The 121,896-nt window shown below is 42.9% G+C and overlaps 1 protein-coding gene and 1 non-coding gene across 2 annotated transcripts; one reads left to right on the top strand and one right to left on the bottom strand.

Annotated features, from left to right (window-relative positions):
- Nucleotides 1–9,773: 9,773 nt before the first annotated feature.
- Nucleotides 9,774–72,361, bottom strand: LOC141147187 (homeobox protein Hox-A4a-like). The gene is made up of 3 exons (XM_073634343.1): nt 71,689–72,361; nt 14,849–15,009; nt 9,774–13,276 (listed from the first exon to the last, which is right to left on the bottom strand). Exons 1-3 carry the CDS (start codon nt 72,023–72,025, stop codon nt 12,989–12,991), a joined length of 786 nt encoding a protein of 261 aa, XP_073490444.1. The 5' UTR covers nt 72,026–72,361; the 3' UTR covers nt 9,774–12,988.
- A 23,094-nt stretch (nt 72,362–95,455) lies between these two features.
- On the top strand, nt 95,456–95,559 carry LOC141101915 (U6 spliceosomal RNA). Its single transcript, XR_012235050.1, has one exon. It is a non-coding gene; the product is annotated as a U6 spliceosomal RNA (small nuclear RNA).
- The last annotated feature ends 26,337 nt before the right edge of the window (nt 95,560–121,896 follow it).

The following is a 121,896-nucleotide window of genomic DNA, read 5'->3' as shown; positions in this document are numbered from 1 at the left end:
CCTGATGCCCAACAGGTCTGAAAGTCTCTTGATGAGACTACTCTTGAAATCTCTCCCTTGATCATAGTGGATGCCTTGGGACAGACCATAGTGCACAAAGAATTTCTCTACGAAGATCTTGGCCACCATGGATGCTTGTTGGTCCCTTGTGGAAAATGTCTGGGCATACCGAGTGAAATGGTCAGTCACTACCAGCATATTTCCCTGCCCGCTCAGATCAGGCTCCAAGCACAGAATGTCGAAGCACACCAGCTTCATGGGTCCCTGACTCTGAAGATGGTCCATTGGGGCAGCTCGGTGAGGCAAAGTCTTCCTTTGGATACATCTGATGCAGGAGTGGCAATAGTCCTCAACTTCAGCCTGCATGCAGGCTGAAGTCCTCTTGGGCCCTAGGTGGCCATGGTTGTCGTGTAGGGCAGTTAATACTGTCTCCATATGTTTTTCAGGTGGGAATAGCTGCCATTTTTCTTCAGAATCGTCAGAGGGGCCCCTTCGGTAGACCAATCCTCTGTGCACCTGAAACCGATCCCACTCTCGGTGCAGCAGATGGGTTTCCTTCTGGGAGTCAGTGAGGAGCAAGTCAGGGCGTTGGCTCTCCAAGGCCTTCAATGTCAAGCTACAGGGAGGGTCCTCCAACTGGTCCCTCCGCAGGTCTTTGATAGCTTGGGCAGACCTTCATCCCCGACTTGGGTGACATTGCAATAACATCTAGGGACACCAGCGGCTGACACTCCAACCTCTTAAGGCCTGGATCCTACTCCAGGTTGTTGTTCTGCTCCTTGACGTAAGGCTCGTACCCTTCAGGTGTCAGCTGGGCCTATTTTTCTGGAGGGTCTCTGGAACAATTGGGCCTTCTGGACAAAGCATCCGTGTCTTGTTTCCCGACCCCGGTTGATACGTCAGGCTGAAAATAAACCCTGATAGAGCAGCCAACCATCTGTGACCCATGGTGTCCAACTTGGTTGTAGTGAGGATGTAGGTGAGAGCATTGTTGTCGGTCTTGATCACAAACTCCGCTCCATACAGGTAATCCTTCAGCTTATCCACCACCGTCCACTTCAAGGCCAGGAACTCAAGTTTGTGCATGGGATAGTTCTTCTCGGTGGGGGCCAAGTTCCAACTAACGTAGGCAGCACGCCGTAGATGGCATTTATCCTCTTGATATAGCACCCCACCTAACCCATCTCGACTGGCGTCAAAGTGTAGCTCATATGGCTTGGTTGGATCTGCATAGGCCACGACTGAAGCAGTTGTTAGGCTTCACTTCAGCTGCCTAAAACCTCTTCACACTTCGGAGTCCATTGTTCCTGAATGGACTCTCTGGGTTTTTTGGGCCCTCCAGCTGGTCTGACAGGCTTCACCAGATCAGGGTCAGCGTCTTAGCGAATCCCTTGACAAATCTTCTGTAATAAGAGCAGAATCCCAGAAATGACCTAAGCTCAGTCACGTTGGTAGGCCTCGGCCAGGAGGTGACAGCTTCCAGCTTCTGGAGGTCGGTGGCCACTTCATCAGCAGACACAATGTGACCAAGGTAGTTGACCTGAGGGTTGATAAAACTGGCACTTTTCCAGAGACAGCTTCAACCCCCTCATCATGGAGTCTCTTCAGGACCTTCTGCAGACGCTCTTCGTGCTCTTCCAGGGTCTTGCTGAAAACGATGATGTCGTCTAAGTACACCAACACCTCGATCAGTTTCATGTCACCCACAGTCTTCTCCATTAGCCTTTGAAAGGTGGCTGAGGCATCAGACAGGCCTTGATGCATACGGTCAAATCCAAAGATCCCCTCCGGGGTAATGAAAATGGTCTTCTTCCGATCCTCAGGGTGCATGGGGATTTGGTAATACCCACTCTTCAAATCCAGCATGCTGAACAACTTCGCTCCTGACAGGCTCTGCAAGGCATCTTCTATTCTTGGGGTGGTATATTGGGGTGGTATATTGGGGTGGAAGGGTTCTTTGGTTCAGCGTCCGGTAGTCAATACCCAGCGACCCATTCTTCTTCCGTACCACCACTATTGGGGAAGCGTATAGACTCTGGGACTCTCGGATGATACCTGCCCTCTTTAACTCTGCCAGTTGTTCATGCAGATCCTCCAAGTCCCCTAAACGAATCCATCAAAAACTTTCCCTGAACGGCTTATGGACTCGAAGAGATGGATCCCGTATTGGGCACTTTTTGCACACCCCACATCAAATTCACTCTTGGAGAATGCAGCCTGCCATCTCAGGAGCTGAGTCTTGGCTCTTTCTTTCCATTCAGGCAAAAGGGGAGTATTCTTCGGATAGAGCTCCTCCGCAGAGATCACATCCTTTGCTCCCCCCACCAAATCAGATGGCGGGACTGGGGTGGCCAGATTCACTTGTCCCAGCAACATCTGAGCCGGCATCTTCACTGGCGAGGCTGTTATGTTGTGGACACTAACCAAGATCTTCCCGTGACTTCTTTGCAACCCTTTGGTTGAAACCACCTCGGGAATTATCTCCACTCCCATGTCTTCTCTCTGTCCGTCTGATTCAAGGACAATGAAAGGGCCTGGTTGCTTCCAATTTAGCTTGACAGATGCTCGTAAATAGGCCACTTTACCAGGCTGTAACACCTTCTCACACTGGTCCAAGCCCCAGATCTTTCCCTTCTGTTTTTGTACCGGGTGCTGGTAGGCTTGTCTCAGCATGGGGTGCACACTTGTAGTGTAGAAGTGCCCGGCTCCAGAACAAGAGGTGTCAACAGCCTTCTGACAAGATCAGTATTGGTCCCTATGATGAGAGAACTCTTACTGGCCCTGGTGGGCGAGGACAGACCACTGCCTGAGTTTCAAAAGTCTCGGCTTTCCCAGCCATGGAGGCATTGAAGGTCAGCTTGACCGGTAGATAGCCATCATAGGGGAAGTTCTAAGTCACAATGCCTCATATCTGCAGGTCTTCCAACTTCTGCAAAGGCAGGTACTTGAGGTGCCTGTCAGAGAAGTCTCTGTAGAGAAGGGTCACTTAAGCTCCAGTATCCAGAAGGGCCTTGGTGTAGACTCCCTTTACTTGGATGGGAACAACAGGAGAAGGTTCCACCAGCTTGTCAGGGAGCATGGAGGAAGTGGTGGCCCTGGCCTGTTCGGTGGTTTGTATCCATGCTCCTCTCTGCGGAGATTCTGATCGGGCGTAAGTCTGTACTAAGTTCAGGGAGTCTGGTGTGCATTGACTCTCTGACACCAGGCAGCATGTGTCAAAGTCAACGGGACACTGGGTTGCTTGGAGGCAGCAACGGGGGGCCCTCTGCAAGGGTTTGGACTTTTGCTGCTGTCTCTTCGTGTTATTGGTTTTGAGCCAGCTACCGTAGATGGGCACCCGGTTGGCTCCTTCACCAGAGCCCTCCAAAGATTCCCTCTGGCTTCTGGCATTGTGCTTCAGGCTTCACTGGGCTTGGACACACCTGTCAATTAATGTCCCACATAATTTCAGCATACCTCGGTATGCTCAATGGCACTCCTCACTGGTACATGTGAAAATGCTCATCATCGGCTCCGATATAGACACTAGTATAGATATCCGTGCATCGCTACCAAATATCCATAACATCCCTGTAATTATGGATAATCAAACATTAAAATCACTTGATCTTACCGGATCTAACAAATAGCTTCCAAAATAGCTAACTGTTTGGTCATTTTTTTGATAAGGGGGGCTGATGACGGGTTAGCCCCCCAGCAAATAACTGTTAATATTGCTTCTTCTGTGTGAGATCTAATGCAATCTCATCCTTATGTACCACCACCTAATATCTCTAACGTTAAAACCACTTGATCTTACCGGATCTAAGGAATATCTATTAGCCTAGATGATTTTTGGCCAGAAAATTGCATGTGCGTGGGCAATCCGTCCTTATGTACCACCTAATATCTCTATTTTTATGTGCAATATCTCTGAAATGATGGGAGATCTAACGTTAAAACCACTTGATCTTACCGGATCTAACGAATATCTATTAGCCTGAATGATTTTTGGCCAGAAAATTTGATAAGGGGGGCCAGCCCCCCTCATTAATCGCTTAATAAGTCTCCAAATATGTGAGATCTAACGTTAAAACCACTTGATCTTACCGGATCTAACAAATAGCTTCCAAAATAGCTAATTGTTTGGTCAATTTTTTGATAAGGGGGGGGCTGATGACGGGTTAGCCTCCCCCCCCCCCCCGCAAATAACTGTTAATATTGCTTCTTCTGTGTGAGATCTAATGCAAACAATGGTTGATCTAACAAGGATCTAACAAACTGCATCAGATTTTTTCAAAAATTTTAATGGGGGGGGGGGGGGCTAACCTGGCAGAGGTGAACTACACTGCATCTGAGCACCACAAACCAAAAACACTATTTAATTCAATTTTAATATTCAAAGTAAACTCCCCCATCCATCCATGTCTCTATGCTTTAAAAGAGAAGTACAGCCAAAGCTTGCTTGGCTGTACTTCTCCTATGGATCACAGGAGTGCAGATCGTTCAGCACTCCTGTCAACCATTTTCAGCAGACATCGGGCTAAAGCCCGCTGTAGGGTGACTTCACAGAGCTGGTCCAGGCTCAGGCAAGATCGCGACAATGGAGTCGGGATCCGCCCACATGCCTGGACCTGCAACTGGCTCAGCCTCTCAACGAGCCGCTGGGAGCCTGAGCCAGCCGATCTCCCACCCCCTTTCACAGCCCAGCGTTCCAGTGAGCGTGGGGGGGGGGGGGGTGTGTTTGGGCAGAGCAAGGAGCTGGTGACTGAGAGTCACCAGCTCTCTACTCATTGAGCCCTGAGAACTGCACGATCAGCGGTGTTTGGTCGCTTGGTTCTCAGTGTTAGAGCCGGTGGGGGACAGATGCAACATCGGAACAATGCTGCATCCACCTAGGTAAGTATGATTCAGAAAAAAAAGGAAAAAACATACTTCTCTTTTAATTTGCAGATGATTCATGTAGCATTTACTTCCTGAAATACATCTTCCCTTAGCTCAGACATGCAGGCCAGAAGGGTGTGCTTAGATGGGAAAACCCCTCCTCCCCTCCTGAGGACTCCCGGGATGTATGATATAATTTGCCTAGGCAAGAAACCAGGAAGTAACAGTAGAAATGTAAAAAAAAAAAAAAAAAAAAAAAAGTTCAAAACCAGTAAATGTGCTCTACTGTTAGGGATGCCACCTTCTTTTCAAGTCAAACCCGAACACTTTCGCAGCGCACAACCTTTTTTTTTTTTTTTAATAGTATATACTATACATATATTTTGCTATTAAATAACATTTCTAATCATATGAAGTTAATAACAAGAGTTCCCCTTTTACATCTGAATCCGCAGAGTTCCCCTTTTTACATCTGAACTCACAGAGTTCCCCTATACTGTAATGCCCCGTACACACGGTCGGACATTGATCGGACATTCCGATAACAAAATCCATGGATTTTTTCCTACGGATGTTGGCTCAGACTTGTCTTGCGTACACACGGTCACACAAAGTTGTCGGAAAATCCGATCGTTCTGGACGCGGTGACGTAAAACACGTACGACGGGACTATAAACGGGGCAGTAGCCAATAGCTTTCGTCTCTTAATTTATTCTGAGCATGCGTGGCACTTTGTGCGTCGGATTTGTGTACACACGATCGGAATTTCTGACTATGGATTTTGTTGTCGGAAAATTTTATAGCCTGCTTTCAAACTTTGTGTGTCAGAAATTCGGATGGAAAATGTGTGATGGAGCCTACACGCGGCCGGAATTTCCGACAACAAGGTCCTATCACACATTTTCCATCGGAAAATCCGACCGTGCGTACAGGGCATAAGGGGGGACCCAGCTGAGTCTGGTGTAAGGGAGAACTCTGGGGACTCTGACATAAGGGATGCTCTAGGAACCCGGATTTAAGGGGGAACACTGAGAACTCTGATGTAAGGGGGAACACTGTGGCCTCTGGTGTAAAGGGCAACTCTGATGTAAGGGGTGCTCTGAGAACCCCGATTCTTTAGTGTACTCTCTCAGAGGCAGGAGAGAGAAGGGGGTAACCTTCAGTCACAGACAGGGATGGATGGTGTGCTCAGTCACCCCTTGGCAGTCAGCACCTCTCATCCAGATGTATCTCAGGCTGCTGGAATGTGTGTGGGGGGTGTGGGGGTGGGGGATTGTTAGGTTAGTGCTAACTTTGGGCAGTGTGAAAGAGAGTGTAAGGCATCATTCCCACGAGGCGGATCCGCTGCCTCGGAGTCCGCCTCTGTCCGCCAGCTCAGCGGGAGATCTCTCTGTTGATCTCCACTGAGCCGGCGGATGACTGGTCCCTCTCTGCTCACTGAGCGGGGAGGGGCTTGTCCAGCGCCGCTGCTGCCTATGGGGAGATTGGACGAAAAAGGACAGCATGTCCGTTTTCATCAGATCTCACCCGACCGCCAGCGACGGATGCGAACGTAGGGGCATCCATCTGCTTTTAGCGTATCGGACCGGGTCGGATGTCAGCGGACATGTCCCCCGCTCCATAGACTAGCATGGAGCGCCCGTTCAGGTCCGCCGTCAGACGGCGGACCTGAACAGTCCAACCGTGTGGAAGGGGCCTAACAGACGCTCTCGGCTTAGACACCTGCAGCCAGCAACCCCCCTGGGAAGCCATAGTCCGGTCTGAATAATGTGTCCGGGTTTCAATCAGTCTGAAACCCAGACGCATGATTCCAAGCCTGAACTGTCCGGGTCAATCCCAGACAGGTGGCAACCCTATCTACAGTAATTTCCTATCTGTTTACAAATGCTAGCAGCATAAGGATTACAATTGTTACAATTGAGAGAGTAAAGTTCCACTTTATGGGGTTAATCAGACTCTGAATATATCTTCTGGAAATATACAAATGTGGAAGAGGAAGCATTGACAATAGTGGAAGGCCCATCCAAATAATCACAGCAATCATAATTTGAAGTTTGCTGTAAGCAAGCTCCGGGGTTTCCCTTTAAATACCAGGAAAATATGCTCTGCCCTATTGGAAGTCCATAGATTCTCGCTGACAGCGGTCCTCTATCAATTCATAATTTGGGGGGGCACGTTGCCCCTTTCCTCTCTCATACAGCTTCAATGTGCGTTGGGAAGGCTGCAGGTGTATTTCATAGCGGCAGAGAGGGAACTGTGTGGAAATCTTAGGAATAAGTGGGATTAATGTCGCATTAATGGGATCAGTTTGTGTATACAGGGTGAGTCATAAGCTATGAGGACCATAAATCAGAGCTTGCAGAACCGGGCGCTCTGCCCATCTCCCCTCCCAAGAAGAGTCATAAATAAGAGAACAGCCCCTCGCCAGGCCGCCAAAAGGCACCTGACGCCCAGCAGTCACCGCAGGAATTACGGCAAGGCATCCATCACTTTAATGCTTGTACTTTGCAAATTAAAGCCGTCATCGCCCGGTCCGGAGGACAATTTAAACCTTTGACGTCCTTCAGTTCTATTCTTCCCTTTTTCTGGAACGCCTCTTCCCTCTCTCACAATACTTTTTTCTCATTTGATTATACAAGTATTTATTGTTGGGAGTGCTAGTAGTAAACTGCCGCTTATCGTACATCTACGCCAAGGTTCTATGTACCCGCTATCAAGGAACTACCCCCCCAGCATGGCAACCGTCACTGAGGTCTAATCATTCATTTACAGCTATAGGGGCCTAAATTGCATAGGTGATGTATTTTTGTTTCTTCAACCAGCAGGTTGAATAAAAATAAATAAATAAATAAATAAATAATTTGATTCCCCCACCGCCATACTTGGTGTTGTTGGTGGAATTCCTCTTGCTATTGTATTCTAAAAGCGGGGAGAATTCCCCATTGTCAGAATACAGCAATCAGTGTTTCCGGCTGTAGCCGGGGGCACCGATCGAGTGAAAAAAAAAACAGACAGGCTGGTTTTACAGCTCAAAAGATCGACGTTTGTACAACCAGCCTGCCCACAGATGGATCAAAATTCGGCCAGTCCCTGCTGACCTGGCTTAAAGTGGCTATAACTATAAAAAAAAAAAATTACCCTGTTCCTTTAAAGCAGGATATACAGCCTAGTGCTTGTGCGGTGTCATTTGTCCCTCTTTACACTGTAAAATACCTGGTTGATCCTGCCTGTTGCTGTGTCCCCCTTAGTGTGCTGACCACAGTAACCATGGCTGCTGATCCATGGTACCGTGGTCAGTTTATGTGCCTCTATCACCCCACTACTCTCCCTCTGCCCCTCCCTCCCTGCCTGTCAGCTCGGGAATCTGTGTTTGTGAGCCGTCTCCTCCCCTCCCCTCCCCCCGCTATTTCTCTGTGGCTGAAAAATTACTAATCAAAAACCCAGGAATCCCTTCTGTTACAGCAAGATATACCGTGCAATGTCTGTTTTTCTTTAAAATTATGCAGCGAAATACTTTATTTGAGAGCACTGCTGTGCGCTCATGTGACCTCCCGCTGCTCTCCTCCTCCTCTCCTTCCAGCTGACGTCAGAGGGGAATCTCAGCCCCTCCCACTGTGGTCCTCAGATCGGGGAAGGAGAGCCCTGGAAGGTCACGTGACCGCACCTCAAAAGGTATTTTACTGCATAATTTAAAAAAACACAGATAGTGCACAGTATATCTGGTTTATATTTGGTTTTATTTGACATATGTTGCCCTTCCAGTGCTCCTTGCTGCGAAGGCCAGGTATAGGTGGGGGAAGTGGCCATTTGTTTGTATATCTTGCTGTAACAGAAGGGATTACAGGATTTGTGACTAGTGACTTTACAACGGCTTTAATTTCAATCCATCTATGGAGAGTTTAAAGAGCAAGTAAACTATGGTGGGTTTTACTTCCTCTTTATTTCCCTGCAAAGGTAAAGCATAATGGGCTACTATGCATCGCATAGCAGCCCATTGTGTGTCACTTACCTGAAACCAAAGCCTACGATGTCACCGCTGTCCCCACTAGCAGGGAGCGTCCATCTTCACCCCTCTTCCTTCCCGAGCCACGAACTCCAGCTCTGTGACTGGCCGGAGTCGCGTGACGTCACCGCGCATGCGAGGGGAGCCGCCAGTCACGGCATGACCCCTATTAGAAACTACACGATCTGCCCTTTCTAAAGTGCGCATGCGCCGTAGTCATCAGGGCATGGCTTTTTTGTAAATATCTCCTAAACCGTGGAGGTTTAGGAGATATTTCCAGCACCTACAGGTAAGCCTTAATATAGGCTTACCTGTAGGTAAAAGTGGTTGTACAGGGTGTACAACCACTTTAAGAAAATCAAGGAGATGGCAACCAATTTTTATCGATTTTATAGCTAGCAAGGAAGGTGCACATGGGAAGGCTGGGGGGGGGGGGTTATCTTTTAATGTATGCTTTGTCCTATACAGTAAGTCCCCTACATATGAACGAGTTCTGTTCTGAGAGAGCGTTCGTAAATTCAATTTCTTCCTAAGTTAGCCTAGGGACCCAACTAACACAATTGGCTATACAGTACTGTACTGTAATAGGTTTATAATGCAGAACATTTCACACAAATAATGATACTGTACTCTATGCATTACTGTACAGTAAAGTACACAAAAGCACAACCACGTGTAGGAGACGCACGCAGGTGACAATGTAAGCCAGACAAATTAACTAACTTATGTAATTGGACATGAGAACGCATGTTCCTATCTTTAAATGTTTGCAACTTGGAGGTTTAAAGCCCATATACAGTAAAACCTTGGATTGTGAGCATAATTCCTTCCAGAACCATGCTTGTAATCCAAAGCACTTGTATATCAAAGCAAATTTCCCCATAAGAAATAATGGAAACTCAAATGATTCTTTTCACAACCATTTATTCATAAGTCCTTCAGTTTATAGTCCATATAAAAAGATTATAGCAATGTGATCAGGTTGTGTAACCATAAAATGTCCATCCACAAAAGGAAACCTCCACAAGGGGATTAGAAGCAAAATCCAGCAGGAGCTACAGAGTATAAAAGAGAAGAGAGAAGCGCCCTCTAAGTGTAGCAATATGTTGCTAAATGTTGTACCTTCATTAACTGTAACCATATTGCTACACTTAGAGGCGCCTCTCTTCTCTTTTATACTCAGTTGTGACATGACGCTACTTGTATATCAAGACATCGCTTGTATATCAAGTCAAAATTTATTAAAAAATGTTGCTTGTCTTGCAAAACTCTCTCAAACCAAGGTTTTACTGTATACCTTTTTTTTTAATGGGGTGGGGCTTGGATGACATCACAACGCTCAATCCTGTACGGCAAGTGTGGGTTCTTGGTAAAGCAATTTTGCACAGAACCACTCTAATTATTAGAAAGACTGCATATATCTGGTGCGATGGAGCACCCATAGAATGCAAGTGTATTTTATGTGCATTTACAAATCAATAAATACTATAAAGGATAAAGCACTATCTTAATTATTTTGTTTACATGATGGTGAGCGGAGATAAAGGAGAAGGAAAGCTCTAAATTGAGGAAAACTGCCACTCAGCACAAGGAAGAGGACAGGTCATAGTCCCATCTACGGGACACAAGTGGGATTTGACCGAGCAGTAACATGTGAGGTCAAAGCATTGAGGTGAGACGACACCTCAACACGAACACGAAGGTGGAATCTGTCCTGGGGATAACACTCCCAGGAAAATATTTGCATCTTAAGGATTTACAAAGGACTGTTTTGGGTGTTTGTTTTTGGCTTGAGGACACTAATATGCTATATACAATATACAACCGGATGTATGTATGTTCTTTGGATACAATTTTTTCACATTTGAAGGTTAATAGAGGTTTATGCATGTTTGATGGGTCCCAAACAGGCACTCGGTAGTGTTGTGCACAAAGCAGTTGGATAATCCAGTGCTCCTGGACATTATATTTGCTGAGGAAAATAAAGTTTTAGTAGGGTGCTGGACCCGAAAGTGAGTGAAATCATTTCCAATTACCGTATATACTCGAGTATAAGCTGACCTGAATGTAAGCCGAGGCACCTAATTTTACCACAAAAAACTGGGAAAACGTATTGACTCGAGTATAAGCCTAGGGTGGGAAATGCAGCAGCTACTGGCTAAACAATGCCCATCTGCAGCCTCACTGTGCCCATCTGCAGCCTCACTGTGCCCATCTGCAGCCTCACTTTGCCCATTTGCAGCCTCACTGTACCCATCTGCAGCCCCACTGTGCCCATCTATATCATCAGTGCCCTTCTGCAGCCTCACTATGCCCATCTGCAGCCTCACTGTGCCCTTTTGCAGCCTCAATGTGCCAATCTGCAGCCTCAGTGTGCCCATTTGCAGCCTCGCTGTGCCCATCTGCAGCCTCACTGTGCCCACCTGTATCATCAGTGCCCATCTGCAGCCTTACTGTGCCCATCTGCAGCTTCATTGTGCCCATCTGCAGCCTCACTGTGCCCATCTGTAGCCTCATTGTGACCATCTGCAGCCTTACTGCGCCCATCTGCAGCCTCACTGTGCCCATTTGCAGCTTCACTGTGCCCATTTGCAGCCTCACTGTGCCCATCTGCAGCCTCACTGTGCCCATCTGCAGCCTCACTGTGCCCACCCGTACCTTTGATAACCAAAACAGCGGGTGTCTCCCGCTGTGTCATGCAGTCTTAACTGTTCGGCGCCTCCTCCTCGTTGACGGAACACTGATTCAGTTTCCCAGCATTATATCAGTGTTCAGTGTTCCGTCTAGCATGGACGAGGAGGAGGCGGAGCTTTGTTACAGTGGACGGCCCCTGAACAGTTAAGACTGCATGACACAGCGGGAGACACCCGCTGTTTTGGTTATCAAAGGTACAGGTGGGCACAGTGAGGCTGCAAATGGGCACAGTGAGGCTGCGGGAGACCCTCACTCAAGTATAAGCCGAGGGGGGCTTTTTCAGCATAAAAAATGTTCTGAAAAAGTCGACTTATACTCAAGTATATACAATAGGCTCTTTGAGGCTGTTGTTTGACAGCCACTGTGTTTTTGCAGTCCCTGGGGCAGTCCAAAGGATGTATAGATAAAAGATATATAGATAAGGGTAAAAGCACGACAGATCAAACATAAGTCAAGAAAAAATGTTACTTCTCACAAAAAAAACTTTCAGAAGGCAAAGCCAACATGTTTCGAGGTTCGCACATTCCCTTCTTCAAGGCTTGTGTATTGGCAAGTTTGATAAGACTGAACAACTGAAGATTTAAGGCCGGTTCACACTATAGCGATGTCAGACATTCACACCCATGCGATCCGATTCCTGTCCGAATTCACAGTTTGCACTGTGATCTGCGAACCGATTTGGAGGTTTTATTAACTTTGTATTGACACTCATAGGGCATTGTGAACCTCCGGCGATTCAGGTGCGATGCGGAAACCCGCACTGGATTTGCAGGGTTTCCCGCATCGCACCAGTGTGAACTGAGCCTAACATTGATAGGCAACCTATGTGTTATTATAAATCTTCAGTATTTTAAAAAATTGCCAACATACAAGCCCTGATGAAGGGGGATGTGTGAACGCCCGAAACTCGTTAGCTTTATCTTCTGAATTTTTTGTTGTGAGAAATAAACTTTTAGACCTATTTTTGATATATGACGCTCTTATCCTTCTATATAGTATATCCTGGACATTATATTGGAACCTCATCAATCATCCCATCACAATGTAAGCACCAATTACACAATCCATGCATAGTGGCCCACAGCAACAAAGAAGAGCCAGAAGAACAATGTAAAACAATTGATGGGCTTGCCCAGGTTAGTTCACTTTCTTATTGATAAAAAAAGCATCAGTTGGTGGACAGAATGCCGAAAACCCAACAGACTTTATTTTCAGAAGGCCAAACCAGGTTATTTCACTTTATTGCAGGTACCCCATGAACCCACTTATAACCCATCCCCACCCATTCCCACTGAGACCCCTACCAATAATTAGTTAAATACATATAAATTATTATCTCCGGTCTCCACATCTCTGTGGAATATTACGGTCCATGATAAATAAATAAACTTTGGGCTGCATATTGCCCACAGTCCCTCAGTCTTTATCTTATGGGGAGGGCAGAGCCCCACTCTCTTCCTCGGAGCAAAAAGACTCTGGGCTGTAGCGGAGCTGGCCGTTGTGTCGTAAGATGTTTGTGTCTCTCTCTGATCCTTGAAAGTCTACATCTTCTTCCTCCTCTTCCTCCTCCTCCTCCTCCTCCTCGTCATCCTGGGCATCCTTGCTGGGTGCTATGCCCTCTGTCCTCTTCCTGTCGCTGTGGTTGGACAGCCCCTGTTCTTTCCCCTTACGACTCCTCTTCCACTTCATTCTGCGGTTCTGAAACCAGATTTTTACCTGGGTACAGAAATCAGATCAATGTTAGAAAGCCAACAATTCAAAAACATTTTCTTCAAACAGTGTTAGGAATTATCATCTCCATTCTTGAAAAACCAAGCAAAACTTTTTTTATTTGGTTAGTTTAAAACATTTTTGGGGGGGGGGGGGGGGGAATAGAATTTTCAGTATTGGCCACAAGAGGGCACACATGCCCTTGAACAGCAAAAAAACGGGTCTTGGTTGCAACTAATGAACTTACACTATATTGTCTAAGGTATTGGAACACCGGCCTTTACACGCACATGGATGTTAATGGCATCCCAATCTTAGTCTGAAGGGTTCAATATTGAGTTGGCCCACCCTTTGCAGCTATAACAGCTTCAACTCTTCTGGGAAGGCCATCCACAAGGTTTAGGAGTGTGTCTATGGGAATGTTTGACCATTCTTCCAGAAGTGCATTTGTGAGGTCAGGCACTGATGTGGACGAGAAGGCCTGGCTCGCATTCTCTGCTCTAATTCATTCCAAAGGTGTTCTTTCGGGTTGAGGTCAGGACCAGTCAAGTTCCTCCACCCCAAACTCGCTCATCCATGTCTTTATAGACCTTGCTTTGTGCACTGGTGTGCAGTCATGTTGGAACAGGAAGGGGCCGTTCCCAAACTGTTCCTACAAAGTTGGGTGCATGAAATTGTCCAAAATGTCTTGGTATGCTGGGAAGAGTTCCCTTCACTGGAACTAAGGGGTCAAGCACAACCCCTGAAAAACAACCCCCCACATCATAATCTCCCCTCCACCAAATGATTTGGACCAGTGCACAAAGCAAGGTCCATAAAGACATGGATGAGCAAGTTTGGGGTGGAGGAACTTGACTGGCCTGCACAGAGTCTTGACCTCAACCCGATAGATAAGCTCTATGTTAATCTGATTTATTGACCTTTAAAGTGACCATTAAACTGTTTCATAAGCCTCACATTCTGAATTATAAAATAATTTTGAGTGCATTATAGTTGAATTTTAAAGTGTTACAAAACCCAGGACCCTGCATTCACTATATCTGGCCTCCCACAGTACACAGAACATGGAAATGCAATTATTTTAGCAAATATAAACTGCTAAATACCTTTTCTCATCAAAAGTATATAGCAGTCTTTTGACTTCTATCAGTGCCTGGTTAAAGCTTGTAGGAGGATTTTTTATTCTGCTCTGACTGTCCTATGAGGCTGTAGAACCCCTGGCCCTCTGTCTGGACAGTGCTGATTGGCCCTGTTGCTGATCACATGCACCCTACCCCAAAAAAAAAAAGAAGAAAAGCTCTCTAGCAATACACACCAAACTGAGCATGTGCCTCCAAAGCTCTGTTCTATCAGCAGATAGATTGGGGACAGTAAAAAAAAGGGGGGGGGGATCAGAAAAGACAGGATCAAACAGCCTTTTTTACACAATGTTCAGGATTAACCCTTTACATTCCACAGTGAGTATAACAAGCATGCTTTACTGCATATGCAGACTGATTTTACTGTTGTGGGTTTAGTAACACTTTATTCATTCATGACAGGTCCTCTTCATTGCATAAATCTGCGTGTGTCACCCACCTGTGTCTCTGTCAGCATAAGAGACGTGGCCACCTCGAAGCGCTTTGGCCGTGACAGATATTTGTTGAGCTTGAATTGGTTCTCCAGCTCCAGCAGCTGCTGACTAGTGAAGGCTGTACGAGGCCGTCTGCATTTCCCCATAAGACCAGGCTGGTTAGATGCTGCAAGACAAGAAATGTCAGCATTACTATACAGATCCACAATGTACCAGTTCACATTGGTGATGGCCACCCACTTGCTGTCTGGGGCCAATTATTACATTTTTCACACATGTTAAAATCAGCATTTGTTGCCAGAAAATTACTTAGAAGTTGAACCCCCAAATACTATAGGGCAGAGGCCCTGTAAAATAAAATGGAAGTTTCTATTTTTAGGCCACACGATGTTTGCACGGCCGTTTATCAAATGCAAATTTTCCAAAAAAAGAAAAAAGACTAAAATGAATTTTACTGGACACAAACACAATATAATACATGTCAAGATTTAAAATTGCACTAGCCCGAGAAATGGTCGACAAACTACTGTACCTAGAATTCTCCATCAGCAACACTTGAAAAGCCTTTACAGCAGGGGTCTCAAACTGGCGGCCCTCCAGCTGTTGCGAAATTGAAGTCCCATGGGGCATTGCAAAGCTGACAGTTACAAGCATGACTCCCACGGGTAGAGGCATGATGGGACGTGTAGTTTCTACGGCAGGGGTCTCAAACTGGCGGCCCTCCAGCTGTTGCGAAACTACAAGTCCCATCATGCCTCTGCCTATTGGAGTCGTGCTTGTAACTGTCAGCTTTGCAATGCCTCATGGGACTTCAATTTCGCAACAGCTGGAGGGCCACCAATCTGAGACCCCTGCTTTACAGGCTATCAGTTTAGAGTTATGCCGCGTACACACGAGCGGGCTTTCCAACGGGCTAAACTCCGTCTGGATTTTCGACGGAAAGATTTAGAACATGTTGTATATCTGAGTCCATCGGAAATGCCGACAGAAAAAGTCTGATGGGGCATACACACGGTCGGAATGTCTGACCAAGAGCTCCCATCGGACTTTTTCTGTCGGGAAGTCCGGCCTTGTGTACGCGGCATTAGTCATGCGTTATGGCCCTAGAATTATTGCTCTCACTCTGATACTTGTGGCGATACCTCATATGTGTGGTGCAATCACTGTTTACATATGTATGCCAGACCTACCCTGTTTCCCCGAAAATAAGACCTAGCATGATTGTCGGTGATGGCTGCAATATAAGCCCTACCCCCCAAATAAGCCCTAGTTAAAGTCCTTGTAGGTCTTATTTTCAGGGTAGGACTTATTTTCGGGGAAACATGGTAGGGCTTATTTGGGGGGTAGGGCTTATATTGCAGCCATCACTGACAATCACGGTAGGTCTTATTTTCAGGGAAACAGGGCATGTGTGCATTTGCGTGGGGGGGGGGGGGGGGGGGATTGGGATGCTTTTACATGTTTATTTTGAATTATTTGTATTTCATTTAATTTTTATTTTTTACGTTTATTGAACTTTATTGCTATCACAAAGGGGCAAACAAGCCCCCTTCTGATAGCTTTGGGCAGCGACTGAGTAACTAAACTCAAGAAAAACAATGAAATACATTGCAGCTTGGAGGCCTTAGAACTGCTGCTGCCTTATTGTTTTCTCTTTTTTTTTTTTTTTTTTTAAGTTAAGAACATTCTGGAAAATTGGAAGGAAGTTTCAGTGGGACACAGATTGGTGCTCTATTTATTCCCTTCTATCCAATATTAAACCAGTCTTGCCTTAAAATACAATTTAAGGGAAAATAAATGGCTTCTTATTGAAGCGTTGCTTCCTTGGTCATTTCAAATTCCCCACCCTACTGATTGAACATTGAAGAAGACGCAGAGCCTGCTGATTGGGCAGTGAATGAGCAGATCTTACTGATTGGGCAGTGAAGGAACAAAGCTTGCTGATTGGACAGTGAAGGAACAGAGCCTGCTGATTGGACAGTGAAGGAACAGAGCCTGCTGATTGGACAATGAAGGAACAGAGCCTGCTGATTGGACAGTGAAGGAACAGAGCCTGCTGATCGGACAGTGAAGGAACAGAGCCTGCTGATTGGACAGCGAAGGAGCAGAGCCTGCTGATCGGACAGTGAAGGAGCAGAGCCTGCTGATTGGACAGCGAAAGAGCAAAGCTTGCTGATTGGACAGCGAAGGAACAGAGCCTGCTGATTGCACAGTGAAGGAACAGAGCCTGCTGAGTGGACAGTAAAGAAGCAGAGCCTGCTCATTGGACAGTGAAGGAACAGAGCCTTCTGATAAGACAGTTAAAGCGGAGTTCCGCCAAATTTTTTTTTTTTAAGTCAGCAGCTACAAATACTGCAGCTGCTGACTTTTAAAATAAAGACATTTACCTTGTCAGGGCGCTCGCGATGTCGGCACCCGAAGTCGACCCGTCCCTCGACTCTCGGGTGGAGGCGCCACCATCTTCCGTAAGGGAATCAGGAAGTGAAGCCTTGCGGCTTCACTTCCTGGTTCCCTACTGCACATGAGCGACTTGCGCTGCGTGATCCCACTGGTCCCTACTGTCTTCTGGGACCTGCGTGTCTCCCAGAAGTCAGCAGGGGGGGACAGAGAAGGCGCCGGAGGTGGCGTAGATACCCGCGGGTGGCTCGGCTATCTTTGCCCGGAAGTGGGAGCAAAATACCTGTATTAGACAGGTATCTGCTCCCCCTCCCCCTGAAAGGTGCCAAATATGACACCGGAGGGGGGGATGATTTTGAAAAGCGGAAGTTCCATTTTTTGGGTGGAACTCCACTTTAAGGAGCAGAGCCTGCCAATTAGACAGTAAAGGAGCAGAGCCTGCTGTTTGGACAGGGAAGGAACAAAGCCTGCTGATTGGACAGCAAAAGAGCAGAGCTTGCTGATTAGGCAATGAAGGAGCAGAGCCTCCTGAGTAGACAGTGAAGCAGCAGATCCCACTGATAGGGCAGTGAAGAAGCAGAGCCTGCTGATTGGGCAGTGAAGGAGCAGATCCCGCTGATTGGGCAGTGAAGGAGCAGATCCCGCTGATTGGGCAGTGAAGGAGCAGATCCCGCTGATTGGGCAGTGAAGGAGCAGAGCCTGCTGATTGGGCAGTGAAGGAGCAGAGCCTGCTGATTGGGCAGTGAAGGAGAAGATCCTGCTGATTGGACAGTGAAAGAGTAGAGCCTGCTGATTGGGCAGCGATGGAGCAGTTCTTACTGATTGGACGGTGAAGGAACAGAGCATGCTGATTGGACAGTGAAGGAGCAGATTTTATTAATTGGACAATGGAGGAACAGAGCATGCTGACTGGACAGTGAAGGGACAGCAGTACTTTGACAAGTTCTTCTCTGTGTTCCCTCCTCCTGTAACCCTTTTCCCAGTGTGAATGTTAGTGTCTGTGCCAAGCAATAGATCTCTGATTGGCTCACACTGCTGACCTTCCTTCACCAGGCTCAGTGCTGTACAGGTGATTATATGGAGCTAATATAAAGACAGATTCAACTATTTTTTTTTTTTTTTACTAGCTGTATGGAAAATGTAACTCAACTTTTTCATATTCGTCTGAAGTGCCACAACATGGCTGCTTCCCTTGTCTATGATAACAGGTCCTCTTTAAACGTTTATTGACAGAACAGGTGACTGTACACACACTCTCATTATATGTTCCCGTGAGAGGCAGGAGAGTTGGTCGAAGTAAAAAAAGATCTAGCAAAATATTTGTCAAATTTGCGTCGAGTAAACACAAAGGCCGAATCCTCATTTCTCCACAGCGAGCGCACACAATGGCCGGGGCTGAGCTTGTGTGGCTTCTTTTTTTTATGCCGGTTTAGACTCACACCTAACAATAATATTGACTCGGGCAGCAAATTTCCCCTCCACTGGTACTGCACTATGACCCGCCTGCAAGCACTGATCCAGATAACGCTGTGTAAACAGTTATATAAACTGGGTGACTATCTGTGTTTGTAGACCAATCATTAGTTATTAGGGAGCAGATAAAGGCAGCTCGTCTCCATTGATTGCCCGCTCCAAAGCGTTTATTAATTTAGCAGGGTTTGGCGCTGTGTAATCCACCGCCGTCTGTTCCACTGTTGGCTCTCTCCCCTCCGGAAGTTCCTTATGTACGTTTACTTTTTTCAAATGAACTAATATACTGTATATATATATATAAATGTGTCTATTAATTACTCCTCAACCTTTTCATGACAAGTCAAGATTCCAAGACCAAGTTTGGCCTGTGTCGGTTAAGTTGAGGTTAATTCTGAATACAAAGACCACCTAAATCATTTTTCTTTTTTTTCTTTTTTTTAACATACTTTTACTTGGCACACTATATTAATTAATTTTTTTCTTTTCTTTTTTAATTGTTTTTCTCTACCCTCTGTAATCCATTGTGAGCTCCCAACTGTCCCTGATTTCGAGGGACTGTCCCTGATTTGGAGCAATGTCCCTCTGTCCCTCATTCCTCCTCATTTGTCCCTCATTTTGGTCTGATCTATATAGTTGTATATAAAATGCACTTTTTATCTATCAAAAAGTGTTTCCCAGAGCTAAAGCTTTCATCTGATTTCTAAATTGCTGTATTTTTAATTTCCAAAAGCCAATATAAAGGAATAGTAGTGGTAACAAAAAGCACTTGTGCGGTTAACCGATCTTGTTTTTTTGTACAATTCTCCTTTAAGGGGGCGTGGCAAGAGGTGTGTCCTATGCCTGCATACTTTTTGCTGATAGGTGTCCCTCATTCCCATCTCAGAATGTTGGGAGATATGCCTGCAAGGCATAGTGAGTTCTGCCGCCGGAAGGTTTGTTTGTAAACAAATCTCATGTGATGACCATGATTGACCGTCATGTTCATCACATGATTGGAAGCCAAGCTGATTGGTTCCTGGCCATTAGAGCCCTTTCACACTGAGGCGGTTTTCAGGCATTTTAGCGCTAGAAATAGCACCTGAAAACCGCCTCCCATTCATTTCAGTGTGTCGTTTCACACTGGAACGGTGCACTTGCGAGACGTTAGTAAAAAAAGTCCTGCAAGCGGCATCTTTGGGGCAGTTTGAAAGCGCTCCTAAAATGCCCTGCCCATTGAAATGAATGGGCAGCGCTTCCAAAGCGCCTGAAAAGCGCTTCGGAAGCGCCACAACACGAGCGTTTTTAACCCCTTCTTTGGGGTTAAAAGCTCCCCACTAGTGGCCAAGAAAAGCACCGCTAAAATGAGCAGCGCTTTAGCGTTAACGCGGCCCCAGTGTGAAAGGGGTCTTAGTCCGAGACCAGTGGCTGTCAGCACCTGAGCACTCTCTTAGTTCCAAAGTGTAATGGGGTTTAAAGCAAAGGCTGAAGCCCGCTGTCGGCTGATGTCACAGAGCCGGTTCAGGCTCAGGAAGGATCGCCACCATATGGTTGGAATCCGTCCACGTGCCTGGACCGGCACCCGACTCAGCCTCTCAGCGAGCCGCTAAGAGCCCGAGCCAGCCGCTCCCGCCCCCTCCACAGCCCAGCGCTCCAGTGAGGCAGGCAGAGCACAGAGCCGGTGACTAACAGTCAGTTCAGCAGGAACCGGCTGACATTCGGACCATGTATACGGCTGTCCACCCAACAGAAGCAGGTCTAAGGCTACTTTCACACTGGGGAGTTGGGGGGTGTCGGCAGTAAAGCGCGGCTATTTTTAGCGATGCTTTGCCGTAGTTTTTGCGGCCCTTTTCGGCCGCTGGCAGGGCACTTTTAACCTCCGCTAACGGCCAAAAAAGGGTTAAAGGCGACCGCAAAGCGCCGCTGCAGTGGCGCTTTGCCGGCACTTTCGGCGGCGCTGCTCATTGATGTCAATAGGCAGGGGCGCTGTAGGAGCGGTGTATAAATTTTATTCTATTATAAATTCAATTTATAAATACAAATTTGTCCTCTAAAAAATTAAAAAAATGACATAAAAAAACAAGTATTTCTCTGAGACTCGCACAACCTGCACTTTGTATTTACAGGGAAATGATTTAATTAAAGGGAAAAATAGAGGCGTCTTATCTGCTTGTAGACAAAATGTACAGAATTAAAGTAATGAGTGAATTAATTGCTGGTGTTAATAGTGCATGTCGCTGTGGAAGGACTGAGCTCCTTTGTTTAAAGAATATTTTAATCATTAAGCCAGCCAGTTTGGCTTTGCTAAGATTAGCCGTGTATATAACCCTGTTGTAAAAGAGGCCTTTTTATGAGTGTCCTGGCTTCCTAGTGGCAGAGGGGGCTGCCATATTGAGGACAGATATAAAAGTGGACTTTTCAGTAACTGATATGTCAAAATATACAGCAACAGTGTGACTTTCTCCAAAAATCTCCAAATCTTATCATTTTAACTAGGGTTGCACCCAGTGGCGGCTCTTCCATACGGGGCGCAGCCCCCCTAATCCATGCACCTGGCCCCTAATCTACATGCACTGCGCCGGACGCATGGATTTCAATGGGGGTTTTTTTGGGTTTGTAGAAGCACATGATTAGAGCCTGAGGCTCTAATTGACTTCAAAAAAAGGGTGGGCTCTGCACCCTGAGCCCACCCAGTTGTTGACATTAGTGAGTTAATATTCGCTATTGTCTTCCTGATTTTCCTCCCAGGCCAATCAGGAAGCGGGTCCTGGGACCCGTCACTTGATTGGCCAAGAAAAGAAGCGATCCTATTGGCCGCCGAGGAGGGAGGAGACGCACTGGAAGCCGGCGCCCGGAGGAAGTGCTGCCCGTGACCTAGCTGGGGTAAGTGTGGGGCTGGTGACCAACTGACTGACCGGAGGGAGGGGGGGTTGGAGTCGGGTGGATTGCCACACCCCCCAAAAAATATACCACCAGCCGCCACTGGTTGCACCGATACCGTATTTTTATCGCTGAGTATGAGTACCAATACTTTGCTGATATCGAGCAACAATACCTTTGCGGTGCGGTGTGAGTCCATACAAAATGAATGGGCGCAAATCGCACTGCAAAGAATTATATGTGGTTTGAACAGTGCGATTCCTGCCTGAATCACATGCGGTTTCCCGCACCGCTCCTGTGTGAACCCAGGGTGAAGTCGCTATGACAAACCTGGGTCAACACGGGAGCGGTGTGGGAAACCGCATTTGATTCGGACAGGAATCACACAGCATTCATGTTCAAATCGCATGTGATTGTTTGCAGTGTAATTTGAGCCCATTCATTTTGTATGGGCTCTAATCACACCACAAAGGTATCCGTTTCAAGTATCGGAGCATTTGCACCAATATGAGTACTTGTGCAAATACTCGGGATATCAGTGCAACCCTAATTTTTACATATCTTTCACTATTTCATTTTTTTTGTCCCGATTGTATTAATGTATTAAAGGCTAACTCCACTTTTTACACCGTATTTTAAGTTACTCCCACATTTTTTTTCTCCAACAATCTCCAAATTTTATCATTTTAGGATGACTTTCACTCTTTTACTTTTGTTATGTCCAATATTTTTCACATTTATTAAAGGCTAATTCTACTTTTTAAACCATGCCTTATGTTACTCCCATATGTTTTCTTCAAAAATCTCCACATTTTATCATTTTAACATCATTTCTCTATTTTGTTCTTGTTCTTTCATTATTTTTGTCATTTTGTAAAGGCTAACCATCACTTCCCCGACCATGTTTCATATTTCCTCCACATTTAGGTTGTAACTGGAAGGGTTGTAATTCTAGCCCTAGACCTCCTCTGTAACTCAATGCATGCAATCTGTAGAATTTTTTAAACGTCGCCTATGGAGATATTTAAGGGTAAAATTTTGTCGCCATTCCACGAGCGGGCGCAATTTTGAAGTGTGACATGTTGGTTATCAATTTACTCGGCGTAACATTATCTTTCACAATATAAAAAAAAAATTGGGCTTACTTTACTGTTGTCTTATTTTTTAAATAAAAAAAGTGTATTTTTTTCCAAAAAAAGTGCGCTTGTAAGACCGCTGCGCAAATACGATGTGACAGAAAGTATTGCAACCGCCATTTTATTCTCTAGGGTGTTTTCTAGCAAAAAAAAAAAAAAACAGTTTTTAACTTGTAAACACCAAATCTCAGAAAGAGGCTCGGTCCTTAAGCGGAATTTTTTTTTAAAAAGTCAGCTACAAATACTGCAGCTGCTGACTTTTAATATAAGGACACTTACCTGTCCAGGGATCCCCTAATGTTGGCACCCGAGGCCGAACCGTCCCTCGGTCCTCGGATGCTGCAGCCGCCATCTTCGGTAAGGGAATCAGGAAATGAAGCCTTGCGGCTTCACTTCCCGGTTCCCTACTGCGCATACGCGAGTCGCGCTGCGCAATTCAAATGGTCCCTGCTGTCTCTGGGACCCGTGTGTCCCCCAGCACACAGCGCGCGGGGGGGGGGGGGGGGGCGTAGACTCTTAGACAGGTATCTGCACCCCCCTCCCCCCTGAAAGGTGCCAAATGTGACACCAGTGGGGGGGAGGGTTCCAAAAAGCGGAGGTTCAATTTTTTTGTGTGAACCTCCGCTTTAAGTGGTTAACAGAAGTCTATGCAAGTCGCAATTAAATTGGTATAAAGTAGCGCAGGAATCTTTTTCATATGAACGGTTCCATTGCTGGCAATGGGGTGCGACTTGACAGTTCCAGATCGCATGACAGGTTGCACCGGTGTGAACTTGAGCTAAAAGTCTAAATGGGAGCAAATAAGAGAAGGTCATTGTCAGGGTTTATAATGGGTTTAGAAAGGTTATTTGGGCCTTTACAAGGGATAGCGTTTTTGAGGATGAATGTGTTTTTTGTTTTTTTGTTGTTTTTTTAGATTGAACTTCATGAACTTGTACTGCTTTTTTTTTTTTTTTTAGATTGAACTCAATGAACTTGTTTGCTTTTTTTTTTTTTTTTTTTTTAGATTGAACTCAATGAACTTGTATTTCTTTTTTTTGTTTTTTCTTAGATTGCACTTGATGAACTTTTTAAACTTGTAGATACACCGGTATATGCAGTCTCCTTTTAGTGATATTGCATCAGTTGGGTTTAATATAATAGTAAGACGTGATGCAAAAAAGCTGTGCCTTGGTGTCATCCCGTCTGAGCGGAGGACAGTTTAGCTGTGGATCATGCAGGTGAACAGATGGGTTATTGCAGTGAAATAAGGACCGCTCTGTGTGTCTAACACGTGCTCGCTGTTACATCGATCATTTTATAGATGCAAAACAGACGTTTTTTTTCTTATCAAACATACGGTATCATTTTTATTGCGTGGAACCATAAGCTTTGGGTCACAAAGTCACAACCAGCAATTTATTCTCCGGCTGAAGCACACAAAGTGGACCTATCTGATTGGAGATAATTAATGAGTAGCTAATTTTTTTTATTTTTATTTTTTATGAAGAACTTAAAGGGTTTGTTAACCCACATGTGTCACTTTCTATAATCCGTTCTGTCTTATAAGGATATGCCCCCCTGTGTGTCTGTTGTATATAAAAAAAAAAAGCTGTATATATCTTATCTGTGACCACTGATCAGCGAGGCCGTCTCTCTGTGTGACCGCAGCAGCGGGAGGGGCTGAGATTCCCCCCTTTGATGTCACTCTGGAGGGGAGGAGGAGAGAGCCAGAGAGATGTGGCGCGTCACGTGACCGCTGATTAGCGGTCACAAATAAGGTATATAAGGCTTTTTTTTTTATACAACAGACACACAGGGGGACATATCCTTATAAGACAGAACGGATTGTAGAACATAAGACGTGTTATTAAGGCAGCGGCAGGGTGGGGTGTAGGGGGCGGGGCGGACCCTGACAAAGGAGCCGAAAGGCAGGGGTGGGAGGGGGGAGGATGACACAGGAGCAGAGAGGAGAGACAAAAGAAAGTGGATGACAGAGGCACACAAACTGACTACGGTGTCAGGGCTCAGCAGCCATGATTACCGTGGTCAGTTTACAGTGGGCAGGGGAGGAACTGGCAGGATCGGACAGGTTTTTCAGGTGATAGAGGGATCCAAATGACCCAGGACATGGACTGTGTCATATAACATGTTTAAAGGAGCAGGATACATTTTGTTTATTTTTTTGGGGTTAACATCTGCTCTAACCACTTTCTGCCCGGCCTATAGCAGATTGACAGCCGGGCAGTTGTTCTGTTATCCTGACTGGGCATCATATGACGTCCAGCAGGATAACATGCCGGTGCGCGCCTTCGGGGCCACGCAGCGCGGCGATCGCTGCTGGTGCGGCGTGTCACTCTAACACACCGCATCTACGATCGTGGTATGGAGCCTCTGACAGAGGCTTCTTACCACGTGATCAGCTGTGACCAATCAAAGCTAATCATTACGTGAACCAGGAAGTGCCAGTAAACGTCATTTCTCGCGTTGGGGCCAACAGGGAGAGCCAATTAGCGAATCTCCCTGTCAGAGAGGGGGGGGGTATGTGCTGATAATCAGCACATTGATTATCAGCACAGCCCCCATCAGATGTGCCCATCAGCTGCCAATCAGTGCCCAACAGCTGCCAGTCAGTGCCCCCTCAATAAAGTCTCTTAGTGCCAATCAAAGTGCCAATCAGTGCCCACCACAGTGCCAATCAGTGCCCAGCAGTAACACCTGTCAGTACCTCATCATCAGTGCTGCCCATCAGTGCCTCCACTGAAGACCGCAATCACTGATGATTTCCAGTGCGAGTAAATTGTATCAAACAATAACAGCACTTAAAGAGGGAAAGAAGAAGGAGGGGAGCACCCAAATTCAGCTGCCAGAGTTAGGTGTGGATATCAAAAATAAATAGTATATCTCTCTCACTGATAGCGCTCCTATACTGTATTCGCCAATTGGATGAGCCTCATCTACATGTAAGGATACCTTGAAACAGGTTATATAGTCTTCCTCATTTTTTGGTTCACTAAAAAAGCCAGACCCCCTTTCCCTATGTAGGGTGAAGGCACCTATCCACCCAAAACTCTATAATGATGGTGTCGACAAGCTGCGGGGACACCATCATTATACAGTTTTGGAATGCTGCAGTAAATCTGCGGTAGGCGGTCTGCAAGCGGTTAATGTCACGGCTCCTTGTGCTCTCAGCAAACTGCCAAGCCATCAAATGGCTGGTGTAATAACTGGCATCACAAACAAATCAAAATTTCCCAGCACACTTACCGGCTAGCCTGTACAAAAAAAAACACAAATTGTCCCGGTCTAACAATAAAAAAAACCAGAGGGATTAGTTGCACACATTTGCAAATGTATGTGTAAGCCGCAGTTGTGATATGTGTTGCCCTTCCAGGTGCAACTTTCTGCAAATGCTAAATTATAGATAGGGGTGGTTGCCACTTGTTTGTACAGTTGTTTGAATCTGATGCAGGGATACCCTGGATGCCTTCCGCTGCCATTGTGCTCTTGCTGTGCGTCACATGCGTCCCTGTGCCTTTAAGGAGGGATGGCTCCCTCCAGGAAAACCTGCCCTTAAAAAAAAAAAAAGAAAAATTAAAAGTCAGCAGCTGCTGACTTTTAATAATCGGACACTCGCCTGTCCTGGAGTCCAGCGACGCGGGGGAACGAATCCGCGCTCGTCTCACCCTCCTCTCTGCGGCTCCGGCATTGTCACTGTGGGCTCCCGGCAGCCGGGCACGCACTGCACGCCGTGACTGGCCGGGCAATCATCTGGGACCTGTGATGTGTTCCAGATGATTGCCAAGAGGGAGGGGGGAGAGGTGAACTTACTTCCGGCGCCGCGGTGCCCCGGGAGGAAGTGGGAGCTGGAACCCTCTAAAAAGAGGGTATCCGCTCCCGCCGCCAAAAAAAAATGACATGCCAAATGTGACATGTCAGGGGGTCACCTTCCCTTAAAGTGGAAGTCCCATTTTTGGGTGGAACTCCACTTTAATCTATCCACTACTATATACGCTCCAACTTGGAGACTTTCAAAACTATAGAGTTAGGACCACAGTGTACAGAGAAGCCTTGACGTGGGCACCGCAGCTTAACCACTTGTCTACCGGGCATTTTCACCCCCTTCCTGATCAAGGCCATTTTTCAGCTTTCAGCGCTGTCACACTTTGAATGACAATTGCGCGGTCATGCAACACTGTACCCAACAATTTATTTTTCTCACAAATAGAGCTTTCTTTTGGTGGTATTTAATCACTGCTGGGTTTTTTATTATTCACAAAAAAGAAATAAGACTGAAAATTTTGGGGAAAAAAAGTGTTTCTGTCAGTAAATTTTGTGAATAAGTAATTTTTCTCCTTCACTGATGGGCGCTGATGAGGCTGCACTGATGAGGCGGCACCTATGGGCACTGATGAGGCGGCACTTATGGGCACTGATAGGTGGCACTGATGGACGGCACTGATGGTCACTGATAGGTGGCACTGATGAGCACTGATAGGTGGCACTTATGGGCAGCACTGATGAGCAAGCACTGATGGGCATTGAAAGGCAGCAGTGACTGGCATCACTAATAGTCACTGATTGGTGTCACTGATAGGCCCTGATGGGCACTGATTGGTGGCACTGATAGGCCCTGATGGGCACTGATTGGTGGCACTGAGGGGCTTTACTGTAATCAGGGCACTGATGAAAGTGCACAGTCCATTTGCCTTTGGTAAATCAACCCCTCAGCCTGGGTTCACACATATAGGAATACAGACATTGCTCTGCAGATTACATGTGATGTCTGTGCAATGCGAGTTCAGCGTATGGCTGAACTCGCATTGGATTCGCACAAAAAACGGAGCAGGGACTTTTTTTTTCCCGCACTGGAATCGGATCTGATTCCTGTCCAAATCCACAATTCGCACTGTGATCTGTGAACCGATCTGGAGGCGTCATTAACGTATTAACACCCGCAGCGGTTCGCAGACTGCCTGCAGGAGAGATGAGATGTGGGAACCGTCACTGGAATCGCGATGGCTCCCGCATCGCTATAGTGTGAACCTAGGCTCAGTGTCCTGATTATCAGTGCAGTCCCAACAGTGCCCACCAGTGCTGCCAATTAGTGCCCACTAGTGATGCCAGTCAGTGCCCACCAGTGCTGCCAATCAGTGCTGCCAATCAGTGCCCACCAGTGCTGCCAATCAGTGCCCATCCGTGCCTCCTCATCAGTGTTACCTATCAGTGGTGCCTCATCAGTGCCTTTCAGTGCCACCTATCAGTGGTGCCTCATCAGTGCCTATCAGTGCCACCTATCAGTGGTGCCTCATCAGTGCCTATCAGTGCCACCTATCAGTGGTGCCTCATCAGTGCCTTTCAGTGCTGCTTCCTCAGTGGACATCAATAAAGGAGAAAAATTACCTGTTTGCAAAACTTTATAACAAACTATGAAAAAACGGTTTTGTATTTTACCCAAATTTTCGGGGTTTCTTTTTGTTTGTTTAGCAAAAAATAAAAAACCCAGCGGTGATCAAATACCACCAAAAGAAAGCTCTATTTGTGTGGGGGAAAAAAATGATAAAAATATCATATGGTTACAGTGTTGCATAACCGCGCAATTGTCATTCAAAGTGTGACAGCTGAAAATTGGCCTGGGCAGGAAGCGGGGTAAAAGTGCCCAGTAGGCAAGTGGTTTAAACACATTCACTTACAATATGATTTGATTTGAAATTGTATATGTTATATTATTATTTTTTTTTTTATTTGCTATTTTTTTCCCATGAAAGTGGAGTTTCCCTTTAAACTTCATTAAGTTTACTTATCACTTTACATCTTTATCATGTATGGCGTCTTTCTCAAATCAACCGTAGAATGTAAATAATAATATAAAGCCATCAAATCTTTGCATGAATAGACATTAGTGATAAACACACACATATAAGGGAAGAATCATTTCAGACAAATAATAAATTGGGAACAAATAACACCCAGGCTCTGGGATCGCACACAACGCCCGCCCTGTAGTTAAACGGACTTTTAATCCATTGTCCTCACTCACACGCCCCGATCACAAATTTGTGGTTAGCCGAGGAAGGGATTGCTTTCTGTGTGTCACCGAGGTGTGAATTAAGTTAAGAGCTCTTTATCTGGACTAATGGGGCATGAAAGTAAATCCTCCCCTATATCCACTTTAACAAGACTCCTAACAAAACCAGCAAATTCGCCTTTTCACATGGAGGACAATGGGGATCGCTCGGAGTCCTTCCACACAATTAGTCCGCTATTGTCCTCCTTCTGCCACTCTGCGACCCTCCAGTCCCCAGATGGATCGCAAAATTCATGAACACTTTGACCTTCCATCGGGAGTGTGGGGGTTTTTGTTATCCAATAAAGCTAATTTGAAGGGGTTCTAAAGGCAAACAAGCTCTAATGATGCGGAAAAGCCCAATTGAGTAGGATAGGCCACTAGAGCACAAGAGATGTTACAAAAGACCAATTATATATCTAAAGTCAAGAACACAAATGTAATATATTCCAGTTCACCAGTCATTAGTTGTGGTGGCTGCATTCCTTTTTAAAGGCTAAAGTACCTGTTGATCCGACCAGAAACACCATAGCTCCCAACCGTCCCTGATTTGGAACAATGTCCCTCTGTCCCTCTTTCCTCCTCATTTGTCCCTCATTTTGGTCTGATCTATATAGATGTATATAAAATGCACTTTTTATCTTTCAAAATGTGTTTTCCAGCACTAAACCGTTCATCTGATTTCCAAATTGCTGCATTTGTAAATTCCAGAAGCCAATATAAAGGAATAGTAGTGGTAAAAAAAAAAAGCACTTGTGGGTTCAACCAATCTTGTTTTTTTGTACAATTCTCCTTTAAGGGGGCGTGGCAAGGGGTGTGTCCTATGCCTGCATACTTTTGCTGATAGGTGTCCCTCATTCCCATCTCAAAAAGTTGGGAGGTGTGTGATCACTCCAGATGCCGGAGTGCCATCTTGTGGAGCAATCTTATTAATTACCCTTCAAGATCTCTCAAATTTTCTCAGTCCAGTACGTGATTTGTTCAACAGAACCAAGCCCTGATGAAGGGACACTTTGAACCCCTGAAATGTGTTGTTTTTTTGTTTTTTTTTATGATATAGTAGTTTGGATAAAGTTAAATCTGGATTTTATATGTTCTGCTTTTGGCCTTTTCCTTCTTGTGCACCCACGCTCTTCTCAAGCAAAGAGCTGACCTTTGCCCGTCACTCCTGGGTGAGCTTCCTAAGGATATTCCTTCTCTATACAGTATAATAGACACACATGGTTTACAGCTCACATAACTGAGGTAGACACCATAACTGGGATTTTGCTATTTGTAATGTCTGTACAGGAGAAGAGCTGGTACAACTGTGTAGGACTGAAGGTAAACTGGAGGTCAGATTTAAAGGGTTACTAAACCCTCATTTTTTTTTTTAAATAACAAACATGTCATACGTGTCAGTGTCCACCAGTACCTCATGTTGGTCCCACCAGTGCCTCAGGTCATTCCCACCAGTGCCAACTTTTTGAGATAGAAATGAGGGACACCTATCAGCAAAAGTATGCAGGCATAGGACACACCCCTTGCCACGCCCCCTTAAAGGGGAATTGTACAAAAAACAAGATTGGTTAAACCCACAAGTGCTTTTTTTACCACTACTATTCCTTTATATTGGCTTTTGGAATTTACAAATGCAGCAATTTAGAAATCAGATGAAAGGTTTAGGACTGGGAAACACTTTTTGATAGATAAAAAGTGCATTTTATATACAACTATATAGATCAGACCAAAATGAGGGACAAATGAGGAGGAATGAGGGACAGAGGGACATTGCTCCAAATCAGGGACAGTCCCTCGAAATCAGGGACATTTGGGAGCTATGTGATCATACTAATTCACTTTTGGGATCCCTTTGATTATTTAAGTCCAGTACACGCTTTCTTCAGCACAACCAAGCCCTGATGAAGGGGGACCCGAAAAGTGTTGGCTTTTTATGATATGAGTCTAAATAAAATGAAATCTGGGCTTTATACATTCTGCTTTTGACACTTTCCTTCTTGCAGATTCACTCTCTACTCCGTCCATTCTCAACCAGGGTTCCGTGGAATCAGAGGTTACACATTTTGATAGATAAAAAGTGCATTTTATATACAACTATATAGATCAGACCAAAATGAGGGACAAATGAGGAGGAATGAGGGACAGAGGGACATTGCTCCAAATCAGGGACAGTTGGGAGCTATGCTAATGCATGTAATAAAAATAGACTACAGGAGGTTGATAAACTAAAGGCAAATAGGCATAGGCATGCGCCTGGGCACACCCTAATCACTACTACCCAGGCTTCCCCAGTGTTGGCCCCCCTGCCCCGCAGTGCTGCTGGATTTTCTCCTCTCTTCACACCCCCCCCCCCCCTCCCTTGGCTGCTGCAGGGGATGTTTCAGGATGGAGAGTGGGGGAAGGGGCTAGTAAATATGTAATTTACCAGTGCCTTCCTTTTCTAAATGAACACAGTGAACATACTCACTCACTGTGTTTATTCATAACTGATGCATAGTAAATTGAGTTTACTATGCTTCAGTTTTGTGAATGAACAGGAAGCCACCCAGCATAGAGCACTTCCCATTCATTCCCTGTCCCGTTCAGCTGCAGAGAAAGGCGTGTGTGTTCGAGCTTGGGGGTGCACACCCTAATGCAATAGGTTGTTCACGTTGCACGGGAAGTTGCACTTTGCAGGGGAATTATCCACAGAGGTTGGCAAATGAGGCGAAGATCTGCTGACTTCCTTCATCCAATCATGTGCAAGCAAAATGTGTCTTTTTTTTTCTTTTTTTACCTTGCACATGATTGGGTCAAAGTGAAATTTCACCACATTTACTAAATTCTGGGGAATATTCCCATGCAAAGTGCAACTCCCTTGCAAAGTGAACAGCTTATTTGTCTTTAGCAAATCAACCCCCAAGGATTCCTTCAGATGTTTTGTAGACCAGGAATATCACTACGTACTGAGTACCTGTAATATATAATAAATAAAATAAATATTTCCCCTGGGAGTCAATGACCCCTTACATTGGTGGTCAGTAGGGATAATGCAACCCTTACAGACAGGTGAAAAAAGATAATTGGTGTCATGCTGCTGTCTTTGCCAAGTGTTGAAGGTCCTGGAATTACGGTCACCGCTCAAGGAAACCCTAGCAGCCTCTGATTCCACGGAACCCTGGTTGAGACTGGACGGAGTAGAGAGTGAATCTGCAAGAAGGAAAGTGTCAAAAGCAGAATGTATAAAGCCCAGATTTCATTTTATTTAGACTCATATCATAAAAAGCCAACACTTTTCGGGTCCCCCTTCATCAGGGCTTGGTTGTGCTGAAGAAAGCATGTACTGGACTTAAATAATCAAAGGGATCCCGAAAGTGAATTAGTATGATCACATAGCTCCCAACTGTCCCTGATTTCGAGGGACTGTCCCTGATTTGGAGCAATGTCCCTCTGTCCCTCATTCCTCCTCATTTGTCCCTCATTTTGGTCTGATCTATATAGATGTATATAAAATGTACTTTTTATCTATCAAAAAGTGTTTCCCAGCGCTAAACCTTTCATCTGATTTCTAAATTGCTGCATGTGTAAATTCCAAAAGCCAATATAAAGGAATAGTAGTGGTAAAAAAAAAGCACTTGTGGGTTTAACCAATCTTGTTTTTTGTACAATTCCCCTTTAAGGGGGCGTGGCAAGGGGTGTGTCCTATGCCTGCATACTTTTGCTGATAGGTGTCCCTTATTCCCATCTCAAAAATTTGGGAGGTCTGCATTAGGCCACAGTGCAGCACAGGAAGGCGTGCAATATCACACGCAGTTTCACAGTGCATGAAAATGTGCTATGTTTTGGACAGTGCACTTTATTCTTAATCAGGGCTGGTGCAAGGATTTTTGACACCCTAGGCGAAACCTCATTTTGCCACCCCCTTTGGCTCCACCCCTTACTCCACCCCCTTTGCCCCACCCATGTGACAGAAGGCGGCGCTATACAGGAAGCATCGGCTCTCCTTCCTCTAGCGCTGGCTCCAGTGCTGGGCTGCACCTCTAATTACACTACCAGTCGGACTGAGTTAGTTACATGCTGCAGCCTGCAGAGCATGCAAACCCGGAGGGAAACCAGCAGCGGCCTGGGCGCCCCTAGGCAGCAGTACGCCCTAGGCGGCTGCCTAGTTTGCCTAGTGGTAGCACCGGCCCCGGACTTAATGACATCCCAAACATACCAGCCAACACACATGCACTAAATAAATTATTGCCATGCGTTGTAGTGCAATGCTTTGTAAAAAAATAAATACATGGGGTTTATTTACTAAAGCTGAAAAGTGCGAAATCAGGCTCACTTCTGCATAGAAACCAATGAGCTTCTAACCCCAGCTTGTTTAATTAAGTTTTGGTAATAAAACCTGGAAGCTCATTGGTTTCTATGCAGAAGTGAGCCTGATTTCGCACTTTCCAGCTTTAGTAAATAAACCCCATTGCGTACTTAAAAGTGGGGTATGCCTGTAAAAAGTGCCCGTCTACCTGTTAAAAAAAAGGTGCCCGCACTTCTTTTATGCAATTTTCGCAGGTCGGGCAGCCTATTAAAATGAATAGGATGCCCTAAGCATGCAAACATGCGAGCGCATTGTGGCACCTGCGTAGGTGTGTGCGTAATCTGTGACCGAACTGTTTTTTTTACACTGAATAAATATTCTTCTAATAATTGAAAATACTTTGCGCCTGGATTTGGCATGCCTTCGTTCATCTGTATTCAGTCTGCAGCTTAGCAAGGGGTAAGTGTTACTCACTATAATTATTTAGAGCCTTCACAGTGCAATAAGACAAAGCAAGAGAAGTTTACTGCTTGTCACCGGCTTACACAAAGCCGTCACTTAACGCCGCAATTTATGGCTGCCAGGTTCCACTCGCTCCTAATTTATTGAAACGTCCTTGGCAAGCCAGCAGATGGAATTACGCTGTGTTAAATGTCAGCTCTTTGGGATAGGATGGCTGCATTGATTGGGCCTCTCGGTCAGTGATTACAAGGACAACGTTTTCCTATTCTGGGCTCCCAGTATTAATTGTTCTCACAATTTACAGCACTGTAGGGATATCTGTGTACAATATGCTGCCGGTGACTGATTACGCCTCTCCAAACAGTGACTCTCGAAGGTTTTTCTGGACATGATACAGTTTTGCCTGCATTAGACAACCTGTTGCACGCAGCAGAACTCCAGACGTTTTTTTTAACGATGGATGGAGTGAGGAATGCTCAGGATGCATTCACACCTACGTGACGCGTTGCAGTTTTTTTTGGCGCGTTATTCCGCATGTTTGTCGCGTGACAGCATAGGACAGCCCATTCATTTAAAGCGGAGGTCCAGCTGAAAAAAAATAAAAAAATAAATAAAAGTCAGCAGCTACAAACACTGTAGCTGCTGACTTTTAATAAGCACACTTACCTGTCCAGGGTGCCCGCCATGTCGGCCGCCCGAGGACGATCCGTCCATCGGATCGGGTCCTGGCGCCGCCATTCAAACTAAGACCCCTTTCACACTGGGGCGGTTTGCAGGCGCTATTGCGCTAAAAATAGCGCCTGCAAGCCGACCCGAAACAGCCGCTGCTGTGTCTCCAGTGTGAAAGCCCGGGGGCTTTCACACTGGAGCGGTGCGCTAGCAGGACGGGAAAAAAAGTCCTGCTAGCAGCATCTTTGGAGCGGTGAAGGAGCGGTGTATACACCGCTCCTTCACCACTCCTGCCCATTGAAATCAATGGGGCAGCACGGCTATACCGCCGGCAAATCGCCTCTGCAGATGCGGTGGTTTTTAACCCTTTCTCGGCTGCTAGCGGGGGGGGTAAAACCGCCCGCTAGCGGCCGAATACCGCCGCTAAAATGACGGTAAAGCGCCGCTAATAATAGCAGCACTTTACCGCCGACGCACCTCCCGCCCCAGTGTGAAAGGGGCCTAAGGGAAACAGGCAGTGGAGCATGCCTGCTTCACTGCCCACTTCCTACTGCGCATGCACGAGTCACACGGCGCTTTGTGAATGGCCGGCTGTGTTCTGAGACACACACAGTTCTCAGAACACAGCGCAGCCCCATTCATCAGAATACAACACGAGGAGGAGAAGACTGAAGATCGCCGCGGAGTAGGAAGTGGCAGATTAGGACGATCTGCTTAGCAACAGCCATTTTTTTTTTTTCAGATTTTTTGCAGCATTTTTTGTATTTTTTTTTTTTTTTTTTAGGGCGGACCTCCGCTTTAACCAAGAAGAAGTAAACCCTGATGGGTTTTACTTCGTCTTTTGCTCCCCGCAAGGCCTGCAAATGAAAAGAAAGCATAATGGGCGAGTATGCATCGTCAGCGCACTACAAGTGAAATATCTCCTAAACGGCGCACGTTTAGGAGATATTTCCACTACCTATAGGTAAGCCTTATTCTAGGCTTACCTATAGGTAAAAGTCACCAACAAGGGTTTACAACCACTTTCAATACCGGGCGCTTTTACCCCCTTCCCAGCTCAGGCTAGATTTCAGCTTTCAGCGCTGTCACACTTTGAATGACAATTGCGCAGTCATGCAACACTGTACCCAAACTAAATTTTTATCATTTTGTTCACACAAATAGAGCTTTCTTTTGGTGGTATTTAATCATCACTGGGGTTCTTATTTTTTTTTTGCTAAATACATGAAAAAAGACAGAAAAGTTTGAAAAAAATAACACTTTTTTTTTTGTTTCCATTATAAAATTTTGAAAATAAATACTATTTATTTATGAATTTAGGCAAAAATTCATTTTGCTACATTTCTTTGGTGAAAATAACCTAAATCAGTGTATATTATTTAGTCTGTAGGAAAGTTATTAAAGGAAAGGAAAGAGTCCATAAATGATGGGATATATCTAAAAATTGATCAATCCTGATGTACTGACACCCTATCTCATTTCTTGAGGCCCAAAAAAGTCAGGACAGTAGAAGTAATCCCCCAAAATTACTCCTTTTTGGAATGTAGACAGTCCAAGGTATTTAGTAAGAGGCATGGCAAGTATCTTGAAGTTGTCATTTTTTTTTAATATTTTTTGGAAAATGAAGAAATGTAAAAAAAAAAATTTTTTTTTTACATACTATCAACAGTGCAGTACAGCGTCATCATATAACGGGTGTGGCGGTGATCAGGGACACTGACTGGTGACAGTACAAAAAAATAAATAAATCATTTTTTTCTTTCAATTTTTTTAATTTATTTTATTTTTTAACACACTTTGACCAAAGCAATATAATGTTACCATAGTAAAATTGTACTACTCTGGGGAAGTGATAGTATTTTTTTTTTACACACTTTGTTTGCATATAGCAATTAATTTTTTTGCTATATGCAAACATTTTATTGAATGAAATTGATTCATTCCGTTTGTTTTGTTGTGAGTAGCTATGATTGGCCACTGCTGATTACATGCCATAGATGTACCGTGATTGGCCCTGTCTGGACCATGTGATCTCTGTGACCAATCACAGCTAGTAACACAATTGTATACGTTTGAAAGGAAGCCATCCATTGTTTACAACTGCCACGCGACCTGCTGTGATTGGTTACAGCAGTCACATGCTATCCGCAACATCCAGTGGACGCAGCCGGTGACAGACCACGCCGCAGCGCGGCCCGATCTGGGAGGACATCATATGACGTCCACCCAGATCGACGAGAGGTCGGCCCCACAGTCTTTCGCCCATGGGTCAGGCGAGAATGGGTTAAATGGACTACGCTACACACATTGCATGTGCCAAAGGAGCTACCACCTTTTTTTTGTTAGTGAGCCAAGCACGTTTTGCAATGCATATTTTAGCATTTGCTGTGCCATTAAGAAATAATGGCGGAACAAGCGCAATGCATGGTTTGCTGTGTTTTTTGCGCATTTCCGAAAAAACGGACAAAAAATGTGGTGACCTGTGTTTATCCTTGAGGAAAAATGCACGTAATGCCACCTAGTGTGAATGGGCCTTAATTGTTTTGGCAGCAGAGAACTGTCTCCCAGAACAATTATGGTCTCCACGCCTAATTATCTAGATGAAAAAAAATCCTGATTTGCACTTCCTCCTCTCGTCCCACGCATCAACTGTCATTTCAAAGGGTGACAAATGAACTGCCATAATCCAAATCAAACAGCTTCCCTGCCCCTTTCTCATTACTGGCAGATCTGACTCCGCCGTCAGCAGCTCACTCTGAAATGACACTTAGTTCCAGTGATTGCACTCAGCAAATACATCTCTTCTTCCTTAAACGGTGATGTATACACAAAGGAGCAGGTTGAAGAAGGAAGTGCTTTTTTTTTTTAATTTTTTTTTTTAGTTGCTCTGCATTTATCAGTGAATGTAAACTGCAAATTATTTTCTTGGAGGCCTATTTATAAGGATCAAGGTTAAAGAATATGTAAACCCTCACCTTGTACAACAGCCCATTCAGTTTAAAATAGAAATAAAAAGGAAAACAAACACAGTGGGCAGCACAGTGGCCAAGTGGTTAGCACTTCCACCAGGCAGCACTAGGATCATTGGCTTGAATCCCAACCATGGCTCTACCTGCATGGAGTTTGCATGTTCTCCCTGTGCCTGCGTGGGTTTCCTCCGGGTACTCCGGTTTCCACCCACACTGCAAAGACATGCTGGTAGGTTAATTGGCTTCTGTCTAAATTGCCCTTATGCCGCGTGCACACGGGTGGACTTTTCGACCGGACTGGTCCGACAGACTTTCCAGCAGACTTTCGACGGACTTTTGACGGACTTCCCACGGACTTTTTAACGAACGGACTTGCCTACACACGATCACACCAAAGTCCGACGGATTCATACGTGATGACGTACACCGGACTAGAATAAGGAAGTTGATAGCCAGTAGCCAATAGCTGCCCTAGCGTCAGTTTTTGTCCGTCGGACTAGCATACAGACGAGCAGATTTCTGGGTCCGGCGGAGTTGCGACGTAAAGATTTGAAGCCTGTTCCAAATCTAAAGTCCGTCAGATTTGTGGCTGGAAAAGTCAGCTGAAGGTCCGGTGAAGCCCACACACGATCGGATTGTCTGTCAGATTTGGTCCGTCGGACCAGTCCGGTCGAAAAGTCAGACCGCGTGTACGCTGCATTAGGCTCGATTCACATCTATGCATGTTGCTTTTGTGCGTTTCTGAAGTGCTTTTTGCGGTGCTTGCCGCGTTTTTGAACATGCGTTTTTGTCGCGTTTTTACAGCGTTTTTGCGTTTTTTTACACTGTGGTTGCTTAGCAACCAGCTATATACAGTGTAAAAAAAGAAAAAAACCGCAAAACGCGGCAAAAACGCAGTAAAAACGCGGTACTTGCGTTTTGGATGTGGGTCCATCGAATTCTTTTACATGCAAAACGCTGCATTTTGCATGAAAAAAAGTTCCCGACCCTTTCCAAAAATGCAGAGGCACAAAAAATGCATTGATGCGAACATGTTCCATAGGAACCCATGTTAAAAAATTTCCATGCATTTCTGCAAAATGCAAAATGCATCAAAAAACGCATTAGTGTGAATCAAGCCTTAGTATGTATGAATGTAAGTAAGGTTGGCCATACACAGTTTGATTTTTGGCAGGTTCAGCAGAAACCGGATAAGATTTGAACCGTTAATGGGTAGGCTGAATGTACCAAGTTGATCGATCAACTTGGGTACAACCAGCCTGCTGGGTTATCACTGATTGCTGCTATAGCCGCTAGCGATAATCACTGGCTTCCCCTGCCGGGAGAAGATAATGGCCCCACAGGAAGGATTCCCGCATCAACCGTGGTTGCAGGAAAGAAATTCGCTCTGTGTATGGCCAGCCTATGGGACCTTAGATTGTACTTTCCTTGAGGGCAGGGAAAAGTACTGTGTAAATTGACAGCACTATATAAGTACTTGTAATAAATAAATAAAACTTCTGTGTGAGTGTATATATACTGTATATAAAAAACATTATAAATACCTTTTTTTTTTTTTATAAGTGTTCCCATTCCTTCTGTTTTCAGCTGCAGAAGACGCTCAAGAGAGTTGGGGGAGGAGAAACAGCAGCACAATGGTCTTCCCTGTCAATGGCTGTGGGGGGGGGGAGGGGGGGAAGTCAGGACAAGTCAAATCATTGGAGGAGAGCAGGCTGGGTTCCCAGCACAGCCAGAAAACTGACCACGCTGCGCTCTCATGTGGTCAGATTTTAATAGGAAAGCAGAGGGACTGGCAGGAACACCAGGGATTTCACACAAAGGAAGCAATACAAAGAGAACAGGGTACTTTCTCATACAAGTACATGGTACTGCAGGCACATATCAGGACAGGGCTGTCTTAATGCATGGGCACCCCTGTACAGTGCCCAAGGACCCCAAGTGCATGTGGACCCCATGGTAATCTTGCATTACTTCATTCTTGCCAACTGTCCCGGATTTGCCAGGATAGTCACGCTTTTTTCCTAAGCTGTCCCAGGATGTCTGTGTCCCGGGCAGCGTCCCGGAATCTGGGTTGGGGGTACAGCATCAGTCCATTACAGGGCTAATTCTACCATCGGAATGACATTTCTCCCCCCTCTACATTTCCTCTGCTGTTTCTGGTCCTCTTCCAGAGGTTAAAAATGAACCCCAGAGGCAGAGCATCTTACTAATGCTGCTGCTTCTGGAGAGTAGATGCATAAATTGGGGCAGGCTGGTAGGGGTCCCAGTGCATTATTTTGCCCAGGGGCTCATGATGCCAATAAGACGGCCCTGTATCAGGAATAGGAAATGATGGGTTTACATATTGTTTAATTTCTGGGGTCAGTTAATGGAGCAGAGAATGTGTACTTGGCTTACTAGATAGGGTGAAGGTAAGGATAACGCAAATCCCACTTTGAATACCCAATTATGAGCAAAGAATTTAAAAAAGAGAAATTTTTCTTGCACCTGATTGGATGATTGAAGTGAACACAGGCTGGACATTCCCTTTGGATAGGGAAAATTTTCTGTTTCTTTCATTTATTCATTCTTTAGTGTCTGTTCAACAATGGAAAGCTTAGGCCTGGTTCACACCTATGCAGTATGCTTTTGATCCCTTTCTGCAGTGCTTTTTGCGGTGCGTTTTTGCACAGGCATTTTTTAATGCTTTTTTTTGGGTCGATTTGTTGTTGGGCAGATTTTAAAAAATGTCAAAAACTCATTACATGCTTTTCTGTAGTGTCTCCATTGAAGTCTGTTGAACCAAAAAAAAAAAAGCACAGTTTTGTGTTTAAAAAAGTCCCCTCCTGACCCTGATCCAAAAACGCAGCGGCTGAAAAAAATCATAGATGTGAACGTGTCCCATAGGAAACCATGATAAATGAAGTGTAGTGCGTTTCTGCAAAAAGCACCAAAAAAAAAACAAAAACGCATAGGTTTGAACCAGGCCTGTTTAAGCCGTAATTACTTCCTGCGATAATTTTTTTTTTTTCCAGTATTTTGATTTTTTTAACTGCTTCAGCTCCGGAAGGTTTACCCCCCTTAATGACCGGGCCATTTTTTGCGATACAGCACTGCGTTACTTTACAATTGCGCGGTCGTGTGATGCTGAACCCAAATAAAATTGTCGTCCTTTTTCCCCCACAAATAGAGCTTTCTTTTGGTGGTATTTGATCACCTCTGCAATTTTTATTTTTTACGCTATAAACAAAAAAAGAGCGACAATTTTGAAAAAAAAACAAAACAATATTTTTTACTTTCTGCTATAAAACATATCCAATGAAAAAATGTTAAAAATCTAATTTCTTCATCAATTTAGGCCAATTTGTATTCTGCTACATATTTTTGGTAAAAAAAATGCCAAAAAGCGTATATTGATTGGTTTGCACAAACGTTATCGCATCTACAAACTATGGTGTATTTTTATGGAAATTTTAAAAACATTTCCACTAGTAATGGCAGCGATCAGCGACTTATAGCGAACTGCGACATTGCGGCAGACATATCGGACACTAAGGGGTTGATTTACTAAAGGCAAATAGACTGTGCGCTTTGCAAGTGTAGTTGCTCCAGAGCTTAGTAAATGGAGGTAAAGCTTCACTTTGCCAAGAATAGCCAATCAGGTGCCAGGAAAAAAAAATGCATTATTGCTTGCACATGATTGGATGGTGAAAATCAGCAGAGCTTCTGTTTCATTTACTAAGCTCTGGTGCAACTGCTCTTGCAAAGTGCACAGTCTATTTGTCTTTAGGCATAGCTCCCAACTGTCCCTGATTTGGAGGGACTGTCCCTGATTTGGAGCAATGTCCCTCTGTCCCTCATTCCCCCTCATTTGTCCCTCATTTTGGTCTGATCTATATAGATGTATATAAAATGCACTTTTTATCTTTCAGAAAGTGTTTCCCAGTGCTAAACCTTTCATCCAAATTCTAAATAGCTGCTTGTAAATTTTAAAAGCCAATATAAAGGAATAGTAGTGGTAAACAAAAAAAACCCTTTTGGATTTAATTAACTTTTCTTTTGGTTAATTCTCCTTTAAGGGGGTGTGGCAGGGGGCGTCTTATGCCTACATATGTTTGCTAGTAGGTGTCCCTCATTCCCATCTCAAAATGTTGGGAGGTATGCTTTAGTAAATGAACCCCTGTGTGACACTTTTGATACTTTTTTGGGGACCAGTGACACCAATACAGTGATCAGTGCTAAAAAATATGCACTGTCACTGTACTAATGACACTGGCATAATAACATCAGGGGCGATCAAAGGAATAACTGTGTTCCTAGGGTGTGCTTGCTAACTGTGTAGGGGGATGGTTTAAAGGGGTTGTAAAGTTGTTTTTTTTTTTTTTTTAAAATAACAAACATGTTATACTTACCTTCACTGTGCAGCTCGTTCTGCACAGAGTGGCCCCGAACCTGGTCTTCTGGGGTCCCTCGGCGGCTGTTTCAGCTCCTCCCCGCAAGCATTTACCACCTTCATGCGAGCTCCCTCGCACGGTGGTGAGTGCTTGCGGGCGCGCTCCCGTGATACAGCTGGCGGCTATAGCCGCTCGCTGTATCACTCGGCCCCCCGGCGCGCCGCGTCATCGGATGTGATTGACAGCAGCGCGAGCCAATGGCTGCGCTGCTTTCAATCCATCCACTGCAGCCAATCAGCGACCAGGCTGAGCTGCAATGAAGCTGACGAGGACGAGGAGCGAAGATTCGAGGCGTCAGGTAAGTAAAACGGGGGGGCTGGGGGCGGCGGTACTGTCAAAAGTTTTTTCACCTTAATGCATAGAATGCATTAAGGTGAAAAAATTTTTACCTTTACAACCCCTTTAACCTTTTGAAGACAGAGATATGTATTCCTGCTTAGCAGAAACACAGGATCTCTGACTTCCCTACTAACAGAACGGCGATCTGTCTTGTTTACATAGGCAGACCTCCGTTCTTTCTCTGTCGGGAATGATCGGCGAGTCCCGGCAAACATCTGGTCCGCCAGACCCGCTGATTATCTCCTGTGGTGTCCAATCACAGCGGGAGTGGGTCACCGGCGGCCGCAGACCCCGGAAGTGCACGATCACATACCTGTACGTAGTTTTGCACAGAAGAGCCGCCTCCCTGCAGTAAATGTATGTGGGGCGGTCGACAGGAGGTTAAAAGAAAATTTCCAGGCTTCGGCATGTTACTGTGTATAAATAGTTTCATTGGTCCAGCTTGGACCTATCATAACTATACATATGACATACCTGGCCAATGCCCCTGGAGATCACTGAAGTAGACCCCGTTACTGGGTATACATGACAGTTCTTTGTATGCAGTATGGACAGAAAAGGCCGACCTAGCACACATATAGGGGAAAGGTTGATCAGGGGTTTGTCCTGACTTTATTTATTATTACCATCCGTGATAAAGTGTTTCCATTATCTTATCACATATATAAATCATTGTCCCGTGTGGGTGATTTCATTACTTTATGATGTTAGTCTTATCAATGCTGCACGGTTGGATCTTGCCCCCAGGTCTTATACTTCTACAGGATGATGCGGTATGGAGGAGGATAGTTTGGTCATTTTTAATTTACTAACAAATACACAGGAGGTATTATCCCAATTTGGCTGCAAAAGTCTACATGTATGTTACAGGAAGCATCTCTATATAGCTATATACAACCATAACCCCCCCCCACACACACACACACACACATACATACACACACACACACACAAACATACACACATATATACATTCACACACACCTATGCATACATACACACACACACATACACACACACATATACATACATACATACATACATACACACACATACACACACACACATATACATACATACATACACACATACATACACACACATACACACACACACATATACATACATACATACACACACACACACATACACACACACACATATACATACATACATACATACATACACACACACACACACATACATACACACACACATACACACATATATACATACACACACATACACACACACACATATACATACATACATACACACACACATACATACATACATACATACATACACACATATACATACATACACACATATACATACACACACATATACATACACACACATACACACACACACACACACATACACACAGACATACATACATACATACACACAAACATACATACATACATACATACACACACCTGTCTCCAAAACAAAAAAGAATCAAATTTAGCCATGTCTAGTAAACAGGCAGATGGTTTCTCCATCGAATGGCCACTTACCAAAAAACCTTTTAATTACCCGTACATAAGGGGTGTGGATTTGCTGGCAGCAAAGCGATTCATTTATTCAAATTGGATTTATAATTTATCTAAACAATAAAGTGATAACATGATTGATACAATCTATTGCTGTCAAGGGAGTTCATTCATTAAATGACTGTTTAGTCAATCCCTATAAACATCTATTAGTGAACACTGTTAAAGGGATATAAATACAATAATGTTCTAAAACAAAGCAAAGGAAATCAGCCATTAAATAAACAAACTTTTGGAAATTAAAGGATTTGTTTTGCAAAATATGTATTATATATGTATACAATATATTTATTGTAATTATATAAAATATATTAATATGTATTATTTATATTTACATATTTATTAAACTAGTTTTACGCACAATATATTTGTGAAGACCAGGCACGATTATAGCCAAATAAATGTGACTAATAAAAATCTAAAATAAAATAAAAAGGTCATTTTTTTATGTTCTTTTTTATGGTTTATAAATATAGAAAAATAAAGGCAAAAAAAAAAAAAAAACACTGTCTGTGAGGTCAGTAAAAGTGCCCATTACAGCATCTGAAAGAGTATTACAATCACATCGCTCTAAAGACAAAGGGGTAAATTTATTAGAAGCAAATAGACTGTGCACTTTGCAAATGCAGTCACTCCAGAGCTTAGTAAATGATGTAAATCTTCACTTTGCAAGGAATACCCAAAGGTAAAAAACAAACAAAAAACAGCATTTTTGCTTGCGCATGATTGGATGTTGGAAGTCAGCAGAGCTTCCCCCCCCCCATTTTCTAAGCTCTGGAGAAACTGCACTTTACTAAAGTGCACAGTCTATTTGCCTTTAGTAAATCAACCCCAATGTGTACAATACGACCTGTGCCAAAAGAGTGCATTAAACATTCAGAAATTATATATATAAATAAAAAATAAAAAAATAACATATTTGTGTGCCTATCAGCTCTAGTAAATGTTTGCAACATAAATAAAGGGCATGAAGGAAGAACAAAATAGGCACAACAGACTGTGCATAACAACCTCATCATTACAACACGATCTTCATTTCGGATGGCAAAACTATGAGGCACCTCCCTATGTCAACAAAAAGATCTTGTTTTTAAAAAGTGTGGCCGCTAGACTTGCCACATTCATCAGTAGATGATGGAGGAATGATCAGCTGCGCAGACCGTATTACAGGACATATAGAAAGGTTACTTCATTTACAGTATTGAACAAGGTGACGGCATCTGTACTCTGCTACGGTGAGCTGCCGGTGTCGATAAGTAATGCTCTGTAGGTATGGGACGCTCTCAAAGTGCGCATGCACATGAGACATGCAATCTTCTGGTATGTGTCCCATACCCTTGGTTTGTGACGGTGTTCTAATATATTATGTGATATTGAACGCTCTCAATAGCGCATGCGCAGCTACAAGTGGCATTTAAAGAAAAGCCGCTGCGCATGCCTTATTCGAGAGCGGGCGTTTCATATCGACAGAACACCTGTCGCAAAGTGGGTGGAACGAAAGTAGAACGCATACCGGAAGATTGTATGTCTCACACGCATGCGCAGTTTGCGAGCGCCCCATACCTACAGAGCGCCAAATATTGACATAACACCGGCATCTTGGCTGTATTATATGGACACATCACAAGGGTGGATAATGCATATTTCATGGTGGAATTGTGTTTCATTACCAAATAAATTTGAAATCTGCATATTATCTAGCATAGGAAAGACACATAATATGAAGGATATTGGTGCTGCACACCCCAAATGAATACAATATGGGAAAGGTTCCCGGGGGGAGGTTGGCAGCTAGGTCGAAACGCGTCGGGACATTTTATACGACAGATCTTCTAATATGCGATGCTGTGTGTAATTTTGTGTTTGCATTATTTTGTATTCGGAATGATATCATATCCCCTCACCAGAGCTCATATTTTAACTGTTATGTGTACATGCTTATGCTAACTTTCCAATAAAGGATCTTCTTTTAACTTATTAATTTTTGATATTATTAACCTTGCTGCCAACCCCCCCCCCCCGGGGGAACCTTTCCCATTTTATCCGCATATTATCTTTTTTTATTCCTTTTTTTTAATATCTAAATACGGTAATTGTTCTATTCTTAAAGCGGTAGTAAACCACAGGCTTTTTTCTTTCTTGCTTTTTTTTTTTAAACCTGCAAGGCATTGTCATAATGTGCTAGTATGCATCGCATACTAGCACATTATGTGAAACTTACCTGTCACCACTGAAGGTGCTTCCATCTTCACCCAGTCTTTCTTCCGGGTTCGCGGACTCAACTTCCAGGTTTTATTGCCAAAGCTTACTTGAACAAGCTGAAGTTAGAAGCTGGTTGGCTACCATGCACAGCTGCACCAGATTCTGAGTGTCTTAGTAAATCTACCCCAATGTTTCCATTTTCTCCTTACGGACAAGGGGCATCAGTTATGTCAACTTGCACAAATATTTTGATAATCACAAAAGCAAAAAGTGCTTCCAACCCTCCTAAGCAGTCAACATCATCAACATTAGTTCTTAACCCAAACAGGGCCTTTTGGTCTCACGATCTTTATAGGCCATGGCCACCTACAATAGATTGGCTAGGTTGGACATTTTTAGCAAATTGAAGTTGCTTCTAACAAAATAAGCCCCAAGTCCAATCGTTGTCAAAAGTTTGTAGAATTCACCTCCGTAACATCTCTAAAATTCGCCCCTTTTTAACAAATGAAACCACCAAACTCCTCATTCACTCCCTTGTTATCTCTCACCTTGACTATTACAACTCCCTTCTCATTGGCTTACCTCTCCATAGGCTCCTCCCCTCTTCAGTCTATCATGAATGCTGCTGCCAGACTTATCCACCTTACCAACCGCTCTGTGTCTGCCAACCCTCTCCTCCAATCCCTACACTGACCACCACCCCTCTCCTCCAATCCCTACACTGGCTCCCAATCACCCAGCGAATTAAATCCAAAATACTAACCACAACATACAAAGCCATTCACTCTGCCCCGAGCTACATCACCAACCTTGTCTCCAAATATCACCCAAACCGTCCTCTCTGCTCTTCTCAAGACCTCATACGCTCAGGCTCTCTCATCTCCTCCTCCCATGCTCGTCTCCAGGATTTCTCCAGAGCCTCATCCATCCTCTGGAACTCGCTACCTCCACCTGTCCGGCTATCCCCTACTCTTGCTACCTTCAGGCGTTCCCTGAAACCTCACCTCTTCAGGGAAGCCTATAACGTCTCCAACTAATCTTTTACCACTTCCATCAGCTCATTCCCCACAGTTACAACCTTTTGTACCGCCTGCCCCACCCTATTAGATTGTAAGCTCTTCTGAGCAGGGCCCTCTTAATCCTCTTGTATTTTATTGTATTATAACTGTATTGCCTCCCTTTTATATTGTAAAGGGCTGCGTAAACTGTTGGCGCTATATAAATCCTGTATAATAATAATTATACATAGGTGATATGTTCCACATAAAGTCTGGTGCTACGTCTGTTCCTGACATTCCTCTATATACAAAGAATGGTGGATGTAGAGTGTCTTCTGACCTCCTCAGGGACTCTGAATTAAACTGTTGACATTTGTCTGAATTGATTATCAGCTGAGGAACAAGGGCTCCTCATCATTGGCTCCCTGGAGAGCCATTAACTTGAATCAGAGATAAATTCTAACAATGCTCTGCAACCTCCTCACACATCAAAGCACAGCGGAGCACGGATCGGATTCACTGTGTTTTGGAGCGAGCTACTTGCTGCATAGGGGTTGATTTTATAAAGGCAAATGTGCAGTTGCTCCAGAGCTTAGTAAATGAAGTAAAGCTTCACTGTGCAAGCAATACCCAAATATATACAGGGGAAATCTAAAAAACAGCATTTTTGCTTGCACATGATTGGATGATGGTAGTCAATTGAGCTTCTGCTCATTTACTAAGCTCTGGAGCAACTACATTTGCAAAGTAGGGCTGCCACCTGTCCGGGATTCACCTGGACAGTTCGGGTTTGGATCCAGGTTTCAGATTGCCAGAAACCCGGACACATTATTCAGCCTGGACTATGGCTTCCCAGCAGGGTTGTGGTTGCAGTTGTCTAAGCTGAGAGTGTCTGTTACACTCTTTCACACTGCCCAAAGCCACAACTAACAACCCCCCTACATACAGATGGGAGAGGAGAGAGGGCTCGATCTGCTCCTCTTCCTCCCCCCTACCCCTCTGTGTCTGCCCACACTGTAATCCCCAGCACTGTGCCTCAGAAAAGGAAAGTGGGGGCCGGAAACTTGAAGTCCAGCAGCCTCAGATCCATCTGGATGAGAGGTGCTGACTGCCAAGGGGTGAGTGAGCTCACCATCCATCCCTGTCTGTGAGTGAAGTCCCCCTTTTCTCTCCTGCCTCTGAGTGAGTACACTAAGGTAAATCAGGGTTCTCAGAGCACCCCTTACTTCAGAGTTCCCCTTTACACCAGAGGCCACAGTGTTCCCCCTTACATCAAAGTCCTCTCCATACATCAGAGTTCTCAGTGTTCCCCCTTAGATCAGGGTTCCCAGAGCATCCCTTATGTTAGAGGCCCCAGAGTTCTCCCTTAAATCAGAGTCTGCAGAGTCCACCCTTACAATGTATGGGAACTCTGCGAGTTCAGATGTAAAAAAGAGGAGCTCTGTGGACTCTGATGTAAAGGGGGACTCTTGTTATTAACTTCATATGATTAGGAATGTTAATTAATAGTAAAATATATGTATAATTTATACTATAAAAAAAATTGCTGTGCGCCGCTAAAGTGTTCGGGTTTGACTTGAAGAAAAGGTGGCAACCCTATTGCAAAGTGCCCAGTGTTCAGAGGCCCCTGCCTGCTACACAGTGTTTAGAAGCCCCAGTTTGCTACACGGTGTTTAGAGCAGGGGTGCTCAACATGTGGCCCACAACGCTCCTCTGATGTGGCCTCATGCTCTGGGATGGAGAATGGGCAAGCCCAGATCGTGGGTTGCCGACCCGCCATCCCAGAGCATCAGAGTGGATGGAGCCGGCAACCGAGGAAGCAAGCAGCTGCGGCTCTTGTCCCAAGCGAAGTGCTTTTCTTATTACTCCACCTGGAACAGTGACCTTTCTAACAGCCTAACGATGGCAGCAGAAGCTGAAAAACAAAAAAGGTCAGTTTAAACATCACATAGTTTTGCAATGGGCGTGTTATTTATAAGGCTCCATTCATACCTGAGTGCACTGCAGCGACACCCTCTGCGCCTCAGTTTTTTTTTAGCGCATTTTTATGTCGTGTTTTTGGAGTGGCACCAATTATTTGAATGGGCCTCCCTCCGCTCTAAAAACGTGCCAAAAGAAGCACAGGCACAGAGCCAGGCGTGTTTGGGGGTTGCGTTTTTTTTTTTTTTGCCGCAAATTTTCGTGCATTTTATAATCATTAAGAAATAATGGCATCGCAAACGTGGCATGTGTTTTGCTGCGATTTTGGAATCGCAGGCAGAATCGCGCAATTCTGCCCACGATTCCAAAATGCTCAGGTGTGAATGGAGCCTTAAAGTGGATGTAAACCCGAATTTTTTTTTTTTTTTTTATGTCATAATGTAGATCAGTGTTTCTCAACTCCAGTCCTCAAGGCGCCCCAACAGGTCATGTTTTCAGGATTTCCCTCAGATGAAAGGGCTGTGGTAATTACTAAGGCAGTGAAGCTGATCAAATCACCTGTGCAAAATAATGGAAAACCTGAAAACATGACCTGTTGGGGCGCCTTGAGGACTGGAGTTGAGAAACACTGATGTAGAGTATAAGATTTCCTATCATTTGAGCCCAGTCTTCCCACAAAGAGTTAATCCATCTCTGAGCAATCCTCTTTTATTGTTCAGTGAGATAAATCTTGAGAAACTGAGAAAAACTTTGTCAAATTCTCCCCCTTGCTGTGAGTGACAGGTGATTTACATCTCGTGCACTTTCTTCAGCAGCTCTGCAAGGATTGGCTGTTCCACACCTCACCATGATTGGGCATGCTGAAGTCATGTGGTTACTTTCCTGTCTTTTCACTGGATGTTAGAGATCATAGCAGAAGTTCAGTGTAAGAAATACACAGGAGAAAATACATATTGACAAGGGGAGTGTAGAGGTGGGCGGGGAGTCTACTGACATCACGACTCCACCCACCGAGCTCCAGACAACAGACCCGCCCACAGAATCTGCAGTTTTTCGGGTCTCATAACAGACAGAGGGGAGACATTTGACAGGTAAAGATACATGCAGGAGGCGTGTATATCCTTATAGATAACCCCTATGGCAGTAGTTTAGAAAGGATGACATTGGGTTTACATCCACTTTAAACATCACAGTTGTGCAATGGGCATATTAGCACTGCAGGCTTATTAGGCTGCTTTCACACTGATCCGCGGGTGCAGCACAGTGTACCAGTAGCGTTCCTGCAGGTTAGCTGCACTGGGCCATAGACTTCTATTATATCCCGCGAGTTTGGTGCGCTTTGTGAAAGATGTAATAGTGGGTAAACATCCAACTGGGATTGGTTCCATAGAAAATGATGATCCTGATTGTTGTTTAAAACCTTTATTATGCTATTCAAAATAACAAAATTTGGAATTCTGAACCACTTCACTTCATTGTGGCCCGCAACCGGGTTACCAAATCACTTAAAGTGGTTGTAAACCCTTACAACACACTTTTTGCTACAGGTAAGCCTATAATTAGGCTTACTTGTAGCTACCCCGGATATCTCCTAAACCTGCACGGTTTAGGAGATATCCCCTGTATTTTCATGTGCCGACGTCATCGGCACATGCGCACTGAAGCAAGCTGAAGCAATGGCATTTACGTGCCGTTGCTTCAGTTAGCCTGTGCCGTTACCGGTGGCTCCCGCGCGCATGCGGGAGTGACGTCATCGCAGCTCTGGCCAATCACAGCGCCGGAGCCCGCGATACCCGGAAGTAACTTCGGGAGCGATGTTGGCCACCGAAGCGGTGAACGAGGACCTCTGCGGGGGCTTCGATCTCAGGTACGTAATTCATAAAAAAACCCTGCAAATTTGTTCATTCAAAAAAACCTGCAAGACAAAGGCATAATGAGCTAGTATGCATAGCATACTAGCTCATTATGCCTTTGTCTTGCAGGTTTTTTTTTTTTTTTTTTTTTTTTGTTTTTTTAGGGTTTACAACCACTTTAAGACCTCACTCTTCAAAAGGTTGAGCAACCCTAGTTTAGAGGCCCCTGCTTGCTAGAAAGGCTGATCTAATTCTCACCTAGGAGAGTAAGTGGAAGTGTTCATTTCATTGACTAAAACATTTTAGTCGACTAAATGAATATTATTTTAGTCGACTAAAATACGACTAAAACAAAATTAACTGAGATGACTAAAATACGACTAAATCTAAAATGGCATTTTAGTCAAAAGACTAAAATGGAACTAAAACTAAAACGCCATTTTAGTCAAAAGACTACGAATAATTGAAATTTGACTTCAAAATTAACACTGGTCTGTAGTGCATGTTCATACCTCAATGTCATAATAAATAACATATTAGATTTTTCACTCCAGCAGTATATAATGAGTTTGGAAATTGTAGAGAAATGTTAACTAATGCTTTACAATTGAATTACACCTATTAGATTTTAGACGACTAAAATGTACTGGAGATTTAGTCGACTAAATATGACTAAAACTAAAACAATTGCAGAAGACTAAAATGGGACTAAAACTAAAATGCCATTTCAGTCCTAAGACTAAGACTAAATTGAAATTTGCTGCCAAAATTAACACTGGTAAGTGGGAGCGGCTAACTGTAACAAAAATGTACCTATTACACAAAAAAAAAAAACTTTTTTTTTTTTTTAAATTAGCAAATTTGTTAGAGATGGAGGAGAGGAAGGGGAGAAACAGTATTTTCTCTTCTGAGTGAAGGTCTGCTTTACATGCACGCTCAGTCTGCAGCAACCAATCCCTTTTTGGTTTCCTGAGCTTAGATGAGTTTAGATCACAGAAAGCTGATTTCTGATTGGTTGTATAGTTACGTAACTTAATGGGTTTAAAAAAGAACCATGTAAGCTCCTCAAGGGAGGGGACTGATGTGAATGTACAATATACAGTATATGTAAAGCGTTGTGTAAATTGACAGCGCTATATATAAGTACCTATAATAAATTAAATGAATAATAAATCATGTCAATAAAAAATAACCATCACAACTGCTGCTTTGATCCAGAGGAAGGCAAACAAAATCCTCAGAGGGAGAATCCTTCAGCTTACTTCCCTTTGAGCCCTTTCACACTGGGGCGGTTTGCAGGCACTATTGCGCTAATAATAGCGCCTGCAAACCGACCCGAAAGTGCCGCTGCTGTGTATCCAGTGTGAAAGCCCGGAAGGCTTTCACACTGGAGCGGTGCGCTAGCAGTACGGGAAAAAAAGTCCTGCTAGCAGCATCTTCGGAGCAGTGAAGGAGCGGTGTGTATACCACTCCTTCACCGCTCCTGCCCATTGCAATCAATGGGAAGGCGCGGCTATACCACCGGCAAAGCGCCTCTGCAGAGGCGCTTTGCGGTGGTATTTAACCCTTTCTCGGCCGCTAGCGGGGGGGTAAAACCGCCCCCGCTAGCAGCCGCATACCGACGGTAAAACTCCGCTAATAATAGCGGCGTTTTACCGCCGCCCCCGCCCCAGTGTGAAAGGGCTCTTTCTGACAATCTTAACATCGAATAATCTTTTACAAAGCACAATAATTAGAAAAAAAGAATACAATATATTCTCTTTAAAGAAACATGATGAGTTTGAAGTTTCAATCTGCTGTGTGACATTTTCTAGTGTTTAGGGTATCTGTTGTAGCACATCTGATATACTTAAGCCGGCCATAGACGGTTCGAATCTCTGCCGGTTCAGCAGGGACCAGCCGAGATTCGAACCATGTTTGGGAGGCTGATTGTACCCAATACAATGTACAAAGGTAAAAACCTTGAGCCTTCAGAACCACTTTAAGGTTAAACCACTTCATTGAGCGGCCGCGTGTCTTCTTGAGGGACCCGAGACTAAATAGTTTCCTCTCTACGCTAGAATCACCATTTACATATTTGAATATTGAGATCATAAGCTTGTGTGACAACCAGCTCATACACAGTCTGATTACATACAGAGAGAATTCTCAGCCGTATATCTGTGCTATTTGGTTTGGGGGGGGGGGGAAATATGTGGTTGAGCTGTGTTTATATCACTCCTCTAAACTTCACAGGTAATGGCTGAGGGTGTAGACATGCCGTGCCTCGATGCTTCACAGACAAAGGAAGAATGATCCTCCCTGTCATGTTTGGTAGGCAGTACTACCACAGACCATGACCCATTCAAGTGAATGGGGCTGCGCTGTAAACGCCTTGTGTAATGCATGCAGAAGTGGCATAGCGGTGCAGCATTTACGGGGTTAAAACAAGGGGTAAGAAGGTTGACATGTCGCTTCCTCACAAGCTGCCAAATGCCTCTTAAAAGCAATCCAACTGCGGATCGCTTTTCAGAGGCACAGCAGTGACAGCCACTAGTGTAAACATAGTCTTTTACTGTGAATGCTATCTGGGGCAAGAGATAAACATGCCTGGAGAATTTATTCAAACATCATCTTTTATTACATATAGAAAAATGAGGATTCACTTATACAAATTATACAAAAAAGTGTCCAATGATGGATCACTGCGATTTACACTGATATCACATACAATGCATTCTGTTTTGTGTCAGATATGGGGCTGCAACTAACGATTATTTTCATAATCGATTAGTTGGCCGATTATTGTTTTGATTAATCGATTAATCGGTTAATAACCTTAAAATAGAGTGTGGTGTATAATTTATTTAATATGTAAAGTTTAAAAAAAAGTCAATTTATTCTTAAATATCTCTATGCAGTGGTAAATATAAATAACCAACTATATGGTTAGGGAGCAAAATATCTAATCCACTCTGAGAATAACAGACAGAAGAGATATACTGTATATACTATTAGAGGAGATATACTGTATATACTATTAGAGGAGAGATATACTGTATATACTATTAGAGGAGAGATATACTATATACTATTAGAGGAGATATACTGTATATACTATTAGAGGAGATATACTGTATATACTATTAGAGGAAATATACTGTATATACTATTAGAGGAAATATACTGTATATACTATTAGAGGAGATATACTGTATATACTATTAGAGGAAATATACTGTATATACTATTAGAGGAGAGATATACTATATACTATTAGAGGAGATATACTGTATATACTATTAGAGGAGATATAAGGTATATACTATTAGAGGAGAGATATACAGTATATACTATTAGAGGAGAGGTATACTGTATATACTATTAGAGGAAATATACTGTATATACTATTAGAGGAGAGATACAGTATATACTATTAGAGGAGAGATATACTGTATATACTATTAGAGGAGATATACTGTATATACTATTAGAGGAGAGATATACTGTATATACTATTAGAGGAGATATACTGTATATACTATTAGAGGAGAGATATACTGTATATACTATTAGAGGAGATATACTGTATATACTATTAGAGGAGATATACAGTATATACTATTAGAGGAGAGATATACTGTATATACTATTAGAGGAGAGATATACTGTATATACTATTAGAGGAAAGATATACAGTATATACTATTAGAGAAGATATACTGTATATACTATTAGAGGAGATATACAGTATATACTATTAGAGGAGAGATATACTGTATATACTATTAGAGGAGATATACTGTATATACTATTAGAGGAGATATCCTGTATATATTATTAGAGGCGATATACTGTATATACTATTAGAGGAGATATACTATTAGAGGAGAGATATACAGTATATACTATTAGAGGAGAGGTATACTGTATATACTATTAAAGGGTGAATCTGGTAAATATCATCAGACTCAGAGATCATTTTTTTTTTATTTAAAAAACAAACAAACAATGTCTTCCTTCAAAAAAAAATGTCATTTTAAGAAAGTTCATTCAATTTTCTAATCGTTAATGGGGTCAAATCAACGTTCATTTTCAACCACAGTGACGGGAAAATGTATAAATAATAGAAAACTTCTTGGTCAAAGGAATTTTCAGACAGTGTATGTGGTTTTCGATCAAAAATTACATTCATTTTAAAAACAGAAATTTTCAACAACATTCTTTCATTCAGCGAATGTACAAAGATTTTTCGTCTGAATATTCTCGTCTGAAAATTGATCTGTGTGGCCAGCACAAGGCTCGGTACACACCTATGCAGTTTGCTTTTGATCTGTTTCCTCTGCAGTGCTTTTTGCTGTGCGTTTTGATTTTTGCGCACGTGATTTTTCTGTGATTTGCGTCTGCATTTTTGGGGGGAAAATTTGTTGTTGGGCAGATTAAAAAACACAAATTGCTACAAAAACGCATTACATGCTTTTTCTGCAGCTTCTCCATTGAAGTCTATTGAACCAAAAAAAACACTGTTTTGCGTTAAAAAAAATTCCCCTGACCCTTTCCAAAAACGCAGCGGCTGAAAAAAGCAGAGATGTAAACGTGTCCCATAGGAAACAATGTAAATGAACTGTTTCTGCAAAAAGCACCACAAAACACATAGATGTGAACCAGGTGTAAGACATTTAGTAACATAATGGGGTTAAAAAAACTAAAATGAGCCCTTTAATAGCACAATAAAAAAAGCAGATAATCACTACTGTAAGGGGCTCATTTTTTTTACTATAGAACTGTGAAAGTAATATTTACAGTAGTGATTATTTGCTCTTTTTGTACTATAAAGGGCTCATTTTAGTTTTTTTTTTTATAACCCCATTATGTTACTGGCCGATTAATCGATTATGAAAATAGTAATCAATTAATTTCATAATCGATTAGTTTCGATTAATCAATTAGTTGTTTCAGCCCTAACTCAGATATGTTAAATATTGGCTCTGTTCCATCAGATACCGCCGTTATATATTAACTTTCTGATATCACAATTGGCAATAATTCAAGTTCTTTGAAAATTCCGAGGAGAAGAACCTTACAGCTGTGTGAAGTTGGCACCCCATGTTTGTAAAACCTGAATAAAAATATACCATTCGTTTGTGCCGCGTTTGTGCTGATTTGTGCCGCAAAAATGAGCGTTTGTGCCGGTTCGGTTTCTGAGATATTAAACATTCAATTTAATGCAAGCCCCGCCCACTTTGCACCCCATGTCTTTGAATTTTAAAAACAAACGCGCCATTCGTTTGTGCCACGTTTGTGCTGGTTTGTGCCGCAAAAATAAACGTTTGTGCCGATTTGGTTGCGGAGATATTGTGCGTTATAGTTGCTGTAACCCCGCCCATTTTGCACCCCATGTTCCTGAATTTTAAAAACAAACGTGCCATTCGTTTGTGCCGCGTTTGTGCTGGTTTGTGCCGCAAAAATAAACGTTTGTGCCGCTTTGATTGCGGAGATATTGTGCGTTATAGTTGCTGTAACCCCGCCCATTTTGCACCCCATGTTCCTGAATTTTAAAAACAAACGTGCCATTCATTTGTGCCGCGTTTGTGCTGGTTTGTGCCGCAAAAATAAACGTTTGTGCCGCTTTGGTTACGGAGATATTGTGCGTTATAGTTGCTGTAACCCCGCCCATTTTGCACCCCATGTTCCTGAATTTAAAAAAAAAACGCGCCATTCGTTTGTGCCGCGTTTGTGCTGGTTTGTGCCACAAAAATAAACGTTTGTGCCGCTTTGGTTGTGGAGATATTGTGCGTTATAGTTGCTGTAACCCCGCCCATTTTGCACCCCATGTTCCTGAATTTTAAAAACAAACGCGCCATTCGTTTGTGCCGCTTTTGTGCTGGTTTGTGCCGCAAAAATAAACGTTTGTGCCGCTTTGGTTGCGGAGATATTGTGCGTTATAGTTGCTGTAATCCCGCCCACATTGCACCCCATGTTCCTGAATTTTAAAAACAAACGCGCCATTCGTTTGTGCCGCGTTTGTGCTGGTTTGTGCTGCAAAAATAAACATTTGTGCCGCTTTGGTTGCGGAGATATTGTGCGTTATAGTTGCTGTAACCCCGCCCATTTTGCACCCCATGTTCCTGAATTTTAAAAACAAACACGCCATTCGTTTGTGCTGCGTTTGTGCTGGTTTGTGCCGCAAAAATAAATGTTTGTGCCTCTTTGGTTGCGGAGATATTGTGCGTTATAGTTGCTGTAATCCCGCCCACATTGCACCCCATGTTCCTGAATTTTAAAAACAAACACGCCATTCGTTTGTGCTGCGTTTGTGCTGGTTTGTGCCGCAAAAATAAATGTTTGTGCCTCTTTGGTTGCGGAGATATTGTGCGTTATAGTTGCTGTAACCCCGCCCATTTTGCACCCCATGTTCCTGAATTTTAAAAACAAACACGCCATTCGTTTGTGCTGCGTGTGTGCTGGTTTGTGCCGCAAAAATAAATGTTTGTGCCTCTTTGGTTGCGGAGATATTGTGCGTTATAGTTGCTGTAATCCCGCCCACATTGCACCCCATGTTCCTGAATTTTAAAAACAAACGCGCCATTCGTTTGTGCCGCGTTTGTGCTGGTTTGTGCTGCAAAAATAAACATTTGTGCCGCTTTGGTTGCGGAGATATTGTGCGTTATAGTTGCTGTAACCCCGCCCATTTTGCACCCCATGTTCCTGAATTTTAAAAACAAACACGCCATTCGTTTGTGCTGCGTTTGTGCTGGTTTGTGCCGCAAAAATAAATGTTTGTGCCTCTTTGGTTGCGGAGATATTGTGCGTTATAGTTGCTGTAATCCCGCCCACATTGCACCCCATGTTCCTGAATTTTAAAAACAAACGCGCCATTCGTTTGTGCCGCGTTTGTGCTGGTTTGTGCCGCAAAAATAAACGTTTGTGCCGCTTTCATTGCGGAGATATTGTGCGTTATAGTTGCTGTAACCCCGCCCATTTTGCACCCCATGTTCCTGAATTTTAAAAACAAATGCGCCATTCGTTTGTGCCACGTTTGTGCTGGTTTGTGCCGCAAAAATAAATGTTTGTGCCTCTTTGGTTGCGGAGATATTGTGCGTTATAGTTGCTGTAATCCCGCCCACATTGCACCCCATGTTCCTGAATTTTAAAAACAAACGCGCCATTCGTTTGTGCCGCGTTTGTGCTGGTTTGTGCCGCAAAAATAAACGTTTGTGCCGCTTTGGTTGCGGAGATATTGTGCGTTATAGTTGCTGTAACCCCGCCCATTTTGCACCCCATGTTCCTGAATTTTAAAAACAAACGCGCCATTCGTTTGTGCCGCGTTTGTGCTGGTTTGTGCCGCAAAAATAAACGTTTGTGCCGCTTTGATTGCGGAGATATTGTGCGTTATAGTTGCTGTAACCCCGCCCATTTTGCACCCCATGTTCCTGAATTTTAAAAACAAATGCGCCATTCGTTTGTGCCGCGTTTGTGCTGGTTTGTGCCGCAAAAATAAATGTTTGTGCCGCTTTGGTTGCGGAGATATAGTGCGTTATAGTTGCTACAACCCCGCCCACATTGCACCCCATGTTCCTGAATTTTAAAAACAAACGCACCATTTGTTTGTGCCGGGTTTGTGCTGGTTTGTGCCGCAAAAATAAACGTTTGTGCCGCTTTGGTTGCGGAGATATTGTGCGTTATAGTTGCTGCAACCCCACCCACTTTGCACCCCATGTCCCTGAATTTTAAAAACAAACGTGCCATTCGTTTGTGCCGCGTTTGTGCTGGTTTGTGCCGCAAAAATAAACGTTTGTGCCGCTTTGGTTGCGAAGATATAGTGCGTTATAGTTGCTGCAACCCCGCCCACATTGCACCCTATCTTCCTGAATTTTAAAAACAAACGCGCCATTTGTTTGTGCCGCGTTTGTGCTGGTTTGTGCCGCAAAAATAAACGTTTGTGCCGCTTTGGTTGCGGAGATATTGTGCGTTATATGTTGTCAAACCACATTGACTTTACACCTTGTTATTAAAGCTTACATACAGAACCTAAACTCAGCTTGGGTTTCCTTAATGTAAAGCTCCTCCCACTGTACTGGCACTGCACTTCATATTGTACCCTGAAAAAGGCACCTCTGCCGGGTTAGCCCCTCATATCAAAATTTTAGAAAAAATCTTATGCAGTTTGTTAGATCTTTGTTAGATCAGGTTAGATCAACCGTTGTTTGCATTAGATCTCACACAGAAGAAGCAATATTAACAGTTATTTGCTGGGGGGGCTAACCCGTCATCAGCCCCCCTTATCAAAAAATTGACCAAACAGTTAGCTATTTTGGAAGCAATTTGTTAGATCCGGTATGATCAAGTGTTTTTAACGTTAGATCTCACATAATTAGAGACTTATTAAGTGATTAATGTGGGGGGGCTGGCCCTCCCTTATCAAATTTTCGCCCCAAAAATCATTCAAGCTAATAGATATTGGTTAGATCCGGTAAGATCAAGTGGTTTTAACGTTAGATCTCACATCATTTCAGAGATATTCCACATCAAAATAGAGATATTAGGTGGTACATATGGACGGGCTGGCCCCCCCTTATATTCAGCGCAATGAAAATCACACCCAACTTTTGCTGCGGCACAAAAACTTTTCCTCAGCTGCAGGGGCCCAACTTATGATCCTGCACACAAGCCCTCTGTTTTCAGAAAATGCCCCTGACCTGAGCTCATCATTGCACATCCATTCCAGATGCTCGTATGTGACATCACATACATCCCATACATCACATACATCCCACACATCCCATACATCACATACAAGCACGTGGTCTGGATGTGAGCGGTGGATCAGCTGGATGAGTGTGCCAGGACAATTAGATGTGTCTCATCTCTGCTTCCTTTTACCACTCTGCATATCACACATATCATAGATGAGAAGAGGGTACAGTGGTGGGAAAAATGAGCAGGAGGGGTTTAGATGTGGGACAGAAGAACAGGAGGGTACAGCCGTGGGGCAAATGTGCAGGGGGGTTCAGTTTTGGTGCAGATGAGAAGGAGGTTCAGTGGTGGGACAGAAAAGCAGGTTGGGTAGAACAGTGGGGCAAATGTGAAAGGAGGTGTATTGGTGGGACAGATGAGCAGGAGGTTACAGTGGTGGGGCAGGAGAACAGGGGGAACATAGGTGGGGCAGAAGAGCAGGGGGTACAGAGGTGAAACAGATGTGCAGGAGGTACATTAGTAAGGCAGATGAAAAAGCGGGTTACAGTGGTAGGGCAGATGAGAAGGTGATTCAGTAGTAGACAGAAGAACATGGGAATATGGCGGTGGAGCAAATGTGCAGAGAGGTACAGTGGTGGGGCAGATGAGAAAAATGGTACATTGATGGGGTAGATGAGCAGAGGGGTTACAGTGGTGGGGCAGAAGAGCAAGGGGGTACAGTGGTGGTGCAGATGTGCAGAAGGTGCAGTGGTGGGAGGGATGCGAAGGGGGTTCAGCAGTGGGACAGAAAAGCAGGGGGGTACAGTGATGAGGCAGATGAGCGGGGGAGGGGTTTAGTGTTGGGCCAGATGACAAGGGGGTTACAGTGGTGGGAAAATGAGCAGGAGGGGTTCAGTGTTGGGGCAGATGAGAAGGGGGTTTAGCGGTGGGACAGAAGAGCAGGGGGGTACAGCGGTGGGGCAGATGTGAAAGGAGGTGCATTGGTGGACAGATGAGCAGGGGGTTACAGTGGTTGGGCAGAAGAGCAGGGAGAACAGAGGTGAGACAGATGTGCAGGAGGTACAGTGATGGGGCAGAAGAGAAAGGGGGTTACAGTGGTGGGGCAGATGAGAAAGGGGGTTACAGAGGTGGGGCAGATGAGAAAGGGGGTTACAGAGGTGGGGCAGATGAGAAAGGGGGTTACAGAGGTGGGGCAGATGAGAAAGGGGGTTACAGTGGTGGGGCAGATGAGAAAGGGGGTTACAGAGGTGGGGCAGATGAGAAAGGGGGTACATTAGTGGTACAGATGAGCAGGGGGTTACAGCGGTGGGGCAGAAGAGCAGGGGGAACAGAGGTGAGACAGATGTGCAGGAGGTACAGTGATGGGGCAGAAGAGAAAGGGGGTTACAGAGGTGGGGCAGATGAGAAAGGGGGTTACAGAGGTGAGGCAGATGAGAAAGGGGGTTACAGTGGTGGGGCAGATGAGAAAGAGGGTTACAGAGGTGGGGCAGATGAGAAAGGGGGTTACAGTGGTGGGGCAGATGAGAAAGGGGGTTACAGAGGTGGGGAAGATGAGCAGGGGGAACAGAGGTGGGACAGATGTGCGGGAGGTACAGTGGTGGGGCAGATGAGAAAGGGGTTTACAGTGGTGGGGCAGATGAGAAAGGGGGTTAGAGAGGTGGGACAGATGAGAAAGGGGGTTACAGTGGTGGGGCAGATGAGCAGATAAGTTCAGTGTTAGGACAGATGAGAAGATGGTTCAGCAGTGAGACAGAAGAGCATGGGGGTACGGTGGTGGGGCAGATGTGCAGGGGGTTACAGTGGTGGGGCAGATGTGCAGGGGGGTACAGTGGTGGGGCAGATTTTCAGGTGATACAGTGATCTGAGGTGTGAAGGTGTATGAATTGGGGTTGATCTGAGGCGTGAGAGTGCAGGATGTTAATTTCTCACTGCTAAAGTAGTTTACAGCATTTACTTTATAAAAAATCCTTTTCGTGATTGAGATTGTGAAGTTGACTTTTTTTGTTATAAAATCGGTACGCTCAATTTCTTTGAAAACATTTTTCGGCACACTGCTCAAAAGGCTGCTTACCTCCTGGCCTATCAGTTTTTATTAAAGATGGAAAATGGGCTGTGGAGCAAGACCCGCTGTCGCCCAAAACTATTTTCTCATTTTCAATAATCAAAGAAGGTAAGGAAAAAAGGATGGAAAAGGTAAAAGGATAGAAGGGGGGGAAAGGTAAGGCTGGGGGGGGGGGTGAAATGGCGTTGGTTCAGGATAACTATGATGAATGGGCTCCGGAACTTTTCTGTGACATTAAGTCCCAAGAAGGGCAGTACCCTCTGCGGAGACAACAATCTGGTTCCATAGTCCCCAAGTGTTAGAGTATTTTTCCTGTTGGTGTTGTGCAGTGAGTACTCGATCTTCCATCTCATTTGGAATGGAGTTTTTATAGAGTTTGGCTCAGATGGAGGAGACATGTAGCAGGAAAAAGCTGGATCACCAGGAACCTTGTATTCCGTAAATTTTTGCGTGGTTTATCTGTCTCCCAGAAGTGGATCAATTTAGGGCACGACCAAAATATGTGAAGTCGTGTTCCTCCATCCCCCTGGCATCTCCAACATTGGTCAGTAGTTGCAGGGTGAGGTACCACCTTGTTAACAGTTTATAGTTGGTCTCTTTAATTTTTGTACAAACCGATGATTTCAACGAAAATCTGAGGACATGTTGTATCTGAGCAGATGTTAATGTACGCCCCAGCTTACTTTCCCATTTGTTCAAGAACGGTAAGTGTGGTTGTTCAGCCGGACAGTTCAAGAGGGCGTATGTTTTGGATAGAGCCTGTGGAAGGGAACCCTCTTTGGAACAGTATGCTTCAAAGGACGTCAGGGGACGATTAAATCCCTGTGAATTAGGCAAAGTATTGAGAAAGTGTTGTAATTGTAGCGCTGTCCACAAGGAAAGTTTGAAGGGCTCATTAGCACTACTGTGGAAGGCCATTGGCCTCCCGTTAGGAAGTGGGATGCCTGGACCCTACCTGTTTGGCTTAGGGTCCGAAACATTTGCGGTTCCAGACCAGGGAGGAACCACGGTTTTTCTATGATAGGGAGCAATGGGGAATCAGGGAAGAAAGCCGGTTCTGTGTGCTGACCTGGGAGCATATGCGGAGTGTCGTACCCAATATGGGGTGTAACTTCAGCACAGGTGGTAGTTGGTCATAGCACCACAGAGCCCCTGGCAGCAGAATGTCAGTCTGGGCCTGTTCCAGTTGTGCCCACAATTTAGAGCAGTGATGCCAAAATTTATTAATTTTAAGCTACTGCCACGGGGGCCTAACTTCTCATATAAAATAACGAACTGTTATGTATTTATCATAGATTAAATAAAACATCTCACTGATCAAACTGCAACAAGCTTTTATCCCTACTTACATTGCGATTATTACTGATTTCTGCCATGTGCATGCTAGGTTTAATGCAATAATAACTTCATCTAACAATTAACTACTAACTTGGATGTTGTTATTGGCAAAGAATATGAAATCTCTGAAATGATGTGAGATCTTACGTTAAAACCTCTTGATCTTACCGGATCTAACGAATATCTATTAGCCCGAATGATTTTTGGCCCGAAAATTTGATAAGGGGGGGCCAGCCCCCCTCATTAATCACTTAATAAGTCTCTAATAATGTGAGATCTAACGTTAAAAACACTTGATCATACCGGATCTAACAAATTGCTTCCAAAATAGCTAACTGTTTGGTCAATTTTTTGATAAGGGGGGGCTGATGACGGGTTAGCCCCCCCAGCAAATAACTGTTAATATCGCTTCTTCTGTGTGAGATCTAACGCAGACAACGGTTGATCTAACCTGATCTAACAAAGATCTAACAAACTGCATAAGATTTTTTCAAAAATTTTGATATGAGGGGCTAACCCGGCAGAGGTGCCTTTTTCAGGGTACAATATGAAGTGCAGTGCCAGTACAGTGGGAGGAGCTTTACATTAAGGAAACCCAATCTGAGTTTAGGTTCTGTATGTAAGCTTTAATAACAAGGTGTAAAGTCAATGTGGTTTGACAACATATAACGCACAATATCTCCGCAACCAAAGCTGCACAAATGTTTATTTTTGCGGCACAAACCAGCACAAACCCGGCACAAACAAATGGCGCGTTTGTTTTTAAAATTCAGGAACATGGGGTGCAATGTGGGCGGGGTTGCTGCAACTATAACGCACAATATCTCAGCAACCAAAGCGGCACAAACGTTTATTTTTGCGGCACAAACCAGCACAAACGCGGCACAAACGAATGGCACGTTTGTTTTTAAAATTCAAGAACATGGGGTGCAAAATGGGCGGGGTTACAGCAACTATAAACGCACAATATCTCCGCAACCAAAGCGGAACAAACATTTATTTTTGCGGCACAAACCAGCACAAACACAGCACAAACAAATGGCGCGTTTGTTTTTAAAATTCAGGAACATGGGGTGCAAAATGGGCGGGGTTACAGCAACTATAACGCACAATATCTCCGCAACCAAAGCGGCACAAACGTTTATTTTTGCGGCACAAACCAGCACAAACGCGGCACAAATGAATGGCACGTTTGTTTTTAAAATTCAGAAACATGGGGTGCAAAATGGGCGGGGTTACAGCAACTATAACGCACAATATCTCCGCAACCAAAGCGGCACAAACGTTTATTTTTGCGGCACAAACCAGCACAAACGCGGCACAAACGAATGGTGCATTTGTTTTTAAAATTCAGGAACATGGGGTGCAAAATGGGCGGAGTTAAAGCAACTATAACGCACAATATCTCCGCAACCAAAGTGGCACAAACGTTTATTTTTGCGGCACAAACCAGCACAAACGCGGCACAAACGAATGGCGCGTTTGTTTTTAAAATTCAGGAACATGGGGTGCAAAATGGGCGGGGTTACAGCAACTATAACGCACAATATCTCCGCAACCAAAGCGGCACAAACGTTTATTTTTGCGGCACAAACCAGCACAAATGCGGCACAAACGAATGGCGCGTTTGTTTTTAAAATTCAAGAACATGGGGTGCAAAATGGGCGGGGTTACAGCAACTATAACGCACAATATCTCCGCAACCAAAGCGGAACAAACATTTATTTTTGCGGCACAAACCAGCACAAACACAGCACAAACAAATGGCGCGTTTGTTTTTAAAATTCAGGAACATGGGGTGCAAAATGGGCGGGGTTACAGCAACTATAACGCACAATATCTCCGCAACCAAAGCGGCACAAACGTTTATTTTTGCGGCACAAACCAGCACAAACGCGGCACAAATGAATGGCACGTTTGTTTTTAAAATTCAGAAACATGGGGTGCAAAATGGGCGGGGTTACAGCAACTATAACGCACAATATCTCCGCAACCAAAGCGGCACAAACGTTTATTTTTGCGGCACAAACCAGCACAAACGCGGCACAAACAAATGGCACGTTTGTTTTTAAAATTCAGGAACATGGGGTGCAAAATGGGCGGGGTTACAGCAACTATAACGCACAATATCTCCGCAACCAAAGCGGCACAAACATTTATTTTTGCGGCACAAACCAGCACAAACGCGGCACAAACGAATGGCGCGTTTGTTTTTAAAATTCAGGAACATGGGGTGCAAAATGGGCGGGGTTACAGCAACTATAACGCACAATATCTCCGCAACCAAAGCGGCACAAACGTTTATTTTTGCGGCACAAACCAGCACAAACGTGGCACAAACGAATGGCGCGTTTGTTTTTAAAATTCAGGGACATGGGGTGCAAAGTGGGCGGGGCTTGCATTAAATTGAATGTTTAATATCTCAGAAACCGAACCGGCACAAACGCTCATTTTTGCGGCACAAATCAGCACAAACGCGGCACAAACGAATGGTATATTTTTATTCACGTTTTACAAACATGGGGTGCCAACTTCACACAGCTGAACCTTACACTTATTTGTACTTACCTTTGTTTGCTTGGGGGAAACCTTTCTGTCAAAGATAATAGAGATATTTTGGGTGCAGTTCTCCAAATGTAAACTTATATGTGCAAAAAGAAAACTGCGCTGTATCCTAACGTCTGAATGCAGCTCAAAGTGAGATACACACAAACAGAATAGGTAAATGATGGTAGCTGCGCTCTAAATAATGACATATATCCCCCCCCAAAAAAGATATAAAACACACTTAAAAATAAAAATCAGCAAGTCCCATTAGTGAACCATGTGACAAAAAAAACACAATTGAGTCCTCCAAATTTCTAATGAGAGATCTTGAAAATCCTTCGATATAGAAGGAAGATGGATGAACCAAAACACATTAGTGAACCATGTGACAAACCCGTGCCCCAGGACAACGTCAGACTTGTGACGAAACGTGCCAAGGGGAGAGACGTGCTGACCGTGCTGTAGCGTCCCGATTGGACGGGTGTGTGTATCGTAGCAGGGCGGCTTATGTTCTACCCTGGTAACGTTTTACCCACATGAATGTGATAGTGTTTTTTATTTAATAAACCCCATCTGGTTTTACCTATGGGGATTCTTTACTGCCTTTCCTTTGGGCTGGTTTGATCATCATTTTCGAGTGTGAATTTGAATGCTGGGTTCTCCGATCATCTACAAGATCATCAGTCTATAGTGATATATGGAGGCTGCCTGTGGTTCGATCGACCATTTGCGGTTCTTGGAGGAAAAGGCCCTGGCTGGGTGTTAGCCACAAGCTTTAAAGCTTGTGCAGCTGGTAAGCGTGCCCTCTCTGTGGTGGTGAGTTCACTATTGTCTGTCATAATCATAGGAGGAAGTCACAGCATAGTGTGTTTTGGTTCATCCATCTTCCTTCTATATTGAAGGATTTTCAAGATCTCTCATTATAAATTTGGAGGACTCAATTGTGGGGTTTTTTTGTCACATGGTCCACTAATGGGACTTGCTGATTTTTATTTTTAAGTGTTTTTTATATCTTTTTTTGTGATATATAATTATTTAGAGTGCAGCTCCCATCATTTTCCAAAATGTAAACTACCCTGAGTATGCTAGGGGCTAGTTCTTAATGTGTCTTATTTTTTTACGTGTTTTTATTTCAAAGTGATCAATTTCAGCTATTAGATTAAGGATCTTTAATATGAGAAATGAGAAAAGAGTTGTAGTTTGTAGTTTTCTATAAACATTGGTGAGATACCTTATGTTGAAAAGGGAAGCCTGGGGTTGCCCCAAGCAATGCCCCTGGCAGAAATAGAAAGAACTGGACTATCTCGGTACCCAAGGATTAGAGAAAAAGTATCATAAAATATAACAATTTATTTATCAAAAAGCATGATTAAAAGGGAAGAGGCAAAAAAAAACACTTCTGCAAAAAAATATATACAATCAAAGGTTACAGCCATGCAGGATTCTTAAAAGAATTTAGAGGGTCGATGAACCCCCAAAAATGTAGTAAATCTTGACATGGTCCTCTACATGTTTCGCAGCATAAGCAGCTTCCTCAGGAGGAGTCAATTATTGTCATCTGGGGAAACCAGTGGATAATAGGACAGCGCAATAGAGGCACCCAAAGGTAGTCCCCTCCACGGCGGATACGGGAGACACCAAGGCTACTTTCACACTGGGGCGGGGGGACGTTAGCGGGGGGACGTTAGCGGGGGGACGTTAGCGGTAAGCCACTGCTGTTATAGCGGTGCTTTTCAGCCTCTAGTGGGGCTTTTTTAACCCCCGCTAGCTGCCGAGGAAAGGGTTAAAAGCGTCCGAAAAGCACCGATGCCGACGCGCTTTGCAGGCGCTTCGGCAGCCCTGCCCATTGATTTCAGTGGCAGGGGGAGGTTTGCGAGCGGTGTATACACCGCTCTTGCACCACTCCAAAGGTGCTGCTTGCAGAACTTTTTTTCCCGTCCTGCAAGCACACCTCCCCAGTGTGAAAGCAATCGGCTTTCACACTGGGGCTACAGAAGAGGCAGTTACGCCTGTAAAACACCTCAGTGTGAAATTAGCCTAGTTCTAATATATCTGGATATCCAATATAGCAACCCGGGGGTCAGGGTTTCAAGATGTTGCTTGCAAAGCAGGGATTATGCTGTAAACATTCCCAAGAGGGACCTGCCTCAACAGTATCAAAGTCCCATACAGTATGTAGCCTCGAGCGCCGTATACCCCCGGGGAGCAGCCACCATTGTGGATGATGGTACCCGCCCCTATCTTAAATCTAAATTGAGGCATACCCTTAAATTCTAGAGATACCTTAAGTTATTTTTAGCCCCACATTATTATTTTAAAGTCTATCTCAGCTTTTCTCAACCAGGGTTCCTCCAGAGGTTGCTAGGGGTTCCTTGAGCAATGAGCAATTTCTGCCTCTCAGGTAAGATCCCACTGACACTGTTGGTCTTTTTAGCTATGTATAAGGCAGTAATTCTTCCCACTGACCACCAATGTAAGGAGCATTCTACCCACTGACCACCAATGTAAGGAGCATTCTTCTCACTGATCACCAATGTAAGGAGCATTCTTCCCACTGATCACCAATGTAAGGAACATTCTTCTCACTGATCACCAATGTAAGGAGCATTCTTCTCACTGATCACCAATGTAAGGAGCATTCTTCTCACTGATCACCAATGTAAGGAACATTCTTCCCACTGACCACCAATGTAAGGAACATTCTTCCCACTGACCACCAATGTAAGGAGCATTCTTCTCACTGATCACCAATGTAAGGGACATTCTTCTCACTGATCACCAATGTAAGGAGCGTTCTTCCCACTGACCACCAATGTAAGGGACATTCTTCTCACTGATCACCAATGTAAGGAACATTCTACCCACTGATCACCAATGTAAGGGACATTTTTCCCACTGATCACCAATGTAAGGGACTTACATTAGGGTAATTTGTCAGACTTTTCCCCTTTATTCTCACCTGGTGATCCTGCCAGTAACACACTTCCTGTGCTGGGTGGCAACACTCACTCACTGTACTGTATCAATGGATGATCAGCAGAGGGCACAGGAAGTTATCAGCTCAGATTTCTGTCAGGATCAACAGGTATTTATTTGTATTATTGTATGGCTATAATGTAACACTTTCAATTGTATACTTACACGACTTAAAGGGAGGAAATAAGAGAAGTTCATTCAAACTTTACTATATGACGTATCCTAGCAGCAAAAATAATCCCTCTACTTGTACAATAATTTATTGTTTAACAACTGAACACATCTACTGCAAATTTTCTATAAAGCTCACCATACATGTAACAATCTAACTGTACAATCTCCTTTAGGTTAGGTTCACTCTATAAAGGTGCAAAGGCGCATGCGTGTATTCCTGCGCAGCATGTGTAGGGCAGCCTGTTCATGTCAATGGGCTGTTTGATCCTGTCTTCTCTGATCCTCCCCTTCTTTTTTTTTTTTTTTAAGTGTTTTTATTGTGCACATAAGGATTATACATACAATACATTGGATAGGTATTACATCAACATTCATATCACCAGAAACACAGCATTAATAGTGCAATTATCTCTGTAACCAGGATATGGTGTTCCAGTCCCCGAGCCTACCCTGATCCTCCCCTTCTTACACTGTCCCCAATTCATCTCCTAATAGTACAGAGCCTTGAGGTCACTCACTCTGCACATACTCAGTTTGGTGTGTATTGATAGAGAGTTGTTTTTTTTTGTTTTTTTTTATGAGAGAGTGCATGTGATCAGCACAGGGCCAATCAGCACTTTCCAGACAGAGGGTCAGGGGTCCTGCAGCCTCATAGGACAGCCAGAGTAGAATGGAAACTCCTCCTACAAGCTTTAACCAGACACTGATAGAAGTCACAAGACTGCTATATACTGCTGATGAGAAAAGATAGTTAGCCATTTATTTTTACTAAAATAATTGCATTTCCATGTTCTGTGTACTGTTGGAGACCAGATATAGTGAATGCAGAGTCCGGGGTTTAGTAACACTTTAATGTCGCTGATGCAGGTCAGTGAGTGTTAGTAAAGTGTGCGGTTTTGCTCACATTCCCAATGCGCGAACCTGGCCTTCTATTTACCAAAACGTTGTAATAAGAGGATCTACTTAAACTATCCAATCGATTCATAGATCTTCAAGAAAGCCCTTGTGCTACATACCTGCAGTACAGCTAGATCTAAAAGGAGATTGTACAGGCAGATTGTAACGTGTTTGATGAATTTAGGCTTTTTTTACTTTGCTGAAACTTGAACTTTTATTTGTAAAGGATTCTAAGGCTGACCATACACTATACCTCTGGGGCCCAATCTGCAGTCCCAGAGTTGTATGTGGCTCTTCGGTATGTGATGTGCGGTCCTCGGCCCTCAGCAGTCTGTAGTGAGAACATTGATTAGAGTGATAGCATTGATCTCTACCAGCCTCATGTAACATCTTCCCAGTTTCCTATTGTTTTCTGCAGCATCTCCCCACCAACAATGTATCCTGTCCTCACTCTCTGACCCTCATTTCCTCTATTAGATCCGCAGTCTCTGACAGTCCTCTCAAGCATTACATATATTGAACAATATGTGTGACCCTTTGGTGATATCAGGTGCCTCGTTTCAGGCCCCTTTTAGCTCATAAATTGACAACCACTGCTCTATACTAGGGGTCTCCAAACTTTCTAAACAAAGGGCCAATGGGAGGAATTATGCCCCATTATTGGTGTCATTGGGAGGAATTATGCCCCATTGTTGGTGTCGGCGGGAGGAATTATGCCCCATTGTTGGTGTCGGCGGGAGGAATTATGCCCAATTATTGGTGTCAGTTGCAGGAATTATGCCCCATTATTGGTGTCAGTGGCAGAAATTATGCCCCATTGTTGGTGTCAGCGGGAGGAATTATGCCCCATTGTTGGTGTCGGCGGGAGGAATTATGCCCCATTGTTGGTGTCGGCGGGAGGAATTATGCCCAATTATTGGTGTCAGTTGCAGGAATTATGCCCCATTATAAGTGACAGTGGCAGAAATTATGCCCCATTGTTGGTGTCAGCGGGAGGAATTATGCCCCATTGTTGGTGTCAGCGGGAGGAATTATGCCCCATTGTTGTTCTCGGTGGCAGGAATTATGCCCCATTGTTGGTGTCTTTGGGAGGCATTATGCTTCATTGTTGGTGTCATTGGGAGGCATTATGCCCCATTGTGGGTGTCAGTGAAAGGGTCTATGCTTCAAGGGCCAGATAAAGTTAAGCAAAGTGCCGCAGTTTGGAGAACACTTCCCTATACAATAAATGTATATACTCCTATGCAGTAGATCTACCATTATTGATGTACTGCAAAAGTCTGCGTGTCTTGATGCTAATTATTGTTTAGCTTTGTCCTCATATTACATCGTTTTGTTAGCTGGCCACACACTTTACAATCTAACTGTAAAATCACCTTTAGATGTACTATCACCTATGTGGTAGAAGGGCCTGTTTGGATAGAAATTAAATGGAATGTTTAGGTGTATCCTCCTATTATTTTTAGTAGATCTAGCAATCTTTGTACAATCAACGTTAGGTTTACTAAAACGATCTCATATGAGAGCCTACCTATACAATCTAATCAATCTGTATCCAGTCATCAGGCTCTTCCACTACCTAGATTTTTGGGAGAGCCAAAGGATATAGTACAATCATATGGTAACATGTGGGGAGCTTAAAAGGAATTGGACAGAGATTGAGCAATTAGATTCTATATTGTATGTCCAGCCAAGATTTCACAATATTTGTTGTTAAAGGTGCCAACAAATTGCATTCACAGTCAACTTAAAGTTGGCCATAAGTTGGCCATAGACGGATCACAATTCGGCTAGTTCAGCAGGGACCAGCCAAAATGTGATCCATATGTGTCCGCTCCAAAGAAGCGACTTAATGTTGGCAATTTTTTCTTGCAGAGTCCCCGTTGTCAGAATACTAGGGGGTTGATTTACTAAAGGCAAATACACTGTGCACTCTGCAAAGTGCAGTTGCTTCAGAGATTAGTAAATGGGTAGAAGCTCTGCTGACTTCCATCATCCAATCATGTGCAAGAAAAAATGCTGTTTCTTTTTATTCTCCTTCCATGTGATTGGGTATTCTTTGCAGCTTTACCTCATTTACTAAGCTTTGGAGCAACTGCACTTGTAGAGCACACAGTCTATTTGCCTTTAGTAAATCAACCCCAATGTCTCAGCGGAGAGGATTTCTCTCTACACCTCAGTTGTGTGGATGGAGTGACCGACTCTTTTTTTTTTTCCTTCAGGTCACTGAAGTGATAAAAAAAAAAAAACAAAAAAAAAAACAATCTATGGCCAGCTATACAATCTGATTGTACAATCTCCTTTATATTTACAAAATCTATGTCATAGAGGGGCACACCTAAATAACCTGTGTGAAATCAGGCATTCCCTTGCAATACACAGTTAATAGTTGATCTAAGGGAGATGATACAATCAGATTGCATAGTGTATGGTCAGGAGTACCCCTTGAATCTGTCAGATGTGTAGCCTCAGGGATACCACTGGTTGAAAAAGCGACTAATGCCATTGTAGGCACACCCTCCCCACCATGGCACACCCTCCCCACCATGGCACACCCTCCCCACCTTTTGGTACTCACAGTGCAGTTCTGGTCCCCGGTGTAGCAGCAGTCCGGCCCTCAGCCAGTGCTCCAGGGGCAATGAGGCGGCCTTGATGTGCTCTGGGGCAGGGACCCCCGTGAATCCACCATAGGGGAAGTGGGGGTGCCCAGTGCCCAGGGTAGGCAGGTGGTAGAGTGGTGCCGGGTACAGCCCATGCAGGGGCAAGTAACTTGTCTTGGAGTACATTTGTGATAAAGGGGTTGATGGGGTCACTGCAGTCTCTCTGCCTTGGTGGTGAGGTACCAGCCGGGGGCGCTCTTCTGCCAGGAGGGCATCAATTCTGAACTTCTGGGAATTGTCCATTCCTTTCTGCATGGCTGGAAGAAGGAGGCTGGGGGTCCTGAGGTCAGCTTCTGGCAGGTGTCTTACAGAAAGATTGCAAGCTGTTTGGCTCACTGCTGAGCTGTGGGAAATGTTGTAGTTATTAATACATTTCTACAGGAGGTAAGTGTGGTGGTAAGTGTCTCCTTGTATGCAGTCCTTCAGCTTTATCCCAAATTCTCACAATTGAGGAAAAGTTCCTTCCCACGCTGTAGTGAGTTGTGTCTGATCCTTGTTGTCACCTCTTCTGCTTGTTCTGCCTCTGTGTCAGTTCTTTCATCTACTTCCCAAGTCCTGGACTCGGCTCACGGCTTCTGATTGGTCCTCAGAGAGTTGTCTAAACCCCCCCCCCCCCCCTTCCCTACTAAAGTTAAGTGGAAGTGTGACAGTTCACTAATGATCTAATTAGCCACTCATTTGAAGCTCCGCCCTCCACAAAGTCATTTAAATATTTCTTTCCTTCTATGTCTACTGAGCAATGAATGAGGTTGTGTCAGCAGGAAGGGGGGTCACAGCAGCAGGGAGCCCAACACAAAACCCTTCTTTCATGGAAATGGATTGCATTGAACTTGTCACCTCTTTCCTTCTGGGGGAAAGTGCCAGGAGGCGACCTGGAACCTCACAGATGTCCCGAAGGGCACCAGTCTGGCTGGGATTTGTAGTTCCCCATAAACTGGTTATGAAGAACTCATTGTAAAAAGCAAATGTTCTCAAATAAATTGCCCAAATCTCTTTTTTTCTACTCTCTTACTTTCTTTCTTCCCCATCTCTCTCTCTCTTTCCCTTTCTTTCACTCCCATTCTGCTCTCACTCTATCCCACTCTCTTTTCCTGCTTTCTCATTCTCTTTATATCCCTCCCTTTATTTTTTTCTCCCTTCATCTTTCTTTCTTTCTTTCTTTCTTTCTTTCTTTCTTTCTTTCTTTCTTTCTTTCTTTCTTTCTTTCTTTCTTTCTTTCTTTCTTTCTTTCTTTCTTTCTTTCTTTCTTTCTTTCTTTCTCCCTTCATCTCTTTCTTTCTTTCTCTCTGTCTCTTCCTTTCTTTCTTTTTTTTCATTTCTTTCATTCTCTCATTCTCTCTATATCCCTCAATTTCTTTCTTTCATTCACCCTTCATCTTTCTTTCTTTCTTTCTTTCTTTCTTTCTTTCTTTCTTTCTTTCTTTCTTTCTTTCTTTCTTTCTTTCTTTCTTTCTTTCTTTCTTTTTTTCTTTCTCCCTTCATCTCTTTCTTTCTTTCTTTCTTTCTTTCTTTCTTTCTTTCTTTCTTTCTTTCTTTCTTTCTTTCTTTCTTTCTTTCTCCCTTCATCTCTTTCTTTCTTTCTTTCTTTCTTTCTTTCTTTCTTTCTTTCTTTCTTTCTTTCTTTCTTTCTTTCTTTCTTTCTTTCTTTCTTTCTTTCTTTCTTTCTCTCTCTCTCTCTCTCTTTCTTTCTTTCTTTCTTTCTTTCTTTCTTTCTCTTTCTTTCTTTCTTTCTTTCTTTCTTTCTTTCTTTCTTTCTTTCTTTCTTTCTTTCTTTCTTTCTTTCTTTCTTTCTTTCTTTCTTTCGTTCTTTCTTTCTCCCTTCATCTCTTTCTTTCTTTCTTTCTTTCTTTCTTTCTTTCTTTCTTTCTTTCTTTCTTTCTTTCTTTCTTTCTTTCTTTCTTTCTTTCTTTCTTTCTTTCTTTCTTTCTTTCTTTCTTTCTCCCTTCATCTCTTTCTTTCTTTCTTTCTTTCTTTCTTTCTTTCTTTCTTTCTTTCTTTCTTTCTCTCTTTCTCTCTTTCTTTCTTTCTTTCTTTCTTTCTTTCTTTCTTTCTTTCTTTCTTTCTTTCTTTCTTTCTCACTTCATCTCTTTCTTTTGTTCTTTTCTCTTTCTTTTGTTCTTTCTATATTTTTATCTTTTCCTCTTTCCCTTTCTCCCCTTTCTCCTCCATCTCTCTTTTTCTCCCTCCGGGCCAGTTCACACCACATGCAGTCCTGTGCATTTTATTTTTGCATCAAAAACACCTGGAAAGTAGTTTACACGGTTTCCAATGGCATAATTCACACCAGTGTAGTCAGTTCCAGTTCCAAAACAAAAGGAGAACATGCTGCATTTTTCCTGCACTGGATGGTAGTGGAACGCAGTAAAACGCATCAAAAATGCACTGGGACACATCAAAACACACCAGACCTCAGTACAGTGAAAAAAAAACAGGAAAAAAAAGGAGAAAAAAAGCATCTGGTTTGCATCTGGAAACGCATCAAAAATGCACAGGAACAAGTAAAAAATGTGTTAAATACATGCATGCAAAAACACATCCGGAATGGATCTGGAGTGAACCAGCAATTAATCTCTCTCTCCATGTATAATGCGGCTGTATTTGGTTTATGAAGGAAACATAAATTTATGAACAGAAAAATGTTGATTTTCTAATATAGGCTGAAATTCGAATGCATTCTATCTATCTATCTATCTATCTATCTATCTATCTATCTATCTATCTATCTATCTATCTATCTATCTATCTATCTATCTATCTATCTATCTATTTTCCACCACCCCCTCCCTTTAGAATGTAAGTTCTACAAGCAGCACCCTCCTGTCCCTTCTGTATTGAACTGTATTGTAATTGTGTTGTCCCCCCTCTACATTGTAAAGCACTGCGTAAACTGTTGGCGCTATATAAATCGTGAATAATAATAATAATAATAATAACATAAAAATTTTTTATATGTGTATTATCTTTCTAAATAAAGATTCATTTTCATATTTCTTTTATATAACTAGTTTGCAGATAGAGCTATACAATATCAAAGCAGAATCAACAGGATATTTGATATAGTATGCACAATATCTATCTATCTGTATCTATCGATCTTTCTAATTTTATCTATCCAATTTGATCTATCTATCTAGCTTTTTAATTGTATCTATCTATCTATCTATCTATCTATCTATCTATCTATCTATCCATCTATCTATCTATCTATCTATCTATCTATCTATCTATCTATCTATCTATCTATCTATCTTATCTATCTTATCTATGTCTATTTATCTATATTTTATATGCTTGCTAGCTTCTAATTCAAGGTTATTTTTTGTTATCTTCTAAATAAAGGTTTATTTTCATATTTTTTTATATAACTAGGTTGCAGATATAGCTATACAATATCAAGCCAGAATCAACAGAATATTTGATATAGTCCACACAATATCTATCTATCTATCTATCTATCTATCTATCTATCTATCTATCTATCTATCTATCTATCTATCTATCTACATATCTGTATATCTATTTATCTATCTTTATCTATCTATCTGTATATCTATCTATCTATCTGTATATCTGTCTATCTATCTATCTATTTATCGGTATATCTATCTATCTGTATATCTATCTATTTATCGGTATATCTATTTGCATATCTGTATATCTATTTATCCATCTATCTGTATATATATACGTCTATCTATCTATCTACCTATCTATCTATCTATCTATCTATCTATCTATCTATCTATCTATCTATCCATACTTTTTAATTTAAATTGAATCTATTTTTATGTGCCTATAGATATAGTTACAATACAGAACCAGAAGCCACAAGATAGTTATTATAGTATGAACGGTTTAGTACATATTTGTTATATTGTGTCCCCTTCTGATTTACAGTGTTGTTTATGTGTTAGTTTTCCCGCTGTTGTTTTATTATAATCCTCAGTTTATAGCCCACAATTAGCCAACTGCTATTATTCTTTTGTAGCATTATCAGAGCAGAAATGAACATATCGATCTGTATTTAATAAGTCTCCCCTCTGTTCCTCTCTCCGTTCTGATGTGACATCAGTTACTGGGAAATTGCAACCTTTAGTAAATGTTCTTTTAATAGTTTTATGGTTCTGTGGATAAGGCCCGCAGCTGGTGAGCCCAGGACCTGTCTTAGTGAAATCTCTGATTGGAGATGTGACAATTAATCTCCCCATTTATGACACAAAGAATATATTGTTGGTGTGCAGGTGACTTGTCATATCCTGATATGACTTCATAGAGCCGCCACCCTCAACCCTCTTATCAGGCCGCTGTCATTAAACGGTTTCTTTACAACCCTGGAAATGTAAGCAGTTCATCCAGGCAGATTAAACACCTCTCCAAAACTAATTAGCTGTCATTACAATTTACCACCGATTACAGATCAATTCCAGCAACCCAGCCTTGAAGAAGATGGCTCTACTGATACAGTCGGTATCTGATAACATTGAGAACATAAAAGAGACAGAAGGGTCAAATCCTATTCGATATATACAGTATACCGCCCTGTCATTCATCCCAATGGCTGGGAAGGGCACAGTCTGACTCAATTTCCTCGTTCTTCATTGTCATACAGAGGGAATGCGGATGGCTGTATATACTTTTTAAAATTATTTTTACAGGTATTTATATAGTACTGAAAGTTTATGCAGTGCTTTACATATATTGTACATTCACATCAGTATCGGCATTCACATATTTACATTTATTTATATACCTGCCTGAGTTTGCATGTTCTCCCTGTGCCTGCGTGGGTTTCCTCCGGGTACTCCGTTTTCCTCCCACACTCCATAGACACGCTGGTAGGTTAATTGGCTCCTGTCTAAGGGTCCATGCAAAATTGGCTCTAAAATCGCTGCTTCTAGTTTTGTGTTCTGCCTGTAGAAGTCGCTCAATATTATCCTATATGTCCAGGCACATTAGGACGATTAGAGCATACCACCCAACATTTTGAGATGGGAATGAGGGACACCTACTATCAAACGTATGTAGGCATAGGACATGCCCCCCTGCCACACACCCCTAGACCCCTTTCACACCGAGGGCGTTTTGCAGGCGCTATAGCGTTAAAAGAGCAGTGCGCTGGCAGGACGTCAGGAAAAGTCCTGCCAGCAGCTTCTTTGGAGCGGTGTGTTTACCACTTCTCCACCGCTGCTCTCCATTGAAATCAATGGGGCAGCGCTGGGATACTGCCGGCAAGACGCCGGTATTGCGGCGCATTGCAGGTGGTTTTAACCCTTTATCAGCCGCTAGCAGGGGGTAAAAGCGCCCCGAAATGCGCCGCAAATCCGACGGTAAAACGCCGCTGAAAATAGCGGCGTTTTACCGCTGACGCTATGGGTGGCTCGGTGTGAAAGGGGTCTTAGAGTCCTTTCACACTGAGAAGCTTCAAAAATGCCCTAAAACGCCTTAGCGATATTACTGCGTTTTTACCGCATTTTTGGGGCACTATCGGGCGTTTTAACGGCGTTTTTCAAGTGTTATTGAAGCATGGGCATCAACGAACAACCCCACCTCCCTTCATCACAATTTCTGTCCTGTTGGTGTAGATGCTCTCTTTTCTGCTTGCATGTTTACCTTTTTTGTGAGATCATGTGACTTTTCTACAGCTCAGGGCGGATTTTAGGCGCTATTCAGGCGTTTTTACAGCGCTTTAAATTCATTTCAATGGAGAGGGGTGTTTTTGAAGCGCTTTTTTCAATGCTCCAAAAGTTGCTCCAAAGATGCTGCTTGCAGGACTTTTCTCAACGCCCCACCAGCGCAACGCCTCAGTGTGAAAGGGTCCATTGAGATGCACTGGGAGCGTTTTATGAGCTTTTTAATAGTGCTATTTTTAGCGCTAAAACGCCGCAAAAACGCCTCAGTGTGAAAGGGGTCTTAAAGAGGACATAACCCAAAAAAAAAAAAAAGTTAATTCAATCCACATGTGCTTTTTTTTCATCACTTCTATTCCTTTATACTGGCTTTTTAAATTGACAAATGCATCAATTTAGAATTTGGATGAAATGTTTAGCACTGGGAAACACTTTTTGAAAGATAAAAAGTGCATTTTATATATAACTATATAGATCAGACCAAAATGAGGGACAAATGAGGGGGAAAGAGGGACAGAGGGACATTACTCCAAATCAGGGACAGTCCCTCGAAATCAGGGACAGTTGGGAGCTATGATAGAGGCATATTTTAAACTCAGTGTTTAGAAGCAGAAAAAAAAAACCCTTCTGGTTTGCGTATCTGATTGGAGCTTTCTGGCAGAAAAAAACGCTAAACTCGCCTGAACTATGTACAAAAAATGCTCTATATGAACTATTTTTTAAGCCAAGTGTGCATGGATTAAATATGTATATGTATGAATGTGAGTTAGCGTTCACATTGGGCAGATTCGGCATGTAATTGGACATGTCAAATTGCATGCCAAATCAATGGCTATTGCCGGCAATAGCACTGTCCGAATCGATTCCCAAAAGCAGTTCCTGTACTACTTTTGGCGACTTCCGGGACGATTTGAATAGACATCTGTGCATGAACCTGCACAGATGTTTGTCAAATGCCCCCCCCCCTGAAGTCGGATTGCATTGCAGGTTAGAAATCGTGCAAGTTCAGCTGAAATCGCACAATTTCTAACCCACAGCAGTGTGAACCTGGGCCCAGAGATCTTAGATTGTAAGCTCCTTGAGGGTGAGGACTGATGTGATTGTACAATATATGTGTAAAGCGCTGCGTAAATTGACAGCGTTATATAAGTACCAATAAAAAATAAATATATATTCCAACAAACAGGATGTGGCATCACAGTATTCACTTCCAACTTCTCTTTTAAAAAAGTATTTTTTGAAAAGTAACAATTAAAACAAGAAGGCAATATCCCTTTTTATTTTATATTTATGATATATTTTATTGTTATATTTAAAAAAAAAAAAATCCTAAGTAGACCAACAAAAAAAAAAATGAAAAAACGAAAGAAAAAAAAAAGATCTACGGTCTCTAAAAATGATGCAAGTTGCTGTTTGAACTGTTTCTTTTTTCCTAATGTCTAAAAAAAAACCCTGCTGTCAGAATACATTGATCAGCAGCTGCAGCCCCTCTGCGAACCGCTGCGGGTGTCAATACAATGGTAATGATACCTGCAGATCGGTTCACAGATCGCAGTGCAAACTGTGAACTCGCACAGGAATCGGAAGGCATGGGTGAAAAAAAAGTCCCTGCACTATTCAAAAAGTATTTTTTGAAAAGTAACAGTTAAAACAAGAAGGCAATATCCCTTTTTATTTTATATTTATGATATATTTTATTGTTATATTAAAAAAAAAAAAAAAGCACTTTGTGAAACAAAAAAAAAAAAAAGCTAAGTAGACCAGCAAAAAAAATGAAATAACTAAAGAAAAAAAAAAAGATCTACGGTCTCTAAAAATGATGCAAGTTGCTGTTTGAACTGTTTCTTTTTTCCTAATGTCTAAAAAAAAACCCCTGCTGTCAGAATATATTGATCAGCAGCTGCAGCCCCTCTGCGAACTGCTGCGGGTGTCAATACAATGGTAATGACACCTGCAGATCGGTTCACAGATCGCAGTGCAAACTGTGAACTCGCACAGGAATCGGAACGCATGGGTGAAAAAAAAAGTCCCTGCACTATTCAAAAAGTATTTTTTGAAAAGTAACAGTTAAAAGAACCGTATGGCTAAACTCGCATTGCACAGACATCGCATTCGATCGGCACCGCAGTGCAGGTATGAATCACATGCGATGTCTGTGTTCGCACAAGTGTGAGTCTGGGCTCAAAGTGAATGTTCACTTCTATTAGAGAATGAAGTGATGCAACTTAAAAATTCACTTTGCAAAGAATATTAAATCATGTGCAAGCAAAATTAGGCACCTTTTGCACATGGGAGTAAAAAACACATAATTTTTTTACTGATCTTTAAATATATACATTGTTGGCCTCTTCCATGCTGCTAAGTAAAGATCAGTACAGCAGCAATGCATACAGAGGCGTGAAAAAAAAATAGAAATTTTTAAGTCATAATATATTTCAACTCATTTGATCAGCAAAATGAACAACAAGCCATTGTGTAAAGAAAAAATATAAAAAAGGATTTTAGCTAACATGTTATTTGGTGATTGAAGAAGTGGATATTCATGTTACAAATATAAAATTCATACAAGTTCTTAAATGAGTTTGGGATGGCTTCATTCATCCAATCATATTGAGGGAAAAATCCTATTTTTTATTTTTTACAATTTTTCTTGCAGACTTTTCTATATTTATATATATATTTTTTTAGTTTGTAATTTGTTTCACTAAGGTAAGTAAATATTCACTTTGAAAGTGAACATAATGTACTCCCGGTAATGGGGAGGGCAAAATGATGTTGGTCTAAATTGGTCTTAAGTATTTTACTTTCAATGTGTTCTGACTGTTTAGTCATGATTTTTGTGGTTTGTTTGTTTTTTAATTTTTAGATGGTTGAAGTCAGCCTAGCATCACCTCATTCACTAAGCAAAGTGAATATTCAACTACTGCAGTCATTCCAATCATATGAGATCAAAAATCCTAATTTTTTTCATTTTCCTTGCACGTAACCAGATATTTTTTACGAGGTGAATTTTCATTTTTGTTTCACCTCATTCACTAAGATAGTTGAAAATTCACTGTGCAAAGTAAAAATTGCCTTTAAAAAGTAAACCTACTCTACTCATGTAGAAAATCAACTTTACCGACTCCAACACATTTATCAATATCGCCAATAATCTGCTTATTTCGCCATATTTCTGTGAAGCAAAACCTGACAGTTTTACTCATGCCTATTATTCAGTAATTATTTATATGGTATAAAATCTTCATAAACAAAATACTGCAAAATATTCAAGTATAGTCTGTCTTTTAATTTAAACAAAGTGCAGCTCACATAAGTGGATAAACAGATAAACATATGTCAATTAAAAACATATAAAAAAAATACGTGAATAAATAAATGATAAAGTCTAATGTGACAAATCCCAACACCAATGTTGCTTTCAGCATTAAATTCCTGAAATCTTCACCGCTCGTGTCCACTGTGGATGTACACTGTCCAGAGATGTTTGACGCCATACCCTGGTATTTTATACTAAATGTTCTTTTTATTTAGTTTATTTTTACATATTATTTGTTTTATTGTCATTATCACTAAAAAGAAATGAAAAGGAAAAAGAAAAAGAAAGAAAGAAAAATAAAAACATACATAAAAAAAAAAAAAAAAAAAAATATATATATATATATATATATATATATATATACATATATATATATATATATATATATATATATATATATATATATATATATATATATATATATATATATATATATATATATATATATTAATACACACACATAATATATATTTTTTTTTTCCTTTTTTAATGTATGTATTTATTTTTATTTATTTATTATTATTATTTATATTTATGTTATTTGTTTTTACAATGCTTGTGTGTTATTCATCATTGTAAAGAAAATATACTAGAAATAATAGTATATTACTGACATCTTCCTCAGCACTGGTATGAATCCCAACCACGGCATTACCTGCCTGAAGTTGGCATGTCCTCTATGTGCCTGCCTGGGTTTCCTCTGAGTACTCTGGTTTCCTCCGACACTCCAAAGACTTGCTGGTAAGTTATTTGGCTTCTGATTAAAATGACCTTAAAAGATGTATTTATGAATGTGAGTTGGGGACCTTAGATTGTAAGCTCCTTGAGGGCAGGGACTGATGTAAATATACAATATATGTGGAGAGCGCTGCATGAATTGATGGTGCTGTATAAGTACCTTTAATAAATAAATAGAATAGCAAAGGCCTGTGACTACATCTCCCAGCATGGGACTACACATCCCAGCATGGGACTGCATATCCCAGGATATGCTGGCACTATTCTTTGCATTTATGTGATACAATGATGTCATATAAAATTATATAAAAAATAAAAAAAATGTATATAAAATACAATAATAGTAAGGCATAATAGTAAAGCACAATGTATTACCATGACATCATTTTCTTCTCAAGTTTAGCCAGGTTGCATATTTTTAAATGTTAATTGTTAACAGAACTATTTAATACAAACGCGCACACCGCTATTTGTCACCCGAAATTTGCTGTCCGTTAATATTCATTACTGCAGGAGAACATTACACATCCTCATTGAAAGACACAAAGCCCTGTTGTTCCTTTACCTAATTTTGCCCATACATCTGTAGACGGGTCTATTGTCGATCATGAAAAAATGTCCACAAAACATGACTCCTTCAAACAAAAGTCAGCCTCCTCTAGCAACCGCAATGTCGTCCTTCTGATTTTATTTTTTTTTTATTCTTTTTTTTTTCTTACAAATGAAGGTAATTTGTAGCAAAGGGTTTTCCCTCTTCCAGGTTCAGTGCTATTTTACAGAATAGCTGTTAGACTAAAAAATAAAAATGACTGAACTTGGTGGAAACATTTTGGTGGATTGGTATGTAATTTCTGTTTCTTTATAATGTTTGTACCAGTTTTTATTAACCTTTTTTTTTCACCCTATTACTTAAAACGTAACCACTTGACCTCCAGGAGGTTTTACCCCCTTCATGACCAGGCCACTTTTTGCTATTTTGCACTACTTTAACTGGTAATTGCGCGGTCATGCAACACTGTACCCAAAGGCTGTGAGGGGTGTGGGTTGAGTGACCGCATACGATCTGCCACCTCATCCCTTATATTGGTACAGTACAAAGGAGGGGAATTGGATAGGGATTATAGCGGTGCCTAATACATAGAACATTACAGTATTTTACTTAAAAAATATAAATTTTATTATATAGATGTATAGAAGACAACAAACATAGGGTGCATAAAATATAAGCAGAGTAATATACAGATAGTAACACTAGCTAAAGTATCCATATGCTTGAAGAGGTCACTGATGCATGTCAAGTCCCTACATGTTTCGCCAAACAATGGCTTCTTCAGGGCATTATATGATTATCAGTGTTCAACAATGGCTCTGATAATAATAAACACATAATGAATTATTACAAAGTAGGGAAAATAGAAATAATGTGACAAAAAATACAACAGTACCAGGAAAAATACATACAAATATATATCAAGTGTCATGGCTCATAGATTGTCCCACCCCACAAATCCCACCCAACTTACCAAGGGGACCCCCACAGAAGGGCACACAGCCGGGCAGCCCAACAATCACAGCAAATGGAGGTTCCATTCATATGACCACAGGGGGCATACAGGGGCCAGGATAGATTTAAGTTAAGAAGAAAATGATAAAGGGAGTAATATATATAATTGGACATAACACAGTCCAATATTATGGGCTAACATAGCCTTAGGCAATACTTACATATACTCTGCTAAGTAAAAATATGTGTACAGGGGCACCAGAAAAGCCAAACAGCACTGTAAAGTTGTAACATCACCCTATATAACACGCCGTAAGTAAAAAGAAGGAAGAAATGCTGATAAGAGAGAAAAAAAAGCATCAAATACATTATGATAGAAAAAGGGAATACAAGAAATACTGAAAGCAAATAAAATACAGGGGAAACTTGGATTACGAGCATAATCCATTCCAGGAGAATGCTTGTAATCCAAAGCATTCACATATCAAAGCGAGTTTCCCCATAGAATTCAATGGAAACGAAGATAATTTGTTCAGCATTAACTTCTATTGCATGCAATACCGCATGTGCCCAGAGGTGGGGGGGCGCCGGAGAGCCTCGGAAATACTCGGAGACCACTCGGCTGAACTCAGAAAGGCTCGGAAACACTCGGGAACTGAGTATTTTGAGTGTTTCCGAGTATTTCCGAACGGTTCCAAACTGTTCCGAGTGTCACCAGCGCCCCCCGCACCTCTGGCCAAATGCGGTTCTGCACAGCCCATTAGCTTGAATTCTGCTCGTTTTGCAAGACAACATTCGCAAACCGAATTAAAAAAAAAAGTTGCTCATCTTTCAAAACGTTTGGTAACTGTTAAGTTAAACTTGATGCAAACCCTAACTGAATGATACAGGCATACCCCACTTTTAAGTACACAATGGGGTTTATTTACTAAAGCTGGAAAGTGCAAAATCAGGCTCACTTCTGCATAGAAACCAATGAGCTTCTAACCCCAGCTTGTTCAATTAAGCTTTGGTAATAAAACCTGGAAGCTCATTGGTTCCTATGCAGAAGTGAGCCTGATTTTGCACTTTCCAGCTTTAGTAAATAAACCCCATTGTGTACTTAAAAGTGGGGTATGCCTGTATATAGTTTGTTAGGCACGGTGTCATAAGTAGGAATGAGGTTCATGTTCGCTCAAAGCTAAAGTTGGCCATACATTAATCTTTTTTTTTTTCACTTAACCGGTGGGTTCGCTCTTTGATAAATGATCGATTTATTTTATGATTGATCTCTTCCAATACGAATAATCTGTAGTTGACAAACCATTCAATCAACATACACAGGGAAGTGGCTTTTAATTAGTAGTTCAGATACGATGACTACATCTTCGTTGTCACCAGTCTCATAATCTGATCAGTTGAAACACATACACATCGTATTCATGAATAAAGTATCTCAGTGCTGCCGGCTGATGCAAAACGATCAATAATATCCCGACCTGCCTGATCAACTCATGTTGATCAAAATGGCCGATAACCGGCACATGGAAGAACCCAGGGAGAAGATGGGAGCATCGGACTGCTGGAACTAAGTAAAAGTGATTGTAAACTATCACCTTGTAAAACAACTCATTCAGTTTAAAATAGAGATGAAAGGCAAAACATTTGTATAGATATAAAAAAAACATTATAAATACCTTTTTTCCCTTTTTAATAAGTGATCACATTCCCTCTGTTTTGTGCTGGTGGGAGGAGAAGCAGCAGCACACTGAGCTTGCCAGTGAATGGCTATGCAGCGGGGGGGGGGGGGGGGTCAGGACAAGTCTGATCATTGGAGGAGTGCAGGCTTAGTTCCCAGCATAGCTAGAGAACTGACCACAGTGTGCTCTCCTCCTTAGTGTGGTCAGTTTTTAATAGGAAAGCAGAGGGACTGGCAGGATCACCAGAGATTTCACACAAAGGAAGTAATACAAAGAGAACAGGAGACTTTCTCATACAAGTACATGGTACCGCAGCCACATATCAGGAATATGAAGTGTTGGGGTAACAAACACTTTAAGTATTTGTGCCTTTAGTTCTGCTTTAACCACATGAGCTCTGGAAGGTTTTACCCCCTTCCTGACCAGGCCATTTTTTGCAATAATTTAACTGACAATTGCGCGGTTGTGCGACACTGTACCCCAATAAAATTGACATTCTTTTTTCCCCATAAATAGAGCTTCCTTTTGGTGGTATTTGATCACCTCTGTGGGTTTTATTTTTTGCGCTATAAACAAAAGAAGACCGAAAATTTTGATTAAAAAACAATATTTTTTACTTTCTGCTATAAAACACATCCAATAAAAAAAATGTAAAAAATCTAATTTCTTCATCAATTTAGGCCAATATGTATTCTGCTACTTATTTTTGGTAAAAAAAAAAAAAATCCCAATAAGCGTACATTGATTGATTTGCGCAAAAGTTATTGCTCCTACAAACTATGGGATATTTTTATGGAATATTTATTTATTTATTTTTACTAGTAATGGCGGCGATCAGTGATTTTCAGTGGGACTGCGACATTGCAGCAGACAGACCGGACACCTAACTGACACTTTTTGAGGACCAGTAAACACCAGTACAGTGACCAGTGCTAAAACAATGCACTGTCACTGTACTAATGATGCTGGCTAGGAAGGGGTTAGCATCAGGGGGCAATCAAAGGGTTAAGTGTGTTCCCTATGAGTGCTTTCTAACTGTGGGGGGAGGTGCTTTCACTAAAGGAAAACAGAGATCCATGTTTCTGCTTAGCAGAAACACAAGATGTCCATTTTCCCGTCTAGCAGAACAGCGATCTGCCTTGTTTACATAGGCAGACCGGCCTTCCCACCTCTCCTCAAAACGATTGCGTGTGCCCCGGAGCCAAAGAAAAAAAAAATCAGGTACGTGATTTTGCGCTTAAGGGCCGCCCTGCCGCAGTATATGTACATTGGGCAGTCCTTAAATGGTTAAAGCTAGTGAGACAGACTGCATCTTATATGTCCTTTCTAATTTTGCCCAGAGTTCCACTTTTAGGCCCCTTTCACACTGGGGCGGTTTGCAGCCGCTATTGCGCTAATAATAGCGCCTGCAAACCGACCCGAAAGTGCCGCTGCTGTGTCTCCAGTGTGAAAGCCCCGAGGGCTTTCACACTGGAGCAGTGCGCTAGCAGGACGGGAAAAAAAGTCCTGCTAGCAGCATCTTCAGAGCGGTGTATACACCGCTCCTTCACTGCTCCTGCCATTGAAATCAATGGGACAGCGCAGCTATACCGCCGGCAAAGCGCCTCCGCAGAGGCGCTTTGTGGTGGTTTTTAACCCTTTCTCGGCCGCTAGCGGGGGTAAAACCGCCCTGCTAGCGGCCAAATACCGACGGTAAAGCGCCACTTACAATAGCGGTGCTTTACCGCCGACGCCGCCCCAGTGTGAATGGGGCCTAAGGCCTCATGCACACTGGACGTTTTTTGATGTTTTTACAGCAGCTGTTTTTGGCTGTAGACGTTTTTTTCTACAGTCATTAAACTCTCCATCATGTTATCCTATGTGTCCATGCACACATAGGCTGTTATCAGCAGTTTTGGGCAGTGGCGTTTTTGAGCAGTAAAAAAAACAAACAAAACTAGTGGGTTCTGAGAGACTTTTTTCAGCTGTAAAAACGTTCTAACGCTGAAAAACGCAGTTAAACGTAGATAAATGCTTAAGAACATCGATCACCAGCGTTTTTTAACATTTTTGATCCATTGAAAAAAAAAATTTTTTTCTTCAACAAAAAAAAAAAAACGCTAAAAGACACTAACGTGGAAAAATGTGGAAAAAACGCTAAAAAAACGCTAATAAACGCTAAAAACCGCTATTGCAAAAACGCTGAAAAAAGTTGAAAAAAGTTGAAAAACTCACTGCAAAGCTACTGGCGTTTTTATAATGTTATTTTAACGTCCAGTGTGCATGAGGCCATCACTCACCAGCGGTTTTTAACGCTTTTGATCCATTGAAAAAAAATATATATATATATATATTTTTTTTTTTTCTTAAAAAAAAAAAGGCTAAAATGCGGAAAAATGCAAAAAAAGCTAATAAACGCTATAAAACGCTATTTGCAAAAACGATGAAAAACTCACTGCAAAGCTACTGGCGTTTTTAGAACGTTATTTTAACGTCCAGTGCACATGAGGCCATCGCTCACCTGCATTTTTTAACGTTTTTGATCCATTGAAAAAAAAAAATATATATATATATATATATATATATATATATATTTTTTTTTTTTTTTTTTTCTTAAAAAAAAACCCACTGAAACGCTAATGCGGAAAAATGCAAAAAAACGCTAATAAACGCTATAAAACGCTATTGCTAAAACGTTGAAAAACTCACTGCAAAGCTACTGGCATTTTTATAACGTTATTTTAATGTCCAGTGTGCATGAGGCCTAAATCAAACTCTTTTTAAGAATCATTGGAATTTTGTGAGTTACAGGTATTCATCTTCCATTCATGTCATCTGTGGTATGCAAGCCTTTGTGATATCGCTGACCAGATCACTCTTTTATGTATACATTGTTAGTACGCCTTTATTTATACATTTTGCAGTATTAGCTGGAACAGACATTGTAAACTTAAGGAGTGAGCTCTATAAACAAATTAAATATCCTACTACAATTCCAGGGAAAGTGACTTTATGTGATGAATATTGACACAGTACAGGAGGAATGTCGCTTATGACATACAAATGAAATAAACAAATACCTCTTCTCTATTCCCGAGAAAACATCTGCGCTCCTACTTACTCCCTTCTTCCCTATTGCCGCCAATGAGTTAAAAGAGAAGTACGGCCAAAGCTTGTTTGGTGATACTTCTCATGTGGGTCACAGGAATGCACTTACTTTTGCACCCCTGTGACCCAAAATTAGCCAACAGCAGTCTAAAGTCCGCGGTCAGCTGACATCACAGAGCCGCTACAGTCTATGAATGTATCCAGACAATAATGTCGGGATCCACCCAGCTATCTGACGCAGCTGGCTCAGCCTCTCAGAGCACTGCTGAGAGCCTCACCCACCGTTTCCCCCCCCCCCCCCAGCCCAGTGCTCTAGTGGAGTGGCAGAGCAGAGAGTGGTGATTGACAGTCAGTGCTCTCTGCTCAGAGCAGACAAAAAAACTTAAACAGATCGTTCAGTTCTCAGGCATAGAGCCATCAGAGGAGAATTGGAGTATGGTGAGAATGTACAGTATGTTTGTTTTTTGTTTTTTTTTTCTCCTTTAACCGCTTCAGCCCCGGAAGATTTTACCCCCTTCCTGACCAGAGCGCTTTTTGCGTCGCTTGCTTTAACTGACAATTGCGCGGTCATGCAACATTGCACCCAAACATAATTGACCTCCCTTTTTCCCCACAAATAGAGCTTTCTTTTGGTGGTATTTGATCACCTCAGCGATTTTTATTTTTTGCACTATAAACAAAAAAAAGGGCGACAATTTTGAAAAAAAAAGCAATATTTTTTACTTTTTGCTACAATAAATATCCCCCAAAAATATTTAAAAAAACTCATTTTTTCCTCAGTTTAGGCCGATATGTATTCTTCTACATATTTCTGGTAAAAAAAATCGCAATAAGCGTATATTGATTGGTTTGTGCAAAAGTTATAGCGTCTACAAAATAGGGGATAGATTTATGGCATTTTTATTATTCTTTTTTTTTTATTAGTAATGGCGGCGATCTGCGATTTTTTTCGTGACTGCGACATTATGGCGGACACATCGGACACTTTTGACACTATTTTGGGACCATTGTCATTTATACAGCGATCAGTGCTATAAAAATGCACTGATTATTGTGTAAATGACACTGGCAGGGAAGGGGTGACACACTAGGGGGCGATCAAGGGGTTACGTGTGTCCTAGGGAGTGATTCTAACTGGGGGGGGATGGGCTACCACTGACATGACAGCGATCACTGCTCCCGATGACAGGGAGCGGTGATCTCTGTCATCTCACAAGGCAGAACGGGGAAATGCCTTTTTTACATAGGCATCTCCCCATTCGACCTCTCCGTGACACGATCGCCGGAAGACCGGTGGACATCGAGTCCGGGGGCGCGGTCACGCTGTACACGCCGCACGCTAGCCCCGCCAATTAAAGGGGACGTACAGGTACGCCCATTTGCCCACCACTGCCATTGTGCCGACATATATCTGCGTGCAGCGGTCGGCAAGTGGTTAATAGCAAGAAATGCAGTGCTGATTCTCTTTATAACATTCCCTAAACTGTGTCCTATTATGTAAATTAAAGCCGGCCATAGACGGATTGAAAAATCGACCAGTTTCGTCAGATCTGGCATTAAAAAAAAAAAAACACCAGATCCAGATCCGGCATTGGCTCTCTAATGCCCCGTACACACGGTCGGACTTTCTGATGGAATATGTGTGATAGGACCTTGTTGTCGGAAATTCCGACCGTGTGTGGGCTCCATCGGACTTTTTCCATCGGAATTTCCAAGACACAAAGTTTGAGAGCTGGATCTAAAATTTTCCGACAACAAAATCTGTTCGCGTAAATTCCGTTCGTGTGTGGACAATTCCGACGCGCAAAGTGCCACGCATGCTCATAATAAATTAAGAGATGAAAGCTATTGGCTACTGCCCCGTTTATAGTCCCGACGTACGTGTTTTACGTCACCGCGTCCAGAACGATCGGATTTTCCGACAACTTTGTGTGACCGTGTGTATGCAAGACAAGTTTGACCCAAAATCCGTCAGAAAAAATCCATGGATTTTGTTGTCGGAATGTCCGATCAATGTCCGATCGTGTGTACGGGGCATTAAACTTGAAACTAGAATTTCTACAAAGAAAACAGTTTAAATTATTATTCCAGCTCTTAGCGGCCACAAAGCAGACGATAGCTAAAGCTTGGAAATCACCTACTCTAAATATAGTAGAAACCAAACTTAGAATCAACCAAACTTTATTGCATGCAAAAATGGTAGCTTTAGATAAAAAACAACTTAAACCAATTTAATAATATATGGAGACCACGGATTAGACACTGCCTTCCACCAGACTTTGAAGACCAAGTACTCTTATCATGGTAGATGATGTTCTAATATGTAGATATAGCACTACCCTCTGGGAGTAACCTACCTTCGGGGAAACCCTATCTTTTCCCTTTCCTACTTGCTTTCTCTTACCTTCTTGTTGTGAAACCCTTCCTCTCTTCCATTATACATAATTCTTTTTAAAACAGGTGAATTCCACTCTCTTTAACCACTTAAAGGGGTTGTAAAGGTTCACGTTTTTTCACCTTAATGCATCCTATGCATTAAGGTGAAAAAACATCCAACAATACCGGCCCCCCCCAGCCTTCATGTTTTACTTACCTGACCCCTCGAAAGTCCCGCGCTCGCTCCCGACATCCTCTTCGCCGCTCAGCCTGGCCATTGATTGGCTAGAGTGGATGGATTAAAAGCAGCCATTGGCTCGCGCTGCTGTCAATCACATCCAATGACGCGGCGCCTCGGTGGGCGGGGCCGAGTGATACAGTCGGCGGCTATAGCCGCCGGCTGTATCACGGGAGCGCGCCTCCAAGAACTAAACACCATGCGAGAGAGCTCGCATAAAGGTGTTTAGTTCTTGCGGGGAGGAGCTGAGACAGCCGCCGAGGGACCCCAGAAGAGCAGGTTCGGGGCCACGCTGTGCAAAACGAACTGCACAGTGGAGGTAAGTATAAGCGCCGGTTCACATTAGAAGCGGCACGACTTGCAGGTCGCCTCACCGAAGCGACCTGCACACGACTGCCGCGGCGACTTGCAAGACGACTTCTGTATAGAAGTCTATGCAAGTCGCCCCCAAAGTAGTACAGGAACCTTTCTTCTAAGTCGGAGCGACGCAAGAACGGTTCCATTGTACAGAACGGGAGGCGACTTGTCAGGCGGCTAGGTCGCCTGACAAGTCGCCCCCGTGTGAACTGGCTCTAACATGTTTGTTATTTACAAAAAAAATACCTTTACAACCCCTTTAAGGACCGGACCTATTTTTCAGACTCTGTGTTTACAAGTTAAAATATTTTTTTTTGCTAGAAAATTACTTAGAACCCCCAAACATTATATATTTTTTTTGTCTAACACCCTAGAGAATAAAATGGCGGTTGTTCCAATACTTTCTGTCACACAATATTTGTGCAGTGGTCTTACAAGCGCACTTTTTTGGGAAAAAATACTTTTTTGAATTAAAAAATAAGACAACAGTAAAGTCAGCCCAATTTTTTTTTGTATTGTGAAAGATAATGTTACGCAGAGTAAATTGATACCCAACATGTCACGCTTCAAAATTGCGCCCGCTCGTGGAATGGCGACAAAGTTTTACCCTTAAAAATCTCCATAGGTGATGTTTAAAAATTTCTACAGGTTGCATATTTTGAGTTACAGAGGAGGTCTAGGGCTAGAATTATTGCTCTTCCTCTAACGATCACGGCGATACCTCAAATGTGTGGTTTGAACACCGTTTTCATATGCGGGCGCTACTCACGTATGCGTTCTCTTCGAGCTCGTAAAATTTTAATAAATTTTTTTCTTATTTATTTTACTTTTTATTTTTTTTATTTTGACACTGTCTTTTAAAAAAAAAAAATTTGGGTCACTTTTATTCCTATTACAAGGAATGTAAACATCCCTTAAAAATCTCCATAGGCGATGTTTAAAAATTTCTACAGGTTACCAGTTTTGAGTTACAGAGGAGGTCTAGGGCTGGAATTATTGCTCTTGTTCTAATGCCGCGTACACACGAGCGGACTTTACGGCAGACTTTGTCCGGCGTACTTTTCGACGGACTTTACGAATGAACGGTCTTGCCTACACACAATCAAAACAAAGTCCGACGGATTCGTACGTGATGACATACGACCGGACTAAAACAAGGAAGTTCATAGCCAGTAGCCAATAGCTGCCTTACGGTTGGTTTTTGTCCGTCGGACTAGCATACAGAGGAGCGGACTTTTCGACCGGACTCGAGTCCGTCGGACAGATTTGAAACATGTTACAAAACAAAGTCCGCTGGAGCCCACACACGATCGAATTGTCCGACGAAATCTGATACGCCGGACCAAGTATGCCGTAAAGTCCGATCGTGTGTACGCGGCATAAGGATCGCAGTGATACCTCACATGTGTGGTTTGAACACCGTTTTCATATGCGGGCGCTACTCACGTATGCGTTAGTTTCTGCGCGTGAGCTCGTCGAGACGGGGCGCTTTTTTTTTTTTTTCATATTTATTTTACTTTTTATTTTGACACTGTCTTTTTAAAAAAAAAAAAAAAATTGGGTCACTTTTATTCCTATTACAAGGAATGTAAACATCCCTTGTAATAGAAAAAAAGCATTACAGGTCCTCTTAAATATGAGATGTGGGGTCAAAAAGACTTCAGATCTCATATTTACACTAAAATGCAATAAAAAAAATTCTCCTTTAGGAGCTATGGGTGGAAGTGACATTTGACGTAGATTCCACCCTCCCATGGTATGGAGCCGAGCAGGGGCCATCTTCCCATCAGTCGACAGCCAAGCATCCAAGGGAGAGGACACGATCGTCTCCGCCGCTACTGGTGGGTGCGGTAAGCGGCAGGGACAACCGGAGCACGGCAGGCGTGGGGTGGGCACCTCTCCCTCCACCGATAAAAGTAATCTCGTGGCGAATCCGCCATGGAGACCACTTTTTTCTTAAAGAGAAACGCACGCTGTTCCCGAAAATACAGGGGTTATGGCAGCTAGCTGCCGCCATAACCCTGGTATTTAGCGTGAAAATACCGACGTATGGGTATGGCGATTTGCGTGAAGTGGTTAAAGTCTTATGAACACAAGTCGGATAGAAGTCACCTTGAGGTAGTACAGGAACTTTTTCTAAAGTCGGAGAAACTTCAGTTGTACTTATTAAGACAGCTTTCATTAACTAACATGGGACTTGACATGTCATGCGACTTGAGGTCTCACAAGTTTTGATATTTATATAATATTTACAGATTACCAAAAAAGGCATTCATGTTACTTATTTACAGTTCCCCATAAAAGTTTACTTTACAAACTGCGGTCTTTAGGCATGGACCATAGGGTACAGTGCCTTGAAAAAGTATTCATACCCCTTAAAATCTTCCACATTTTGTCATGTTACAACCAAAAACGTAAATGTATTTTATTGGGATTTTATGTGATAGACCAACACAAAGTGTCACATAATTGTGAAGTGGAAGGAAAATGATAAATGGTTTTGCACATTTTTGCAAATAAATATCTGAAAAGTGTGGCGTGCATTTGTGTTCAGCTCCTTTTACTCTGATACCCCTAACTAAAATCTAGTGGAACCAATTGCCTTCAGAAGTCACCTGGAGAAGTTTAAAGCAGGGTAAGGTTATAAAAAAATATCACAAGCTTTGAACATCTCACAGAACACTGTTCAATCCATCATCCGAAAATGGAAAGAGTATGGCACAACTGCAAACCTACCAAGACATGGCCGTCCACCTAAACTGACCGGCCGGGCAAGGAGAGCATTAATCTGAGAAGCAGCCAAGAGGTCCATGGTAACTCTGGAGGAGCTGCAGAGATCCACAGCTCAGGTGGGAGAATCTGTCCACAGGACAACTATTAGTCGTGTTCTCCACAAATCTGCCCTTTATGGAAGAGTGGCAAGAAGAAAGACATTGTTGAAAGAAAGCCATAAGAAGTCCCCTTTGCAGTTTGTGAGAAGCCATGTGGGAGACACAGCAAACGTGGAAGAAGGTGCTCTGGTCAGATGAGACCAAAATTTAACTTTGTGGCCTAAAAGCAAAATGCTATGTGTGGCGGAAAACTAACACTGCACATCACCCTGAACACACCATCCCCACCGTGAAACATGGTGGTGGCAGCATCATGTTGTGGGGATGCCTTTCTCCAGCAGGGAATGTATTCGATGAACCTTATACATTCCCTGACAATTTCTGAGCTGCCTTGAGCTTTTTATTGTGATGGTGCACTGACACATTTGACTCACGCCTCATTTTGCACCCCTGTCAGTATTAAATGGTTTGCCTCATCCCTGTAAACTGATACATCTGAAAGTGAGCTTGTTCTTTTGAAAAACCACAGACTTATTGATAGGATCTCCAGCTGAAAATAGAAGAAAGAAAGCCTAAAAAGAAAACAAATTCAGCCATCACATCTAATAATTGGTAAGCTGCATTATAATAAATGTTTGCTTTTGGGTTTAATACCGCTTTAGCTCAGATGGCGCAGTAGCTGAAAATGTAGTGAAGTTTTACATTCTGTTCAGTAGGTGGACAAACATTTCCCCTTCCGTCCATCTGTAGGTCGGTCAGAGGGCTTTGAACACCCGACTGCTGCAGGTATATTCTGTATGGATTGTCCTGCTGGAATGTCATAGTCTGTTCTCCCCACGCCCCGTCTCCTCCTATTCATTTAATAAAGCATATTGCTCCCTGATGGAGAGCCCATCTACTCAGGGGAAATCACGGTTAGAAATGCAGTAACTCTGTGTATGATTTAATACTCATCTACATATGGTGCAGCGGGCTTAAATCACTGAGAAGACTCAGCAGACAGGACTGTGTTCAGGTAGTGATGACACGCCATTAATGGCATCTAATTCTACTAAAGTGGACTCTGCACATGAACACCGGGCTACCCGACACAGCTCAGACTAGAGACCACCCGACATATTATTCAATAGTGGACAAAGATGCAGTATAAACTTTTATTCAGATGTATAAAAATTTGCACTGTATAATTATTTTTTTTCTTTTTATGGACGGACCTTGATTTCTTTAATCCTTATTATAATCTGTATTATTTTTGTATGATCATTTTCTGCATCGGAAATAAATAAAAAAGTTTTGATTAAAAAGAGACCACCCGACATATAAAATATTGGCTATACATGTTGGTTCCATGGCTTATGAGCCAGTATAAAATAAGTCTAAAAATGACTGCTATGGTAAAACAGCCTTACTTGTTTTAACAATATTTATTGCTTATTTCATTTGCATATATTATATTATATTATATTATATTATATTATATTATATTATAATATATTATATTATATTATTATTGATTTGAATATATTGATTATTGATTTGCATATATTATATTATATTATATTATATTATATTATTAATTTGAATATAGCGTCCCCTCACTTGTTTTTTTATTGCTTAGTGTATTTTCACACTTGGGGTTAGCAACCAAATTTAGTATATTGAGGTAATTTTCACTTAGAGGCATTAGGTTATATCTTAATCATTTTTAGCTATGTATGTGCATGCAGACTGCTCTAAGTAACGTCCATTAGAAAAAAAACATACACACATAAAGCACTTGTGTAATGCTCAGCGCTGAAACGCCCGATTATGAAAAATAGTGGGAGGACATGCATAAGTATGCTGGTTCATAAATAGCAGCAATAAAATATATTGTAGAGGTAAAAATTTTATAAAAAAAAATAAAAAAACAAAAAAAAAACAAAAGTTGTGCTTGCTTCGGCACATATACTAAAATTGGAACGATACAGAGAAGATTAACATGGCCCCTGCGCAAGGATGACACGCAAATTTGTGAAGCGTTCCATATTAAAACAAAAACAAAAAAACAAAAGTTTTGATAAAAAAAAAAAATAGATTGATCAAAGTCCTGAAATACACAAGTTGAACATAGAGATCTAGCGGGTGCGCGTGCGCCCCTGTCAACTCTGAGTCTCTGAAACAAATGCTGCAAAGGGAGCGAGGCTGCTTCAGGCGCGGGCTGGGGGACCCGATCACTATGGGAAAAGGCAGGCAAAAAAAGGAAGAGAAGCACCAGGCAAATCCTAGTGCAGCATTATTTGATTCCATTAAAATACAAATTGTTGACAGTATAAGGCGCACTTACATAGTGCTAGTGAGGGTAGGTGCTTTACAGATCCAGCATCACAGAAGAGCTGCCGGGTTGTCCCTGTAGAAGAGTCTATGAGCGCCGTGTGTCAGCTGAAACCTACCACTGTGTCTGGCCAATCAACTGATTGGCCAGACACAGTGGTAGGCGGTTCCCCACTCTGACAGCTCCGGAACACCATAGCTCCCAACTGTCCCTGATTTCGAGGGACTGTCCCTGATTTGGAGCAATGTCCCTCTGTCCCTCTTTCCTCCTCATTTGTCCCTCATTTCGGTCTGATCTATATAGTTGTATATAAAATGCACTTTTTATCTTTCAAAAAGTGTTTCCCAGAGCTAAACCTTTCTTCCAAATTCTAAATTGCTGCATTTGTACATTTTAAAAGCCAATAAAAAGGAATAGTAGTGGTAAAAAAAAAGCCCTTGTGGATTTAATTAACCTTTTTTTGGGGTTAATTCTCCTTTAAGGGGGTGTGGCAGGGGGTGTGTCCTATGCCTACATACATTTACTGGTAGGTGTCCCTCATTCCCATCTCAAAATGTTGGGAGGCATGGGAACACTCCTACACAGAGTTACACAACCGGCATTCTCCCCAGGTCCCTCGAGGCTTCAGCTTCTCGCTGACACCCGGCATTCATGGACTTTTCTACAAGGACACCCCGGTGGCTCTTCTGTGATGCTGAACCTGGAAAGCACCTACCCTCACTATGTAAGTGCACCTTATACTGTCAACAATGTGTATTTTAATCAAATAAAATAATGCTGCACTAGGATTTGCCTGGCGTGTCTCTTTCCTTTTATGCCTTTCTAAGTAACGTCCCATGCAATGCCAAGCTGCTGCTAATAAAGCAAACAGAATATTGGCATGCATTAAAAGGGGGATCAACTGCAGAGATAAAACGATAATTCTCCCGCTCTACAAGACTCTGGTCCGCCCGCACCTGGAGTATGCTGTCCAGTTCTGGGCACCAGTCCTCAGGAGGGACGTACTGGAAATGGAGCGAGTACAAAGAAGGGCAACAAAGCTAATAAAGGGTCTGGAGGATCTTAGTTATGAGGAAAGGTTGCGAGCACTGAACTTATTCTCTCTGGAGAAGAGACGCTTGAGAGGGGATATGATTTCAATTTACAAATACTGTACTGCTGACCCCACAATAGGGATAAAACTTTTTCGCAGAAGAGAGTTTAATAAGACTCGTGGCCACTCATTGCAATTAGAGGAAAAGAGGTTTAACCTTAAACTACGTAGAGGGTTCTTTACTGTAAGAGCGGCAAGGATGTGGAATTCCCTTCCACAGGCGGTGGTCTCAGCGGGGAGCATTGATAGCTTCAAGAAACTATTAGATAATCACCTGAATGACCGCAATATACAGGGATATGTAATGTAATACTGACACATAATCACACACATAGGTTGGACTTGATGGACTTGTGTCTTTTTTCAACCTCACCTACTATGTATCACTATGTATGTCCCCATGTGATGCTGAGCCTCCATGATTGAAAGAACTGAAATTGAATAAAGGAAAGGGTCAGGCTGGGGAGGAAAGTGCTAGATAATACTGGAGGGTCTCCAGCCAGGAATTGAGGTGGGGCTCCATCTGACTTGCTGCAGCTTCTAATGCACATTGTGAGAAGCTCACAGTGTGCAGTGAAATCCGAGTTAGCGATTCTAGTACAGGAGAGGAGCCGGTACAACATTGCGAGACTGAAGAGAAGACTGGAGGTCAGACTTAAAGCGGAGTTCCACCCAAAAGTAGAACTTCCGCTTATCTGCTTCCTCCCGCGGCGCCGGGCCAGTTGGCCCCGCTGCTCCTTCCTCCGCCGCCGGGCCAGATGGAAAGCGCAGTGCGCTTCGCGCATGCACAGTAGGGAACCGGTTGTGAAGCTAAAAGGCTTCACTGTCGGTTTCCCTTACGAGGACTGGCGGCGGCAGCACCTGACAGCCGATCTGAAAATCGCCTGGGGTGCCGACATTGCGGGATCCCTGGACAGGTAAGTGTCCATATATTAAAAGTCAGCAGCTACAGTATTTATACCTGCTGACTTACATTTTTTTTTACCCAGGCGTAACTCCGCTTTAAGTAATTCCTTTGTTATATAATGAGATAATATTAGATGAACAAGGTTATGATAACAAACTATACATGGCCCCAGTGTACCCAGTAACATTTTCTCCTGGGTTCAGGGAGTTCATGGTGTGATCACACCTGTATGTGGGAGACTATTTATGGCTTGGACTTCCAGACATCAGACAAAGCTCTCTGAACTGTGAAAACCTTGTAGATATCAGGAGCTGAAAATCGTTCACTGGGTCTTTTCATACACAGCATTGTCACGGATCACTGGGTACTCAACATTCACCAAGTTCAAGTTGTGTTAAACCCAAAAGCAAACATTAATTATATTGCAGCTGACCAATTCTTAGATGTGATGGCTGCATTCATTATCTTTTTTTAGACTTTCTTTCCTTTATTTTCACATCCGGCCACTAAGTCTGTTGTTTTTCAACAGAACAAGCTGTTCTGCAGATGTATAAGTTATAGGGTTGAGACAAACCATTTACCACTAACAGAGGTGCGTACAATTATCAGCTTTTATTTATTTATAGTAAAAAAAAAAAAAAGAAAAAAATGGTGAAGTTTAGAACTACTTTATCGCTGTGTGCTTAATTTTTGCTTTCTTTTTCCAATTTAAGGAGACTTTCCTTCGCTTCCTGTCCCAGAGATGCAACAGGAAGAGAGTGGAAATCTGTTCAAAGTGGGGGGAATACCCCTCTTAGATAGTTGTTACAGGTACGGGTGTCCCCACTGGAAGATTTACCATCTCCTCTTGTTCTAGTGACAAATCTAAAATATTGTATTTCCCATCACTTTCTGTCTCCTGGTTACATAGTTACATAGGTTGAATAAAGACACCAGTCCAGTTAAATAAAGACACCAGTCCATCCAGTTCAACCTGAGTGAGTGTCTACAATTGTCCCAATCCCTGTACATCGTGTCTCATTAAGAGGCTCATCTATTACAGTCAGGTCCATAAATATTGGGACATCAACACAATTCTAATCTTTTTGGCTCTATACACCACCACAATGGATTTGAAATGAAATGAACAAGATGTGCTTTAACTGCAGACTTTCAGCTTTAATTTGAGGATATTTACACCAAAATCAGGTGAACGGTGTAGGAATTACAACAGTTTGTATATGTGCCTCCCAATTTTTTAAGGGACCAAAAGTAATGGGACAGATTAACAATCATCCATCAAACTTTCACTTTTTAATATTTGGTTGCAAATCCTTTGCAGACAATTACAGCCTGAAGTCTGGAACACATAGACATCACCAGACGCTGGGTTTCATCCCTGGTGATGCTCTGCCAGGGCTCTACTGCAACTGTCTTCAGTTCCTGTTTGTTCTTGGGGCATTTTCCCTTCAGTTTTGTCTTCAGCAAGTGAAATGCATGCTCAATCGGATTCAGGTCAGGTGATTGACTTGGCCATTGCATAACATTCCACTTCTTTCCCTTAAAAAACTGTTTGGTTGCTTTCGCAGTATGCTTCGGGTCATTGTCCATCTGCACTGTGAAGCGCCGTCCAATGAGTTCTGAAGCATTTTGCTGAATATGAGCAGATAATATTGCCCGAAACACTTCAGAATTCATCCTGCTGCTTTTGTCAGCAGTCACATCATCAATAAATACAAGAGAACCAGTTCCATTGGCAGCCATACATGCCCACGCCATGACACTACCACCACCATGCTTCACTGATGAGGTGGCATGCTTTGGATCATGAGCAGTTCCTTTCCTTCTCCATACTCTTCTCTTCCCATCACTCTGGTACAAGTTGATCTTGGTCTCATCTGTCCATAGGATTTTGTTCCAGAACTGTGAAGGCTTTTTTAGATGTTGTTTGGCAAACTCTAATCTGGCCTTCCTGTTTTTGAGGCTCACCAATGGTTTACATCTTGTGGTGAACCCTCTGTATTCACTCTGGTGAAGTCTTCTCTTGATTGCTGACTTTGACACACATACACCTACCTCCTGGAGAGTGTTCTTGATCTGGCCAACTGTTGTGAAGGGTGTTTTCTTCACCAGGGAAAGAATTCTTCAGTCATCCACCCCAGTTGTTTTCCGTGGTCTTCTGGGTCTTTTGAGCTCACCAGTGCGTTCTTTCTTTTTAAGGATGTTCCAAACAGTTGATTTGGCCACACCTAATGTTTTTGCTATCTCTCTGATGGGTTTGTTTTGTTTTTTCAGCCTAATGATGGCTTGCTTGACTGATAGTGACAGCTCTTTGGATCTCATATTGAGAGTTGACAGCAACAGATTCCAAATGCAAATAGCACACTTGAAATGAACTCTGGACCTTTTATCTGCTCCTTGTAAATGGGATAATGAGGGAATAACACACACCTGGCCATGGAACAGCTGAGCAGCCAATTGTCCCATTACTTTTGGTCCCTTAAAAAGTGGGAGGCACATATACAAACTGTTGTAATTCTCACATCGTTCACCTGATTTGGATGTAAATACCCTCACATTAAAGCTGAAAGTCTGCAGTTAAAGCACATCTTGTTTGTTTCATTTCAAATCCATTGTGGTGGTGTATAGAGCCAAAAAGATTAGAATTGTGTCTATGTCCCAATATTTATGGACCTGACTGTATATTATCATTTATTTAAGGTACCCATATAGCGCCGTCAATTTACACAGCGCTCCACTCATACATCGCACACTCACATCAGTCCCTACCCTCAAGGGTAGGGAACCGACAGCCGATCCAAAAAATCGTCTGGGGTGCCGACATCGTGGTCTCCCTGGACAGGTAAGTGTCCATATAATCCAAGGTCCCCAACTCACATTCATATACTAGGGCCAATTTTGGACAGACGCCAATTAACCTACCAGCATGTCTTTGGAGTGTGGGAGGAAACCCGGAGTACCCGGAGGAAACCCACGCAGGCACAGGAAGTACATGCAAACTCCAGGCAGGTAGTGACGTGGTTGGGATTTGAACCAGCTAGGCGGGAGTGCTACCCACTACTCCACTGTGCCGCCCGGTTAAAGGGCCATAATGTACAAGACATATAAGGATGGTCACTTTAGCTGATCTCATAGTCAGGGCTGGATTTGCCTTCTAGGATAGCAGGAAATTCCTGCCCTGGGGCCGCTTTGAGCTGTGGCTGCGACCAGGGCCAATCCTGGGTGACTGCACAGGGTGCACTGCGCCCAGGTGTCATGAGCTGAGGCAGAGGGAGGGCGCCCAGGGCCGGCCCTACTATGGTTACCAGGGCAAATAGAGGGAGAATCAACTTAGCTGGGCCACAGAGACCAACAAAAACATTACAAAGGGTCTAACTCTTCTCTACTCTAAAACTAATAAAGTTTTATCTTTGCACACACTTTAATGCCAAGGAAAGGATTCTTACTTTGGCAACAATCAGCCTTTCTGCTGTCTAATTCTGCAAACTACTTTAAGCCTCAGGAGTGTTTTGTCACAATGACATGATATGTAAGTTCTTGGGGTTGTATTCAATATGTGCAAAGAAAGATCACACAAATATCTATAAGTATAACATTTATTAAAAGTAAAGTCAGATACACAAATAATATTATAAAATATAACAAGAATACTTAACATAAGATGCTGTTTTGCCATGGAGTCTCCACCCGCTTTTCACGGCGTGGCCAACCAGGTTCAGACACATGCCCAATAGCACCGCTGATTTGAGACTGAGGTCTTATAAGTTTTGGCTGAGGTAATAAAGGATTTGTGTGTTAGGAATGGCCCACCGGGAGTTGTGACGTCTATCAAAGGAGCTGGTCCAGGAGGCGGGACTTCGTAAGACAGCGGCCGCCAGATGATTAATTCAAATTGAAATCTGTGTGATCCAGCGGCGCTCACACCCCACCCCCCTCCTCCTGAGGTGGCCGCCCCTTCCCAGCGGGACCGAGTAGAGTAGAGTTAGACCCTTTGTAATGTTTTTGTTGGTCTCTGTGGCCCAGCTAAGTTGATTCTCCCTCTATTTGCCCTGGTAACCATAGTAGGGCCGGCCCTGGGAGCCCTCCCTCTACCTCAGATCATGACACCTGGGCGCGGTGCACCCTTTGCAGTCGCCCAGGATCGGCCCTGGTCGCAGCCACAGCTCAAAGCAGCCCCAGGGAAGGATTTTCCTGCTATCCTGGAAGGCAAGTCCAGCCCTGACTATGAGATCAGCTAAAGTGACCATCCTTATATGTCTTGTACAGTATGGCCCTTTAACCAGGTTTTGGAGGCTTAGATTTAATTAGTGAGCCACAATATTAATAAGGGAATACACCATATTGTCAAAAGTATTGTGACACCTGCCTTTACACGCACATGAACTTTAATGGCATCCCAGTCTTAGTCCGTAGGGTTCAATATTGAGTTGGCCCACCCTTTGCAGCTATAACAGCTTCAGCTCTTCTGGGAAGGCTGTCCACAAGGTTTAGGAGTGTGTCTATGGGAATGTTTGACCATTCTTGCAGAAGTGCATTTGTAAGGTCAGCCACTGATGTTGAATGAGAAGGCCTGGCTCACAGTCTCTGCTATTATTCATCCCAAAGGTTGTATCGGTTGAGGTCAGGACTCTGTGCAGGCCAGCCAAGTTCTTCCAATCCAAACTTGCTCATCTATCCATTATGGACCTTGCTTCATCTTACTGCAGGATTTTATGTTTTGGGACTGAAGGATTAATTTATTGGTACTGAAAGTAATACCAACATGTGCGTTCTTTGTTTGCATCAGAACTGCTTTTCACCCAGTGCAAGTCAGTGGGAATGCAAAAGTGGTTTGTTGCAGTTTAGGAGCAGGTCAAAAAGAGATCAACTGCAGGTCAAACACACCTGTAAAGAATCCCATGTTTAAGGCCTGCTGAATGCCCCTGAAAGCACACTGTACCCTGCATCCCTATAGGTGTGCAAGTATGTTGCCAAAAGAGAACTCCCAGTGCAGTAAATCTAAGACCATTGTCAGGAATGTCACAATCTATACACCTGACTGTCTGTAATTTCATAGAATCCGAATGCAGATCTTGAGTACAGGCAATAAGCCAGCGACAGAAGCAAAGAGATATAATCATTGCTAATTGTTTCTAATTGTGTGTTTGGAAAAATGTATACAGGTTTTGGGGTTGTTGATAAAAATTGTACATATTTTAGCGGTTATAACAAAAAACTGGAACACCACAACGGTGTTAAATTTTAGGTGTTACAAAAGGAGGGGAACATAGGATTGGTAGAATCAAACAATACACACACATATATATATATATATATATATATATATATATATATATATATATATATATATATATATATATATACATATACATATATATATGTATATATATATATATATACATATACATATATATATATACATATACATATATATACATATACATATACACATATATATATATATATATATATATACAGAGTGAAAAATTTAAGGGGGCCTGAATACTTTGCGTCCCCACTGTATATATATATATATATATATATATATATATATATATATATATATATACACATATATACATACTGTATATGTATATATATATATATATATATATATACATATATATATATACAGTGGGGACGGAAAGTATTCAGACCCCCTTAAATTTTTCACTCTTTGTTGTATTGCAGCCATTTGCTAAAATCATTTAAGTTCATTTTTTTCCTCATTAATGTACACACAGCACCCCATATTGACAGAAAAACACAGAATTGTTGACATTTTTGCAGATTTATTAAAAAAGAAAAACTGAAATATCACATGGTCCTAAGTATTCAGACCCTTTGCTCAGTATTTAGTAGAAGCCCCTTTTGATCGAATACAGCCATGAGTTCTTTTGGGAAAGATGCAACAAGTTTTTCACACCTGGATTTGGGGATCCTCTGCCATTCCTCCTTGCAGATCCTCTCCAGTTCTGTCATGTTGGATGGTAAACGTTGGTGGACAGCCATTTTTAGGTCTCTCCAGAGATGCTCAATTGGGTTTAAGTCAGGGCTCTGGCTGGGCCATTCAAGAACAGTCATGGAGTTGTTGTGAAGCCACTCCTTCGTTATTTTAGCTGTGTGCTTAGGGTCATTGTCTTGTTGGAAGGTAAACCTTCGGCCCAGTCTGAGGTCCTGAGCACTCTGGAGAAGGTTTTCATCCAGGATATCCCTGTACTTGGCCGCATTCATCTTTCCCTCGATTGCAACCAGTCGTCCTGTCCCTGCAGCTGAAAAACACCCCCACAGCATGATGCTGCCACCACCATGCTTCACTGTTGGGACTGTATTGGACAGGTGATGAATAGTGCCTGGTTTTCCCCACACATACTGCTTAGAATTAAGGCCAAAAAGTTCTATCTTGGTCTCATCAGACCAGAGAATCTTATTTCTCATAATCTTGGAGTCCTTTAGGTATTTTTTAGCAAACTCCATGCGGGCTTTCATGTGTCTTGCACTGTGGAGAGGCTTCCGTCAGGCCACTCTGCCATAAAGCCCTGACTGGTGGAGGGCTGCAGTGATGGTTGACTTTCTACAACTTTCTCCCATCTCCCGACTGCATCTCTGGAGCTCAGCCACAGTGATCTTTGGGTTCTTCTTTACCTCTCTCACCAAGGCTCTTCTCCCCCGATAGCTCAGTTTGGCCGGACGGCCAGCTCTAGGAAGGCTTCTGGTCGTCCCAAATGTCTTCCATTTAAGGATTATGGGGGTCACTGTGCTCTTAAGAACCTTAAGTGCAGCAGAAATGTTTTTATAACCTTGGCCAGAGCTGTGCCTTGCCACAATTCTGTCTCTGAGCTCTTCAGGCTGTTCCTTTGACCTCATGATTCTCATTTGCTCTGACATGCACTGTGAGCTGTAAGGTCTTATATAGACAGGTGTGTGGCTTTCCTAATCAAGTCCAATCAGTATAATCAAACACAGCTGGACTCAAATGAATGTATAGAACCATCTCAAGGTTGATCAGAAGAAATGGACAGCACCTTTAAATAGTTAAAAGAGTTAAATATATGAGTGTAACAGCAAAGGGTCTGAATACTTAGGACCATGTGATATTTCAGTTTTTCTTTTTTAATAAATCTGCAAAAATGTCAACAATTCTGTGTTTTTCTGTCAATATGGGGTGCTGTGTGTACATTAATGAGGAAAAAAAAAGAACTTAAATGATTTTAGCAAATGGCTGCAGTATAACAAAGAGTGAAAAATTTAAGGGGGTCTGAATACTTTCCGTTCCCACTGTATATAGGAAGGCCAGTATGGTGGCCTGAAATTATGGGAGGAGCCCGGAGGGTATTTAACCAGACCACCCACAATGGTCTGTGTTGGTTCTAGTGCGTGGTACCCACCCACTCATTCCCCTTCTCAGAGTACTTCTCTTAAAACACATTTCTGCACAGAAACATCCATTTACTTTCTTAAGGTATGCGCCCTTCACTTGGCATACCGCACAGCAGACCAGGGCTCACTTCAGGTCTATTTTATGTTGTTAGTCTTGTGACGTGATTATGTGGTTCATATCTCTCAGAGCAGAGGGCTCCAACCATAAATATATATATATGAACACAAAAAAAATGTAGTTATGGGCATGGTTTAGGACTTTAAGTTTGATATGTGTATCACACTGATAAAATGTCTGGCAGATATAGTTATATAAGTCTATGAACTGGATGAACCAATTGCTTCACCTTCACGAAGAAGAAATGCATTTACTAGTTAGTGTTGACAGATAAGAGTATAAGTTACTATTTTCTAAAGTTCCCAGTGTTAGTCATATTTGCGCATTTTGCAGCAATTAGATTCAAGAATGGATCTTCTTGATGGTCCAGCCTTGCTCCAGCTGTAGTACACAACTGCAACTTTGATCCACCTCTAGTACACAACTCCAGCTCTAGTATACAACTCCAGTTGCTCCAGCTCTAGTACAGAACTCCAGCTCTAATATACAACTCCAGTTGCTACAGGTCTAGTACACAACTCCAGCTGTAGTACACAACTCCAACTTTGTAACACCTCTAGTACGCAACTCCAGCTCTAGTATACCACTCCAGCTTGCCCGAGCTTGCCCGAGCTCTAGTATACAACTGCAACTTTGATCCAGCTCCAATACACAACTCCAGCTGTAGTATACAACTCCAACTTTGCTCCAGCTCTAGTATACAACTACAGTTTGTTCCAGCTCTAGCACACAACTCCGGCTCTAGTATACCACTCCAGTTGCTCCAGCTTTAGTACACAACTCCAACTTTGCTCCACCTCTAGTGCACAACACCAGCTCTAGTACACATCTCCATATGTTCTCCAGCTCTAATACACAACTCCAACTTTGGACCAGCTCTAGTACATAACTCCAGTTATAGTATACCACTCCAGCTTTCCCCAGCTCTAGTGTACAACTCCAATTTTGATCTAGCTTTGGTACACAACTTCAAGTTTTCTCTAGCTCCAGCACTTGAGTACAAAACTCCAGCTCTGCTATACAACTCCAACTTTGCTCAAGCTCTAGTACATGTAGCGATATGGACTATCAGCAGAAGCATCGTACCTTTCAGTGTTTCTAGACATCGCTTGTCCCTTTTTGGTCATCCGTGTAACCAGTGACCTCATATTTGTGTGTCTAACAAATTTAATGATGAGACGTATAGTTTTCCTTCAAAGTACTGCTATGTACTCGTGCACCCTAAAACTACACATCCCAGGGATCTTTGCTGTAACATGAAGATTGCTGGGAGTGGCTATAAAAAGAACTGTAAGCCCACGCAGAGTCTCTTCCTTCTGGGCCTGACGCCGGACAGACCTCTCTGTGCAGCAGAGAGAGAGGTCGCGACCTACCACGCGGAGCCTTGCTTCCAACCCGAGGCCTAAGGGGCCTAGCTCTGTCAATTGCTGTCGGACATCCTGTCCCTAACATTACTTGGATCGCTTACCTGTCAGTGTGGGTGCGTGGGGCAAGTTTCACTTTAGAAGCTTGAGACAGTGGATCCACTGCCTGAGTGCCGCTACACGTGTTCCTGTCCAGAAGACATCGTATCAAATTGGTTGTGGGTGAGAGGGCAAATTGCTTGACCTTTTATCTATCCATTGCCACTATTACAGAACAATGTGCACAGACATCTTTATCCCAAGAACACTTTACTGTATTGCTTGAACACTGTGCTCAGACCCTCAGATCTTTACCCCTAGGAATCTATTGCTTTATCTACAACCAAACGGATTACATCCTTCTCAGAGTGGCAATATATGCAGTTAACTGAAACATCCGCTAGGGGGTGATTTCTGATCGAAATATAGTGTACATATATGTACAGTATCTCACAAAAGTGAGTACAGCTGTCACATTTTTGTAAATATTTTATTATATCTTTTCATGTGACAACACTAAAGAAATGACACTTTGCTATTTGGTAAAGTAGTGAGTGTACAGCTTGTATAGCGTAAATTTGCTGTCCCCTCAAAATAACTTAACACACAGCCATTAATGTAAACCGCTCACAACAAAAGTGAGTACACCCCTAAGTGAAAATATCCAAATTGGGCACTAAGTGTCAATATTTTGTGTGGCCACCATTATTTTCCAGCACTGTCTTAACCCTTTTGGGCATGGAGTTCACCAGAGCTTCACAGGTTACCACTGGATTCCTCTTTCACTCCTCCATGACGACATCTGGTGGATGTTAGAGACTTTGATCTCCTACACCTTCTGTTTGGGGATACCCCACAGTTGCTCAATAGGTTCTAGGTCCGGACACATGCTTGGCCAGTCCATGACCTTTATCCTCAGCTTCTTTAGCAAGGCAGTTGTCGTCTTGGAGATGTGTTTGGGGTCGTTATCATGTTGGAAAACTGCCCTGCGGCCCAGTCTCTGAAGGGAGGGGATCATGCTCTGCTTCAGTATGTCACAGTACACGTTGGCATTCATGGTTCCCTCAATGAACTGTAGCTCCCCAGTGCCAGCAGCACTCATGCAGCCCCAGACCATAACACTCCCACCACCATGCTTGACTGTAGGCAAGTCACACTTGTCTTTGTACTCCTCACCTGGTTGCCGCCACACACGCTTGACACCACCTGAACCAAATAAGTTTATCTTGGTCTCATCAGACCACAGGACATGGTTCCAGTAATCCATGTCCTTAGTCTGCTTGTCTTCAGCAAACTTTTTTCGGGCTTTCTTGTGCATCATCTTTAAAGAGGCTTCCTTCTGGGACGACAGCCGTGCAGACCAATTTGATGCAGTGTGTGGCGCATTGTCTGAGCACTTTCAGGCTGACCCCCCATCCCTTCAACCTCTGCAGCAATACTGGCAGCACTCATACATCTATTTCCCAAAGACAACCTCTGGATATGACGCTGAGCATGTGTATTCAACTTCTTTGGTGGACCATGGGGAGGCCTGTTCTGAGTGGAACCTGTCCTGTTAAACCACTGTATGGTCTTGGCCACCGTGCTGCCACTCAGTTTCAGGGTCTTGGCAATCTTCTTATGGCCTAAGCCATCTTTATGTAGAGCAACAATTCTTTTTTTCAGATACTCAGAGAGTTCTTTGCCATGAGGTGCCATGTTGAACTTCCAGTGACCAGTATGAGAGAGCGAGAGTGATAACACCAAGTTTAACACACCTGCTCCCCATTCACACCTGAGACCTTGTAACACTAACAAATCACATGACACCGGGGAGGAAAAATGGCTAATTTGGCCCATTTTTGACATTTTCACTTAGGTGTGTATTCACTTTTGTTGCCAGCGGTTTAGACATTAATGGCTGTGTGTTGAGTTATTTTGAGGGGACAGCAAATTTACACTGTTATACAAGCTGTACACTCACTACTTTACATTGTAGCAAAGTGTAATTTCCTCAGTGTTGTCACATGAAAAGATATAATAAATAATTTACAAAAATGTGAGGGGTGTACTCACTTTTGTGAGATACTGTATATAATATTGTTTGCTGCTGAACCATTGTTTGTGTCATTAGGAGAAATTTGTTTGCAGATTTGGGGCTGTTATCCCAGCTCAGCAAATGTATTACCTCTTTTGTGAAATAGCCTTTCCTTTCTTTGGTTCAAGTAAAATACTTCAAAACCTAATATTATTGAGTTGTTTGATTCTTGCTACACAGTGTTAAAAGGATGTCTGAACCCAGAGTGTCAGGTGGGTTGGAAGGTTAACTTGGTCATGGCTGTGCAGATGAGCAGGTAATTCTCAGCAGTCCTCAAGGGGGCCGTGCTACATTCACAACTACAGCTCTAGTATATGTAGATAACAACAAAGCCTGGGGAATGCCCAGGAAAAAACTCCAAGCCTACTTACCACCAGCTCGCAGACAACCAATTAATCTGTCTAACAGTACGCGTTAAAAACAGGGGTTCAGTCCGCGCGCATTTACAAACGCATGCGTAAGCCACAGAGCCACGTCACGGCACCCTGTAATCTGTGGTCCTAACATTAAAAATTTGGGTGTCCCCACAGTGGAGGCACATGCATTCTGATGGTTAAGTGAGGGCAGGTGGACTGAAGGGAGCCCACCCCTTCTTAAAGGTACAGGACACAACAGCTCTAGTATATGTAGCACGGCCCCCTTGAGGACTGCTTGGATTCACCTGTTCTTCTGCATCACCATGACCCTGTGATCATTCCAACCCACCTGACACTCTGGGTTCAGACATATTCCACAACACCTTTAAATGACACGTCACACAAGTTAAATATATGTTTATAGTATATATGCTTTTACTGGAGTAAGTGATGTGGTATTGATACACAGAAAAGGGGAATTCGTCAGCCGAGTGCTGGATAACAGCCCAGACTCGGAAAAATAATTCCCCTAAAAGACAGCTTAAAACAGTTCAACAGCACAAAAGCACAATTTACATATACAGTGGGGATGGAAAGTATTCAGACCCCCTTAAATTTTTCACTCTTTGTTATATTGCAGCCATTTGCTAAAATCATTTAAGTTCATTTTTTGTCCTCATTAATGTACACACAGCACCCCATATTGACAGAAAAACACAGAATTGTTGACATTTTTGCAGATTTATTAAAAAAGAAAAACTGAAATATCACATGGTCCTAAGTATTTAGAGTAGGGCCCTTTATACGGTAATAATGGCAGTGTCCAAGATGCAGGCCTGATAGTCTTCACCGGCAGTTGGAGCTCATTAGATTGTATCCAATAAGGTTCAGTGGGGTGGTAATAGCCGAAAGGCTTAAACAGGCTAGAGATACTCCTTAAAGTGGTTTTAAGTAAAGGTGTCTATGTACAGTGTTCCCAACAGTAATGCAATAAAGTGTTCCCAAGGGAAAGGTGTCCAAGGTAAATGATGGGGAATTGTACCATGTTATGACTGTAGTCCACTTCGTTACATATACAACTCCAGTTTCTCCAGCTCGAATACACAACTCCAGCTTTGGTCCAGCTCTAGTACACAACTCCAGCTCTAGTACACAACTCCAACTTTACTTCAGCTCTACTACAGAACCCCAGCTTTAGTACACAACTCCATCTTTCTCCAGCTTTGGTACACAACTCCAACTTTTCTTCAGCTCTAGTTACACAACTCTAGTTCTGTCCTAGCTCTAACCACACAGCTCCATCTCTGGCATAAAGATCCAGTTCTGAGAACACAGCTGTGGTTCTAGTAACATAGCTCTAGCTCTGAGTTAGCAACACACCTCCAACTCTGCCTCAGCTTCTGCAACTCCAACTCTGGCTCCGATTTAGCAACACATCTCCAGCTCTGGTAACAGCTCCTACTGTGGGGAAGGTTACACAAAAGCCAATGAATAAACACTATTGTTGTTAAAATAATAATGTAGTTCATCTTTTATTTTGTGACAATAGCAAAGTATATGAAGACATCATTTCTAGCATTACAACACATTGTTCCATAGAGGAAGTGGAAAAGTTGATGTAAGAGTGCAGGGCTATATCACCCCTGAACTATCACATTGCCATCATCACTCATTATAGCTGGTTAATGAGCTCCAACAGGCTGATAAAGCAGCAATTTGTCACCTGAGTCTTAATTCCTCCACCCCTCACCCGGATTCCTGGCTCGCAATATGACACAAATTACAGATCTGTCTGTGAGTTCCCAGGCCAGGCTGATAAGGCTTCATCATTACTGTGACAGATATCTCCAGGTCCCCCAGAGACACTCATACAGCCCAGGAGACATACGGGCTACAGGGCCACTTTATAAAAATTCTCAGTACTCACTGTGAACTGAATTATGATGGATGGCCTATATGTCATACAGGATTTCAGCTTTCCATATTTCAAACTCATAATACTCATCATATTTTCCAACCAAAAGAGCGCTAAGTGGAGCAGACTAATAAAAGGTTACATATTCTACATGATGCTAAGTGTTTAGTATGTGTGCCTTGGGGGGTGGGGTCTTCAACTTCCAGAAAGGGTGTTATCTGCATGGAGTTTGTATGTCCAGTTCATGTCTATAGGGTTTAGTTACAGATGTCCTGCTTCCAGACTATTTGGTAGGTTATTTGGCTTCTGATCCATAAGGGTTGGTGTTAGATCAGGTATTCACAGCCACTGGCTCCTGATTGGTTCCGGCGGTCTTTAGAAAAACAGATATCAGGGAGTATTTTAAATGACCTAAAGGCAAAACTTTTCTTTTTTTCATTATGGGTAGAGTAAGTAAGGCCTATAACTCCTGTAAGTGTATTTATTTATTTTTTTAACCATCTGTGTCCCACTTCGAGACTGTGTCCCTTCTTTATTTCCTGTTCCAATGCCAAAACAGGAAGTGAGAGGAAATCCCTCCAAAGTGAGTCGCCAGAACTAGTGCCCCCATTGGCAGATTTTCATTCTATTCGAGTTCTAGTGATAACCCAACATTTGTGATTTTCTTTAACTTTCGTTGCTAACGATAAACATGTAGGCAGGTTGAAATGTGTGTAGTTACTAGTTCAGCCGCCAAGCCCAGGCTGGGGAAAGGGTTAAACATGTTCGGCCCAGTTCCTGGACTTTTGGTTTTGGCAGGCCCACCTTTTACTATAAAGAGGGGGACCGCTAAGACCGTGGGCTGGAGCTAGGAGTTGGAGTGGAGTACAAAGGGTTCAGAGTATGGAGACCCACCTGTGAGCACTAAGACAGCACTGAACATATCGGGAACCGCGGGCAGCATCCAAGTCATGGACAATGCCTACTAGACATGTGCACTACAGAAAAAATGTGTTTTATTTTTTTTTTTTCTGTTTTTTTTTAATTTATCGGATCATTCGTTATGATTGACATTCGTTACTTCGGATTATTCGTGTGTCTTCGGATGCATTCGTATTAGTTCCTTTCAATTCGTTTAGATGCGACATGTGTTAGTTTGGATAATTTATAACTTTGTATACATTCATATTTGTTGCGTTCACTAATGCTGCATACACACGACCTTACTTTTCGGCATCAAAGGTCCGACCGAACGAATCTGTCGGACAATTCGATCGTGTGTGGGCTTCATCTGACGTTTTCTGTCTAAAAATCTGACGGACCTTAGGAATAGAACAAGTTTCAAATCTTTCTGACAGACTAGATTCCTATAGAAAAATCTGTTTGTCTGTATGCTAGTCCGACGGACCAAAAACGACACAAGAGCAGCTATTGGCTACTGGCTATGAACTTGCTTATTCTAGTCCGGTTGTACGTCATCACGTTCAAAACGATCTGACTTTGGTGTGATCGTGTGTAGGCAAGTCCGTTTCGTTGGAACTCCGTCGGAACTCCGTAGAAAAGTCCTTCGGAGTTCAGTCCGACAAGAAGTCCGCTCGTGTGTACACGGCATAACAGTTACTTTAGCCAAATTTAAAGGGAAATTCCAATACTTATGATTTAATAGTTTATAATAATAAAAACGATAATAATAGTTAATAATTTAATTATAATAGAAAATACGAAAAACAAAAGTATCCGAATGTAATCGTTAAACTCATAGGTTGAATCGTTTTTCGTTCTTTCGATTTTCGTTCTTTTGGGTTTTTGTTCTTTCTGAAAATTCGTGTTCGTATGCATTCATCAAAAGAGTCTTTCCTTCATTCAGATGCTTCCGAATTAACGAATATACCTAATTTTATCTGAAAACAAATTTGTAACTAAACGAATTGCACGTGTCTAATGCCTACATGGACTCTCGCTTCACGGAGGTACAGTATGCCTGGGCCACTAGGCTATTTTAGTTAGATTTAGGAACTTGACATTATTCATGTTGCATTGTCCATGATGCCTTTCCACAGTAAAGTTGCATCAACCGCTCTAAGCCTGATGTGAAATTATTCAAAGGGGTGCATGCTGGTTCTGCCCCATTCCAAAGAACCTGGATTCAAAATTTGCACTACGGGGTATGAAGTAACACTATTACAAAGGGTTAACTCAGCAAAACAAGAAAGAGAAGTGTAGTTGCTATGGGTAGCCAAGAGAAGGAACAAGCTACAGCAACCAGTTGTTAAGCATAGTACCTGGTAAGGTGGCAGGTCCTCCAGTAACGATGGGGCCGATGTTCTGGCTCCTTTCCTAGTAACTGGAAGCAGACTAGCGTTATGGAGATCTATGAAAGATAATAAAAACAAAAGACAGCCCACAGGCCTAGTGCATTATCGCACACGTTTTTAATAAATAATAGGAATAAAAAACTACACACAAACACATACGTTAAAAGCACTTGTCTAGCCACTCATCCATGGGTTGGTACTTCCAGATTGGACAATCATTAGTACATTGAGGGGAACCTCACTGGGGTCCCTGTGGGTTGACGCATTTTGAATAGACTCCCTTCTTCATCAGATGGCTATACCTATTATTTATAAAAAAATTGTGGGACAATGCAATAGGCCTGTGCATCTTCTTTTGTTTTTGTTATCTTTCAGTGCTCACAGGACATCCCCAGTCCTAGAGGGCAGTAAGGCCCTAAGAGATTACCCAGATGTGCAGTGGAACAATACTTATACCCTACTAAGCTGTTACACTCATGCTCAGGAGACTAATGTTTTTGTTGGTTGTTTAATAATTACGGAGGTTTATGGCCTGGTGATATGGTATGGGAAGGACAGAATTAAGTGAGAGCATGCATGAAGTCCTTGCTAGATGCTCGGTGGGACCCCATTCTGTTACTGGGAGTGAGGTAACAGAGGTACGTCGGACCGGTGGAGTGGGCTCAGGCTCATCCCACCCCTCCTAATGCAAATATACAAAAACAGTGTGTAGCTACACGGGACGCTTTTTAGAGGAACTCTGCACTTTTTTTACTACACACAGTGAAGGCTCATCTCTAAGTCGGGAGAACTGCCTTAATGTTAGATTCTTCACATGGCTGTAGTCTCCGCCTGTTCCTGGGCACTGATGAGCGTGCTCCGCAGGAGAGTTGCTTCAGGAACAAATTATATGTGTGTACACGAAATGTTCACATAACTTTCTAATACCACGCTTGTCTACCAATCCTCCATGACAGCACACAGTATGTGAATATGTCCCACTGGACACAGTGCACTTGTCAAGAGAAACAAGAAAGACTTTTGTTATTTTTGGAGTTCCCCAACAATGCTGTCAGCGAGGTGGTGCCACGCTTTAACTCGTATGTCCACACTGTTGACTGCAGTTAATCATTACTCCTCTGGCAATAAAAGGTGATTATCTTGCTAATGGTGGCCATTAATTAAAAACCCAAGGTCTGGGCATCATGTGTTGATTTATTCCATCAACCGAGCATGAAAAGCAATTAGCCCGGTACATGAGGACCTCATTGTGACCTCAACTACCAAACCCTGACTGGTCAGACATGTAAATGTCATACTGGACCAGTAAAAAAAAAAAAAAGTGACGCTACATTTAACAAGTTTCTGACAACTTTTGCATTTTTCTGAGTAATTTACATTTACATTATATTGATTAGAGTTTATATAAACCAAAACAGTTGAAGCTGAAACCCGGGAGGAAATACCACAGCATTTCATAAAATGAACATCATACCAACAGTAGGACATGGTGGTGGTACTGTGATGGTCTGGGGCTGCTTTTCAGCTTCAGGACCTGGACGACTTCCCATAATTGATGGAACCCTGGATTCTGCACTCCTGAAAATTGTGAAGGAGTGTCCAGTCCATCAGTTCTTGACCTCAAGCTCAAGCGCACTTGGGTGATGCAGCAGGACAAGGATCGGAAACACACCAGCAAGTCCACCTCTGAATGGCTTAAAAAAACAAAATGAAGGTTTTATGCCGTGTACACACAATCGGATTTTCCGACAACAAAACCGTGGATTTTTTCCCAAAGATGTTGGCTCAAACTTGTTTTGCATACACATGGTCACACAAATGTTGGCCCAAAATTCCGAATGTGAGAACGTGGTGACATACAAGACGTACAACGAGCCGAGAAAAAAAGGAAGTTCAATAGCCAGTGCGTCTCCTTCTGCTTGATTCTGGGCATGCGTGAACTTTTGTGTGACAGACTTGTGTACACACGATCGGAATTTCCGACAACAAAGTGAAGTTGGCGGAAAATTTGAGGACCTGCTCTCAAACATTTGTGGCCAGAAATTCCGACAGCAAATGTTCCATGGAGCATACACACTGTCGGACTTTCCGACAACAAGCTCACATCGAACATTTCCCGTCGGAAAGTCTGACCGTGTGTACGCGGCATTAGAGTGGCTTAGTCAAGGTCCAGACATAAATCTGATTGAGATGCTGTGGCATGACCCTAAACAGCTAATGATAGAAGAGCAAACACCGCTCCAGGTGAAACATATAATGCAATCCCCTTTTCCAAATCACACGGTGCTGATCCAGTCTGTGACCTGGGCGTAGCAAGCGATTATCAAATGAAGGTTGACCGCACTTCAAACATCAGAAAAAATATGAGCTGTATTGGATAAAATCCACAAAAAGGGACATCACAAACCCACGATACAGAGAGACAACTGCATGGTTAGCGCGTTTCGCGCAGAATGCGCTTAATCATAACCATCATGCAGTCAACTTTTCCTTTGATATGACCTTAAACTGGCCGTTCATGCTGGAAAACCCTCCAATGTGGCTAAATTAAAACAATTCTGAAAGGAAGTGGGCCAAAATTTAGGGGGCAATTACTTTTTAGGGCCAGGTAGGTTTGGGCAGCTTTTTTCCCCTTAATAAATTCAATTAACATTTAAAACTACATTTTGTATTTACTTGTGTTATCTCTGTGTAATATTAAAATTTGTTTGATTTCTGAATCATTTAAGTGTGACAAATATGCAAAACAATAGTTAGGTAGAACCAGCCTTCCCTTCCAAAGGGAGTTGAAGTCCTCACCTTACTAGAAGAGAATGTTTGTCTCTGGGAGTTCGATGGACCCATCTTTATTTCAAAATTGAATAACAGCAATGAATAAACAATAGAATAAAAGAATATATGTTAAAAACAAAGTTTTTTTTTACTGTATTAAAAGTTATGTTATATCAGACTAAATGAAATAGTAATAAACTATTCACTAAAGATGATATGAAAATAGACACACCAAAAATCCAGTTTATAATAATTGTAGCACGACCCCCTTGGAGACTGCTTGGATTTACCTGCTCATCTGCATCACCAACCATGACCCTGTAAACATTCCAACCCACCTGACACCATTGATCCAGACATCTTTGCACCACCTTGAAGAGGTTCACACAAAAATGGAACCTCCACTTTTCTGAACCCTCCCCCCCTCCGGTGTCACACTTGGCACCTTTCAGGGGGGTGGGAGTCACGCCCCGTTCCGCACCCCCCCCCACTGCACACAGGTCCCAGGAGATAGCGGGGACCAGTTAAGACGCGCATAGCGACTCGCGCATGCGCAGTAGGGAACCGGGAAGTGAAGCCGCAACGTTTCACTTCCTGATTCCCACACCGAGAATGGCAGCGGCAGGAGCTGAGAGCCGAGCGATTGATCGGCTTCGGCTGCCGACATCGCTGGACACCAGGACAGGTAAGTGTCCGTTTATTAAAAGTCAGCAGCTGCAGTTTTTGTAGCTGCTGGCTTTTAATATTTCTTTTGTAGGTGGACTCCCTCTTTGAAGTAATAAGTCAAACAACTCAGTGGGGGTTATTTACTAAAGGCAAATCCACTTTGCTCTACAAGTGTCCTTGAAAGTGCAGCCGCTGTAGATCTGATGGGGCCATGCAAGGAAAACAAAAAACAGCATGAGTGGATTTGCCTTTCGTAAATAACCCCCAGTGCGTTTATATTAATGTTTACTGGAGTACTTTAAAGACGATCTTGTTGCACAGAGGAGGTAATAGATCAACTGAGCTTTGAATAACAGTCCTAGCTCAGCAGAAGAATTCCTTTATAATAATACAAGTTAAGGCAATATGGCAATAACAATATATTATATACACGTATGTACAATGGAATACCACTTGAACATGACCTGAAAGGATAAGCAAGAGTTAAGCATTAATTCTGGCAATACGTCTAAAGGGAAACCCAGGCCAGCCTATTTAACCTTTATTCTTAATGAGAGATCAAGCAAAACAAGAATGGCATATGGCCCTTTAAGCAGTAATGACACTGCTGGTCTTCACCAGCAGTCAGGGATCATTAACTATATCCAATAAGGTGCAGTAACAAGGCAATGGTATTTCTTGGACTGGTTGAGGCTAAAGGTGTCTATGTACAGTATTCAAATAGAAGTGCAGTAAAGTGTTCAAGGTAAAGCTGTCTGTACACAGTGTCCCAGTGAAGTACAAAGAAAGGTTTGCAAAGGTGGGCAATTGCCCTCTCACCAACGACCAGGCTGATTCAATGCCTTCTGAACAGCGGCTCCCGGAGAGGCATCCTTGCAGCGGATCCAATTGTGATGATGACCTGATGCGAAGCACGAAATGCGGGTTGTCGGACTGCCGAGTTGATGGTGGATAAATGTCTGACGAACAGCAAGCAGTGCTAGGCCCTTCTCGGCCGGGTTGGAATGTTGTATACCGCGTGGTAGGCCGCGACCTCACACTCCCTGTACAGAGAGGTCTGTCACACACAAGGCCCAGGAAGAAGAGAGTGTGGGGCGGGACTCTGGCCTCTTTTATAGCCCTTCCCAGCAATCTCCCAGATGGTAGCAAAGATTCCTGGGATATGTAGTCCGGAGGTATAGTCATGCGGAGAAATTGCCATTCTGAGGAACTACTAATCCCTTTGGTTTGGCTGACAAATATGATGTCAGTAAGTGATGCTGGGCACAAGAGGGACAATATGCTATATAGAAATGACAGGGAATCCCTGTACTTTGCAATTGTAGTCCACATTGCTACATAATAAACCACAAAACAGCTACCCTAGTACGGTCCTATTCATGAAACTGATAGTCTATAAAAGGGGTGGTCAACTTTCTTGATATGGGGGGGTGTCCTTAGATGTTGCCCCAACATCTCTAAAGGGCCACAAATAAAATTGAGTGAATATTAATTATAAGAAACAGCAGACACAGAAGAGGATATAGTCAAAGACCATGGGCACGATACAAGAGATGGTCAGAGACTGTAAACATAATACAGGAAATGGTCAGAGATTGCAAAACATAATAAGAGATGGTCAGTTGTTACTGGCATAATACAAAAGATCACCAGAGACTGCAAACATGATAATACAAGAGATCATCAGAGACTGTGGACACAATAGAAGAGATTGAAGACATGGTACAAAAGATGGTCATAGACTGCAGACCAGTGGCGGCTGGTGTTTTTTTTTTTTTTTGGGGGGTGGCAAACAATCCACCCGCCACCCCCCGGTCAGGCCACGGACGGCACAGAAGCCCCCCCCTCAGTTGGGTCACGGACAGCACAGAAGCCCCCCCTCGGTCGGCCGGCACAGAAGCCCCCCCCTCCAGGCGGTGTCAGCTTCTCTCCGGACTGCCTGTTCATCTCAGTGACAGGTAACACACCCCTGATTGGCGGAGAGGCGGTTCAGTTTTAGAAAAGCGAATATTCATTCGCTGTTCTAACACACCTGGGTGAACTGCGATCGCAATGCTCTGCGCTCGCAGTTCACCTTTTTTGAAGCCTATTAGAGTCTTTGATCAGGAGCTTCAAAAATACACCTCCGCCGCTGTAATTCAGGCGCCCGGCGTCCGAAATGGGACCTGATGCCTGAATAGGGGGTGGTGGCAACAGCCATGGATAGATTCATGCAATGCATGAATCTATCCCTAATGCATATATGCAGATAGGGGGGTGGCTGTAGAGAGGGGGCGGCACCCGTGCGCCCCGCCACTGCTGATTGGACCCAATGTTGGTAGTCCCAAAGCTTAAAGTAGGACCCCATTTGCAAAGGCACTTGGATAAATATGTGTGACTTTTGTGTATATTAAGAATTGTGCGTGACTCTTATGACACTGGGCAGATCACAGAGAGCTGTAGCTGCCATCAGTCTGATCAAGCCGGAGCCTTCATGGGCCCAGAGCTGTGAGTGGCAGGTTAATCAGTAGATTGGATGGCTGTGGGGGGAAGGGAGAGCCGCTAACGACTCATTAAAGTGATGAACTGGTTAAGGCTCATGTTTATTTAGTGCATATTTTTAATCCATTGATGACACCCTTTTAAACTCTTTGCAAGGTCAATCACGCAGCACCTTAACCATTCAATGTTAATGGCCCGGGATGGAACTGGCTGCACTGCAGTGTGTGGCCACTAGTGGTCTCACTGCTGGGAACTTGATATTAAGACTACTGGACTGGTTGTAAACCCCTATTCTATACCCAGTGAAGTGACTGGCCTCAGGTGATATACAGAAATGAAACAAATCCTCCTACATAAGTTCTACCTTTTTATCTGTTGTCTTCTCTTCTCTACATCCGTTCAAAAGCTTTTCTGAAAGTTAAAAAAAGGGGGTCGAGAGCTATAGTTACACTCTGCAGAGCTCAGTAAGGAGAGTTCTGAGAGCTGATTGGAGGGAAGGCACACCCCCCCCCCCCCTTCACACAGCACACAGGAACAGAGTTGAGGTTGTCCATCAGCTGGAGCTTCCTCCTCTGTCACCATTTTTCTCTTGGTGTCAGGAAAACTTGTCAGAAGTGATTCATGCTAATAGCAGAGGAATAAAGTGAAAACCAGAAATTACACTTAGTGCTCTTAATTGAGACAAGTACACAGTATAGAGCAGTGGTTCTCAACTTAACTAGTGCAGTGACCCCTTGATAAAATTTTCCAAGTTGTGGGGACCCCTAACAGTAAAATTATTTTCGTTGGTCCTTTATTGCTGTAATTTTCGGGACTGTTATGAATCGAAATATAAATATCTGATATGCAGGATGTATTTTCATTCTTACAAATTTAACATCTTAAAGCGTAGTGATTAATCACAAAAACAATCTGTAATATATAGTGAAAAACATTTATTTAAAATTAACATATAAGTTACAAATTAATAAAATGCCCCACCGAGAGACAGGGTAAGTGCCGGGCAGATGGCGGGCGGGCGGAGGGGCACAGTGGGAGCATTTGATATGGCACAGTTGCAGCATTTGATGGTACAGTGGGAGCATTTGATATGGCACAGTGGCTGCGTTTGATGGGCACAGTGGCTGTGTTTGATGGCACAGTGGCAGCGTTTGATGGCACAGTGGCTGCATTTGATGGCCAAGTGGCAGAGTTTGATGGCACAGTGGCAGAGTTTGATGGCACAGTGGCTGCGTTTGATGGCACAGTGGCTGCGTTTAAAGGGACAGTGGCGGCAATTGATGGGCACAGTGGCTGCGTGGGATGGCACAGTGGCGGCAAGTGTCTCTGATCTACCAAAGTCACTCAGGTGTTCCGTCAGAATCAGCAACCCATCTAATGTGTTAACCGGAAGTGATGTTCTGTCGACGCCATCTTGGTACTCTCGTCCGCAGCAAGGCTACAGTTAGAAGCGGACATCTTTTTACACCCACCGAAGTCTTGCATTTTTACCAGTATTTTTACCAGTAAACTGATTTTATATACTATATAAGCCTGGCAAAAATACATGTAAAATGCTAGACTTCGGTGGGTGTAAAAAGATAAACAAAACACTGGCCACTGCCCCACCTATAACTGGCCTTCATAGCAAGGAGCACATGGAAGGGCATATACATGTAAGACAAAAACAATTCCATAGCTCAACTCACCAACCAGTCTGCTGACCAACCAAATTAACCTCTCTAACCGTCTGTTAAAAACAGGGGTTTAGTTAGCACACATTTGCAAATGAATGTGAAAGCTGCAAAGCCTCGTCACGGCACCCTCCCAGTCAGCAGACTGGTTGGTGAGTTGAGCTATGGAATTGTTTTTGTCTTACGGGTGTAAAAAAGATGTCCGCTTGCCGACTTCTGACTGTAGCCTTAGTGGGGACAAGAGTACCAAGATGGCGGCGACAGAATATCACTTCCGCATGGTCTCTCCTCTCCCGGAAGTGACATCTCGCTGGCCGAGACGGACAGACTCCGGCATACACACAGTAACTTCTGGTCCGTCTCAGCCAGCTTTCCAGATTGGACCAGCATTCTCGACCCCCTGGCGAATCGGCAATCGACCCCCAGGTTGAGAACTGCTGCTATAGAGGGATATACTTTGTTCATATTTCATGTCTGAGGTTTAAAACCACTTTATTAAAGTTTTTGTAAATGTAGCAAAGCCCATGGCCTCTCTAGGCCTAATGGTGACCTCCAGAGTCAGGGACAGCTGACATTCCCCTGTGTAGAGTGGGTTACAAGGCATGGTGATTGTAATGCAAGGTGGATTGATGGGCGCCAGACACTACTTGAATGCAAAGAGATTTATTGTCTCTTAAACAGAACTGTGGGAGAGAGAGTTGGGGTCAGGACACCCTTATGTAGATGCAATGTTAATAGGTAGACAGCTATACAAGTGAAGGCCTCCAGCCGGACTGTGGACACCACTTCTGTATAGGCAGGACCGCTGTCTCCTATGGCAACAATCTTGTAGCTGTTACTAATGGTAAAGGCATTTAACTATCTGCAGCACAAACAGTTCTCTTTACCCCACACTCACTCACTCTGGGTCTTCACTCCACA

The sequence above is a fragment of the Aquarana catesbeiana genome, linkage group LG06 (assembly GCF_042186555.1).
Source record: "Aquarana catesbeiana isolate 2022-GZ linkage group LG06, ASM4218655v1, whole genome shotgun sequence".
Taxonomy (NCBI): domain Eukaryota; kingdom Metazoa; phylum Chordata; class Amphibia; order Anura; family Ranidae; genus Aquarana; species Aquarana catesbeiana.
This window is presented reverse-complemented; position numbering and strand designations above follow the sequence as displayed.

Coding starts and splice junctions, on each gene's coding strand:
- LOC141147187 (XM_073634343.1), bottom strand. CDS start 72,025: ATGCAGAAAGGAATGGACAATTCCCAGAAGTTCAGAATTGATGCCCTC. Junction 15,010..71,688: donor CCGGGGACCAGAACTGCACT/GTGAGTACCAAA, acceptor CTTGTCTTGCAG/CATCTAACCAGCCTGGTCTT. Junction 13,277..14,848: donor TTATGCTGACAGAGACACAG/GTGGGTGACACA, acceptor TTCTGTACCCAG/GTAAAAATCTGGTTTCAGAA.